This window comes from Anopheles moucheti, chromosome 3 (genome assembly GCF_943734755.1).
Source record: "Anopheles moucheti chromosome 3, idAnoMoucSN_F20_07, whole genome shotgun sequence".
In the NCBI taxonomy this organism is placed as follows: Eukaryota; Metazoa; Arthropoda; class Insecta; order Diptera; family Culicidae; genus Anopheles; species Anopheles moucheti.
The window spans coordinates 92,330,383-92,471,892 of NC_069141.1; the positions used below are offsets into that span (position 1 = coordinate 92,330,383).

The window sequence follows — 141,510 nt, forward strand, 5'->3', positions numbered from 1 at the left end:
CCAAGATGGCGGACAAGATGGCGGACAAGATGGCGGCCAAGATGGCGGACAAGATGGTGGCCAAGATGGCGGACAAGATGGCGGACAAGATGGCGGCCAAGATGGCGGACAAAATGGTGGACAACATGGCGGACAAGATGGCGGACAAGATGGCGGACAAGATGGCGGACAAGATGGCGGACAAGATGGCGGACAAGATGGCGGACAAGATGGCGGCCAAGATGGCGGACAAAATGGCGGCCAAGATGGCGGACAAGATGGCGGACAAGATGGCGGCCAAGATGGCGGCCAAAATGGTGGACAACATGGCGGACAAGATGGCGGACAAGATGGCGGACAAGATGGCGGCCAAGATGGCGGCCAAGATGGCGGACAAGATGGCGGACAAGATAGCGGACAAAATGGCGGCCAAGATGGCGGACAAGATGGCGGACACAAGATGGCGGCCAAGATGGCGGACAAGATGGCGGCCAAGATGGCGGCAAAGATGGCGGACAAGATGGTGGACAAGATGGCGGACAAGATGGCGGACAAGATGGCGGACACAAGATGGCGGCCAAGATGGCGGACAAGATGGCGGACAAGATGGCGGCCAAGATGGCGGACAAGATGGTGGCCAAGATGGCGGACAAGATGGCGGACAAGATGGCGGCCAAGATGGCGGACAAAATGGTGGACAACATGGCGGACAAGATGGCGGACAAGATGGCGGACAAGATGGCGGACAAGATGGCGGCCAAGATGGCGGACAAGATGGCGGCCAAGATGGCGGACAATATGGCGGACAAGATGTCGGCCAAGATGGCGGACATTATGGCGGACAAGATGGCGGCCAAGATGGCGGACAAGATGGCGGACAAGATGGCGGACAAGATGGCGGACAAAATGGCGGCCAAGATGGCGGACAAGATGGCGGACAAGATGGCGGCCAAGATGGCGGCCAAGATGGCGGACAAGATGGCGGACAAGATGGCGGACAAGATGGCGGCCAAGATGGCGGCCAAAATGGTGGACAACATGGCGGACAAGATGGCGGACAAGATGGCGGACAAGATGGCGGCCAAGATGGCGGACAAGATGGCGGCCAAGATGGCGGCCAAGATGGCGGACAAGATGGCGGACAAGATGGCGGACAAGATGGCGGACAAAATGGCGGCCAAGATGGCGGACAAGATGGCGGACAAGATGGCGGACAAGATGGCGGACAAAATGGTGGACAACATGGCGGACAAGATGGCGGACAAGATGGCGGACAAGATGGCGGACAAGATGGCGGACAAGATGGCGGACACAAGATGGCGGCCAAGATGGCGGACAAGATGGCGGACAAGATGGCGGCCAAGATGGCGGACAAGATGGTGGCCAAGATGGCGGACAAGATGGCGGCCAACATGGCGGCCAAGATGGCGGACAAGATGGCGGACAAGATGGCGGACAAGATGGCGGACAAGATGGCGGACAAGATGGCGGCCAAGATGGCGGCCAAGGTGGCGGCCAAAATGGCAGACACAAGATGGCGCACAGGATGGCGGACAAAATGGCGGACAAGATGGCGGGCACAAGATGACGCCCAAGATGGCGGACAAGATGGCGGCCAAGATGGTGGACAAGATGGCGGACAAGATGGCGGCCAAGATGGCGGCCAAGTGGCGGACAAGATGGCGGCCAAGATGGCGGACAAGATGGCGACCAAGATGGCGGCCAAGATGGCGGACACAAGATGGCGGACAAGATGACGACCAAGATGGCGGACAAGATGGCGGCCAACATGGCGGACAAGATGGCGGACAAGATGGCGGACAAGATGGCGGACAAGATGGCGGACAAGATGGCGACCAAGATGGCAGCCAAGATGGCGGACAAGATGGCGGACAAGATGGCGGCCAAGATGGCGGCCAAGATGGCGGACAAGATGGCGACCAAGATGTCGGCCAGAATGGCGGCCAAGATGGCGGCAAAGATGGCGGACAAGATGGCGGACAAGATGGCGGACGAGATGGCGGACACAAGATGGCGGCCACGATGGCGGCCAAGATGGCGGACAAGATGGCGGACAAGATGGCGGCCAAGATGGCGGCCAAGATGGTGGCCAAGATGGCGGACAAGATGGCGGACAAGATGGCGGCCAACATGGTGGACAAGATGGCGGACAAGCTGGCGACCAAGATGGCGGACAAGATGGCGGACAAGATGGCGGACACAAAATGGCGGACAAGATGGCTGCCAAGATGGCGGACAAGATGGTGGACAAGACGGCGGCCAAGATGGCGGACAAGATGGCGGACAAGATGGCGGACAAGATGGCGGACAAGATGGCGGACAAAATGGCGGACAAGATGGCGGACAAGATGGCGGACAAGATGGCGTACAAGATGGCGGACAAGATGGCGTACAAGATGGCGGACAAGATGGCAGCCAAGATGGCGGACAAGATGGCGGACACAAGATGGCAGTCGAGATGGCGGTCAAGATGGCGGCCAAGATGGCGGACAAGATGGCGGACAAGATGGCGAAACAATATGGCGGACAAGATGGCGGCCAAGATGGCGGCCAAGATGGCGGACAAAATGGCGGCCAACTTGGTGGACAACATGGCGGACACAAGATGGCAGCCAAGATGGCGGACAAGATGGCGGACAAGATGGCAGACACAAGATGGCGGACAAGATGGCGGCCAAGATGGCGGACAAGATGGCGGACAAGATGGCGGCCAAGATGGCGGACAAGATGGCGGACAAGATGGCGGACAAGTTGGTGGCCAAGATGGCGACCAAGATGGCGGACAAGATGGCGGACAAGATGGTGGACAAGATGGCGGCCAAGATGGCGGACAAAATGGCGGCCAAGATGGCGGACAAGATGGCGGACAAGATGGCGGACAAGATGGCGGACACAAGATGGCGACTAAGATGGCGGACAAGATGGCGGACACAAGATGGCGGCCAAGATGGCGGACACAAGATGGCGGCCAAGATGGCGGACAAGATGGCGGACACGATGGCGACCAAGATGGCGGCCAAGATGGCGGACAAGATGGCGGCCAAAATGGTGGACAACATGGCGGACAAGATGGCGGCCAAGATGGCGGACAAGATGGCGGCCAAGATGGCGGCCAAGATGTCGGCCAAGATGGCGGCCAAGATGGCGGACAAAATGGCGGCCAAGATGGCGGACAAGATGACGGCCAAGATGGCGGACAAGATGGCGGACAAGATGGCGGCCAAGATGGCGGCCAACTTGGTGGACAACATGGCGGACAAGATGGTGGACAAGATGGCGGACAAGATGGCGGACAAGATGGCGGACACAAGATGGCGGCCAAGATGGCGGACAAGATGGCGGACAAGATGGCGGACACAAGATGGCGGCCAAGATGGCGGACAAGATGGCGGACAAGATGGCGGCCAAGATGGCGGACAAGATGGTGGCCAAGATGGCGGACAAGATGGCGGCCAAAATGGTGGACAACATGGCGGACAAGATGGCGGACACGATGGCGACCAAGTTGGCGGACAAGATGGCGGCCAAAATGGTGGACAACATGGCGGACAAGATGGCGGCCAAGATGGCGGACAAGATGGCGGCCAAGATGGCGGCCAAGATGTCGGCCAAGATGGCGGCCAAGATGGCGGACAAAATGGCGGCCAAGATGGCGGACAAGATGACGGCCAAGATGGCGGACAAAATGGCGGCCAAGATGGCGGACAAGATGACGGCCAAGATGGCGGACAAGATGGCGGCCAAGATGGCGGACAAGATGGCGGCCAAGATGGCGGCAAAGATGGCGGACAAGATGGTGGACAAGATGGCGGACAAGATGGCGGACAAGATGGCGGACAAGATGGCGGACACAAGATGGCGGCCAAGATGGCGGACAAGATGGCGGACAAGATGGCGGCCAAGATGGCGGACAAGATGGTGGCCAAGATGGCGGACAAGATGGCGGACAAGATGGCGGACAAAATGGCGGCCAAGATGGCGGACAAAATGGTGGACAACATGGCGGACAAGATGGCGGACAAGATGGCGGACAAGATGGCGGCCAAGATGGCGGACAAGATGGCGGCCAAGATGGCGGACAATATGGCGGACAAGATGTCGGCCAAGATGGCGGACATTATGGCGGCCAAGATGGCGGACAAGATGTCGGCCAAGATGGCGGCCAAGATGGCGGACAAAATGGCGGCCAAGATGGCGGACAAGATGGCGGACAAGATGGCGGACAAGATGGCGGCCAAGATGGCGGCCAAGATGGCGGCAAAGATGGCGGACAAGATGGTGGACAAGATGGCGGACAAGATGGCGGCCAAGATGGCGGACAAGATGGCGGCCAAGATGGCGGACAAGATGGCGGACAAAATGGCGGCCAAGATGGCGGACAAGATGGCGACCAAGATGGCGGACACAAGATGGCGGCCAAGATAGCGGACAAAATGGCGGCCAAGATGACGGACAAGATGGCGGACACAAGATGGCGGCCAAGATGGCGGACAAGATGGCGGCCAAGATGGCGGCAAAGATGGCGGACAAGATGGCGGCCAACATGGCGGCCAAGATGGCGGACAAGATGGCGGACAAGATGGCGGACAAGATGGCGGACAAGATGGCGGACAAGATGGCGGCCAAGATGGCGGCCAAGATGGCGGACAAGATGGCGGACAAAATGGCGGCCAAGATGGCGGACAAGATGGCGACCAAGATGGCGGACACAAGATGGCGGCCAAGATAGCGGACAAAATGGCGGCCAAGATGACGGACAAGATGGCGGACACAAGATGGCGGCCAAGATGGCGGACAAGATGGCGGCCAAGATGGCGGCAAAGATGGCGGACAAGATGGCGGCCAACATGGCGGCCAAGATGGCGGACAAGATGGCGGACAAGATGGCGGACAAAATGGCGGCCAAGATGGCGGCAAAGATGGCGGACAAGATGGTGGACAAGATGGCGGACAAGATGGCGGACAAGATGGCGGGCACAAGATGGCGGCCAAGATGGCGGACAAGATGGCGGACAAGATGGCGGCCAAGATGGCGGACAAGATGGTGGCCAAGATGGCGGACAAGATGGCGGCCAACATGGCGGCCAAGATGGCGGACAAGATGGCGGACAAGATGGCGGACAAGATGGCGGACAAGATGGCGGACAAGATGGCGGCCAAGATGGCGGCCAAGATGGCGGCCAAGGTGGCGGCCAAAATGGCAGACACAAGATGGCGCACAGGATGGCGGACAAAATGGCGGCCAAGATGGCGGGCACAAGATGACGCCCAAGATGGCGGACAAGATGGCGGCCAAGATGGCGGACAAGATGGCGGCCAAGATGGCGGACAAGATGGCGGCCAAGATGGCGGCCAAGATGGCGGACAAAATGGCGGCCAAGATGGCGGACAAGATGGCGACCAAGATGGCGGCCAAGATGGCGGACACAAGATGGCGGACAAGATGACGACCAAGATGGCGGACAAGATGGCGGACGAGATGGCGGACACAAGATGGCGGCCACGATGGCGGCCAAGATGGCGGACAAGATGGCGGACAAGATGGCGGCCAAGATGGCGGACAAGATGGTGGCCAAGATGGCGGACAAGATGGCGGACAAGATGGCGGCCAACATGGTGGACAAGATGGCGGACAAGCTGGCGGCCAAGATGGCGGACAAGATATGGCGGACAAGATGGCGGACAAGATGGCGGACAAGATGGCGGACAAGATGGCGGACAAGATGGCGACCAAGATGGCGGCCAAGATGGCGGCCAAAATGGCAGACACAAGATGGCGCACAGGATGGCGGACAAAATGGCGGACAAGATGGCGGGCACAAGATGACGCCCAAGATGGCGGACAAGATGGCGGCCAAGATGGCGGACAAGATGGTGGCCAAGATGGCGGACAAGATGGCGGCCAACATGGCGGCCAAGATGGTGGACAAGATGGCGGACAAGATGGCGGACAAGATGGCGGACAAGATGGCGGACAAGATGGCGGCCAAGATGGCGGCCAAGATGGCGGACAAGGTGGCGGCCAAAATGGCAGACACAAGATGGCGCACAGGATGGCGGACAAAATGGCGGACAAGATGGCGGCCAAGATGGCGGACAAGATGGCGGACAAGATGGCGGACAAGATGGCGGACAAGATGGCGACCAAGATGGCGGCCAAGATGGCGGACAAGATGGCGGACAAGATGGCGGCCAAGATGGCGGCCAAGATGGCGGACAAGATGGCGACCAAGATGTCGGCCAGAATGGCGGCCAAGATGGCGGCAAAGATGGCGGACAAGATGGCGGACCAAATGGCGGACGAGATGGCGGACACAAGATGGCGGCCACGATGGCGGCCAAGATGGCGGACAAGATGGCGGACAAGATGGCGGCCAAGATGGCGGACAAGATGGTGGCCAAGATGGCGGACAAGATGGCGGACAAGATGGCGGCCAACATGGTGGACAAGATGGCGGACAAGCTGGCGGCCAAGATGGCGGACAAGATATGGCGGACAAGATGGCGGACAAGATGGCGGACACAAAATGGCGGACAAGATGGCTGCCAAGATGGCGGACAAGATGGTGGAAAAGACGGCGGCCAAGATGGCGGACAAGATGGCGGACAAGATGGCGGACAAGATGGCGGACAAGATGGCGGACAAGATGGCGGACAAGATGGCGGACAAGATGGCGTACAAGATGGCGGACAAGATGGCGTACAAGATGGCGGACAAGATGGCAGCCAAGATGGCGGACAAGATGGCGGACAAGATGGCGGCCAAGATGGCGGACAAGATGGCGGACAAGATGGCGGACAAGATGGCGGACAAGATGGCGGCCAAGATGGCAGCCAAGATGGCGGACAAGATGGCGGACAAGATGGCAGACACAAGATGGCGGACAAGATGGCGGCCAAGATGGCGGACAAGATGGCGGACAAGATGGCGGCCAAGATGGCGGACAAGATGGCGGACAAGATGGCGGACAAGTTGGTGGCCAAGATGGCGACCAAGATGGCGGACAAGATGGCGGACAAGATGGCGGACAAGATGGCGGACAAGATGGCGGACAAGATGGCGGACAAGATGGCGGACAAGATGGCGGACAAGTTGGCGGACAAAATGGCGGCCAAGATGGCGGACAAGATGGCGGACAAGATGGCGGACAAGATGGCGGACACAAGATGGCGACTAAGATGGCGGACAAGATGGCGGACACAAGATGGCGGCCAAGATGGCGGACACAAGATGGCGGCCAAGATGGCGGACAAGATGGCGGACACGATGGCGACCAAGATGGCGGCCAAGATGGCGGACAAGATGGCGGACAAAATGGTGGACAACAAGGCGAACAAGATGGCGGCCAACTTGGCGGACAAGATGGCGACCAAGATGGCGGCCGAAATGGTGGCCAAGATGGCGGTCAAGATGGCGGACAAGATGGCGGCCAAGATAGCGGACAAGATGGCGGACAAGATGGCGGCCAAGATGGCGGGCAAGATGGCGGACAAGATGGCGGACAAGATGGCGGCCAAGATGGCGGACAAGATGGCGGCCAAGATGGCGGACAAGATGGCGGCCAAGATGGCGGACAAGATGGCGGCCAAGATGGCGGACAAGATGGCGGACAAGATGGCGGCCAAGATGGCGGACAAGATGGCGGACAAGATGGCGGCAAAGATGGCGGCCAAGATGGCGGACAAGATGGTGGCCAAGATGGCGACCAAGATGGCGGACAAGATGGCGGACAAGATGGTGGACAAGATGGTGGCCAAGATGGCGGACAAGATGGCGGACAAGATGGCGGACAAGATGGCGGCCAAGATGGCGGACAAGATGGCGGACAAGATGGCGGACAAGATGGCGGACAAGATGGCGGACAAGATGGCGGACAAGATGGCGGACAAGATGGCGGACAAGATGGCGGACAAGATGGCGGCCAAGATGGCGGACAAGATGGCGGCCACGATGGCGGCCAAGATGGCGGACAAGATGGCGGCCAAAATGGCGGACAAGATGGCGGACAAGATGGTGGCCAAGATGGCGGACAAGATGGCGGACAAGATGGCGGCCAACATGGTGGACAAGATGGCGGACAAGCTGGCGGCCAAGATGGCGGACAAGATATGGCGGCCAAGATGGCGGCCAAGATGGCGGACAAAATGGCGGCCAAGATGGCGGACAAGATGACGGCCAAGATGGCGGACAAGATGGCGGCCAAGATGGCGGCCAAGATGGCGGCCAAGATGGCGGCCAAGATGGCGGACAAGATGGCGGACAAGATGGCGGACAAGATGGCGGACAAGATGGCGGCCAAGATGGCGGACAAAATGGCGGACAAGATGGCGGACAAGATGGCGGACAAGATGGCGGCCAAGATGGCGGCCAAAATGGTGGACAACATGGCGGACAAGATGGCGGACAAGATGGCGGACAAGATGGCGGCCAAGATGGCGGACAAGATGGCGGACAAGATGGCGGACAAAATGGCGGCCAAGATGGCGGACAAGATGGCGACCAAGATGGCGGACACAAGATGGCGGCCAAGATGGCGGACAAGATGGCGGCCAAGATGGCGGCAAAGATGGCGGACAAGATGGTGGACAAGATGGCGGACAAGATGGCGGACAAGATGGCGGACACAAGATGGCGGACACAAGATGGCGGCCAAGATGGCGGACAAGATGGCGGACAAGATGGCGGCCAAGATGGCGGACAAGATGGTGGCCAAGATGGCGGACAAGATGGCGGACAAGATGGCGGCCAAGATGGCGGACAAAATGGTGGACAACATGGCGGACAAGATGGCGGACAAGATGGCGGACAAGATGGCGGACAAGATGGCGGACAAGATGGCGGACAAGATGGCGGACAAGATGGCGGCCAAGATGGCGGACAAAATGGCGGCCAAGATGGCGGACAAGATGGCGGACAAGATGGCGGCCAAGATGGCGGCCAAAATGGTGGACAACATGGCGGACAAGATGGCGGACAAGATGGCGGACAAGATGGCGGCCAAGATGGCGGCCAAGATGGCGGACAAGATGGCGGAGAAGATAGCGGACAAAATGGCGGCCAAGATGGCGGCCAAGATGGCGGACAAGATGGCGGACACAAGATGGCGGCCAAGATGGCGGACAAGATGGCGGCCAAGATGGCGGCAAAGATGGCGGACAAGATGGTGGACAAGATGGCGGACAAGATGGCGGACAAGATGGCGGACACAAGATGGCGGCCAAGATGGCGGACAAGATGGCGGACAAGATGGCGGCCAAGATGGCGGACAAGATGGTGGCCAAGATGGCGGACAAGATGGCGGACAAGATGGCGGCCAAAATGGCGGACAAAATGGTGGACAACATGGCGGACAAGATGGCGGACAAGATGGCGGACAAGATGGCGGACAAGATGGCGGCCAAGATGGCGGACAAGATGGCGGCCAAGATGGCGGACAATATGGCGGACAAGATGTCGGCCAAGATGGCGGACATTATGGCGGACAAGATGGCGGCCAAGATGGCGGACAAGATGGCGGACAAGATGGCGGACAAGATGGCGGACAAAATGGCGGCCAAGATGGCGGACAAGATGGCGGACAAGATGGCGGCCAAGATGGCGGCCAAGATGGCGGACAAGATGGCGGACAAGATGGCGGACAAGATGGCGGCCAAGATGGCGGCCAAAATGGTGGACAACATGGCGGACAAGATGGCGGACAAGATGGCGGACAAGATGGCGGCCAAGATGGCGGACAAGATGGCGGCCAAGATGGCGGCCAAGATGGCGGACAAGATGGCGGACAAGATGGCGGACAAGATGGCGGACAAAATGGCGGCCAAGATGGCGGACAAGATGGCGGACAAGATGGCGGACAAGATGGCGGACAAGATGGCGGCCAAGATGGCGGCAAAGATGGCGGACAAGATGGTGGACAAGATGGCGGACAAGATGGCGGACAAGATGGCGGACACAAGATGGCGGCCAAGATGGCGGACAAGATGGCGGACAAGATGGCGGCCAAGATGGCGGACAAGATGGTGGCCAAGATGGCGGACAAGATGGCGGCCAACATGGCGGCCAAGATGGCGGACAAGATGGCGGACAAGATGGCGGACAAGATGGCGGACAAGATGGCGGACAAGATGGCGGCCAAGATGGCGGACAAGATGGCGGCCAAGATGGCGGCCAAGGTGGCGGCCAAAATGGCAGACACAAGATGGCGCACAGGATGGCGGACAAAATGGCGGACAAGATGGCGGGCACAAGATGACGCCCAAGATGGCGGACAAGATGGCGGCCAAGATGGCGGACAAGATGGCGGACAAGATGGCGGCCAAGATGGCGGCCAAGTGGCGGACAAGATGGCGGCCAAGATGGCGGACAAGATGGCGACCAAGATGGCGGCCAAGATGGCGGACACAAGATGGCGGACAAGATGACGACCAAGATGGCGGACAAGATGGCGGCCAACATGGCGGACAAGATGGCGGACAAGATGGCGGACAAGATGGCGGACAAGATGGCGGACAAGATGGCAGCCAAGATGGCGGACAAGATGGCGGACAAGATGGCGGCCAAGATGGCGGCCAAGATGGCGGACAAGATGGCGACCAAGATGGCGACCAAGATGTCGGCCAGAATGGCGGCCAAGATGGCGGCAAAGATGGCGGACAAGATGGCGGACAAGATGGCGGACGAGATGGCGGACACAAGATGGCGGCCACGATGGCGGCCAAGATGGCGGACAAGATGGCGGACAAGATGGCGGCCAAGATGGCGGCCAAGATGGTGGCCAAGATGGCGGACAAGATGGCGGACAAGATGGCGGCCAACATGGTGGACAAGATGGCGGACAAGCTGGCGACCAAGATGGCGGACAAGATGGCGGACAAGATGGCGGACACAAAATGGCGGACAAGATGGCTGCCAAGATGGCGGACAAGATGGTGGACAAGACGGCGGCCAAGATGGCGGACAAGATGGCGGACAAGATGGCGGACAAGATGGCGGACAAGATGGCGGACAAAATGGCGGACAAGATGGCGGACAAGATGGCGGACAAGATGGCGTACAAGATGGCGGACAAGATGGCGTACAAGATGGCGGACAAGATGGCAGCCAAGATGGCGGACAAGATGGCGGACACAAGATGGCAGTCGAGATGGCGGTCAAGATGGCGGCCAAGATGGCGGACAAGATGGCGGACAAGATGGCGAAACAATATGGCGGACAAGATGGCGGCCAAGATGGCGGACAAAATGGCGGCCAACTTGGTGGACAACATGGCGGACACAAGATGGCAGCCAAGATGGCGGACAAGATGGCGGACAAGATGGCAGACACAAGATGGCGGACAAGATGGCGGCCAAGATGGCGGACAAGATGGCGGACAAGATGGCGGCCAAGATGGCGGACAAGATGGCGGACAAGATGGCGGACAAGTTGGTGGCCAAGATGGCGACCAAGATGGCGGACAAGATGGCGGACAAGATGGTGGACAAGATGGCGGCCAAGATGGCGGACAAAATGGCGGCCAAGATGGCGGACAAGATGGCGGACAAGATGGCGGACAAGATGGCGGACACAAGATGGCGACTAAGATGGCGGACAAGATGGCGGACACAAGATGGCGGCCAAGATGGCGGACACAAGATGGCGGCCAAGATGGCGGACAAGATGGCGGACACGATGGCGACCAAGATGGCGGCCAAGATGGCGGACAAGATGGCGGCCAAAATGGTGGACAACATGGCGGACAAGATGGCGGCCAAGATGGCGGACAAGATGGCGGCCAAGATGGCGGCCAAGATGTCGGCCAAGATGGCGGCCAAGATGGCGGACAAAATGGCGGCCAAGATGGCGGACAAGATGACGGCCAAGATGGCGGACAAGATGGCGGACAAGATGGCGGCCAAGATGGCGGCCAAGATGGCGGCAAAGATGGCGGACAAGATGGTGGACAAGATGGCGGACAAGATGGCGGACAAGATGGCGGACACAAGATGGCGGCCAAGATGGCGGACAAGATGGCGGACAAGATGGCGGACACAAGATGGCGGCCAAGATGGCGGACAAGATGGCGGACAAGATGGCGGCCAAGATGGCGGACAAGATGGTGGCCAAGATGGCGGACAAGATGGCGGCCAAAATGGTGGACAACATGGCGGACAAGATGGCGGACACGATGGCGACCAAGTTGGCGGACAAGATGGCGGCCAAAATGGTGGACAACATGGCGGACAAGATGGCGGCCAAGATGGCGGACAAGATGGCGGCCAAGATGGCGGCCAAGATGTCGGCCAAGATGGCGGCCAAGATGGCGGACAAAATGGCGGCCAAGATGGCGGACAAGATGACGGCCAAGATGGCGGACAAAATGGCGGCCAAGATGGCGGACAAGATGACGGCCAAGATGGCGGACAAGATGGCGGCCAAGATGGCGGACAAGATGGCGGCCAAGATGGCGGCAAAGATGGCGGACAAGATGGTGGACAAGATGGCGGACAAGATGGCGGACAAGATGGCGGACAAGATGGCGGACACAAGATGGCGGCCAAGATGGCGGACAAGATGGCGGACAAGATGGCGGCCAAGATGGCGGACAAGATGGTGGCCAAGATGGCGGACAAGATGGCGGACAAGATGGCGGACAAAATGGCGGCCAAGATGGCGGACAAAATGGTGGACAACATGGCGGACAAGATGGCGGACAAGATGGCGGACAAGATGGCGGCCAAGATGGCGGACAAGATGGCGGCCAAGATGGCGGACAATATGGCGGACAAGATGTCGGCCAAGATGGCGGACATTATGGCGGCCAAGATGGCGGACAAGATGTCGGCCAAGATGGCGGCCAAGATGGCGGACAAAATGGCGGCCAAGATGGCGGACAAGATGGCGGACAAGATGGCGGACAAGATGGCGGCCAAGATGGCGGCCAAGATGGCGGCAAAGATGGCGGACAAGATGGTGGACAAGATGGCGGACAAGATGGCGGACAAGATGGCGGACACAAGATGGCGGCCAAGATGGCGGACAAGATGGCGGACAAGATGGCGGACAAGATGGCGGACAAGATGGCGGCCAAGATGGCGGACAAGATGGCGGCCAAGATGGCGGACAAGATGGCGGACAAAATGGCGGCCAAGATGGCGGACAAGATGGCGACCAAGATGGCGGACACAAGATGGCGGCCAAGATAGCGGACAAAATGGCGGCCAAGATGACGGACAAGATGGCGGACACAAGATGGCGGCCAAGATGGCGGACAAGATGGCGGCCAAGATGGCGGCAAAGATGGCGGACAAGATGGTGGACAAGATGGCGGACAAGATGGCGGACAAGATGGCGGGCACAAGATGGCGGCCAAGATGGCGGACAAGATGGCGGACAAGATGGCGGCCAAGATGGCGGACAAGATGGTGGCCAAGATGGCGGACAAGATGGCGGCCAACATGGCGGCCAAGATGGCGGACAAGATGGCGGACAAGATGGTGGACAAGATGGCGGACAAGATGGCGGACAAGATGGCGGCCAAGATGGCGGCCAAGATGGCGGCCAAGGTGGCGGCCGAAATGGCAGACACAAGATGGCGCACAGGATGGCGGACAAAATGGCGGCCAAGATGGCGGGCACAAGATGACGCCCAAGATGGCGGACAAGATGGCGGCCAAGATGGCGGACAAGATGGCGGCCAAGATGGCGGACAAGATGGCGGCCAAGATGGCGGCCAAGATGGCGGACAAAATGGCGGCCAAGATGGCGGACAAGATGGCGACCAAGATGGCGGCCAAGATGGCGGACACAAGATGGCGGACAAGATGACGACCAAGATGGCGGACAAGATGGCGGACGAGATGGCGGACACAAGATGGCGGCCACGATGGCGGCCAAGATGGCGGACAAGATGGCGGACAAGATGGCGGCCAAGATGGCGGACAAGATGGTGGCCAAGATGGCGGACAAGATGGCGGACAAGATGGCGGCCAACATGGTGGACAAGATGGCGGACAAGCTGGCGGCCAAGATGGCGGACAAGATATGGCGGACAAGATGGCGGACAAGATGGCGGACAAGATGGCGGACAAGATGGCGGACAAGATGGCGGACAAGATGGCGACCAAGATGGCGGCCAAGATGGCGGCCAAAATGGCAGACACAAGATGGCGCACAGGATGGCGGACAAAATGGCGGACAAGATGGCGGGCACAAGATGACGCCCAAGATGGCGGACAAGATGGCGGCCAAGATGGCGGACAAGATGGTGGCCAAGATGGCGGACAAGATGGCGGCCAACATGGCGGCCAAGATGGTGGACAAGATGGCGGACAAGATGGCGGACAAGATGGCGGACAAGATGGCGGACAAGATGGCGGCCAAGATGGCGGCCAAGATGGCGGACAAGGTGGCGGCCAAAATGGCAGACACAAGATGGCGCACAGGATGGCGGACAAAATGGCGGACAAGATGGCGGCCAAGATGGCGGACAAGATGGCGGACAAGATGGCGGACAAGATGGCGGACAAGATGGCGACCAAGATGGCGGCCAAGATGGCGGACAAGATGGCGGACAAGATGGCGGCCAAGATGGCGGCCAAGATGGCGGACAAGATGGCGACCAAGATGTCGGCCAGAATGGCGGCCAAGATGGCGGCAAAGATGGCGGACAAGATGGCGGACCAAATGGCGGACGAGATGGCGGACACAAGATGGCGGCCACGATGGCGGCCAAGATGGCGGACAAGATGGCGGACAAGATGGCGGACAAGATGGCGGACAAGATGGCGGACAAGATGGCGGACAAGATGGCGGACAAGATGGCGGACAAGATGGTGGACAAGATGGCGGACAAGCTGGCGGCCAAGATGGCGGACAAGATATGGCGGACAAGATGGCGGACAAGATGGCGGACACAAAATGGCGGACAAGATGGCTGCCAAGATGGCGGACAAGATGGTGGAAAAGACGGCGGCCAAGATGGCGGACAAGATGGCGGACAAGATGGCGGACAAGATGGCGGACAAGATGGCGGACAAGATGGCGGACAAGATGGCGGACAAGATGGCGTACAAGATGGCGGACAAGATGGCGTACAAGATGGCGGACAAGATGGCAGCCAAGATGGCGGACAAGATGGCGGACACAAGATGGCAGTCAAGATGGCGGTCAAGATGGCGGCCAAGATGGCGGACAAGATGGCGGACAAGATGGCGAAACAATATGGCGGACAAGATGGCGGCCAAGATGGCGGACAAAATGGCGGCCAACTTGGTGGACAACATGGCGGACACAAGATGGCAGCCAAGATGGCGGACAAGATGGCGGACAAGATGGCAGACACAAGATGGCAGACACAAGATGGCGGCCAAGATGGCGGACAAGATGGCGGACAAGATGGCGGCCAAGATGGCGGACAAGATGGCGGACAAGATGGCGGACAAGTTGGTGGCCAAGATGGCGACCAAGATGGCGGACAAGATGGCGGACAAGATGGCGGACAAGATGGCGGACAAGATGGCGGACAAGATGGCGGACAAGATGGCGGACAAGATGGCGGACAAGATGGCGGACAAGATGGCGGACAAGATGGCGGCAAAGATGGCGGCCAAGATGGCGGACAAGATGGTGGCCAAGATGGCGGCCAAGATGGCGGACAAGATGGTGGCCAAGATGGCGACCAAGATGGCGGACAAGATGGCGGACAAGATGGTGGACAAGATGGCGGACAAGATGGCGGACAAGATGGCGGACAAGATGGCGGCCAAGATGGCGGACAAGATGGCGGACAAGATGGCGGACAAGATGGCGGACAAGATGGCGGACAAGATGGCGGACAAGATGGCGGCCAAGATGGCGGACAAGATGGTGGCCAAGATGGCGGACAAGATGGCGGCCAACATGGCGGCCAAGATGGCGGACAAGATGGCGGACAAGATGGTGGACAAGATGGCGGACAAGATGGCGGACAAGATGGCGGCCAAGATGGCGGCCAAGATGGCGGCCAAGGTGGCGGCCGAAATGGCAGACACAAGATGGCGCACAGGATGGCGGACAAAATGGCGGCCAAGATGGCGGGCACAAGATGACGCCCAAGATGGCGGACAAGATGGCGGCCAAGATGGCGGACAAGATGGCGGCCAAGATGGCGGACAAGATGGCGGCCAAGATGGCGGCCAAGATGGCGGACAAAATGGCGGCCAAGATGGCGGACAAGATGGCGACCAAGATGGCGGCCAAGATGGCGGACACAAGATGGCGGACAAGATGACGACCAAGATGGCGGACAAGATGGCGGACGAGATGGCGGACACAAGATGGCGGCCACGATGGCGGCCAAGATGGCGGACAAGATGGCGGACAAGATGGCGGCCAAGATGGCGGACAAGATGGTGGCCAAGATGGCGGACAAGATGGCGGACAAGATGGCGGCCAACATGGTGGACAAGATGGCGGACAAGCTGGCGGCCAAGATGGCGGACAAGATATGGCGGACAAGATGGCGGACAAGATGGCGGACAAGATGGCGGACAAGATGGCGGACAAGATGGCGGACAAGATGGCGACCAAGATGGCGGCCAAGATGGCGGCCAAAATGGCAGACACAAGATGGCGCACAGGATGGCGGACAAAATGGCGGACAAGATGGCGGGCACAAGATGACGCCCAAGATGGCGGACAAGATGGCGGCCAAGATGGCGGACAAGATGGTGGCCAAGATGGCGGACAAGATGGCGGCCAACATGGCGGCCAAGATGGTGGACAAGATGGCGGACAAGATGGCGGACAAGATGGCGGACAAGATGGCGGACAAGATGGCGGCCAAGATGGCGGCCAAGATGGCGGACAAGGTGGCGGCCAAAATGGCAGACACAAGATGGCGCACAGGATGGCGGACAAAATGGCGGACAAGATGGCGGCCAAGATGGCGGACAAGATGGCGGACAAGATGGCGGACAAGATGGCGGACAAGATGGCGACCAAGATGGCGGCCAAGATGGCGGACAAGATGGCGGACAAGATGGCGGCCAAGATGGCGGCCAAGATGGCGGACAAGATGGCGACCAAGATGTCGGCCAGAATGGCGGCCAAGATGGCGGCAAAGATGGCGGACAAGATGGCGGACCAAATGGCGGACGAGATGGCGGACACAAGATGGCGGCCACGATGGCGGCCAAGATGGCGGACAAGATGGCGGACAAGATGGCGGCCAAGATGGCGGACAAGATGGTGGCCAAGATGGCGGACAAGATGGCGGACAAGATGGCGGCCAACATGGTGGACAAGATGGCGGACAAGCTGGCGGCCAAGATGGCGGACAAGATATGGCGGACAAGATGGCGGACAAGATGGCGGACACAAAATGGCGGACAAGATGGCTGCCAAGATGGCGGACAAGATGGTGGAAAAGACGGCGGCCAAGATGGCGGACAAGATGGCGGACAAGATGGCGGACAAGATGGCGGACAAGATGGCGGACAAGATGGCGGACAAGATGGCGGACAAGATGGCGTACAAGATGGCGGACAAGATGGCGTACAAGATGGCGGACAAGATGGCAGCCAAGATGGCGGACAAGATGGCGGACACAAGATGGCAGTCAAGATGGCGGTCAAGATGGCGGCCAAGATGGCGGACAAGATGGCGGACAAGATGGCGAAACAATATGGCGGACAAGATGGCGGCCAAGATGGCGGACAAAATGGCGGCCAACTTGGTGGACAACATGGCGGACACAAGATGGCAGCCAAGATGGCGGACAAGATGGCGGACAAGATGGCAGACACAAGATGGCGGACAAGATGGCGGCCAAGATGGCGGACAAGATGGCGGACAAGATGGCGGCCAAGATGGCGGACAAGATGGCGGACAAGATGGCGGACAAGTTGGTGGCCAAGATGGCGACCAAGATGGCGGACAAGATGGCGGACAAGATGGCGGACAAGATGGCGGACAAGATGGCGGACAAGATGGCGGACAAGATGGCGGACAAGATGGCGGACAAGTTGGCGGACAAAATGGCGGCCAAGATGGCGGACAAGATGGCGGACAAGATGGCGGACAAGATGGCGGACACAAGATGGCGACTAAGATGGCGGACAAGATGGCGGACACAAGATGGCGGCCAAGATGGCGGACACAAGATGGCGGCCAAGATGGCGGACAAGATGGCGGACACGATGGCGACCAAGATGGCGGCCAAGATGGCGGACAAGATGGCGGACAAAATGGTGGACAACAAGGCGAACAAGATGGCGGCCAACTTGGCGGACAAGATGGCGACCAAGATGGCGGCCGAAATGGTGGCCAAGATGGCGGTCAAGATGGCGGACAAGATGGCGGCCAAGATAGCGGACAAGATGGCGGACAAGATGGCGGCCAAGATGGCGGACAAGATGGCGGACAAGATGGCGGACAAGATGGCGGCCAAGATGGCGGACAAGATGGCGGCCAAGATGGCGGACAAGATGGCGGCCAAGATGGCGGACAAGATGGCGGCCAAGATGGCGGACAAGATGGCGGACAAGATGGCGGACAAGATGGCGGACAAGATGGCGGCCAAAATGGTGGACAACATGGCGGACAAGATGGCGGACAAGATGGCGGACAAGATGGCGGCCAAGATGGCGGCCAAGATGGCGGACAAGATGGCGACCAAGATGGCGGCCAAGATGGCGGACACAAGATGGCGGACAAGATGACGACCAAGATGGCGGACAAGATGGCGGCCAACATGGCGGACAAGATGGCGGACAAGATGGCGGACAAGATGGCGGACAAGATGGCGACCAAGATGGCGGCCAAGATGGCGGACAAGATGGCGGACAAGATGGCGGCCAAGATGGCGGCCAAGATGGCGGACAAGATGGCGACCAAGATGTCGGCCAGAATGGCGGCCAAGATGGCGGCAAAGATGGCGGACAAGATGGCGGACAAGATGGCGGACGAGATGGCGGACACAAGATGGCGGCCACGATGGCGGCCAAGATGGCGGACAAGATGGCGGACAAGATGGCGGCCAAGATGGCGGCCAAGATGGTGGCCAAGATGGCGGACAAGATGGCGGACAAGATGGCGGCCAACATGGTGGACAAGATGGCGGACAAGCTGGCGACCAAGATGGCGGACAAGATGGCGGACAAGATGGCGGACACAAAATGGCGGACAAGATGGCTGCCAAGATGGCGGACAAGATGGTGGACAAGACGGCGGCCAAGATGGCGGACAAGATGGCGGACAAGATGGCGGACAAGATGGCGGACAAGATGGCGGACAAAATGGCGGACAAGATGGCGGACAAGATGGCGGACAAGATGGCGTACAAGATGGCGGACAAGATGGCGTACAAGATAGCGGACAAGATGGCAGCCAAGATGGCGGACAAGATGGCGGACACAAGATGGCAGTCGAGATGGCGGTCAAGATGGCGGCCAAGATGGCGGACAAGATGGCGGACAAGATGGCGAAACAATATGGCGGACAAGATGGCGGCCAAGATGGCGGACAAAATGGCAGCCAACTTGGTGGACAACATGGCGGACACAAGATGGCAGCCAAGATGGCGGACAAGATGGCGGACAACTTGGTGGACAACATGGCGGACAAGATGGCGGCCAAGATGGCGGACAAGATGGCGGACAAGATGGCGGCCAAGATGGCGGACAAGATGGCGGACAAGATGGCGGACAAGTTGGTGGCCAAGATGGCGACCAAGATGTCGGCCAAGATGGCGGACAAGATGGTGGACAAGATGGCGGCCAAGATGGCGGACAAAATGGCGGCCAAGATGGCGGACAAGATGGCGGACAAGATGGCGGACAAGATGGCGGACACAAGATGGCGACTAAGATGGCGGACAAGATGGCGGACACAAGATGGCGGCCAAGATGGCGGACACAAGATGGCGGCCAAGATGGCGGACAAGATGGCGGACACGATGGCGACCAAGATGGCGGCCAAGATGGCGGACAAGATGGCGGCCAAAATGGTGGACAACATGGCGGACAAGATGGCGGCCAAGATGGCGGACAAGATGGCGGCCAAGATGGCGGCCAAGATGTCGGCCAAGATGGCGGCCAAGATGGCGGACAAAATGGCGGCCAAGATGGCGGACAAGATGACGGCCAAGATGGCGGACAAGATGGCGGACAAGATGGCGGCCAAGATGGCGGCCAAGATGGCGGCAAAGATGGCGGACAAGATGGTGGACAAGATGGCGGACAAGATGGCGGACAAGATGGCGGACACAAGATGGCGGCCAAGATGGCGGACAAGATGGCGGACAAGATGGCGGACACAAGATGGCGGCCAAGATGGCGGACAAGATGGCGGACAAGATGGCGGCCAAGATGGCGGACAAGATGGTGGCCAAGATGGCGGACAAGATGGCGGCCAAAATGGTGGACAACATGGCGGACAAGATGGCGGACACGATGGCGACCAAGTTGGCGGACAAGATGGCGGCCAAAATGGTGGACAACATGGCGGACAAGATGGCGGCCAAGATGGCGGACAAGATGGCGGCCAAGATGGCGGCCAAGATGTCGGCCAAGATGGCGGCCAAGATGGCGGACAAAATGGCGGCCAAGATGGCGGACAAGATGACGGCCAAGATGGCGGACAAAATGGCGGCCAAGATGGCGGACAAGATGACGGCCAAGATGGCGGACAAGATGGCGGCCAAGATGGCGGACAAGATGGCGGACAAGATGGCGGACAAGATGGCGGCCAAGATGGCGGCCAAAATGGTGGACAACATGGCGGACAAGATGGCGGACAAGATGGCGGACAAGATGGCGGCCAAGATGGCGGACAAGATGGCGGCCAAGATGGCGGCCAAGATGGCGGACAAGATGGCGGACAAGATGGCGGACAAGATGGCGGACAAAATGGCGGCCAAGATGGCGGACAAGATGGCGACCAAGATGGCGGACACAAGATGGCGGCCAAGATAGCGGACAAAATGGCGGCCAAGATGGCGGACAAGATGGCGGCCAAGATGGCGGCAAAGATGGCGGACAAGATGGTGGACAAGATGGCGGACAAGATGGCGGACAAGATGGCGGACACAAGATGGCGGCCAAGATGGCGGACAAGATGGCGGACAAGATGGCGGCCAAGATGGCGGACAAGATGGTGGCCAAGATGGCGGACAAGATGGCGGCCAACATGGCGGCCAAGATGGCGGACAAGATGGCGGACAAGATGGCGGACAAGATGGCGGACAAGATGGCGGCCAAGATGGCGGCCAAGATGGCGGCCAAGGTGGCGGCCAAAATGGCAGACACAAGATGGCGCACAGGATGGCGGACAAAATGGCGGACAAGATGGCGGGCACAAGATGACGCCCAAGATGGCGGACAAGATGGCGGCCAAGATGGCGGACAAGATGGCGGACAAGATGGCGGCCAAGATGGCGGCCAAGTGGCGGACAAGATGGCGGCCAAGATGGCGGACAAGATGGCGACCAAGATGGCGGCCAAGATGGCGGACACAAGATGGCGGACAAGATGACGACCAAGATGGCGGACAAGATGGCGGCCAACATGGCGGACAAGATGGCGGACAAGATGGCGGACAAGATGGCGGACAAGATGGCGACCAAGATGGCGGCCAAGATGGCGGACAAGATGGCGGACAAGATGGCGGCCAAGATGGCGGCCAAGATGGCGGACAAGATGGCGACCAAGATGTCGGCCAGAATGGCGGCCAAGATGGCGGCAAAGATGGCGGACAAGATGGCGGACAAGATGGCGGACGAGATGGCGGACACAAGATGGCGGCCACGATGGCGGCCAAGATGGCGACCAAGGTGGCGGCCAAAATGGCAGACACAAGATGGCGCACAGGATGGCGGACAAAATGGCGGACAAGATGGCGGGCACAAGATGACGCCCAAGATGGCGGACAAGATGGCGGCCAAGATGGCGGACAAGATGGCGACCAAGATGTCGGCCAGAATGGCGGCCAAGATGGCGGCAAAGATGGCGGACAAGATGGCGGACAAGATGGCGGACAAGATGGCGGCCAAGATGGCGGCCAAGATGGCGGCCAAGGTGGCGGCCAAAATGGCAGACACAAGATGGCGCACAGGATGGCGGACAAAATGGCGGACAAGATGGCGGGCACAAGATGACGCCCAAGATGGCGGACAAGATGGCGGCCAAGATGGCGGACAAGATGGCGGACAAGATGGCGGCCAAGATGGCGGCCAAGTGGCGGACAAGATGGCGGCCAAGATGGCGGACAAGATGGCGACCAAGATGGCGGCCAAGATGGCGGACACAAGATGGCGGACAAGATGACGACCAAGATGGCGGACAAGATGGCGGCCAACATGGCGGACAAGATGGCGGCCAAGATGGCGGCAAAGATGGCGGACAAGATGGTGGACAAGATGGCGGACAAGATGGCGGACAAGATGGCGGACAAGATGGCGGACACAAGATGGCGGACAAGATGGCGGACAAGATGGCGGCCAAGATGGCGGCCAAGATGGTGGCCAAGATGGCGGACAAGATGGCGGACAAGATGGCGGACAAAATGGCGGCCAAGATGGCGGACAAAATGGTGGACAACATGGCGGACAAGATGGCGGACAAGATGGCGGACAAGATGGCGGCCAAGATGGCGGACAAGATGGCGGCCAAGATGGCGGACAATATGGCGGACAAGATGTCGGCCAAGATGGCGGACATTATGGCGGCCAAGATGGCGGACAAGATGTCGGCCAAGATGGCGGTCAAGATGGCGGACAAAATGGCGGCCAAGATGGCGGACAAGATGGCGGACAAGATGGCGGACAAGATGGCGGCCAAGATGGCGGCCAAGATGGCGGCAAAGATGGCGGACAAGATGGTGGACAAGATGGCGGACAAGATGGCGGACACAAGATGGCGGCCAAGATGGCGGACAAGATGGCGGACAAGATGGCGGACAAGATGGCGGACAAGATGGCGGCCAAGATGGCGGACAAGATGGCGGCCAAGATGGCGGACAAGATGGCGGACAAAATGGCGGCCAAGATGGCGGACAAGATGGCGGCCAACATGGCGGCCAAGATGGCGGACAAGATGGCGGACAAGATGGCGGACAAGATGGCGGACAAGATGGCGGACAAGATGGCGGCCAAGATGGCGGACAAGATGGCGGCCAACATGGCGGCAAAGATGGCGGCCAAGATGGCGGCCAAGATGTCGGCCAAGATGGCGGCCAAGATGGCGGACAAAATGGCGGCCAAGATGGCGGACAAGATGACGGCCAAGATGGCGGACACAAGATGGCGGCCAAGATAGCGGACAAAATGGCGGCCAAGATGACGGACAAGATGGCGGACACAAGATGGCGGCCAAGATGGCGGACAAGATGGCGGCCAAGATGGCGGCAAAGATGGCGGACAAGATGGTGGACAAGATGGCGGACAAGATGGCGGACAAGATGGCGGGCACAAGATGGCGGCCAAGATGGCGGACAAGATGGCGGACAAGATGGCGGCCAAGATGGCGGACAAGATGGTGGCCAAGATGGCGGACAAGATGGCGGCCAACATGGCGGCCAAGATGGCGGACAAGATGGCGGACAAGATGGCGGACAAGATGGCGGACAAGATGGCGGACAAGATGGCGGCCAAGATGGCGGCCAAGATGGCGGCCAAGGTGGCGGCCAAAATGGCAGACACAAGATGGCGCACAGGATGGCGGACAAAATGGCGGCCAAGATGGCGGGCACAAGATGACGCCCAAGATGGCGGACAAGATGGCGGCCAAGATGGCGGACAAGATGGCGGCCAAGATGGCGGACAAGATGGCGGCCAAGATGGCGGCCAAGATGGCGGACAAAATGGCGGCCAAGATGGCGGACAAGATGGCGACCAAGATGGCGGCCAAGATGGCGGACACAAGATGGCGGACAAGATGACGACCAAGATGGCGGACAAGATGGCGGACGAGATGGCGGACACAAGATGGCGGCCACGATGGCGGCCAAGATGGCGGACAAGATGGCGGACAAGATGGCGGCCAAGATGGCGGACAAGATGGTGGCCAAGATGGCGGACAAGATGGCGGACAAGATGGCGGCCAACATGGTGGACAAGATGGCGGACAAGCTGGCGGCCAAGATGGCGGACAAGATATGGCGGACAAGATGGCGGACAAGATGGCGGACAAGATGGCGGACAAGATGGCGGACAAGATGGCGGACAAGATGGCGACCAAGATGGCGGCCAAGATGGCGGCCAAAATGGCAGACACAAGATGGCGCACAGGATGGCGGACAAAATGGCGGACAAGATGGCGGGCACAAGATGACGCCCAAGATGGCGGACAAGATGGCGGCCAAGATGGCGGACAAGATGGTGGCCAAGATGGCGGACAAGATGGCGGCCAACATGGCGGCCAAGATGGTGGACAAGATGGCGGACAAGATGGCGGACAAGATGGCGGACAAGATGGCGGACAAGATGGCGGCCAAGATGGCGGCCAAGATGGCGGACAAGGTGGCGGCCAAAATGGCAGACACAAGATGGCGCACAGGATGGCGGACAAAATGGCGGACAAGATGGCGGCCAAGATGGCGGACAAGATGGCGGACAAGATGGCGGACAAGATGGCGGACAAGATGGCGACCAAGATGGCGGCCAAGATGGCGGACAAGATGGCGGACAAGATGGCGGCCAAGATGGCGGCCAAGATGGCGGCCAAGATGGCGGACAAGATGGCGACCAAGATGTCGGCCAGAATGGCGGCCAAGATGGCGGCAAAGATGGCGGACAAGATGGCGGACAAAATGGCGGACGAGATGGCGGACACAAGATGGCGGCCACGATGGCGGCCAAGATGGCGGACAAGATGGCGGACAAGATGGCGGCCAAGATGGCGGACAAGATGGTGGCCAAGATGGCGGACAAGATGGCGGACAAGATGGCGGCCAACATGGTGGACAAGATGGCGGACAAGCTGGCGGCCAAGATGGCGGACAAGATATGGCGGACAAGATGGCGGACAAGATGGCGGACACAAAATGGCGGACAAGATGGCTGCCAAGATGGCGGACAAGATGGTGGAAAAGACGGCGGCCAAGATGGCGGACAAGATGGCGGACAAGATGGCGGACAAGATGGCGGACAAGATGGCGGACAAGATGGCGGACAAGATGGCGGACAAGATGGCGGACAAGATGGCGTACAAGATGGCGGACAAGATGGCGTACAAGATGGCGGACAAGATGGCAGCCAAGATGGCGGACAAGATGGCGGACACAAGATGGCAGTCAAGATGGCGGTCAAGATGGCGGCCAAGATGGCGGACAAGATGGCGGACAAGATGGCGAAACAATATGGCGGACAAGATGGCGGCCAAGATGGCGGACAAAATGGCGGCCAACTTGGTGGACAACATGGCGGACACAAGATGGCAGCCAAGATGGCGGACAAGATGGCGGACAAGATGGCAGACACAAGATGGCGGACAAGATGGCGGCCAAGATGGCGGACAAGATGGCGGACAAGATGGCGGCCAAGATGGCGGACAAGCTGGCGGACAAGATGGCGGACAAGTTGGTGGCCAAGATGGCGACCAAGATGGCGGACAAGATGGCGGACAAGATGGCGGACAAGATGGCGGACAAGATGGCGGACAAGATGGCGGACAAGATGGCGGACAAGATGGCGGACAAGTTGGCGGACAAAATGGCGGCCAAGATGGCGGACAAGATGGCGGACAAGATGGCGGACAAGATGGCGGACACAAGATGGCGGACACAAGATGGCGACTAAGATGGCGGACAAGATGGCGGACACAAGATGGCGGCCAAGATGGCGGACACAAGATGGCGGCCAAGATGGCGGACAAGATGGCGGACACGATGGCGACCAAGATGGCGGCCAAGATGGCGGACAAGATGGCGGCCAAAATGGTGGACAACAAGGCGAACAAGATGGCGGCCAACTTGGCGGACAAGATGGCGACCAAGATGGCGGCCGAAATGGTGGCCAAGATGGCGGTCAAGATGGCGGACAAGATGGCGGCCAAGATAGCGGACAAGATGGCGGACAAGATGGCGGCCAAGATGGCGGACAAGATGGCGGACAAGATGGCGGCCAAGATGGCGGACAAGATGGCGGCCAAGATGGCGGACAAGATGGCGGCCAAGATGGCGGACAAGATGGCGGCCAAGATGGCGGACAAGATGGCGGACAAGATGGCGGCCAAGATGGCGGACAAGATGGCGGACAAGATGGCGGCAAAGATGGCGGCCAAGATGGCGGACAAGATGGTGGCCAAGATGGCGACCAAGATGGCGGACAAGATGGCGGACAAGATGGTGGACAAGATGGCGGCCAAGATGGCGGACAAGATGGCGGACAAGATGGCGGACAAGATGGCGGCCAAGATGGCGGACAAGATGGCGGACAAGATGGCGGACAAGATGGCGGACAAGATGGCGGACAAGATGGCGGACAAGATGGCGGACAAGATGGCGGACAAGATGGCGGACAAGATGGCGGCCAAGATGGCGGCCAAGATGGCGGACAAGATGGCGGCCAAGGTGGCGGCCAAAATGGCGCACAGGATGGCGGACAAAATGGCGGACAAGATGGCGGGCACAAGATGGCGCCCACGATGGCGGACAAGATGGCGGCCAAGATGGCGGACAAGATGGCGGCCAAGATGGCGGACAAGATGGCGGCCAAGATGGCGGACAAGATGGCGACCAAGATGGCGACCAAGATGGCGGACACAAGATGGCGGACAAAATGGCGGACAAGATGGCGGACACAAGATGGCGGACAAGATGACGACCAAGATGGCGGCCAAGATGGCGGCCAAGATGGCGGACAAGATGGCGACCAAGATGGCGGACAAGATGGCGGACAAGATGGCGGCCAAAATGGCGGACAAGATGGCGGCCATGATGGCGGACAAAATGGCGGCCAAGATGGCGGACAAGATGGCGGCCAAGATGGCGGCCAAGATGGCGGACAAGATGGCGGCCAAGATGGCGGACAAGATGGCGGCCAACTTGGCGGACAAGATGGCGGACACAAGATGGCGGCCAAGATGGCGGCCAAGATGGCGGCCAAGATGGCGGCCAAGATGGCGGCCAAGATGGCGGCCAAGATGGCGGCCAAGTTGGCGGCCAAGATGGCGGCAAAGATGGCGGCCAAGATGGCGGACAAGATGGCGGACAAGATGGCGGACAAGATGGCGGTTATGATGGCGGACAAGATGGCAGACAAGATGGCGAACAAGATGACGGCCAAGATGGCGGACACAAGATGGTGGACAAGATCGTGGACAAGATGGCGGACAAGATGGCGGAAAAGGTGGGTGGGAGGTGGGTGTTGACCCGTGGGAGGTGGGTGGTGACCCGTGGGAGGTGGGGGTCATCCGTGCGAGATGGTTGGTGACCCGTGGGAGGAGGGTGGTGACTCGTGAGATGTGGGTGGTGACCCGTGGGAGGTGGATGATGACCCGTGGGAGGTGGGTGGTTACCCGTGGAAGGTGAGTGGTGACCCGTGGGAGGTGGATTGTGATCCGTGGGAGGTGGGTGATGACCCGTGAGGGGTGGTAGGTGACCCGTGGGAAGTGGGTGTTGACCCGTGGGAGGTGGTTGGTGGCCCGTGGGAAGTGGGCGTTGACCCGTGGGAGGTGGTTGGTGACCCGTAGGAGGTGGGTGGTGACCCGTGGGAGGTGGGTGGTGACCCGTGGGAGGTGGGTGTTGACCCGTTGGTGGTGGGTGGTTACCCGTGGGAGGTGGTTGGTGACCCGTCGGAGATGATTGGAGACCCGTGGGAGGTGAGTGTTGACCCGTGGGGGGTGAGTGTTGACCCGTGGGAGGTGGGAGGTGACCCGTGGGAGGTGGGTGGTAACCCGTGAGAGGTGTCTGGTGACCCGTGGGAGGTGGGTGATGACCCGTGGGAGGTGGATGGTGTCACGAGGGGGTGGAGACACGAGGGGGAGGTGACACGAGGGGAAGGTTACACGAGGGGGGGAGATGACGGCTAATCGATGGCTAATAGACGGCTAATCGACGGCTAAAAGGCATGGAATTGGCATGGAATTGCCTAAGAAGTTGCGCGCCATCTTCCGCCAGCTTGCTCGGCTGGTACCAGGTGTCACCTCTTGAAAAACATGCTCTCCTGGTCTCGGAAATCTGAAAACAGCTGGGTTTGTATGGAATTTCGTATGGAATTGCATACGAAGTTGCACCCCATCTACCGTCATCTTGCCGCCATCTTGCTCGGCTGGTATCAAGTGTCACCTCTTGAAAAACATACTCTACTGGTATCGGAAATCTGAAAACAGCTGGTTTGTATGGAATTTCGTACCAGTCAATGTAAAGTTTGAGCGAGAGAGATAAGGGATACTTCCCATTTCGTCCATCTCACTTGCACTTGGGATTTGCAACTATCATCGGGAAGCGCCGAGAAGTGAGCGATGAAGGGAGAAGGGGAAGAGGGGGAAAGAAGATGTCACCACTTGAAAAACATGCTCTCCTGGTATCGTAAACCTGAAACAATTATTTGCGCGGCTATGTTATAGTGGTTTTAACAGCTGACCAGTTGATTTGGTCATTGGAAAAATTTGTCAGTATTTTATCAACTCTCGTGGCTCTGCACCTAATGGATCAAAGAATGCTTAAAACATAATCAATTGTTGAATTGTTCAGTAAGTAGAAGCTCACCACAGAAATCAACCGTTAATTTTTGTTCATGTCTTTCAACACAAAAACTTGACCTAGCATTTTAGTTTTCAAATGCTAAAAGCTATGCAAATCTAACCGACTGTGCATAACACAAATTATTATTATTATTATATAAAATTTGCGTTGTTTGTTTCATGGGATACACAATGTTAAACAATCCACTAAATAATAAATAAACAAAAAAATCGAAATTCACAACTTAGTAACTCGCTCATTCTGTATTGCAAAATGTATGACAGGTGATTACCCCTTACAATGCATCAGAGAATAAGCGATCTCCCGCCAGGATATGCAATATATACGCGGCATATTTACGTGGAGTAATTTGATTGGATGAATTTTCCTCTGCATTCGGCTCCATCTGGGGATCATTCTCATTGATGACGCACCACTATCTGTGTTTGTCCCCGTGCTCGATGCTCTCGGCTGTCTTCCTCGGCGACGTATCTTAAACATACCATGAGTCCAACCGGCTTCACCCCGTGGAAACAGGATCGGGTACTGTAGTGGACGCATCATCTGATTGGTCTCATACACTGGCCTTAAGGATCCTCAGTGGAGGATCAACCCCTTTGGAGGCCTCCATGGAGGCCTCCACCCCTAGAAAGACTACCTCCATGATCATTCGCTTTCGTCGATGTTTTAGGCGATGAACAAAAATTAACGGTTGATTTCTGCGGTGAGCTTCTACTTACTGAACTACTTCAACAATTGATTATGTTTTAAGCATTCTTTGATCCATTAGGTGCAGAGCCACGAGAGTTGATAAAATGCTGACAAATTTGTGCAATGACTAAATCAGCTGGTCAACTGTGAAAACCACTATACCATAGCCGCGCACACAATTGTTTTCAGATTTCCGATGCCAGGAGAGCATGTTTTTCAAGTGGTGACATCTGCAGCTTGGAACAAATTTGCCCATCACTATTGCTATCAAACACGTGAGATCGCCAATGCAAGTGAGATGGATGAAATGGGAAGTATCTCTCATCTCTCTCGCTCAAACTTTCCATCGACTGGTACGAAATTCCATACAAATCCAGCTGTTTTCAGATTTCCGATACCAGGAGAGCATTTTTTCAAGAAGTGACATCTTCTTTACCCCTCTCCCCCCTTCTCCCTTCAACGCTCAGCCACCTCCCACGGGTCACCACTCACCTCCCACGGGTCACCACCCACCTCTCACGGGTCACCATCCACCTCCCACGGGTCACCACCCACCTGCTACGGTTACACCAACCACCTCCCACGGGTCACCAACCACCTCCCACGGGTCACCATCCACCTCCCACGGGTAACCACCCACCTGCTACGGTTACACCAACCACCTCCCACGGGTCACCAACCACCTCCAACGGGTCACCATCCACCTCCCACGGGTAACCACCCACCTCCCACGGGTCAACACTCACCTCCCACGAATCACCACCCACCTCCCACGGGTCACCACCCACCTCCCACGGGTCACCACCCACCTCCCACGGGTCAACACTCACCTCGCACGGGTGACCACCCACCTCCTGCGGGTCACCACCCACCTCCCACGGGTCCACACTCACCTCCCACGGGTCTCCAACTATCTCCCACGGGTCACCACCCACCTCCCACGGGTAACCACCCACCACCAACGGGTCACCACCCACCTCCCACGGGTCACCAACCACCTCCCACGGGTCACCATCCACCTCGCACGGGTGACCAGAAACCTCCCACGGGTCACCATCCACCTCCCACGGGTCACCATCCACCTCCCACGGGTCAACACTCACCTCCCACGGGTCTCAAACCATCTCCGACGTGTCACCACCCACCTCCCACGGGTCACCACCCACCACCCACGGGTCAACACCCACCTCCCACGGGTCACCACCCACCTCCCATGGGTCACCACCCACCTCCCACGGATCACCAACCACCTCCCACGGGTCACCACCCACTTCCCACGGGCCACCAACCACCTCCCATGGGTCACCACCCACCTCCCACGGGTCACCTCCCACCCCCCACGGGTCATCACCCACCTCCCACCGATTACCATCCACCTCCCACGGGTCACCACTCACCTCCCACGGGTAACCACCCACCTCCTGCGGGTCACCACTCACCTCCCACGGGTCACCACCCACATCCCACGAGTCACCACCCACCTCCCACGGGTCACCTCCCACCTCGCACGGGTGACCACCCACCTCCCACGGGTCACCACCCACCACCCACGGGTCAACACCCACCTCCCACGGGTCACCACCCACCTCCCATGGGTCACCACCCACCTCCCACGGATCACCAACCACCTCCCACGGGTCACCACCCACTTCCCACGGGCCACCAACCACCTCCCATGGGTCACCACCCACCTCCCACGGGTCACCTCCCACCCCCCACGGGTCATCACCCACCTCCCACCGATCACCATCCACCTCCCACGGGTCACCACTCACCTCCCACGGGTAACCACCCACCTCCTGCGGGTCACCACTCACCTCCCACGGGTCACCACCCACATCCCACGAGTCACCACCCACCTCCCACGGGTCACCTCCCACCTCGCACGGGTGACCACCCACCTCCCACGGGTCCCCATCCATCTCCCACGGGTCACCATCAACCTCCAACGGGTCACATCCCCACCTCCCACGGGTCAACACCCACCACCCACCCACCTTTTCCGCCATCTTGTCCGCCATCTTGTCCGCCATCTTGGTTGCCATCTTGTCCGCCATCTTGTCCGCCAAGTTGGCCGCCATCTTGTGTCCGCCATCTTCTCCGCCATCTTGGTTGCCATCTTGTTCGCCATCTTGTTCGCCATCTTGTCCGCCATCTTGTCCGCCATCTTGTCCGCCATCTTGTACGCCATCTTGTCCGCCATCTTGTCCGCCATCTTGGCCGCCATCTTGTCCGCCATCTTGTCTGCCATCTTGTCCGCCATCTTGTCCGCCATCTTGTCCGCCATCTTGTCCGCCATCTTGTCCGCCATCTTGTCCGCCATCTTGTCCGCCATCTTGGCCGCCATCTTGTCCGCCATCTTGGCCGCCATCTTTGCCGCCATCTTTGCCGCCATCTTGTCCGCCATCTTGTCCGCCATCTTGTCCGCCATCTTGTCCGCCATCTTGGCCGCCATCGTGGCTGCCATCTTGTGTCCGCCATCTTGTCCGCCAAGTTGGCCACCATCTTGTTCGCCATCTTGTGTCCGCCATCTTGTTTCGCCATCTTGTCCGCCATCTTGTCCGCCATCTTGGCCGCCATCTGGTGTCCGCCATCTTGGCCGCCATCTTGGCTGCCATCTTGTGTCCGCCATCTTGTCCGCCATCTTGTCTGCCATCTTGTCCGCCATCTTGTCCGCCATCTTGTGTCCGCCATCTTGATCGCCATCTTGGCCACCATCTTGGCCACCATTTTGGCCGCAATCTTGGTCGCCATCTTGTCCACCAAGTTGGCCGCCATCTTGTTCGCCATGTTGTCCGCCATCTTGGCCGCCATCTTGGTCGCCATCGTGTCCGCCATCTTGTCCGCCATCTTGTCCGCCATCTTGGCCACCATGTTGGCCGCCATCTTGGCCGCCATCTTGTGTCCGCCATCTTGGCCGCATTCTTGATCGCCATCTTGCCCAACATCTTAGTCGCCATCTTGTCCGCCATCTTGTCCGCCATCTTGTCCGCCATCTTGTCCGCCATCTTGTCCGCCATCTTGTCCGCCATCTTGTCCGCCATCTTGTCCGCCATCTTGGCCGCCATATTGTCCGCCATCTTGGTCGCCATCGTGTCCGCCATCTTGTCCGCCATCTTGTCCGCCATCTTGGCCACCATGTTGGCCGCCATCTTGGCCGCCATCTTGTGTCCGCCATCTTGTCCGCCATCTTGTCCGCCATCTTGTCCACCATCTTGTCCGCCATCTTGTCCGCCATCTTGGTCGCCATCTTGGCCACCATCTTGTCCGCCATCTTGTGCGCCATCTTGTGCGCCATCTTGTCCGCCATCTTGTCCGCCATCTTGGCCGCCATCTTGTCCGCCATCTTGTCCGCCATCTTGGCTGCCATCTTGTGTCCGCCATCATGTCCGCCATCTTGTCCACCATCTTGTCCGCCATCTTGTCCGCCATCTTGTCCGCCATCTTGGCCGCCATATTGTCCGCCATCTGGGTCGCCATCGTGTCCGCCATCTTGTCCGCCATCTTGTCCGCCATCTTGGCCACCATGTTGGCCGCCATCTTGGCCGCCATCTTGTGTCCGCCATCTTGTCCGCCATCTTGTCTGCCATGCTGTCCGCCATCTTGTCCGCCAACTTGTCCGCCATCTTGTCCGCCATCTTGTCCAGCATCTTGGCCGCCATCTTGGCCGCCATCTTGTCCGCCATCTTGTCCGCCATCTTGTCCGCCATCTTGGCTGCCATCTTGTGACCGCCATCTTGTCCGCCATCCTGTCCGCCATCTTGTCTGCCATCCTGTCCGCCATCTTGTCCGCCATCTTGTCCGCCATCTTGTCCGCCATCTTGTCCGCCATCTTGGCCGCCATCTTGGCCACCATCTTGTCCGCCATCTTGGCCGCCATCTTGGTCGCCATCTTGTCCGCCAAGTTGGCCACCATTTTGTCCGCCATCTTGTCCGCCACCTTGGCCGCCATCTTGTCCGCCATCTTGTCCGCCATCTTGTCCACCATCTTGGCTGCCATCTTGTGTCTGCCATCTTGTCCGCCAAGTTGGCCGCCATTTTGTCCGCCATCTTGTCCACCATCTTTGCCGCCATCTTGGCCGCCATCTTTGGCGCCATCTTGTCCGCCATCTTGGCCACCATCTTGGCCGCCATCTTGTCCGCCAAGTTGGCCGTCATCATGGCCGCCATCTTGTCCACCATCTTGTCCGCCATCATGGTCGCCATGTTGTCCACCATCTTGGCCGCCATCTTGTCCGCCATCTTGTACGCCATCTTGTCCGCCATCGTGGCTGCCATCTTGTGTCCGCCATCTTGTCCGCCATCTTGTCCGCCATCTTTGGCGCCATCTTGTCCGACATCATGGTCGCCATCTTGGCCGCCATTTTGTCCGCAATCTTGGACGCCATCTTGTTTCACCATCTTGTCCGCCATCTTGTCCGCCATCTTGGCTGCCATCTTGATCGCCATGTTGTCCGCCATCTTGTGCGCCATCTTGGCCGCCATCATGTCCGCCAAGTTGGCCGTCATCTTGGCCGCCATCTTGTCCACCATCTTGTCTGCCATCTTGGTTGCCATCTTGTCCGCCATCTTGTCCGCCATCTTGTCCGCCATATTTTGTCCGCCATCTTGGCCGCCATCATGGTCGCCATCTTGTTCGCCATCTTGGCCGCCATCTTGTCCGCCATCTTGTCCGCCATCTTGGCCGCCATCTTGTCCGCCATCTTGTCCGCCATCTTGTCCGCCATCTCGGCAGCCATCGTGGCCGCCATCTTGTGTCCGCCATCTCGTCCGCCATCTTGTCCGCCATCTTGTCCGCCATCTTGGCTGCCATCTTGTCCGCCATCTTGTCCGCCATCTTTGCCGCCATCTTGGCCGCCACCTTGGCCGACTTCTTGGTCGCCATCTTGTCCGCCATCTTGTCCGCCATCTTGGCCGCCATCTTGGCCGCCATCTTGGCCGCCATCTTGGTCGCCATATTGTCCGCCAACTTGTCCGCCATCTTGGCCGCCATCTTGTCCGCCATCTTGGTCGCCATCTTGTCCGCCATCTTGTCCGCCATCTTGGCCACCGTCTTGTCCGCCATCTTGGCCGCCATTTTGTCCGCAATCTTGGACGCCATCTTGTTTCGCCATCTTGTCCGCCATCTTGTCCGCCATCTTGGCTGCCATCTTGATCGCCATCTTGTCCGCCATCTTGTCCGCCATCTTGGCCGCCATCTTATCTGCCATCCTGTCCGCCATCTTGTCCGCCATCTTGTCCGCCATCTTGGCCGCCATCTTGTCCGCCATCTTGTCCGCCATCTTGGCCGCCATCTTGTCCGCCATCTTGTCCGCCATCTTGGCCGCCATCTTGGTCACCATGTTGTCCGCCAAGTTGGCCACCATCTTGTCCGCCATCTTATCCGCCATCTTGGCCGCCATCTTGTCCGCCATCTTGTCCACCATCTTGGCTATCACCTTGGCCGCCATCTTGTCCACCATCTTGGCCGCCGTCTTGTCCGCCATCTTGGCCGCCATCTTGGTCGCCATCTTGTCCGCCAACTTGTCCTTCATCTTGTGTCCGCCATCTTGTCCGCCATCTTGGCCGCCATCTTGTGTCCGCCATCTTGGTCGCCATCTTGTCTGCCATCTTGGCCACCATCTTGTCCGCCATCTTGGCCGCCATCTAGGCCGCCATCTTGTTCGCCATCTTGGCCGCCATCTTGGTCGCCATCTTGCCCGCCATCTTGTCCGCCATCTTGGCCGCCATCTTGGCCACCAACTTGTCCGCCATCTTGGTCGCCATCTTGTCCACCATCTTGGCCGCCATTTTGTCCGCCATCTTGTCCACCATCTTGGCCACCATTTTGTCCGCCATCTTGTCCGCCATCTTGTCCGCCATCTTTGCCGCCATCTTGGCCGTCACCTTGGCCTACATCTTGGTCGCCATCTTAGTCGCCATCTTGGCCGCCATCTTGGCCGCCATCTTGTGTCCGCCATCTTGTCCGCCATTTTGGCCGCCATCTTGTCCGCCATCTTGTCCGCCATCTTTGCCATCATCTTGTCCGCCATCTTGGTCGCCATGTTGTCCGCCAACTTGTCCGCCATCTTGTCCGCCATCTTGGCCACCATCTTGTCCGCCATCTTGGTCGCCATCTTGTCCACCATCTTGGCCGCCATTTTGTCCGCCATCTTGTCCACCATCTTGGCCACCATTTTGTCCGCCATCTTGTCCGCCATCTTGTCCGCCATCTTTGCCGCCATCTTGGCCGCCACCTTGGCCTACATCTTGGTCGCCATCTTGGTCGCCATCTTGGCCGCCATCTTGGCCGCCATCTTGTGTCCGCCATCTTGTCCGCCATCTTGGCCGACATCTTGGTCGCCATCTTGTCCGCCATCTTGGCCGCCATCTTGTCCGCCATCTTGTCCGCCATCTTGTCCGCCATCTTGGCCGCCATCTTGTCCGCCATCTTGTCCGCCATCTTGTGTCCGCCATCTTGATCGCCATCTTGGCCACCATCTTGGCCACCATTTTGGCCGCAATCTTGGTCGCCATCTTGTCCGCCATCTTGTCCGCCATATCTTGTCCGCCATCTTGGCCGCCAGCTTGTCCGCCATCTTGGTCGCCATCTTGTCCGCCATCTTGTCCGCCATCTTGGCCGCCATCTTGGTCGTCATCTTGTTCGCCATCTTGTCCGCCATCTTGTGTCCGCCATCTTGTCCGCCATTTTGTCCGCCATTTTGTCCGCCATCTTGGTCGCCATCTTGTCCGCCATCGTGGCCGCCATCTTGGCCGCCATCTTGGCCGCCATCTTGGCCGCCATCTTGTGTCCGCCATCTTGTCCGCCATCTTGTCCACCATCTTGTCCGCCGTCTTTGCCGCCATCTTGTCCGCCATTTTGGCCGCCATCTTGTCCGCCATCTTGTCCGCCATCTTTGCCATCATCTTGTCCGCCATCTTGTCCGCCATCTTGTCCGCCATCTTGTCCGCCATCTTGTCCGCCATCTTGGCCGACATCTTGGTCGCCATCTTGTTCGCCATCTTGGCCGCCATCTTGTCCGCCATCTTGGCCGCCATCTTGTCCGCCATCTTGTCCGCCATCTTGGCCGCCATCTTGGTCGCCATCTTGTCCGCCATCTTGGCCACCATCTTGTCCGCCATCTTGTCCGCCATCTTGTCCGCCATCTTGTCCGCCATCTTGTCCGCCATCTTGTCCGCCATCTTGGTCGCCATCTTGGCCGCCATCTTGTCCGCCATCTTGTCCGCCATCTTGTCCGCCATCTTGGCCGCCATCTTGTCCGCCATCTTGGCCGCCATCTTGTCCGCCATCTTGTCCGCCATCTTGGCCGCCATCTTGTCCGCCATCTTGGCCGCCATCTTGTCCGTTATCTTGGCCGCCATCTTGTCCGCCATCTTGGCCGCCATCTTGTCCGCCATCTTTGCCGCCATCTTGTCCGCCATCTTGTCCGCCATCTTGTCCGCCATCTTGGCCGCCATCTTGTCCGCCATCTTGTCCGCCATGTTGTCCGCCATCTTGGATAGGAAGGGGGAGGGGGATGGAAGATGTTACCTCTTGAACAACATGCTCTCCTGGTATCGGAAATCTGAAAACAGCTGGTTTGTATGAAAAGTTAGTGTATAAACATTGCATACCTTACGGCGGAAAATTGGTTGCAAAGTTAGTGTATTAACATTGCATACCTTACGGCGCAGTACCAAGAGCTACCTCTTCCGTGGATGCTCTCCTGGTATTATACATTCAAAAACTGGTAGTTTTCGAAGAAATTTTTCACGACCAACGGGAAAGTTAGTGTGTAAACATTGCATAACTTTCGGCGGTTTTTAAGCAAAATTGCTGCAAAATTTTACTCGACCAACGGGAAAGTTAGTGTTTAAATATTGCATACCTTTCGGCGGTTTTCGACCAAAATTGCTGTACAAGCTGCTACCTCTTCCGTGGATGCTTTCCTGGTATCGGAAAACGGAAAACAGCTGGTTTTGTATGGAATTTCGTACCAGCCGACGGAAAGTTTGAGCGAGATGAAGGATGCTTTCTGTTTTATTGATCTTACTTATTAGCGATCGTTCTCACGTGTTTGATAGTATGCAATAGCAATTGTGATGGGCAAATTTGTCCCAAGCTGCAGATGTCACCACTTGAAAAACATGCTCTCCTGGTATCGTAAATCTGAAAACAATTGTGTGCGCGGCAATGGTATAGTGGTTTTCACAGTTGACCAGTTGATTTGGTCATTGGACAAATTTGTCAACTCTCGTGACCCTGCACATATTAATGTGAATTTCAATCGTTCGCTTGATTTTCGCATATTAAGTTTGATGCTCTATGGGGCGGCCCGGTGGCATGATGGTAGCGAAGCCGGTCTTCACACGAACGGACCGGACCAAAATCCCATCCGGACCAATCCCCCGTAGCAAGGACTGACTATCCGGCTACGTGGTAAAATAAGTCGATACGGCCAGGCCGTTCTAACGAAAAAAAAAAAGTTTGATGCTCCAATTTTAGGTCGGTTGTCCGTGCGTCAAGAAATCCAAGAATTTCTGGGCCGATCTCTTCGGTCATTGTGAAGACACTTGCGATCATTTCGTCACATTGACATCAGTATGAAACACACTATGTGCTCCTCAGGCACAATTTGATAGTCAGTAGCAAATTATAGGGATACAACACCACAAAGCACTCACTAATTTTTCTCAAATTAACTGAGTTTTCAATGCAAAAAACGAGACCGCTTTCAACACGCACGACAATGTTTTAGCAAGACTATTATGATAGGTACTTCACTGAACACATCGTTTTTATATCAATGCATACTTGATTTCTTCAAGTATATTTTTTCGTGTTCTTTTTTTAACATAGATCAACGATTTCGCGGCGATGATCTAAAAGCGTATGGATTTAGAATTGGAAATTTTAGAACAATTTCAGTCTAACAACGATGCAAATGTTACCGAGATTACAAGAATGTAGTTTGAACACTATTCTACAAGGGGATATGATGAAGTGTTTGGACTGTTTGGGATGGGTGGACATAAGCTGGACCTACAATCCAGCTTCGATTAAGTAATAATCAAGAAAGACAGAAATGGTATTCCAAGAACCATGTGAGGTATGAAATATCAAACGAAAAAGAGGGTTCTAAAGATTGCAATATGATTTTATTCATATTCTATGACAATGCTAGCTATTTCGTACTACACTGACAGCATTACCGGCTTGCAAACTTGCAGAAATTATGACAATCGAAATACTAAACACAATACTCCACCACAATACTGTTTCGAAACACGTTGGCTGGACATTTTCACGGTTCAATCGGGGAGAGAAAACAATACCACACCACAAGTATCGTAATGGCAATAGCTGGCAAATATTACGTAAGTGAAAACAAGCATGGTTTCTATTCTAGCAACTAACGGTAGGATCATTTATGAACAGATGAAAAAATCCCGTTCAAGAAATAGAATACATGAATAGGTTGAAGTAAAAGAGCATATAAGGGTTCACGGGGCGGCCAGATGGTGTATTGTTAGCGCAGTCGGTATGTACAAGACAGGACCACGGAAAAATTTCATTTGGAACACCAAACCTCCGTACGCAGCTCTGACTATCCTACGGGTAAATATAGTAAAAATAAAAATAGAAATGGTAGGCTTAAACATCCTGAAGATGACGTGCCGATAAAGAAGAAGGAGTTTGAATACACTGCATACTTCTCTTGCGTAGCCGTGTAACCGGACCGATATAGCAAATCAAATAAAAAAAATTATCTAATGAAGGATATATAAAATCTAAGGAAATATTCGATCAATTTTCTACCTTTTTAATAAGATTTTGTGCAATAAATTACTCTGCTGCTAAATTTCCAAAAATCGCACAATCGGCACAAGTTGTTTGGGGCCCCCAACACGGCGAGGCCCTAGGCGACCGCCTACTCCGCCTACCGTTTGACCCGCCGCTGAGTTTAGTACCAGGAGAGCATCCACGGAAGAGGTAGCACCTAGTACAGTAATTTGGCTCGAAAACCACCGCAAAATCGCTTCTAAAGCTACCAGTTTAGTACCAGGAGAGCATCCACGGAAGAGGTAGCAAATAGTACAGCAATTTGGCGCGAAAACCACCGCAAAATCGCTTCGAAAGCTACCAGTTTAGTACCAGGAGAGCATCCACGGAAGAGGTAGCACCTAGTACAGCAATTTGGCGCGAAAACCACCGTAAAATCGCTTCGAAAGCTACCAGTTTAGTACCAGGAGAGCATCCACGGAAGAGGTAGCACCTAGTACAGCAATTTGGCGCGAAAACCACCGCTAAATCGCTTCTAAAGCTACCAGTTTAGTACCAGGAGAGCATCCACGGAAGAGGTAGCACCTAGTACAGCAATTTGGCGCAAAAAACTACCAGTTTAGTACCAGGAGAGCATTCACGGAAGAAGTAGCACATTGTACAGCAATTTGGCTCGAAAACCACCGCAAATCGCTTCGAAAGCTACCAGTTTAGTACCAGGAGTAATGTCACCCCGCAAACGTAGGAGTGAAAAAACAGAACATAAATACAAAATCGACGTCTGATTTGAAGCTTCCTCGTTGGATTCATACGCCAAATCGCCAAAGTATCTAAAACTAATTACTTCCTGCTACCGTACTAGCTCGTGGAACCGTTTCAAAATCAAGTGGTCACACCCATGAAGTGAAAAGGATTTCGTTTGTTTTTGGCTTCGTGTTGCATTTAGCTACCGACGGACGATACGTTAAAACGATCTAGTTGCTTTTTACCATTGACTTGCCTCCCGCTGCGTAGGATTGTAGGATTGTTTATTGATTGATTGTTTATTGTGTGTGTCACAAGCTTCTTTTTGAGTGTAGCTGAGAATTTAACAACTCACTTTTGTGCATCATCAGGGTCGTACCACTTGGATAATGACTTTCTCAATTCAATGTAGTTAAACTCAACACACTAAATGATCGAATGCAATCAAAATATCATCTTTTGATATCTTCCTTTCATTTTGCGCCATTACTGGAAAGCTTGTGCTGGAACTGGAACAAATGTTACAGTGTGCTTCGTTTTCATCATACGATTAATGCTAGAACACCGTATTCCTTTTGCCCGATTGGACACTTCGCATCACTGCGAACAAAAATATCTCCCTTAAAAGGTACTTGAAATTAATAATAATGCTAGCATAAACAAATCATTACATTTCAATAAGTTAGTTTTCTAATGATTCAACTGTATTCTATTTTCTGAAAATTTTAGTCTATTTTAATACGTCATGCAGTATGCAAGCTGCAGCAATACGCTAATATTTGTTTTATATTTTCTTTTGTTTACAACACTTATCACTTTTTATTTAGTATACTGCTTATCATGTGGAGTTTTGCATTGAAATAAGTTTTGCATCAACATGTATTTGGAACAAACTCAGTGGCGTCGGATGTTCCGCGTATCGCAGGACAGCAATTGCTATCCGCGATGGTTTGATTTATTTAAGTATATAGATGCTTAGTCTACAATTTTGGTTAAATCGAATATGTCGAACGTTACCAGATCGCTATTTTATTTGTTGTGGAAGATTACCACAAGTTCGTCTATCTGTGTTCACTAGATTACAGAATTATAGCAAACGAATGATGCTAGTGTTTATTAGTTCAATGTTCAAATATTTGATTTGACTTTATAACGCTATGGTTCACTACATCTAAACGTTCTAGAAACGCATTCTAGCACAATTCGAAACATAAAGAAAACATGACCTTGTCGAGATACTATACGATAACTGTTGGTAGTTGAAGCAAAGAGCATCTGAAACGTCTCCATTTTGAACCAAATACAACTCAAACGTAACGCCCATTAATAATACTCTAAGGACAATTTTAAATTGCACAGTAAGAATCCTTAATTTCAAAACTTTCAGTCAGATTGAATCTAGCTGATATGTGGCTAATATATACTCTACAACTAGCGTGTGCATTTCCTTTTTTCAAACACTCGCTCTAGCGTCTATGCTTACGACTACAGCTAATTTTTGTATATACCGAGAAATTCTATGCAGCCGAAACATTCATATATGCAGATATATACAATTGATTACTGACTTTGAAGTACGAATACTCTATGCCCGCCATCGACAAAAACACTAAAGCATCTAGTGATTCCCAATGAAATAATACTGAAATCGCACCTGTTGCATTTGTTGCTCACGCAGCGATTAAGCAAGATCAACGGTGTGCTGGACATATGGTCTAGATTTCAATGCTTACGTAAACGTTTTAGCTTCTAAATATAGATAATTACAAGCATAACTGGTGTTCGATTCAATGGTTACTTCGTATTCTGGTCGGTTTAATTTTTATTGTGTTACCGCAATATGCGATTTGCAGATGATCGTTATAGGAACATGTGCCGCTCAAGCTATGCATTCAATAAGTCGATAGGATGGTTTCGTAATTAATTATCATAGGTATTTAGTTGTAGAAATAGTACCTATAGTACTATCAATCGGGTTCAACATGTAGTACTAATTGTAATAGATTGCAATTGCTAGTAACGGTAGTCTTTCTAATACCATCTGACGTACTAAACAACACAACGATCGTCGACCATGTGCTGAACAGCTGAAGATTTTTATATGACGAGTGCGAGGATATAAATATAATATTACCGTATGTACATATGCACACTAGCTAGACACGTACGCACAAATCACGCTTAAACATAAATCTATGTAGAATCCGCTTCTCTATGTAGAATCCGATTATCCCGATCTTATTGCCATTGTCCAACACTTGGTTGAGTTGGGTACGGTGGATAGCTGTAGTTGCTTGCTGTAACAGGAGTTGCCGCAGACACCGGTGGGGGAGGTGGATATGTGTGATATTGTGAGTCCGTTGGTGCCATTCCGTGACCGGTTAGAGGTGGCTGGCCCGTTCCGTACGGTCCTGCCGATGGAGGATAGTATGAGTAGGCTGATGACGGTGGCGGTGGAGGATAGTAACCCTGTGGCTGGTGGTGAGGATGGTACTGCGACGATTGGTAAGGTGTGTGATGATACTGATGGTAGGCCGTGGTTGGTGCGTTTGCATTGGGAATATACGTCGGCGGAGTGTCATAAGTGGATACAGGTGGGGCTACAGTAGGGGAGGATGCTACATTCCCAATTGTTATCGCACTTTCCGGGCGATGGAAAGCGGATCCATTAGTAGTGTTACCGGCAGTCCCACCACCCGACGGTGCGGCAGAAGCCGCATTGGTAGTGGTCGTAGCATTTTGGCTCGCGACGGCAACTGCTGGGACACCGTATCCCGCAGTAGACGATGGCGTTGAGGAGTAATGTATATAAGATCCTGGGGTAGAAACTTCTGCAGCGTGTTGTAGATGTTGATGCTGCTGCTGCTGTAGAGGTTGCTGATGAGACGCATGGTGCTGTTGATGGTACACATCGGCAGGAGGAGCCGCGTTTGAGGAAGTGTTTCCCACATCTGGAGTAGAAGGAATCGGTGTGGCTCCCATCGGCCCATAAGGAATCGCTGACTGCGTGTGGATTGAATAGTCGGGATGTATTGCAGGCACCGGAGTTGTTTGCTGTGGTGGTGGATGCTGCAGATGAGTGGTGTTCTGTTGTGATTGAATGGGATGTTGCTGATGCTGTTCTTGTTGCATATTATGTGCAAGATGCTGGTGGTGTTGTGACGCAATTGATGATGCTCTTGCACTGCTGCTTCTGGAAGACATCGTTGAGCTTATCGGGACATGAGGTTGTGAATAATATGGTGCAATGGTTTGCGACGGTGAAACGGGACGATGAGACTGTATTTCCGTTGTCGGCTGTTGTAAGTAGCTTGCTGCTGACGTGTCCGTTGAAAGCATTGATGTTTGTTGCGTAGTAGAATTCATTTCTGCAGGAGTGCTGCTACTTTCAGTGACGCCCGTTGATTGATAATAGTTTGAACGGACGGTAGTCGTAGATGTCGTGCTGTTACTGGTCGATGTGTATGAAGGGCCTATACATGGACCACACCACATAAACAAATAAAGAAGAAAAAGACAACATGGACACATGTACAAAACCGGAACAAACAAACAAACTACACTAAATGCAATAATGCAAACAAACGTAAATGTTATCCTGGTTATTTACGCAAAAAATAGATTAGTTTAAAAAAGTTTTGTTTTCCTTCTGAGGAAGAAACTTTCTAATCCACAAGATGATAATAATTTTAGAGATAATTAATAAACAGTTAAGATAAGATCATAATAAGATGAGTACAATATTTTTACTCGTATTATTTATTAGGAAGTTATACTGTATCATTTAAAAGCATTCCTGCATGATCTTCGTGTATATGCATGGACATTGTTCGTGTCGTGGATGGCAACATCACCATTTACACGGCCCACTATTTACTATTTAGCTGATATTACTATATGCAAAATTCATAGTTCCAGCAGGTACAAACGCCATTGCATACAACGATATGTCAAAATTGTTCTAGCAAGCACTGCCAAAGGTGACAGTTTGAACGTAAGCGACATTCACGTTCAGTTCTATTCTTAACGGCATCCAAGTAAGACGTGTTTTATGTGTTAGAGAATAAAGGTTATAAGACGTAACAAATTGGCGCCGAGGATCATCGAAACAACGAGTGCAGCTTGAAAATGGCCGAACCAAACGAAATGTTGATGCGTATGATGACGCAATTTGCGGATATGATGCGGTCACAACAGGAAGCAAACCAACTGTTGGTGCAGCAGTTCACCACGGAGAAAGGAGGAGAATTTCTGTTAAAAACGCTTTTGGAATCGATCACGGAGTTTTCATACCAACCCGAGGAAGGTTTGACCTTCGATAAGTGGTATGCTCGTCACCGTGAGGTCATTGAAAAGGGTGGTGAAAAATTGAAAAGCAGCGAAAAAGTAAGGTTACTCACGCAGAAGCTAAGTGTTTTAGATCACGATAAGTATGTTAATTACATCCTTCCTAAAACACCCGAAGAGCTTAGTTTCGACGAAACGCTGAAAATACTGCAAACAATGTTCAATCGCACATCGTCCGTGTTTTTCAAAAGGTTTAGCTGCTGGCAAACTAAGAAAAAAGACGAAGAAGATATCGCGTCGTATGCAAGTGCAGTGAACAAAGCATGCGAAGAGTTCGATATTCGCAAAATCACACCCGACCAGTTCAAATGTCTTGTTTTTGTTGCTGGGTTAAAATCGGAAAAAGATAAAGACCTGCGAACAAGATTACTTTCCAAACTGGAGAATGAAAAAACCACAGATCCGATTACTCTCAATAAACTCCTGACAGAATGTCAGACTCTGCACAACTTAAAGCATGACACGGAAATAATAGAGAAGCCGAAGACGTTCGTCAAAGCTGTGCAAAAGGCGAACAACGAAAAAAAAGAAAGAGCTGAGACCTCAAATAAAATACTGCCACGACGACCATGCTGGCAGTGCGGAGGTATTCATTTTGTAAAAGATTGCCCATACAACTCGCACACTTGCCGAGTATGCGGGGCAGTGGGACACAAGGATGGGTACTGCAAATGTTGCCAGAAGCCTAACGAGCCTAGCGCCGCGACGCCTAGGAAAAAGGCTCAAACATTTGTTCGAAACAACGCTAACAGACAACGGAATGGAGCAACTAAAGGAGTGTTTGCGGTACAGAAGGATGATTTTCCGAGCACGCGAAAATACATCCGAATTTTGGTTAACGGAACATCGTTTGTTATGCAGTTAGATTGTGGATCTGATTTTACGATAATATCAGAAGACTCCTTAAAGGTGTTAGGTAACCCTAATACAACACCGACAGGACTACGAGTGCTAACCGCCGCAGGAACGCCCCTTCCACTTGTGAAAGAATTCGTAGCCGAGGTTACTATTCAGGGGTTAAAGAAGGAAGTCCTGTGTTATGTAACGTCCGTGCGAAAATTTAATGTACTAGGCAGCGATTGGATGCAAATTTTCGGGTTATATGACAAGCCTATAAGTTCTTACTGTATGCAGGTGAGAGGATCGGAAAATGAAATGGAGTCATGGAAATCGAAATGTCCAAAGGTATTCATGGACGGTCTTGGTTTGTGCACGAAAACGAAAGTGAAATTGTGTCTAAAAAAAGGAGCTACTCCGATTTTTAAGCAAAAACGTCCAGTTCCGTTTCACTCACAACGGCTGATCGAAAAGGAGCTCTCACGACTGGTACGTATGGAAGTTCTGGAGCCGGTTGATTTTTCTGAATGGGCGGCACCCATCGTTGCGGTGCGTAAAGCTCAAAAAGATGCTGACGGAGATCCAATAGTTCGCATCTGTGCGGACTACTCGACTGGACTCAATGCAGCATTAGAAATGAATAGCTATCCAATTCCCACACCGGAAGACATATTTGCAAAGATAGCTGGTAGCCAACGATTCTCAGTAATTGACCTCTCTGATGCGTATCTTCAAATGGAGGTGGATCAAGACTCGCAAAAGCTCTTGACTATAAACACCCACAAGGGATTGTTTCGATATAAACGGCTACCACCCGGAGTGAAAACCGCGCCAGGTGTGTTCCAGAGAGTTATCGACAGCATGCTCGGTGATTTGGAAGGTGCAGAAGCTTTTCTAGACGATATTCTGGTGTTTGGTCGAACGCAATTAGAACATGATAGGAATCTGGAAAACACACTAAAACGCATCGAGGACTATGGTTTCCGCATTAAAATAGAAAAGTGCAAGTTCAACATGTCGCATGTGAAATATTTGGGACATATTATCGACGAAAATGGATTACGCACAGACCCCGCTAAGGTAGCAGCCATTTCTCAAATGCCAGCACCGCGAAACATATCAGAGTTACGATCATTCCTGGGTGCAGTAAATTATTACTCCCGGTTTATAAAGGAAATGCACAATTTACGCCAGCCGCTAGATCAACTGTTACGTAAAGACGCAAGTTGGGTATGGTCTGACAAGTGCCAACAATCATTCGAACGCTTTAAGCAGGCTCTGAAATCAGACTTAATGTTAACTCACTACAACCCTAATCTACCAATCGTTGTAGCGGCTGATGCATCGAGCACGGGCATTGGAGCGAATATTCGACATATATTTCCAAATGGTGTCGAAAAGGTAATTCAACACGCGTCACGATCGTTAACTCAAGCAGAACGGAAGTATAGTCAAATTGATAAGGAGGCAGTGGCATTGGTTTACGCGGTAACCAAATTCCATCGTATGCTGCTAGGAAGGCATTTCATCCTAGAAACAGATCACAAGCCTCTGCTGCGCATATTTGGCTCGCAAAACGGTATTCCATCAACGACATCTAACAGGCTTCAGCGGCTAGGGCTCACACTGCTATGCTATGATTTTAGTGTCGAATACGTACCGACAGCAAAATTTGGATACGTAGATGTGTTGTCGAGGATGATAAATTCATCAGCAAGAACTGACGAAGAATATGTTATTGCTTCCGTCAAGTTAGAAGAAGACATACATGCTATCCTGGAAAGTGCAGTTGATCATACGCCGGTCACATCTAAAAAGATAGCCGCAGCTACTGCAACGGATAGTGTACTGAAGCAAGTGATGCATAGCTTGAAAACAGAGTGGCCTGCAACGGGAAAAACGATTACAGAAAAGGAATTCAAATCATTTTTCAACCGCAAAGAAAGTTTATCTGTAGAAGACGGATGTATTCTGTACGGCCAAAGAGTAGTAGTACCCAAGTGTTTCCAAAGACAGGTATTGCAGCAGTTACACTGGGGACACCCCGGTATAGGTCGCATGAAAAATCTCGCCAGAAGTTATGTATATTGGCCTAACATAGACTGCCAAATAGAGGAAAAAGTACGAGAATGTGGAAGTTGTGCAAGAGCCGCAAAATCACCACCACACTCACCTCCCGTAGACTGGCCAGCACCAGATGGTCCATGGCAACGCGTGCATGTGGATTATGCGGGACCAATCCAAGGGAAATATTTCCTCATCATAGTGGACGCGTACTCCCGATGGCCGGAGATTTTTGAAACATCGACTACCACTTCTACAAAAACTCTTCAATTGCTAAGGAGCTGTTTTGCACGGTTGGGTATTCCGGTAACAATCGTGACTGATAACGGAACTCATTTTACTAGCAGTGAATTCGACAATTTCTGCAAGGAAGTGGGTATCACCCCCATCCGTACGGCGCCATATCACCCACGATCGAACGGTCAGGCGGAGCGTTTTGTGGATTCTATGAAACGAGCGTTCAAGAAAATTAACATGGGGGAACCTCTACAAGAAACTCTAGATGTGTTCCTGGCCACTTATCGCTCAACACCAAGTGACACGACAAAAGGAAAGTCTCCAAGTGAACTCATGTTTGGAAGGAAGATACGAACAAGTCTCGATCTACTTCGACCAGTATTAGTGCACACTAATAACAGTATGCAGAACGGGCCATTAAAGCGACGATTTGTAGCAGGTGACACAGTGTTCGCTAAATTACACCACGGTAACAAATGGTCTTGGGAGCCTGGAACGATCATTGAAAAAATCGGAAATGTGATGTACAACGTATGGCTGGAAACATCGCGAGCTAGGTTGATACGGGTACATATCAATCAACTACAAAGTCGTAGTGAAGCATCAGAGGCTGGAACATACGATAAGGCTGGAGGAACATATCAACTGCCTTTGTCTGTTCTGATCGACGAATTCGGACTTCCACAGCAGCAGACGACAGACGAGGGCGCTGACAGTGGAAACGCCTTGGATAACGTACAGGCGCAACCCGAACGTGTTACAGCGGAAGAAACTACCAGCCGCATACCAGTAGCAGTAAGGACATCGAGTAGACGACCGATACGGCTGCCACCGCGTTTCGAACCCTACGTAATGTTTTAAAGGGGGAGATGTTCTAGCAAGCACTGCCAAAGGTGACAGTTTGAACGTAAGCGACATTCACGTTCAGTTCTATTCTTAACGGCATCCAAGTAAGACGTGTTTTATGTGTTAGAGAATAAAGGTTATAAGACGTAACAAAAATAATGAAACAAACGTGGAAATATAACTTACTCGGTTGTTTTAGTTAATTTTAATACGATCCCAAACTTACCAGTAAATGATGACATGGGAGGATGCACGTTTCCATAACCACCTACGGTTGGTGTTTGCGATGATGCTAGTACATGACCATTATTCGTACTACCTCCTGTAGCTGAGGCTGCTATTATGGTGTTTGACCCATATCCTCCAGTCAACTGTTGCGAATGATGATTAGTTGGTTGACCGTATTGATCGCAATAGAGACCAGAAGATGGATTAACACCTATCGTAGAAACAGGCGTTACTGAAGTCTTTACCGGCGATGGTCCAGTTCCTGCTCCCGTATGATAGCTATGGTATGTGCTAGGGACAGCGGTTGATGGAGCTGGAATGGTAGTAACATTTTGGGTGTGGTTGATTACTGCCGGCGATGCTGACGGAGAAGACGATGCGGACGATGATGAGATGTGTGTGTAGGGTGATGGATTATTCCGCTTATTGTGTGTCTTCTTGGCAGCATTATAATCGTTTTTGGGAGCCTTAAGAGTTTTGCTTTTACTACCAGCTACTACCTTCTTCGCAGATGCTAGGGTTGTTGATTTCGGATTGTAGTCGATGTACCCATCGGTAGGAGTAGGAGAACGAGTAATGTTGCTTAATGAGGCTTGAAATTCGCTTTGATTCTGGTTGTTAATCAATGCGGATGTAGTTTTTTCGAGATAGTTTAGGCTGGATTCGTATTGAGGTGGCGGTGGTAAAGACTGAACACCACCTGTTTGATGTTGATGCAATCCCAGATGATGATGAATAGGTGGTTCATGAGGTAATCGATGCTGCATCTGACCACCCATTGGGTGGTAATGGGGTTGCGCCTGTTGCGAAAGGTTGCCATGCGTATGCATGTGTTGTTGTTGCTGGGATAACTGACCATAATGAGACATGATCGTATTATTTGCCGATCCAGGACTAGAACTTCCGGTGGATGTACCGTAAGGCATCCACGGGGGATATTCTTTACAAACACTACTGTTTCCCGCAGAGGTGTTGCAAGCCGAAGGGAAAGTCACGCCAGGATGACTAACAGCGGACTGTTGACTTTGATTCTTTTCAACCAACGATCCTGTTACTGGTATCGTTTGTCCTGTGTAGTTTGTATGAGGAGAGCTAGACATTGTCTGATGACTTGCAGCATACTGTTCGGAACCAGTCGTCATCGGTTCTGAAGATGACGATGCAGTAGTACTTGTAATAGGTAACTTGTTACCAGAATGAATCGCGTGAGCAGTTGTTGAGTATACAATTGATCCGTTTCCTTGACCAAAAACTTCAGTAGTCGTTATATTATTAATGCTATGATCTGCTAACACCTTATCATCGCTTATCATCTTTGTTGGATGATATAAGCTTTTGAGCGTATTTGCACTGCCATCTACATTGTATGTTTCAGGGGTAGCAGCACTACTGGGGTTGTTCTTTGTAACCTCATTTGCCTTAGCACCCAGTGTACTATTATTAATGTTTGGGACGCTCGAATGACTAACCACCATTGTAGTAACAACATTGGTGGCCGAGACTACTACAGCGTTGCTCATTGGTGTTGGTGCGACTGTAGTGTTTGTTGCAGTCATTTCTTGAACCTTGTTTGCCTTATGACGATAGTTCTTCAACGACGATGGTGCTACTTTTGTTTTACGTTCGACCAGGTTTGGTTTATAAGTCATCCTTTCTCTCATCGGAGGAGAATCGTCATCAATGGTGACGGTAGTCGATGGGGAAGCATGTAATGGTAGGACGCCGGAACTTGAACTGTGAGCGGGATGACTATCTGCTTGAGGAGCCAGGGAATAAGCTGACTGTATCATTGGGAATTTGTCTATTGTTTCACTCATCGGTGCGCAACCACTTTTAGCGTGAGATGCATTCGTAAAAGATGACGCAGAGGACGACGTCGTTGTGGGTACTGTCATCCCACTACTATTACTTGTGCTGCTCGTACTACTCATCATCGTGTCCGTCGTCCTTTCGCTCACGATATGTTCAACGTCAGCATCTTTTTTGGACACGGGCTTATCAGGATAATCATCTACACTCATTGATTCCTTTTCGCTATCGCCATCGTCGTTAATCGTGAGTGGAAGAATGCTGGAATCGGATTTTTCGTCATCATCCGAGTTGGACGCTATGCTCAATGAGTTTCCTTCGGAAAGGTCGCCCGTATTACTACTACCAGCACCGGCGCTATTCTTGGATATCAGTAAAGTAGAAGAAGCTTTCGATGTGCTGAACGATAGATTAGACGTCCTACGACCGGTCAATGAGGTCGGCGTGGTTGTAATGATACTTCCTTTTGCTGCGGGTGCATCCTTGTTTTGGCCCACTTTAAACGCTGTTCGGATAGCAATAATTTTACCACTTTCCAGCTGCATGTATATACCCTTCGGCGACTTAAGTACCATTACTTTTTGGCCTGCCTTTAGTACAATATTCGACTTGTCTGCAGAACTGGTAGGAATCACAACATCTAAATGAAAGAGAGAAAAGCAATGTGTTCATATTGTTGCCATAATTTTCATCACTATCGTGTATGTACCGATTGGAAGTGTCATCTCTTGTGCTGTCATGCCTTGACGTTGCCACACTTCTGCCGGTATCCAACGAGTTGGACGTGCCCCCGCTAGATTCGTTTTGTTAGTATCTCCAGACTGCATTGGACGCACCTTATTTTATTGAAAAGATAACCATTAATTTAAAGGTAATGAAAGTAAATAATGCCTACTTCCAATATGCCTAGTTTAATTGAGAAGATAATCATTAATTTAAAGGTTATGAATGTAAATAATGCCTATTTCCGATATCGGTGTGAAATCTTACTTACCGAAGCAACAGGACGATGGATAATGGATCCATCGGACGTACGTATCGCCCGATAAGTAGTACCCATGGACGTATACGAGTATTGCGGCTTGGTTGCTGCCTGTTTTTCCAGTTCGTATCCTCGCTGTGCCTGACGTTTTTCCGCTGACGACAGCTTTTTTTCTTTCCGGTCTATTAGTAAACTCTCATGTGCAAACGGTGCTTTTGTCAACTTTTTCGAGTGTGTCTCCAACAGATATTGCATGACTATGTCGATGAATTTATCCTTTTCCTCGCTAAAATCCTTCATTTCACCGTCCTCACCATCATCATAACAGAGACTAGTAATCTCCTTCATGGATAGATGCGCGTCTGGATTACACTCATCCACGATACGGTCCGACATGCCCTGCTTATTAATTTGCCTATCGTAAATCTTCTTCTCAAGACAGTTATCCATTACCAGCCGATATACGAAGCATGGCTTTTTCTGGCCGTAGCGATATACACGGCATACGGCCTGTGTGTCGTGACAGGGATTCCAGCTGGCATCAAACACTACCACTCGATTGGCACCGACCAGATTTATACCCAGCGAACCAGCGCGAGTTGACACAAGGAATAAGTGAACATTTGGGTTGGAGTTGAACTCATTGATCAACTTCTCTCGTTCTTGAGCCACAGTCGAACCATCAAGTCCTGAAAAATTTCATAAAATTGCATGATTTTTTTAACCAATGCTGAAAACCAAAAAGATAATTGCTTATACTTACGAAAGTAACTACTATTTTTCGACCAGTAGCTTTCAGTACAAGGAATCTTATTACGTTGAAGAAAACGCTCGATCAAGTTTAACGTTAGTAAACTTTGACTAAACACAAGTAGACGATCGCCCAACCGAATGCTTTCCTCTAATATGCAAAAGAAAATTTCCATTTTTGGAGAATTTTCTAGCAAATCTGGTATGTATCCTTTCATTAGCTCGAAAGCCCATTCGTACGGTATTTCGTCCTTTGCGTCTTTTCCTTTACCTTCCCTGGTGCCGCCAGCAATATTTGCCGTAGAAGGGTTCACTATCGTTGTAGTAATAGCGGATGATGTAGTTGACATGTCTTTTCCTCCTGATTCATTTTTCTCCTCCTTCATAGTAGTTTTAGTTTCTTCCGAGAATAATGAATCTTCTTTCGAAGTTTCTTTAATGTTGGCCGTTTTCTCAACTACCGTCAAATTTTCTTCTATTGCCTTTTTTTCTTCCTCTGTAGTTTTCAATTGTGTTTTATCGTCTTCGTTCATTTCTGGCCCAGTTTCGATTGGGTTTTTGGTGATCTCCACCTCAATCATTTTTCCGTCCAATAGGTTAGTAGTACAATCGGAAAAAGTTTTTTCTTTCTCTTTTTTAATTTCGACACATATTGTCTCTTTCTCATTTTTGGTCAGCTTTACGTCGTCTGATAATATGAGAGATGTTTTTTGTTTCAAATCATCATCATTTAGCATTCCACACGCATCACCACTTGGTACAGTTTCACTATTTTCTTCTATTTTGATCTCGCTTTTTATAGTCACTCCACTTTCTTTTTCTTGTTTTATTTGGTTATCTTGGTTGACATCACTTTCTGTATCAGTTTCTTCTTTGATCTCCTGCTTAATGTCATGCACCACTCTTATCTTTCCTATCTCTTTCATTTCCGAATTAACTGTTTCTGATGGTTTTTCTTCGGATGGATCAGGTTCGACAGGGTCTTTGAGATCTTCTAGTGATGGCTGATTCGCGTACTGAGCATTAGCTTGTTCTTGCGTTACAGTAGCGGCATCTGAATTACACTTCCCACTATCCAGCGTAGACTCTGCAGCAGTCATCGCTGTATCTGCAGAGGATGCAGTGTGAGGAATAATTTCTGGATTATTAGCTTTTGAATTTGTTATTTGACTTTGGGAAAGTTCAGTATTTGTTTCAACAGAAGTATCATTACCATTACTCGATTGTTCCCCATTCCATTTCGGTAATCCATTACCTGGTAATGTCCCGGAGGAACTGTAACCATCATACGATGTTGTTGGTTGGGATGGAACATTTACTGTTGATGATGTAGTTTGCTGTGTAGTACTTGGATAAGTGTACAAAATAGAACTATCGTTCTGATCTTCGGCTACTTGTGTTTGAGTACTATTAGATGTATCATACCCTGTACTATATCCTGCGTAGGACGATCCTGTTCCATTATTAGTATCGTTAGTAACGGATGGCTGTTGTTGTTGCTGATCGAAATAAGTGTTACTATTATTAGCATTACTACTATCACTCCAATAATTGTTTGGTTGAGAGTTTTGTGTTCCCGAAACACCATCACCATTGCTGGGATATCGCGACATTTTTACTCCTTCGACAGTATTTGCCCCGTAAGGATACTGATTCTGTTCACATCCTATAGTTCCGTTCATCCCTGTTTCGCCATTTCCATACACAGAAGATTGGTTGTATGAAGTGGAGTAGTCATTCCTATAGTAATTACTACCATAGCCATTGTTGTATGGGTCAACAGTTGCTGGTACAGGGGGATCGCCGCTATACTGTTCATTCGCACCAGTAACATCATACGTGTTGCCGTAGGTATTTGCTTGATCTGATCTTATCATATTGTTAATGTCTTGATTATAATCTCCATAAGCATGAGTAGGTTGTACAGGATCCGTCCCAGGATAAGCCTGATAAGCATAAACACCAATACCGGAAGTTGTCTGGTATTGTGAACCAATTGCTTGTTGTGCGTACATGTGTCCATCTGCTTCTTGCTTCACCAGCCTTTCATTGTTGGTGAAATCGGACACAACACCACCTTCTTCAATCTTTGAAAATGTTACAGAGTTTGCAGCGGCCGTGTCCATTAATATCGGATTTGGATCCTTATTTACATTGCTCGGACTGATAGTGGCTGCTGGTACGATTTTTCCATCTTTTCCCACAGCTTGTGATTTGTTATTCAACGCAGCCTTTTTAGAAGTGCGTGGTTTTCGTGGGGTACCATCTTTCTTCAATGCAAGCGGTTTAGCCGGCTTTGGTACAGCCGCGTTTTTACGCCCTGCCTTAGTAGCACATGTTGTTACGGTGGACAATGTCGGTGATACTTCCATCGTGTTCACTTTGATGTCACTAGTAACACTACTAGCAACTCCACCATTATCGATCTCCATTGGAGTGACAGTTCCTGATGTTGCAGGCGTAAGTCCTGTTAATGGAATTTCTCCCGGCTTGCCGACTCCCGGTATCGGTGGTGGTTCTGGTTCTTCCAGTTCTAGATCTAAATCTCGTTCGCTCTGCTTGAGGAAATTGTACAGCACATCCGGATGATTCCATATTTTACAACACACTGCAAAAGCCTTAAGTGGATTCGGAACTGCCTTTGTTCGTACTACCTCGTTCATAAATACGCTATAGAGTTTACGTTGAAACTCGGTCATACGTATCAACAGTACGTACTCTTCCTTCTGTGGTAACGAAGTTTGCAGCACTGAATGTGATCGCCGTTGAACAAAACCGAGCAATAAGGAGTGAAGTACGTGAGCACGGTATCGCATCAGTTTAATGTCTTGGGGAGTTGAGTCAATGCACTGCCCATTCTGAATTGGACGTTCAAACATGTTACTAAACTCCGTCTTCGTACCGAGATAGTTCGGTCGGACAAAATCCACCATACACCAATACTCGAGCAGATTGTTTTGTAGCGGATAACCCGTCAGCACCACACGTCGTTTTGATTTGATCTGCTTCAATGCAACAGAGATGCTCGCATGGGAATTCTTTATCCGATGACCCTCATCACATACAACAAGATCCGGACCCGGTTTCACAAGCGCTTCGTGTATATCGTCGAACATGTTACGTTGTTCTTCAGTTGACTCTTTCTCCTCCTCTAGTATAGCTCCTTTTTTCTTTTTCTTTTTCTTTGTCATCTTTTTCTGACTCAGTAAACGATACATCTCGTACCCAATCAGCAATACGCCACCATTTTTGGCCCATTCCAGCACGACTTTCGAGCGCGATTTGAGCGTTTTGTGGCTATCGTTTAAGATGTGAATTCGAAAATTACGAGCACGCACATCCCCGTGGTTTCGTAGAGGACTGTTCTCAGCATCTTCTGGTAGCCAGGTGTTAAATTCGTTCAGCCAATTCTGTAGTGTGTTGATAGGCATGATAATTAGGACTGTTTTCGAGCTGGTATGCCTTAAAAATATATCACAGAAACAAACTAACTGTAATGTTTTACCAAGCCCCATCGAATGAGCCAATATGCACCCGAAGCCAGTCGACGAATCATACCGCTCGATCGATTCGATAATATTATCGAACAGAAACCTTACACCACCAATCTGATGTGGCTTGATGATGCGTGCAATTTGCGGCGCCAGGAATATGTCGTCTTCTCCATCGGCATGTCCTACATTGATAACAACACGACCAAGCTCATCCGGTACATTGTAAGTGTCGTTTACATGGAGACCACTATTCTGCGGATCATCATCCGATTCATCTTCCGGTTCTTCATCATCATCCGAAAGCACAATACAATCATCGTCAGACGAGCTGTCGATTGTAACTATTTCCTTCTTTTCTGGCAGAGCAATCACCTCGCCTTCACTATCTTCATCCTCATCCTCAGGATCATCTTCAGGTTCTAGCTCCTCCTCAGAGTCCACCATTTCTTCCAACGTACGTACTGGAATCACTGTAGGAGATGATGCAGTTGCTGGTATCGCTGACGAGATGCTAGTCCCCGCTAACGTCGAAGTCAATGACGATGTTTTTACTGGAGCAATGCTGACAGAGGGAGTCAAATTCGTCGTCGCAGTCGTTGTCGATGAGGACGAAGTGGTAGCTGTGAGTAACGACGTAGTAGCGGTAGAAATCGTCATTTGGCGATTCTTCGGAGGGCGACCACGTGTTTCGAACGGATTCTTAACGTACCCGACGCGTATTGGAGTCGTAGAGGTAATCCCACTTCCTGAGGCACTCGCTGTTGTACTGGAAGTGCTTGGCTGTTGAGATTTTAGAATCGAGGCATGTCCCTGCAAAAACTGCATCACCTTCTGTTCGGTTTTGTTCGTTTGTCGTTCCAGAGCAAGCTGACGCTGGACTTCGCGAATGATTCGTTGCTGTTCTTGAACACGTGCTAACCGTTCTAACTCTTGCCGCTGCGCTGCCAATGTAGATGCATCCAGTTGATTATCATCCATCACCTCCTTGATGTTCTTACGCAGATTCGTAACCTTACGCATAGCTGCATCCTTTTTGGTTATTTCTAGCGAAATCTCTTCGTTACACTCCAATTCACTGGTACGAGATTTGGCACTCGCATCTGTTTTAGATACCGGTTTCACACTGATCTCTCCCATCTCTTTCAGCTTCTCGGATATATCGAAGTCCATATGTTGTGTCGTCGTTGTTTGTTGTTGATGTTCAGACGTTGCTTCCGATGCAATGAGACATAACGGAGCGTTTGTGGATGAACCAGCACGATCATTTTTAGAAGAGTCCCCACTCTTCGTTGCTTTCGACGTCTTTCTATTCGAACTACCTCCAGCATTACCGTGATGGTGATACTGACTCGATTCATTGCCTTTCTTGGAACGTTCATTATGCCCAGTTGTATGCACATGATGTTGCATTGTAACGTTAGCTCCATCCAACGCTGAAAAGGGTACAGTAGTAGTGGACAATGATTGTTTGGCGTTTTTATCATCCAGTATATTTGATATTTGAAAGGAAGATTTGTTACTGTCTCCTCCAGATGAGTGCGTACCACCACTGAGACCCGGATCTGAAGGTTGACAATATGCATTGGTGTGGTTACTGTTACTATTCATGTTGCTAATATTCAATCCACCCTCAGATGGTATATTTTTGGATTTCTTTATCAATATGTTATCAAGAATTTCGATCTTTCGTTTTCCACTATTTGCGCCAGGTGTACTACTACCACAACTGGCAGTAGAAGGAATAATCGTCGATGCAGGATTTGCTAGCGAGCTATTAGTAGGTGGTATCGTAGGCCCTGCGTCAGTTATTGCAGAATCTTCATTTCCAGGCGCATTTAGTCCCATGACACTGTGGTCTTTATCTCCCCGATACGCAATGTCATCTGTACTCAAAGGTGCATTATGATGATGTGGGATCGTGGAAGGTCCCGCAGCATAGTGTCCACTTGATGGTAACTGAACGGTAGTTCCAGCAATTTGTCCATATCCCGGATATTGTTGCGCTGGGTTATTGCCGTATTGTCCCATCGTTGAGGGCTGGCCCGGATGATGGATAGCATGATGACCATGATGATGCATACTGGCCGTTGTTTGCGGTCCGGGGTAGGTCGCTGATGGCTGGTGATGATACGAATGCCCATAAGGATTTTGATGCGGATGATGATGGTGGTGCGGGTAGGAATGCTGTGAATGCATTGAGCCTAAGGCCGACGGCGCAGGAGGTGGTGGGCCGTGAGGTGATGCATGATACGCAACACCGCCATGCTCGTGGTGGATCGCAGCATACGGATCGGTGTAGTGCCTACCATGATGATGATGATGATAGTAAGGATCTTTCATCTGATGATGATGATGATGATGGTGGTCCATCATGGTAGCAGCATAACCGGACGCTAGATGATGCGAAGGAGTTTGTGAGTACTGCTGATGGTGATAGGCAGATGATGCCGCGGCGGCCGCTGCTGCCGATCCTGGCACACCCCCCGTTACGCTGGAAGGTCCTGTTACAGTGTGTGGAACACGACCATCCGTCGATTTTATCGACTGAGGGTGATGATTCTCGTTCAGTTCCATGATGAGATGCGCTTTGGCGACCGAGGGAATTGATGCTTTGATTGTAACTCGGATGCGCTAACCGTCACTCAAAGGACATCCATCCATCTTTAATTGATAAGTCTCTTAGGTGCTTACGTTTGCGGTTGATGAAATACAGGGCAACGAAACAATCAATCATGAACCTGTAATTACGAAGTTGAAATTATTTCATAATCCGCTTATGATTGAAATACATGTGTTGGAATGGTTCAACAACGAGAGTAATGTTTAGATACGGCAAATCGTTCCAAGGAGAACATTTTTGTACTAATGAAAATTGCACTATTATCTTTTTGACTTGTCAACCATTCAGCAAAACATGCTGCATTATTTTTTACTGCCTCGTACAAACAAATGCCTCAGAACAATAGAGAGAGCCGGCGAATGGCAATGAAAATAAGACAGCTAAGATAAAAGCATTTCGCATCGCAGTGGGTAAGAATAGGTACCAGCCGTTTGAGAGCGAGAAAAATGTTCTATTCCGTGTGGACATGCCCCTGAGCATGTCGACCAGATGGGAAGCTGAGGCATTCGATCATTTCATCGAAATTATACACAGTAAGCCGTACATTCACACGAAAAGAGTGTAAAACTGAAATCGAAGTCGTACATGCGAAATATATTTCATTCATGCGCATTCCCACAGCAGTCATGAACGGGTAATGAACATTTTCACGAATATTTTTTACTTTTATCGAGCGACGTGCTTAATGGTTACTAATGGCCACGACAAGTGTCACAACTTGAAGGTCGATATGAACTGATCCTGCAGTGTCAAAAAAAAAAAAAAAAAAAAAAAAAAAAAAATATATATATATATATATATATATATATATATATATATATATATATATATATATATATATATATATATATATATAATGTAATATGCCACATAAAGTATGAAATTTAAACATATATGTCGACTCAACATCCAATCAGTATTCATGCAGAGCAGAATAATATTCTGTGTTCTCTGACGGTAATAATCAAATCAGATTAAATTAGTTCACATCTCATAATGTCTCTCTTGCTGCTCAATCTCTATTCGGTGTTCCGGTGTGCGCAATCGATATTTGATGGAAGTTCTGTTAATTTGATGTGCTTGTTGAAATAAAAGATCCAAACGAGTACATGATTAATAATATAAAAATACATAACCAGCAGCAACACAGCCAACCCTTCGGCATGTCGTACATGTATATATGCGGGCATTATGTTTGTGTGTGAGATGTTCATGTTGTGTTCACAGTTGCCATTCTCATCCACCAGCCGAACCTTCTGATCCGCCGCGGTTTGGTGGAGTTTGTTCGTCTAGCATGGTTAACCGTTATCCACGCTTCTCAAACTTTACGGTAGAAGAGAGTGTTGCAGGCTGCCTGCTTATCCTAAATTCTACACAAAACCAGTGCAATTCAATAAAGAGAAGCAGTCACAGGGATAGTTTCAGATGTCATTATTCGGTTTGCATTTCTATCTGCCCATGAATAATACATTGCTCCTTACTGTACACCGAACACCGGTGTCCGGCGTATGGCATGACGTAAAGGAGAGTAGATTAGTTGTTTCCCTGGACAAGCAATTCGGTTCAAAGCTGTTATTGGTTGCCAGGAAGCTGGCTCGATGTTGAATTTTTAGAGCCAACCCCAATTTATGCTTCCCCACAACACGGGTGTGAGGTGCGAACCAACCGCGACGGGGAAAAGAGCACAGCCAACATCAACGAACATGAGCACTAAAGTGCTCCAACACTTTAACACGAGCTTGAGCATGCAGCAGAGTGAGATGCGTGCACCAGACGTTCATTGTAACATACGACGCACATTTCCGGAGAGAATATGATACTTTCTCGCGATCCATCCAGCGCGATTGGAGTCTGCGTTTGAGTCGATACCATGATGGCTCCAGCAGGCTCTCAACATCGAAGTATGAGAAGGGAGTTCAAACCTGTAAGCGCCTTCTGGAAGCCTCGTCTTAGTCAGCACAAGAACCAAAACCAAACGGAACACGTTAACTAACTGATCTGTATTTTTCATGAGAGGAAATCTCATGTTGTACTAAATATCGTGCATCGTTCATCGAAACCGTCAATCTATCTTTCGCGCATCATAGCATCTTGTAATGTCTAGTTTCAGTTTCTTGTAATTTCCAGCTTTTTATTCTATTTCATCTTAATCAGCGGGTTTGTGACGAACTGAGGCGGACTAAAAGATGATAGTTTATTGATGTGTAAAGCCACCGGAAAGGAGAATGCTTGACTTGCTATTGGGGAAAACATTCGGAGCGCTCTTATTACATGAATTACAGAACACGGGAGAGGGAGATAGGAGGGATGGGGATTGCTTATTTTGAAATGTACCAGAACACTAACCTGTTCGCTAAACTGTCAACTTCTGTGGTGTAATAATGTTTGGTACATATTAGATTTTAAAACAAAGTTTGTCAATTGGCCACTTTACATGATGTGGTGGGATTGTATTTCACATTTTGATTTGTTCACATGGGACATTGGGACGAGTGAACCGACCTTTAACAGAAGATAGAATCATCTTCGTCAAGATTGTGCATATCAACGATTGAAGATTTATGGCTAGTTTAGCCCCACCATATGCACATATGGCCATAGTTGTCGGTCTACATATTTAAAGGTATTTGTGTAAGCATGGATTTGCACATGAAGGTCCAGGAAGCTTGATTCCCGTGCCGTGTCGTGAAAACCCTCGACCAGAAGGACCAGGAGAAGAACACCCACCATGTTTTATATTCTTTTTTTTTTTCATTATTTGCCATAGACAGTTACCAAAATGATTTTGCAGAATTAGAAAAAGGGTTTGTTTAGCAGGATAGGATTCTGCATTACAGACACAGTAAAACTCATTCTAGGATTTCACAAGCCAGTGTATTGTCATGGCTTTCATCACACAGACTCTTGGCGAGAAAGGAGCACCATCCCAAACTTCTGGGACTAGCGACACTATCCGGTACACACCCATGCTGGTCGCAAAGGCCAAAGGCTTTTTGACTCGGTTGGAACATAAGCGACTGATCCGTGGCTACAAACTGGAATGTAACATTTCAGCAAAAAAAACGAAAGAGAAACCACCGGCGCAGGCGGTCATCCCAGAAGTGACGGCGTACTTCTTTCGCTACATACACATATACTCAAACCCTTCAGTACACACACACACACACATACACATACACATGACTCAATTACAAACACAGACACTGCTGAACCTTTAATTCAAGATGTAGCGACGGCCATAGGAATTATCTTTGGCCTTGCGACAAGAGTAGGTTTCTTGTTCGTCTTCTAGAACACACCACAATTATTATTTAACATGAGCATAATTCCGAAACAGGTCATCGTCTCCACTTCTAGGAGCTTGAACAAACAGCACACGCACCACAAGAGGAATTTCTTAAGCAAATTGAACAGACGCACCGAAAAACTTGGATACTTTTCTGAGAAGGATTTTACCTGCTTTCCGCAGCTAACACAATTGGAAAAACACTCGTACGCTGTGCGTGGCAATTTGTTGGACAGTTTTTATTCCCGTTTTCGTAACCTAGGACATCTTTCCTGCATTATTTCACTACAATTTCACCGTTTTTCATTCTGCACCTTCTCGCGGCAGCCATTAAAACGGAACGGCGTTTTCATTGCTTTCTCCATCTCTGTCGCTTGATGCTGTGTATCTCGCTTTGTTGAACCCACCAAATGAAATGGAGAGACTGGTTCTCTTTTGCGCATTCACAGAACATCAAATCAAAACATTTTTTTCTACACAATACCACACACACACATACAAATGCGTGTACGCCGCGCAAGGTGATTGTATTGGAAATGGATTTGGATTGGACTGGATTTTTCGCGTAATGCAGCAATAAAATAAACAAGAGCATGCAATAGGTGTACATTAATTATGATGGTTAGTAGACGAAATAGAGATATAATACTAAAAACGAAGGATTTATTAACAAAAACGACCACTGTTCTGTGTCAAAATGGACTCGACTGTCAAACTTTGCTTGTCAAATAAACGAAAACCCATAGCAATCATAAAAACTCCAGTAGGTATGTGGAAATCACGTACGGCTACAAAACAAACCTGAATTTAGTTAAATTATATTTATCCTGGTATATTTATTTTGCCAAATTCTTAGTGGCGTTCACGGAGCACCTGTGTTAGGATGGGTAATTACGTGTCGCTGTATCTGACCAACCCAAAGGGAACTCCGCTGCCACTAACGGAACCGAGTTTCGATCCGAATCTAGGTTTTCCCAATGGCCGAAAGGAACGGGGTAAGTTTTCCGACTAGTTTGCCAATCGTTTATCCTTCTACGGCATGTCATCTACCGACAATGGATATACGATATCGTGTGCAGCAATTACGTGAAGATGAACCGGAATATTTTTCCGAAACACACAATCTAATTACATAACATGTCAGATTGTAGTTACAGCGAGAGATCATCTTGCGCGTCCAAACAAAATTATTTTAGGCTGCCAAAAGAAGTTTATCACAAATTTAAAATATAGCACTGCTAATTAATAATTTCAGTAATGATCGCTACTGAGGAAGAAATGGAGGCTGCAAAGTTACCCCTTGAAGCCAGAGATTACTGTGCCCACAAATTGATAGAGTACCGTGCATGCCGAACTAGTGTATGGCCATGGGCGTACAAATGCGCCCACGAAAAGCACGAATATCTTAACTGCGAATACGATGAGTACGTGCGATCCTGTTGTGTAGTGTGTTGCAATTTATTCGGTCAAATATATTTTTCTTCCTTTTTAGCTACATTCTCCGGCTGAAAGAATACGAACGTGAGAAGAGATTGCTTCAACGGAAATTGAAAATCGAAAAGAAACAGGCCCAAGAGCTGCACGCATAATGAGCTCCAAAGCAGTGTATCTTTTTTCAGTCCAGCGAAACTTTTAGCTCGGCACACTTTGTTTGTGGTACGATACGCGTGAAAACGCAGCAGGTGGATACAGAGATAATAGAGAAGTCCATAATTGAATCGAAAGTCTTATTGCACATTATTTAAATTGTCCGGTTCGGCCCAGTGGTGTATTGGTGTGGCGCTGGTCTTCACACGACAGGAACGATCGAAAATCCCATCCCCGTACGCAGGAATAACTATCCAGCTATGGATAAACAAAATCCAGGAAAAGCCAGAAATTATAGGCTTAGTCCTGTAAAGGTTGTTGTGCTGATAAAGAAGAATTTCAGTCATTCGAACAAGCGCTCTCGTGAAAAAACGTGCATCGGTTTATTAGAAATTTCTATTAATAATTTTTCCACGGAACTTCATCCTAACTGTATCGTTAAGTCCTTCCCGATTTCTCGCTACCTCGATCGCCCAGAATTGAATTCTTACTACCAGGATCGCGTTTTCTGGTCGGAACTCTTCTTCTGCGTCGGCACGCAGCAAAGTGCCGTAGCTGAAATCTTCCAGTCGATTAAACTTTTCCACATAAGCTCTCCATTTAGTTTTTGCATCAGAATTCTTCAGTTGGTTTTCGTTCACCACTCGCACATCCATGTCCGGAAACATGCGACGGAACTGCCCGTATATTTCATCGTCGTACGGTGTTAGTCGAAGTAAGCGTGGATCCACACTACACAGAAGATTGAAATGTACCTCCGCATGATCGACCGCCTTTACAGCCCATAGTTCTTCCACGGTTCCATCATTAACGAATTCTTCCGCCGGTCTCGAGAGGATGTCCATTATGACGATGATTAACTATAAATATAAAACAAATGTATTTTTTTCTGGACGACTTGCCCAAAACAACACAACGACGATCGACCTCGTTGTTGTTTAAATGACATTTTCCAAACTTCAAGTTGACGCACAGCCAGAAGGCGTCACCAACGTCAAATTAGGCGTCAAGATAGGCGATTTTGCAAAGTCAACAAAAGGACATCGTTATGGTTCAGAGAAACTTAGATGATTAGTGGCTTTAAAATGGGTACCGAGCTACAGCACTACTATTTGGAATTGTCTCCGAATCCGATCCGCTTCGACGGGACAGGGCTACTGACAAACGTGTTCTTTGACGATGCCAAACAACAGGTAGGTGTATACTTGCTAGCTTGTTTTCCAAGCGATTGATACAGTATATTTCGCTTCGCGGTAAGGTCATAGCGGTCCGCTCTGGTGGAGCCACGGGAATCGTTGTTAAAGGTGCAAGAGATGGCGAGCATTTTGTGTTCTGCATGGACCTACACTCGACCGACACACCCGATACGCAAATCCGATCGATAAAGTTTTCCGTCGACAATCAGGTGCTGGCAGTGCAACGTAGTGAGACATCGGTGGAATTTATCAACTTTCTGCCAAACCATCGACCCAACCTGCAAGAGATACTGATTTACAAAGGCAAAAGCTTCATCAATGGGTTCGTATGGGTTCAGGAAAGACAAGTCGCCCTTTTTACGAACGTCGGCGTGGAGGTATTGATGGTCAACTTTGAGAAACGTACCCTCAAATCAATCAAGTCGCTAAACATTACCATGAACTGGTTCAGCTACTGTTCCGTTTCCAAATTCGCGCTGCTTTCATCAAACTTGGGGACAATTCTAACACCGATCATCGTGAAACCAGCTTTGATCACCAAATTACCCAGACTTGAATGTGAGATTCCCTCGAAATGTGGGAAAGAAATGAAAACGGATTCTTATGTTCAATGTTTCATTCTGGTGTTTTTTTTCCAGTGGGCATCGACCAGGGCTGCATGGGAAAGGATGTGACGCTCGCTCAGTTGTATGGGACTAATGCAATATTGATTCTACGTCAGCCCCCGAACCGACCGTTTGAGGTAGTAATCTATCTGCTGAATGGCCCAGGTTTAGCTCCTAAAAAGTCGCATATTCTAAAGCTGGGTCAGAGTGGCCGTTTCGCGATGAACGTTGTCGATGACGTAGTGATTGTACACCATCAAGCGACAGCCAGTTCGATGCTGTTCGACATTGCGCTCAGTAGCAGTGAAACGGAGCATGGCACGAGAGCTGTCATACACTCTCCAATTATACCGGCGAAACCCATTCGACCCTTTCAGCTGGAAGTGCCAAGCATATCGCTAGATGGGAAAACGATGAACTGTGAATTGTGTAAGTAATGGTAGTTGGTACCTCAGGACGGTTGCAGACTCCTGCTCACATGTGGATACTCTTAATTACAGACACGAAAGATTGGGTGCTGTTTCAACCAAACATTGTGATTGACTCGAAGTTGGGATGCTTATGGTTTGTTCAGCTAAAATTGAATGCACTCAGCACACTCATCACCGATCGTCTACGGTTGGTAGAATTTTTGTTACAACGTAGTGATGGGAAAACTGTCATTCTTTCCGTATTGAAAGATATCATGGGCGCGGCTTACAGTGGGACAATGTTACCAGTGATAGAAAGTGTTTTCAACAAGCTGAACGCACTCTATAAAAGCGTGCTGGACAATGAGCTGCAGAGCCAAATGGCACTGATGTCTCTAGCCAAATCGTCACTCAAAGTTACTACTCCACCAAGGGTGCTAATCAATCAGACCGACATGTATTCGATCGTATTTTCCACAATCACCGATGCATCGCAGATGGGCAAGCTGCTGATGCTTTATCTAAACTCGCTAGCTCGAAACGGCATCAATGCTAACCATGAGCTTAGCAAAGCCCTTTTGATAGACTTAGTGAGCCACAAGCAGTATGATACACTGCAGTTTTTGCTGAAATATTCTGCCCTTAACGAATCGAAAGCATTAGCATGCTTTCTGTTGTCGTTATCCAACGTGGAGTATCCGGTCATAGCGCAAATGGCGCTTGACATGCTGGCTCGATTAAATGCAAACGAAATCATACTAGAAGTACTGCTGGAGCGGGGACAGATCACGGATGCGCTGCGATTGGCAAAGCAGATGCCCGGTTCGGATGCTTTGCCCGCAAGGAAATATCTCGAAGCCGCATTTAAAACCGGGGATCCATTGATATTTCATTCGACGTATAATTTTTTCCAGATGAAAAATGTTAGACTTCGTGGATGTCCTGATTTCTTGAAACGTAAGTATTTCTACACTAATGGTGTGCAAATTGGGGAGTTAGAATACCGAGAACGATTTTGATTTTGTATTTTTTGCTTTCAGATGAACAATGTGGCGAATATGTGCAATATTATCAAAGTTTAATTGCAAACCAATGCCTGTAGAGTCAGGAGTCAGGAAAATACACCAAGTAGAAAACATTAAGAACACGAGTGCTAGTAAATTTAGTCATAGCTAGTAAAAAGATATTTATTGTTAATAGCAATAACCGAAATAAATAATACTAAGCAAACTATCGACTTGAACCCTCGCTAGAAATAGCCTGCATAATAGCCTCATCCTGAAATGATAAGTTCCAGATTAATTGTATACCAATTCGAAATTATACCTATTTGTTACTCACCGTTTTAAACCACATAGTATTGGGTCGAAAAATCATCCTAGAAATAAACCCCATCCTACCGACTGGTGCAATTGCATGCAGGTGTAAATGCTTCACGCTTGTAAATGGAGGCATGTGAAAACCGAAGCAAGTCTGGTGCAGATCAACATCGTTGCTTTCCATAAAGTTAACCAGCTCACGTTTCAGTTCCGCAACTAACACCCGATACAAAGAAAGAAACAAAATTGTATTTTTTATCTTTCTACACGGTTTGCCCACGTTACCGATTACATACGCAAGGGTTTATCAGCAACAGTGAGAGAGTTTACATTTTCAACATGATGGTTGGGTATAGCCAGATAATGGAAATCCGATGCCGGTCGAATGTCTTTAAAAATACACATTCGCTCATTTCGGAACACAACATCCGTTGCAGGATCGCTTTGAGTGGCGATTTTACAGAAAATACAACCCGGCAGCGTATTTTGTATGGCGGCCATGGAATGTTGATTATTATACACAAAAAGAGTAAAGGGACTAGGAAGGCTCATACGTTTGGCTCAGCCGCCATGTTGAGATGGCAATTGACGTTTATGAATTCAATCGGATACAGTAATAAACGTACAATAATAATACAGTATACAGGCAGTTCCCGAGATACGCTATTATAGCGGACCGCTAAAACGCCATTGTCGGTTGTTTTTTCGTAATTAGGTGCAGGGCCACAAAAGTTGACAAAAGACTGACAAATTTGTCAAGTGACAAAATCAGCTTGTCAACTGCGAAAAACCACTATACCGTTGCCGCGCACACAATTGTTTTCAGATTTCCGATACCAGGAGAGCATGTTTTTCAAGAGGTGACACCTGCAGGCGTGGATTAAATTTGCCCATCCCTTTTGCTTTGCATACTATCAAACCCGTGAGAGCGATCGCTAGTGTAAACTAGGCGTGGAATAAATTTGCACATCCCTTTTGCATTGCATACTATCAAACCCGTGAGAGCGATCGCTGCCCCTCAGACTCTGAACAAATCTCAGTACAAGAGAAAGAACACGAAAGAAGGATTGACCTAATTGGACGTGACAAGCGTACCGTTCGCAGTAAAATATGTAATTCAAACAACAACTACTAGCGGCAAAGTAAACTCTAGTGAACCACACAGAGTGTATTATAGGCAAGCGTGAATAGCTTAACAAGCGAGTTCAATTCCGGACACCGAACTTTATGGAAAAAAACATGAATATATTTGAATTTCGAATCGAAACTTGCACGATTATGAATGTAATGGCAAGGACCCTGTTTGAAGCTGAGAAACCGAATTTTAGACGCATTTGAGAGGACGGTACTAGCGACAAGGTAAAGAAGCGTAGCATAGAGTATAGTACATAAAATAGAAAATGATTAAGATACGCCTAATAAAAAAAAGCTCTCATGATGAGGACTACATAAATAGTGTTCTATTGTATGTTTTATTTTTCCTCCGATATCAATTGTGTTTTCTATCACTTGGCGTAGTTTTTTGTTCTTCGTCTATTGAATGTACATTCACTAAAGAGGGGTATACACTGTGAACACTCGTGCATGCACATGCAAGATAAATAGTAGTTCCTTTCTTACTAGATATTGACTAAACGCTTCAACTAACAGTTTGAATAGTTTTGGTTGCGATTACACTTATGGGTACGGCTGCGAACGCCAAAACGAGTGCGTTTCATCCACTATACTGTACCCGAAGAACAGGTGGAATTTTGAGTGGCCTCTTGAATGGAATGGGTAATATACCGATTTATTTAACCTACTCTGGGAGGAGCGCTCAGCTTCAACGTACTAGGACTTTCCTGGCTACACGAATCTGCAAAAGGAATATTCTCTACATAGCACTCCGGAGTTTGAAAAGACCTTTCTTCTATTACTACCGCATCACAACGTGGGCATTTTAGTCGTTTCATAGAAGATATTGAACCTGCTGTTTCGACCCGAGCACTGCCACTGCCACTTATTCCATCTACACGAGAATCTGTAGATAGTTCGAGTGGTACAGTACAAAAATTAGCAGCACACTGCTGGTGCATGGCGTGGCCACAGTCTCCCATCACGACAATTGACTGTCTTTCGGTGTTATAAAGGCGCGAACGACAAACAATACATTTGATAGACTTTACAGCCAGACCCCGCATTGCTATCCGTCGTTCTCGGGCCAAAATGGCGTGCAAATCTTCACCTAGAATGCGCGAAGTTGTCTGCAGGAGTAACGTTTCGTATGCTGAGTTAGACAGCATACCGATCAGAAGATGTTTTATGTCGCCAAAGTTGCCCGTGTTAGTACTAGAAGTTAACACCAGCTGAACTAGTTTAGAAAGATCAACGAATTCGCTTGCCGAATGAAGAATGTTTCTCGTTATCGAGGTAAGATCGTTACGCGACAGTATGATGTGCAGCAACGAAAACCATAGCTGTTCCCGGTCGCTTTCCGTCAGTACAGCGGAGGCACGTGTGCATAGTGCACTCACTTGGAGAGCGCTCATCTCTGCCGAGGTTTCCAGAGTATCCTTTAGCGTTCCAACGGCCACGGCGTACGCCGACTGGTAGTCGCCCTGCTTCTCGTAGAGGTAGATTAATGGTGCGCTCAGCTCAAAGCGCTTCATCGTTCGGACGGCATTATCTAAACGGTACGAGTCGTTCGATTTCAAAAAATCTATCACTTCCTCTGGTCGGTATTGACAGAGAAGCTCTAGGTATCGCTCCAGATCTGTCGTTTCCAGCTGTACTGATTGCCTGACAAGCGATTCAAGAAATCGAAATAATCGCTCAGGAGCATTCGCCTGCTCGAGCACCAACAGAAAATGGCTCAAATATCGCATGAAACTATCAACAACCACCCGAGCCGCCTGTTCACAATTTAGATCAACTATTAGGTACAAATTCTTCATAAACAAAGGGTAGATCTGACGTCGCGAATCAATCGCATGCTGTGAGATGTACGAAAATAGTTGCATACGCCGAAATTCATCCAGAAGATAACAATCGAAAATTTCCTCATATTTTTCTAGTCGTTCAAGCATATACTCCGCTACCTGATAGCACTGGTTTTGTCTTGCAATTTCTAGCAACTGTTCCGTCGGAATGTGATCAAGACAGTTCGAGCTCAGCAGATCTAGCCATGTTTCTTCACGTTCAAAATGTTCCCTTCTAGATAGTGGTACATCCGTCGGCACCGTAAGGTAAGCTATAACCTTCTCTAGCAAAAGCTCATTTTCTGGTAACTCTCGAGAAGCGATCTGTTGAGCGATAAAGTTTAACAATGCTCCAATCTGGGACCAGTTAGCTTGCTCGGGCGTTAAAATTTCGAGCAGGATATTAATTATGCGTTGCCGATGTGACAGACCGAGTTTGCCATTAAATTCTTTCTCCTGGAATGCGAGAGAAATTACGTTCAGGGTTTCGCGGGTGTCGAACTGGAGCAGCTTACGTAAGTATGGATACGACAGCTCATTTTCTGGTGCATTCTTCGAATGAATGACGGTTAAACAGCGTAGCACCTCATGCTTGACGGTGGGAATCGTTTCCGAAGCAATCTCACCCGTTGGATAACCGCGTCCTGCTAGACAGCTAGATATGTAGACCAGCAGATAATTGCCCAGTTGAAGATCATCTGTTGCTAATTCAATCTCTGGTATGAGATCGGTCAACGAAATGGTGTAATCGCCTAAGGCTTTCGTATTTAGATACATCTGTGCACGGTACAGCCGTTCTTTGCGACATATCGTCAGCACTTGGTGTAGATCAAGACACTGCCAGTTTAGCTTGAGAATCAAGGTTTCCAAACGGGCCGTTTCCGCTTTCTTCCAAAAGTAGTCACACATCACTTGAGCTACACTCGGCGCGATTGTATCCAGATGGTCACATTCTATGTGTTTCGCTATTATTTGAAGATAACGATCCGTACATGGAAGACGATCGTACAGTTCTTCCCAAAGAAGATTCCTGAAATGTAGATATTATGAAACTTTATGGTAATGCAAATTTTTAATAGTCTGTTGTTTCGAACACTTACTTTTCTTGAATCTCAATCAAACATGCCACTATTGCTTCAAGACACAGCTCGGGTGTTTTCTTGGTAACATTCACATATTCCTCATACATCCTTAAAATTCTTTCTTTTGAAGATACTAGCCTTCTATGGCGACCAGTTGCCGCCCTGTAGCCTTCAATTGCTAACTCGATTGCTTCATCCCACCGTTGCATTGAAGTGAGATATGATATGCGATCGCTCCAGGCCCGAGCACTTATGCCGTGCAGACTTTTGCCACCCAGAAAATATAATTGGTTGCCCTGTGACACCACCGTATTGTAGCAGGCAGCTGCGCCTGCCAGGGCCAGTGCTGGAGACACATTGCCGCCCGTTGCCAGTCCCTTAAACTGTGCCGAGTTGTACATGAGCCCAATGTTCGAAAGATCAATCACTTCCAGTTCTCGGTTAGTGCGCACATCAGATAGATGCAGAACTTCCTTCGTGTCTAGACAAGCGATGGATTTGGGTCCCAACCAGTGGATCGCCAACAGGTTGTACGACAGTTGAATGTGTCGCAGGAAAAGCAATGATATGCGTCCACTGTTGTAGATGATTTGATGAAAGAAAAGGTCGTTTCCACGTGCCGCAGCCAGCACCGGGTCGATACTTCTCGTCGAATCGGCAGCCTGAATGAGGACCATCTGCCAGGCCAGTAGTGGCAAACAGTCGGGATATCCTGTCATTGGGTGAAATTTGACCACTTTTAAACGCGGTCGTATCAGTACGACAAAGAACTTGCTCAGCGTTGCTAGTGCGACAATTGTATAGGTTTTCAGCGGATGGTCCTCATCGCCGATAACTAATGGTTCAACTGTACACACTTCTCCACGAGCTCCACTGAACAGACAGCGGGAATCACATCCTCGAATGCCAAGTCGCCGTGTAAAGTTCAGACTCCAAACGGATCCACCCGAGTCGGAACACAACGCTAACGGGGGTCTGTTGGTCCATTTCAGATGCAGGACGCCCGTATTTGGCGCAATTACTTCATTCAAGGTCCTTATTACGTTTCCTGTTTGAGTATCGATCATGAAGATGACTCCGCGGGCATAACCTGCCAGTAAGCGTGAACTGTCGTCGTTGAATGCCATTGCAGAAACGGCTCCATGAGCGATTCCTTCCTGGCAGCACCATTTCAGAGTTTGTGTACAATCAAACGCTAAAATATGGCCATGCGAGGTACCTACTGCAATCATCATTGAAACGGCACAAGAAGTCGCCAGTCCAGCGTCTACCCGTTCGACAGCCGATGTCAGCTGAGCCGTTACACCGTGCAGTACGACATGCCGCAGAATTGACTCCATTTTTAAATGTTCCTCTAAAGAAGGAGTCGGTGTGGTTTCCCCTCGTAGGAGATCGTCTTCCGCGAAAGATGTTCGCGTTCCGGTTCCATTGCCGTTGGAATGTCGTACACCAACTGCAGAAACACTGTCCAAATCACTGTCGATTTCACTCAGCACACTTTCCAACGTAGGTAGAGTGTCAACGGCAGGAATGGCGTATTCATCATCATCCAGCTGGAAATGTAGTTTGTGGGCGTAAGTCATGTTTTTGAGATGTAAGCTTATGAATCATCCAATACAAACAGTACCTCTTCGATGTCGAGCTGCAACGATTCCGCTAATAGACTGTCGTTTGACCCATGATCAGAATCAATGAGCGAGTGCAGAGATGGTGCTTTCAGGGTGTTCATGCTGTTATGGGTTCGATGCAAGCCATTTACCAAATTTATTCAATACTGCATTTTGGGATACATATAGAGTAAAAGTAGTCCCTTTATCAATTTTTTCCTATTTTGCGACTTTGACACATGTTTTGACATGGTCACGGCCACGCATGGGTGCCAAGATGCATACAGAATATTGTTTATTTATATTTGGCACACTGGATTCGGAAGTAAAATCAGTTGCGAACAATTTTTGGGTTAGATTCCCCCTGGTTCAACACACAAGTTCAAGCAAGACGGATGAACAAGCATCAGCAGCAAAAGCAGCAGATTTTGTAGCAATCAGTGTATAAATTATCAGACATTATGCTTTCAAAATTAATTCATCTCTATTTCGCTCGGCACGTTGACACTGCTTCTACTGTTGTCAGATGTGCTTTCAGCTGATACGCAGTACGTGAATTGTGGTCAGGTAATAAAGTATTTTAAATTTGTGCATTAGGTCCTTATTATTATGCATTACGTCCTTTCTGATGAATGCAATAATCGCGCTGTGTCATTTCTGTGAGGTTCATGGTAAGGAATCTGGTTGCAGTTTTATTCTCAGCTAAATAATGCGAATTAATTAAAACTTCGTTTCAGGGCCGGGTGCTATTTTCTGTACTCAAACATTGCGCGAAACTAACATACAACAGCTGGATATAAGCTTTAATATCGATCGTAAAGGATGTTCAGCATGTAATTCGATTGGTAATAATGTTGGGCTCGTAAGCCGCGATCCAGAAAGCAATGCCAACTTTGTCAGCAGCCAAATACCGGTAATTGGAGAAACGACATCACTAATTAAGACGGCCGCATTTCGTAGCCTTAGCTCAGAAGTGAGCTGTGTAGCATCGGAAGGTGGATTCGTGTTTTTTGGCGATGCCAAACATGGCCACGTACTAAGCCATGCATTTCATCTGATCGATTCCGAAGCACGGGGCTTTCAGAAGCGCTTCTCCATAGTGATTCTTATGAAAGACAAGTTGTTCCTGCTTAACACACAGCCTTTTCTGGCCGACTGCATGGGCAAGATTGCAAGGGAGTTGCAGGAATATGCTCAAATGGTTCACGAGGACGATCTTCGGCGACAGGGACTCGATAGAGCTCAGCGAATCAATAAATATTACGGAAGCGGATCAACCAGTAATGCCACAAATATAATAGCGAACAGGTCTCTGATTGAACTAACAGGAAAAGAATCAATTTACGCATATGTGCATGCTCATTTTTCCTTCATCCTCTGGGCTGGAGCTCGATATCTGACGGAAAGCATAACGCTCGGATATCCTTCGACGCCCGTGTGGTTAGGGAAGGAAACGGAAGAGGGTTTCGCCATTGTACAATCGGATAAAGAAGGTTACCAGATGCGTCGACTAGGTATCCCAAGTGGTGACAAGCCTTTCAGCCAAGTTGATGAACTGACGCGAACCAAATATTGTTTGCGGATGTTCCGTAGCATTTTAAAAGCAAACTTCTTATCCGTTTGTTACTGTGCCTTGACGGGCATACAGATTGTGGTCCGCGGTACACCGGTGAAGGGCAACTGCTTGGTTTCGAATTTAAAAAAATTTTTGCCTGAGGCCATGTACAAATTGGTCCGGGTTCACGCAGAAACGTATACATCGGCAAACGAATTTCGCATAATAAATCTGAAGCAGGAAGCAATTGCACCGCACTCTTCGAGTAGTATTATGCGGGTGGATCTAGTCGACGATCAGAATAAGGACACGGTTGCAGTATGCGCATGGGAGGGTGAATTGCCTAATAAATGTAAGTGCATATATTAAACACTGTTGCAAAAAGATGAAGATTAAAACACAGATTCGAATTCCACAGTGCCCAGCCTGTTGCAGAAGATCGTTAAGGCCATAGACGAGGAGTTATTCAACGATCACGCATTGGATAAACATTTACGCGTATTGGTGGAGGAGTGGAAAAAGTACACTTGTTAAAAAACATCATCAAACAGAAGTTCACACAAAGAATTCACTGTATGCCTCCTTTCTTTTTGCAGTAAAGTGGTATGCATTCGTAAGGTGAGCTCCAATCAGGACGTGGCCAAAATTAAAAAGATAATGGGTGTTCAGCCTCAGGACCAGGTTCTAATCAACTATTGGTACAACCATCTTTAAATGTTGCTTTGGAATGTGCACCTTTTAATCAGCATAGCTAAATTATCAACAAGTTTGTTAGAGATGAAAAATAAAATATGTTATTTGTATAGAAAGATTTAGTTTGTTCTACTTCTTCTATGCGGCCATTTCGCAGAGAATTGCCTGATTATTCCTTCGACTGTAGCACGCTCAATCATCTCTTTTTAGCTATTCGTAAAAAAACCGGTAAGTAATAGCCATACGGCCTTCTGTTATGTTTCTGCAGTTTCAGAAGGATTATAATGAACATGATGTTTACAGCATTATATGGCTGCATATTCCGAGGCAATACATACGTATGATTCAATGTTACGTATGAATATTTAGATAAGTTCGCTGAGGTTTGCAAAACTAAACAGAAATGTACGATTAATCATTCCAAATTCAATAACTTGCATTACTTACACACAATTACACAAATTGTAATATCGATTTTCTTTCTAACAATACATTGTAAAACACTACTGCTTTAATAGACACACATACACGAACACGAGAGGCACAGTACTTTCATGTTGGAATAGATTTTCCTTCCTTGTATTTCTTCACCAACACGTACTTGTTACACCCAAAAGAGCAATACTTGCTCTGCACTTCTTTTGGGCTAATGGTTTCCGAATGTTGTTGTTCTGTGGAAGTGCGATCCAAATCTTTATATCTGCGACAGGATTAATTCTTGAAACCGCAGCTGCTACGGCGACCACGAGCTTTCTCGAACTTGCGGCCCTTCGACTGCACGTACGGGCGTGTGTTGGAGTGTGGTACACCCGGAGCACGGCCGAAATGCTTAAATACCTCCCGAGCGGTACGCTTGCCCTGCATCAGCACGGTGTTTCTTCCGGTCGGAGAGAGCAGGGCGAGCTGATCGAACGTGTAAATTTTGCCACCGTTCTTCAGAATACGCTGCCGAGCCTTCTCGGTCACACGGAGAGCGCACACGTTTAGCTTCGGAATATCTAGCATGCGTACATCGTTAGTGACCGTGCCGATCACAACGGCCACCGATTTCTCATCCTTGGCACGCAGCTTCATCAACTGGGCAACACGGTTAAGCGACATTGGGGGATGGTTCGTTCTGCTCATGAACAGACGACGCATCACAATCTTATTGAACTTCTTGTGTGTACGACGGTACAGGAAACGGTATAACTGTGAATGAATAGCAAAGGGAAGCAAAAATCAGTTAGCATATCAATCTCTATGAATGCGCTAAACCACACATGAAGTCGCGCTGTAAATAACACGCCGGCTCACAACTCACCTTCACCAGCAATCCAAGGTACACGTCCAACGATTTCGGCTTCGTACGACGGACCTTACGATCCCACTTGTGATTGAGGTCGATACCCTATAGAAAACACACAAGACGAAACAATTATTACACACCATGATTTCATGCCTTCTACTACATTCACATTCGTTTATTTGACCGGTTTTCGCCACCGCAACAGTATGTTGGTGGCCAACATTGACATACAACAACGCATGCAGCAAGCACGACGTTCTGCATTTCGACTAAAATTTGTATTTCTACATAGTAAACAACTTTTTACGCAAGCGGTTCTGTCGTGCTATGCTTCATTTCGACTGTAGGTCAATGTTATGCCACGTTATTTACCATTTTACGAAGTTAAAACGTTTTTTTATTCTGGCTCAACAGTAGAACAACTCCTTACCATGTTCAAGACCGGAAAAAGAAAGAACCAGAGCTGCCAACATAACAACTGTCAACTTGTGTGAATTGACAATCATGAAATGTGTAACAAAGTATTTCCATCGGGTGAGATGGTTTGTTGTTTTTCGTTGGGAATTGTTCGTCTCGATTTGTTATTTAAATGCACTTTGCAAAAATACGATATAATAAGGATATAATTTCCTTTTTCTGGTTTATTCCAGCCATACTAAATATCATTCTTCGCGGGCTTTCTGACAGGTGCATTCATCTTATAAAGTAGCCCTTTTGGAAATTTCAAATGTGTAATGCAGTTAAATTATGCACAATGTTATACAATAACATGGAAAGCACAACATAAAACACACATAACTTTAGATAATAAGATTACCGTTTTACAACCCACCCAATGTTTATTGCTCATTGCCTCGCTATTATATAAAAAAAATTATCACAAAATCAGTCTAGATTTTTAATGTCCTCCAGTATGTACCATTTTTTAAATCGATCCACCGCTCGCTCCCAACCTCGCAGCTGTTTTAGCTGCTTTTCTCTCTGAACCATATCCGGCGAAAACTTTTTCTCTACTTTCCTTACATCAATCAGCTGTCGCTTCGTGTTCCAGATGCCGCAATTTATCCCAGCCATGAACATTGCACCCATCGCTGTTGAATCCGTCACTTTACCCCGTTCCACATCAATGCCTGTCAAATTGGCCAGTGTCTGGCAGATGAAATCATTCTTAGAAACACCTCCATCAACCTTGATGCTGCTGAAAGAGAAACCCGTTTCCTTCAGAGCACAATCGTACAGAAGAGCCACACGGAAAGCGAGACTTTCCAGTAGGGCTCGAACCATGTGTTCTTTACGCGTGGAGGGCTTAATCCCGATAAATCCACTTCCGGCGTTATCGTCCTGAACAGGTGGCTAGAAAAAAAAATTGCTTTAAAGGAATTTGAATGTCATACAGATAGTTTGAGTAGCTTTCGATAGACTTACACCAAGTCCACTGAAGGCAGGGACGAATAGGACGCCGTCTGAGTTTGGGACAGACAGCGCCATAGTGGCGCTTTCTGCTGGATCCTGGAACAAACCCATATTAAGCGCCCATTCGATGATGGATCCTGTATCATTGGACGAACCCTCCATGAGGTAGTTTATGTCAGCAATCAAACCAGTTCCACTCTGCAGCTTGTAGCCTACCAGCGGATAGAGTCCATGCACCGAAGCAAAGCACTTTGTTCCGGTGTTAACGTTGAGAAAGGAGCCTGTTCCCATAGTGATTTTTACGTCGCCCCGTTCAAAACAACAGTTACCCCACAACGAGGCTGACTGATCGCTCACCGATGCCGCTATTTTGATTTTCTTTCCCAGAAGTGTCTCATGTACGTGACCGAAATCGTACGAATTATCGACCACTTTTGGAAGTAATTCTTTCTGCAAGAAGACAAAAGTTATTACTATAAGAATGTGCGCATTGGAGTTATTACAACAAACCTTGATGGAAAATAAATTCAGTGCCCAACTAGCCCATTCTTGACCGAAAGGATCGTAGAATCCTGTAGAAGTGCAGTTGGTAACATCGCTTATATGCTCCACCAGTCCTGTACGATCGGTTCCTTGGCGCAAACGGTACAATAACCATGAATCAATTGTTCCATAAAGTACATTACCAATTTTCAAATCCTCTTGAAGCGAGGGATTTGTTTGCAAAACCCAGGACAACCGCAGTGTAACCTGGGGATTCATCATCTTGATGACACTTCCTGCTAAAAATCGTTTGCTGCGGGTGAAAAAATGTAGAAAGCTTGCCCCAAACTTTAGTAGACGCAACGTTAGACTGTTGTTCCAATCTTTCACCAGCTGATCAGCCCGCAAGTCTTTCCAAGTGATAAAATTATGGTACACTTGGCCTGTGTTACGATTCCAACAAGTAAAACTATTTCTTTGTGTCGATATGGCCAAACAGGTGAGCTGATCGATCGATAGGTTCGCATCTGTTAAAAAGATACCAAAACAAAAAAAGGTAATTAAAATTTAACTCCATTAACTCAACAACAGTGGTTTTGTGACGTCCAGCCAGCTTGTGACCAAAACGTAGGCCGTTAGCGATTAGATAAGCAACATTAACTTGGACATTTTTTCTATCACTAAAAACGAAACCTACTCTTACCAAGTATACCCGGGATAAAGTGCAACATTTGGATGAGGGCAGAAAATTTCCTCTATCCTCATGGCTATAAACTAATAAATTTAAAATGTTACGCAATAACAATGGTTTATAAGATATACTGCATAAAGCCTGGTCGTTCTTTCGATAATCAAATCAAAAAAGATTTCTATTTACCTTCGGTTGCTTGTCGGATGGTTTGTAAAACACTGGTCCATAGTATTTCCGGGTTTATTTCAACCCATCCCGGAGCCGGATAAATCAATTTAACCTTAAAACGTAAATAAATCAAGTTAAATAAATACATGTTTTTACCTTTATTCTACTAGTGATGTATTATATATCATTTGATAATAAACTTACGTGATCATAGGCTGTGCCGACCGGGAATGTTTCTCCGTTTGTTCTTGCCGCGTATATAATGCACCGAATAGTCGTAGTGCCAACGTCGAGCGTGGCTATATAATGTCGATCAGTTGCTTCCATTGGTGATTGAGAGAGTAATGAAGAAAGCTTGTTTGTCGATGTACCTTAAGCGCCACTTGAACTCGACATCACATACATATCGTCATACGCCAAAGGCCAGTGTGCTAAAGTAAAGTACTTTCTGCAGCAACACAAATCACTTCCGACTGCGAAGACTGCGCACGGCTACTTAACGGAAACGTTGTTGCTGCACCACTGCGCAAGAAACTTTGCCAGATCGCCGTCATCGTCTCAGTCTCAAAGGTACGATTTCAATTTGAGCCGATAAAACCATTGATAGAAACAAGCAGTGGCGGCAGCGGTGGGGATAGCGATGATTGCTGATGATTAATTCGAAGCGAGAGCTATACCAACATATGAATCGTATGTGATCCTCCGCTACAATGAAACCAAACCGATAAATTGATTAGCTTAGACGCGATAATATTGTGTGTTGTTCGCTATACTTCGCGAGAGAGATTCGCAAGAAAGGATGGATACCATGTGTAAAACTATACCATTTAAATAACACTTTTTCCGGCAGGTGAATGGGAATATGTTTGGTCCTCCTCCTTAAATCTTTGCGGTATATCTTTTTTCTCCTTTCTTTTAACACAAAATTACATGATTTGTTTTACGTATTTTACCTCAATTTTTTGCAGCAGAATGTGCTTATCAACAAACCAAACTCAACCGAGAAAACTATAAACCCAGCGAGCGGTAGAAAAATCGTTTGTTTTCAACGAGCTGTCAAACGCCAAAACCACACGGTTCATTGTTGCGTCAACATAAAGATCCGCTAAAGTACACCGAGTGTGTTTCGCAAGCGATTGCACTTGTAATTAGTGTTGTACGTTTATATAAATTTATTCACAAGAACTGTTTTTTTCTTTGTGAGGGTCTGGTGTAATGGGAGGTGTTGATACGAGTGGCTGGAAACCTCGCCGTACGAAGGGTACCGTGATATACAACACGCGAAACCAATTCGCCTGGGTCGTGTTAGCGGCTGGCACCGCGATCTTTGCAACGTTTTAGTGAGTAGAAAAACGATCCTGTTTTAATGTTGTGGGAATGAAACGGCTAGAAAACATATAAATTCATGTCATGTATAGGCTGATGTCCGCTTCTTTTGCAGCACCGTCGTGAGCTACATTGGAGGCGATGATCTGAAGCACCGGATGAGAAGGGATTTTTACGAAAAAACAGAAGAGGAGATAGATCGGCGGAATTTGATGCGATTCAGTTTAATTGCACCGAAGCGTGGCGACACTATCCGGAAGTTGCTTGAAGCAGAAAAAGAAGAGCAGGCTAAGAAGTAGAAATGAGCAAACGATTGAAGTACGCCAAACTGCGGCTTGTCAAACCGCTCAATGCAGCCGATCCACCATCGATCGTAGTCCCTGTTAAGACTGATGTTTGGTAATATTCTATGGTATTGATTTCGGGTTACAGATTGGACCTATTTGCAGTTGTAGTGTGTAGCTAGTCAATAAAGTATGTGTAACTAAAGTACCTAATAGTAGTTCTTTCTATTTTCTTTTTCTTCTTTATTCCAGCACGGATAGAACTGTGGTTGTAAAAACTTCCAACTTTTCTGATACAGGGGCAAAAGAGTCATGTACGAGTGAAGAGACATTTATACTAATACCCTCTGAAAATTCGGGTGAGAATAATGAAATTACCAACGAGCAAAGTACACGACGAAAAACACAAAACCCGCCTAATGCATCTTCAAACGACGGTCCAAAGTTCCCCAAGCTTAAAAAGAAATCCTGTGAAGGTAACAGACTGGTTAGTAATTTTTTGAATACGCAAACAAATCAAACAGCTGAAGGAGACGATGATTTCGAAGAATGCAAATCCGGTCCAAGCTGGCAGTCGAAACAAACTAAAGTACAGAGGGTCACTCGGAAGAAAATTAGCAAGGTTCCAAAACGGATAAAGAATCAAAGTGATATTCGAAAAGTATTTAAAAAATACAAAAGCGACCATGAAGTACTGCATGAACTTCTTAAAGAACATAGCGCTTCTGAGCAAATCGATCCAGAGCAGTTACAAATTGCGCTAGCTATGTCGCGATCACAGGTTGATCAGGAATGTACTGAGAAACCTATGATAAGTACGAATTCTCCTAGCAAAGATTGTTCAGCGCCAAGTGGTTCTGTTTCGTTAGAAGAGCGTCGCATCGTTAGCATTCGTACTACTTTGGAGCAGTTTGGGTTTCGGTGTAAAAACAGCTACACTGACTACGATTTGAATGTTATCTTTGGCAGTGAATCAACAAAGAATGTGAAAAAAATTAAGCATAAACGAGCAACGAACTTGCAATTTAGAAGTAAGGAGGAGTTGGATGCTTTTATAGACTGTCAAGTAAAGAAATCAATTCCTTTGAAAACGATGGAAAGGACGTCTTATGCTGGAACATTGCAGGAATTAAGAAGTATCCAATCTCACCTGAGCAATCATTTTTGGATCGCGCAAACTGAACTATCGAGCGATTTATTAATGGAAAAGTATTACGTTCCAGAGCTTTTAAAAGCTAACCCAGCTCCTGTGGGATGCATGTTGAAAGATTGGAGTAAGATTCCGGGTCGTGAGAGAACACCCGAACGAAATAACGATGCAGCGACGGGGAAGATATTTGTTCGAATGAATTCTCCTGATATGTTTAACGATTCTGAGATAATCAACAATACGACAGCATGCGACACAATCGAGGAACCTTTACTAAATAAAGTTGATGCTGAAGAGAATCGACAGGAGTGTGGAATGGAAAATGAACAAAAATTTTACTCACAGGAAGTGTTAGTAATCAGTTCTCCAAATGAATCCAGTCACACAAAATTAAATGTCGCTTCTCGTGTTTCTTCAATTGCCATCGATACGAAGTCATCGATTGACCAAACCGTAGGAAAGTACGAAACAAACTCCTGTCATAAGGATCAAATCCCTGTGGTGGATGAAAGTCGTGAAAAGCAAAGAGAAATAGTTATACTCGACGACAATGTTGAAGAGAACAAAGGGAACTTTAATACTGTGACGGCTATCTCTCAGTGCCCCCAACTCGCCTTTCATCACAGTTCGGAAAACATATTCGATGATACGGATCCGAATCCTATGGTCAGCTTCGAAGTTTATTCAAGTGAAGAAGGTAACAGCAATTAAAGAATGCATGCTCTCGTTTCGATTTGTTAATTATTATTAAATAAAACTTTCTTTCATAATAATCCATCGTCCAGAAAAGATTTCTGCTGCTTCGCAAGTGCACGTGGAAATGATTTCATCCAACGGTGATATTGGATCTGCAGAAATGGCACAGAACGATAGCAGAATGCAGAATGCAGATATTGCTAGCAAACCTATGAAAAACAGCAATACTTCAAACGTCATGGAAGCACGGTTTTCCTTTGAAAGGAATCTTTCATTCCATCGACTCGCGATTAAAGCACGTCTTAGTGAGGCTTTGGAAGGAAAGGAAGGAAAGATAGCAACTGTTGATTTAATAGAAAATGCTCATGACTTCGGCAAAACAATATCGAAATCCACAGAACTGAACGTAAATACGCCGATTTGGAAACCATGTGCCCATCCTAATACTACAGGGGATGATGTGATATACATTTCTGACGATGAGGTGAATTATACTATTTCTGAATCATTGCGAGTACCTACTGCAAGTGACATTGAACCGGTTGAACCGGTAGAAAAAATAGAACCTACATCAAGAAAGGATCTGGACATGGCAATTCCAAATTACGCAGCTAAATACACTAGGCAAATGAGTCGATCCTCTGCAGAAGAAGAACTTGAAATGTTAACCAGTTATTTGCATGATAACGACCATGAACCAATCGTCACAGAAATCAACTGTGCGGAAAATACGTTTGCTTACCTGGACCATTTAGTGAAGCAATTTAACTTACCTCCGTTAAAATCATCGCAAAACGTGCATAATAGTAATGCAGATCAGTGCGTATTTAATGAGACGGACGTGAAGGAGCTCGAAAACAAAAAAAGAAAATTTGAAAACCATAAGAGCCATTATGAGGTGAATGATGTAATTGCAGCTGGAAGAGCTGGGTCTCAAACTCCCATGATCACTAGTAATTTGAGTACTGGAATCGAATCCACGTCACCAAAAGTTCTGAGTGAAATGAAATCCTGTTCACAATTTGATTTACCTAGAGGTTGTTCAGCTTTGAAGCGAACTGCGTTAGAAGCAGGGTTCCCATCGTCCTCGATTCCGAATGAAGGGCAAACTCAAAATAATTCGATAGGCAGTAATTTTGAAAACAAATTTGATGAGTTGAAAACGGTTGCTGTAAACATGTCGGCAAAAGAATATGTCATACGTACGTCGGAAGTTAATCAGAAGCCTCCTGCGTATGAAGATATGTCAACACCAGAAATTGAACGTGAATTGTTTAAGTACGGATTAAAAGCATTAAAGCGGAGTAAAGCAATTCGGGTGCTGCATTATTTGTTTGATGAGATGCATCCATATGTGATGTTACTAGAAAAGCATAACACAATACTAATGGAAGAAGAAAAGAGTCATTGCAATGTGATAGATGCTAAGAAGAAACATAAGCAGATTCAGACACCCGACAGTTCGGCTGTCTTAATATCTCCTCGAAAATGTGCTTTCAAATTGGATCTTGATAGCATGCATTTTTTCCTTCCCTCCAAACCAAGGCAAAAGGCAAGATCGATCAATGAATATTTTAAATTTAATTACTAACCATATTTTTCTGTAATTTTAGATGGCGTGGTGCGCTGTTCCGCTTCATATTTCTTTCTTCAATTTAGTATCGGAAAGCAACGTCTTACAGCGACAGATTCTGCAGTACAAACCGTTTTATCTAGATGAGGTTAACGGGCTTCTTAAGCAAGCTGGTTTACGCTACGAAACAAATGTAAGTTGTGTTGCCAGGTTTACATTAAACAATATTTAATAACACGATTGTTTTTATCAAACTCTACGCAGGATCTGATTGCGTTTTTCGATAAGCACTGCATCGCATTTCGGATTGCTGCTTCTTGTGGAGATGGCACAAGTGAATAAAGTGTCATAACGTTCAATTGCTTTAGTAAGAGTGTTTGCATTCGTAAATAGCATTAAAAGTTCACTCTGATGAAACTTGATCGGCGTATCGACCGTATTCATTTCCAGGATGATCGTAAGCATACACCACAAACACGCTTGTATCTTTGGTGAAAAAATGAAAAAAAGTTTGCCAATCACTGTGCAAATTTACTTAGTTAATATAACATGCAATAGATTTGCTGATTGTTTTTCCTTTTACTGTGTTTACACCTATTAGTTTTCCTTGTACTGTATTGACTAGTGTTGGGTAATTCTGATTTTGATTATTGAACGTGAATGAATCTTTAAACTGAATGAATGAATTTGAATCTTAATTTCAAAGATTATTGAATCTTTAAGGATTCTTGAATCATATAAGATTTGAGAACTTCAAGGAACTCGTCTGTCATCAGCCCTACCTCCCCGCGGTCATCAGTTGTGAAAAATGGTGACAATCCTCATTAAACATTAATATGAATGCCTTTCCTCAAAAGAATCATTAAAACTAGTATTAGTGAGTGTTATTTTATACTTGTCATAGCACGTGAATGTGAGTTAAGGAAACTGATTTTTTAAGGTTGATGCAAAGACGTTTATTACGAAATTCTCGTCTTATGGGTATAATTTGCTCTTCACGATTTAGTCACATTAGCAGGATATTGACCACCATAGTTGCCTGGAGGGTCGTAGTTGCAAACGACGTAAACTTTAGTTCCTTGTGCAGCAATACCTACACCTAGATTGCGCGAATTCTTCCACACCACCTGGGTGAAATGGCCCACTTGTGAAAAATTTGATGGGTTTGGAGCCCCAAATGTATAACATTTGATCTCGTCGTACCAGGAATCCACCGCATCGGCACCCGAGACTTGACTTTTTCCAAAAGAAGCGTAAAGGTTTTCTCCGTACTTGTTATTGCTGCGATGTTCCAAGACATTTCGGCGGACTAGGTTCTGCAAGTAGTACAATTAGAATTCTCTTTCACTTAGCATGAATAAAATAAACCACTGAAATGTCATGTGAAACATGATTACTTACATCAGCCCATTGTTGAGCAAATTGGCACAGATCGGCATCGAGCTGCAAAGATTGGGCTGAATGCTTGGCACGTAGCTGATTGTGACGTTCGAGAACTTCTTTTTGAAACGTGGTAAAACTAAGTAAAATGGGAGCATTAAGCAGCTGCAGGAAATGGTAGTCCCCAACCAACCATCAACCATACTGTACCAACAATACTTTCAACTTACCTCATCTTGGATGCTATTCACGTTTAGCGCTTAGGACAACTGATGCGTTATTTGGAAAGCACAGGTTCTTATATTCTCCAATGAGGCTGGTTTTTTCTATTGATGTCATACTATTGTGTTATCAACGATAATAAAGTTAGCAAGAACCCATTTCTAGTCAGCAAAAAATGACTAAATTAGGAAAAAACAAATTTGCAAACAATTTTATACTTAGGTCACCAGTTAGCGATAACATATTTGGTTATACATGGAATAGCTACTCCAGTTAGCGTAATCTCATATTTTGACCTTTTCTGTCTACGGTTTTTTTTAGGAAACATTGCTACTGTTGCAGAAGCAAAACAGATGCTTCATGGAATGAATGTTTGATTAAATGGCGAAGTGATTACTAAAATTGATACCTATTTTGAGAGCAAAGACAAATCGTTTTTTCGTAAATTACATCTTAGACTTCGGGGAATATTAAGATGAATGCATCACTGTTGAAGAAGAGTTCTCAGTTAGTCTTATCAGGCCTAACAACCACTTCACTGTCTTGGAAGGATTGTCATAAACCACTCACTATCGGGCGCCGTCTTCTGGCAATCTAATATACCTGCCTGTCTGGCGGACGTATCAACCGGTGTCTGGCGAGTCTAAATCGTTGTATCCTTCGTAAAGTTCGTCACTATAGCGACTCCTCTACTGTCTTTCCACACATACGGGGCCAAAAATCCTTGTGAGTATCTTCCACTCGAACGCGAGTAAAAGGATTTCAGCAGTTATGGACAATGCCCTAGTGCTCACATAGCAGGGCCACATATGATATGATGCTTATATCCTCAATGTGCGCCAGGATCTACCAGGTCCTGGATCGCATTGAAGTCAATGAAGTGATAGCAAAAGTCGAGCTGTTGCTCCGCCATTTTCTCAAAGATCGCAAGGTGGAGATCTAGTCAATGATTAATTTTTTAAAAAATCTCTTAGGTTGCTTTAGAATACTTTCAGCTTGGTTCCAACTATCTCTTCTACTAATGGGACAAGTCGGTCGTGCATTAGGAAAAAAAGCTTGTAGTCAGTATTCAACACCCCTCTGCTGTTCTCTAGCTTATCTCCCTTCTTGTATTAAAGGTAGTTTTTTCCAAGGGGGTACTACGGGCGGCCCGGTGGCATGATCCCCCGTAGCAAGTTGTAGACTCACTATCCGGCTACTTGGTAAAATAAATCTAGTAAGCCAGAAATGGCAGGCACGACCACCTTGTTAGATCGTTACGCCAAGAAGGGGGGGTGGGTGGTAGAGAGAGAGAGAGAGAGAGAGAAGAGAGATAACAAGACACCAATCATAAGGCATCGATTATCCCATAGCTCAGGAATAATATGTTGCATTTCATATTTTGGTACTGCACCGCCATGTTTAATCAGTCCGTCTCTATTCAATTTCGTCTATTCTAATCTGACTATTCTATTTAGTATTTTAATATTTTACGGCCTGGCCGTATCGACTTATTTTACCACGTAGTCGGATAGTCAGTCCTTGCTACGGGGGATTGGTCCGGATGGGAGTTGGTCCGGTCCGTTCGTGTGAATACCGGCTCCGCTACCATCATGCCACCGGGCCGCTCATTTTAATATTTATTAATGAAAATATCTGCCAAAAAGAGCTATATTAGGCTTAAAACTTGAACCAAGGGATATTCTGGGAAATTTAGAAGCTTATCTTAAATTTAACAAATAAATAGCTTATAACTACCTTGGCATCATATACGAGGTAACAAACAATAACAATTGAAATAAAAACAGTACCTTGCATTTTATCAATTATGATATCGTTTCCGTTTTGTTCTACCAACAAACGTGTCGCCATCATTTCGTAGATTCCGCTAGCACAGGTCCTTATGGTTAATTTTTTACAATGATATCGAAGAACTGTATAATGAAATGAGGAAAATGCTGTTCTTAGAATTTGAAGTTTTAATCTTACGTTCCGTCTTTATATTGCTGCACTTCATGTGTAACTTTTGTGATATTGTATGACAAAGACTGTACTTGACAGTCATCGTTAATTATGTTCGTGCTCAACAAATGTGTTCGATTGTACCGTACACAAATTAAAATTTATATGATTGCTACTTCGTCTATTATAGTATTCACCGTACAAAAAACAGGATGTAATCTAATTCTAGGTTGTGCTACACTTAGTATCATCTCAAAACAGAAATCAGATGACTATTCATAACACATTTACTCTATCTTGAACGACAGTTGCACAGACGAAATCGACGAAGTGTTTTTGTTGTTTTTGCAAATTCTTTATTGCAAGTGCACAACCCTGGCGGTTTGCTCTGCTTGTAGTATCACCAGCGCATGGTAAAGCAATACTGACTCACTGATAGTGACCCCAATATTTGAATTGGCTTTCAAGAGTATCATCCCACTCATGCTTCGTTTAAGTTCAATTTTCTGTGCGTTTCGTCTCATTTGCGGTTCCCGTTCTTCTAAGTAGTTTTATCAGGATATTTATCGTATGCGCATTCGGATGAAAAAGAACAAAGCAAGATTGGGTAAATTAAATGATAATCATTGTAGTATAGCAGAAAAGAAGAGTTTATTGAAATATCAGCACTAATCAGCTATAATTCGTGCATTTAAAATTACATAATGACGATCGATTTTTTTATTCCTGGCTCTTCAATTGTTTATAAGAATATTGTAAATATCATTAATGTTTCGGCTTGTCAACTACTTCGCGAGAGATGATGAAATATAAAATGAATCCATGTTTACCATGGTTCCATAGTGTAGTAATTGGATAATCATGCCCCTGACCCTGAGTTGCAGGGTTAGGGCTTTGACTTTGGTATCTCAAATATTTGTAGTTTGATTACTTTACGTGGGGGTGAAATAGAATTGAAAGGCGTAGTAATGTTGATCATCTCCCATTTTACTGAGACTATGATGAATTGTGTGATAGTTTCGGATAGTGTTTGGCGGGAGTGTGCTCGGGCATTTGTCCAGAAGAACACGCAAGTATAATGAAAAAAAAAACATGGAAGAATAGATCCAGAAAACTTCTCATTCCTAATTTGGGAAGGGTTCCTATTCTGGTCATACGTTTACGATTGTTTTCTTAAATAGCTACATTTTATAACACTTTTATTGTTTTAGTAGCTTCTCAAATAAGAATTTTTGTATTAAGTATGTGTATATTAGTAAATGATCCAAATTTAATTGCAACGACTATTTTGTATGCAAACTGTTTGAAAAAGAATCGACTACCAGGGCACTAGTATTAGTACTAGACATGCCGTCTTATAACAATGGTTATAGAAAACGACGGTTACGATTATTATCGTTTATGTAATTATGCGTGATTTTGGTATTATATAGCCACCCAAGAGTTGGAATGCATCAAAGTGTATTTATCAGATTTCCGAGGTTTGTATTGAATACATTAAACCTATTGTTTGCGTACATGTAAACGACAGAAGCAAGCTGGAAACGCATACGTTTTGGTTAAATCCATGAGAGTGATGATTAATTAAACATTCGATCAAGGTCACACGTGATCGAAGAACCGGCAGGGTAGATGGATTGGTGGTTTGTTGATCACCACATACCAATTAGAGAAAGATGTTTGTTCAGATAAAAATATTCTAAACATTTAAATCGGAGAACTTACTCTGCAACGTTAGGCTCTAGAGGTCAACATAATCGTTACTTTATCACAACCGATTCAAGAGTATCAGAATTTATTGCCCACTTCAAGTGTTTAATGAGGGTGAGGCGATTTTAAATTAATTTTAGTTATACTATTATGCTATTAGTGTTATAAAGCGCTGTTCATGTAGAATTCGGTCAGACAATTTAATGTATAGTAGCTCCACCAGTGGTGCTATATGGAACTTTTTGACTTTTATGTGTAGGTATTGGAGCACTCATTCAAGTAGTGTAATATTTTTTGCAAGTCCGTGCAAGTTTACAGTTGTTTTTGAACATTGGAACTAGAGTGTCGTAAATTAATTGTGCACACCCACTTAGAAAATCCAAATTGGTCCACGAGAAAAATTGCCAAATTCCTGAAAATCGCCGCTTCTACAGTTGGATGTGTTCTAGAACGGTTTCGGGAGTGTCAAAGTACTACTAGAAAAGTTAAACAAAATCGTCGATCAGAAACAGTGGATCGTAAGCTGAACGGGAAGGTGTCGAAGACGCTGAAAGCTTACCTTGGACTTTCCGATGGGGATGTTGCAAAAAAAAATACGGTGCCAGCATAAGTACCGTCAAAAGAATCCGGGTAAAAGCAGGCTACCGCTCTTTTCATGCATCAAACAACCCAACGGAACCCTAAAGCAAAATTTAATCGCAAAAACACGCGCCCAAAAATTGAATGACCAGGTTTTGACGAGGTACACGAGTTGCCGTGGTTGCCGGGTTGTCTCATGGATGACGAAACGTACATGAAAAAGGATTTCAGACAGGTTCCTGACTAAACATTTTATGTTGCCACAGCTCGGGGTAAATATTAGTAAATATAAATATTAGTTCGTTTTTGCCGACAAATTTGCACGCAAATTGATGGTATGGCAAGCCATCTGCAGCTGTGGCCTCAAGACACAGGTTTTCATAACCAATAAATCTCAACAGTTTACAATCTGAACTCAACAGTTTACAAAGAGCAGTGTCTGGAACAGTGTGTATTCCCTTTCATCAAGGCTCAAAATAAGCCAATAAAGTTCTGGCCAGATTTGTCAAGCTGTCACTACAGTCGGGATGTTGTACAATGGTACACGAATAACAACGTGGACGGTCATCGGTAAGCAATTGAACACACCGCACTGTCCAGAATTCCGGCCGATAGAACAATATTGTGCGATAATGAAAAGAAAATTGAAAAAGACTGGCAAAATCACCTCACAATTGGCATATTAGTGGAAAAAAATAGCTGCTGAAGTTGCTAAATCGATTGTGCGTAAGCTGATGAGAATCATCAAAAGAAAAGTCCGTGATTTCATCCGTATATCAAAATTACAAATGTTTGCTTGTTTTAGTAAAAAAAAACAATTAAAAAACTATTCATTTGATGTGAAAATTATACTTCTATGTTAAAGAATGGTCCTGTGATGTGTGACCGAATTCTAAATGAACAGCACTTTAGCTTATCAGAGGCGAAAGAGACCCAGGAGGTCCAAAACCTCTCTAATATTTGACAACAACAACAACTTTAGCTTATAGCTATAATAATACGGACATAATACTTGGTTCTAACGTAAAGCCTGTTGTCCAATTATGGATAGGATTATTGAGAAAACATGAGTGAGTAAGGAAACATGTTTAATTGTATGTACTAGAAATGTAATTTTACAGCAATTGGTACTAGGTGTGCTGCAAAGTGCACGTTGCTCATCCCTAAATAACAGAATACGACAATTTTTTGGCATACCAAAGGTACAACGCATTGGAATGTGCAAGTTAAACATGAACATGCCATTTAAGCGAGTTGAAAGGAGACGGCATCATGGATGCGAATGTGTAAAGAGGGCGCGTGTACTACATTAAATTTGTAAAACGCAAATTCGGGAGAGGAAGTCGTCCGAGTATGTGTGTGTCAAAAGTGAGTGATGTTCGTGATATCCACCAAAGCTGGCCAATCTTATCTGCTCAAAAAAACACTCTGCCTGAATACACTAATACATGCAAAAAAAAAATTGGCAGAGGATGAAAAATCGAGTAGGGATGGTAGTGAACATAACAATAGAACGAGATTCAATGATGCTCTCAGCCTTGGTAAAATCAATACTATACTGCTTTACAGTGCATTACCACTGTGGAATGGTTGGTTTGAGATTGTAGTTTAATTTGATGCATCAACGCGGATGAGATGTTACACCGTACCAAGCGTCCGCTTTTGTATCTACCATATTTTCGCGATGATTATGTTGAAAATAAGCAATTGTGTTATGTACGGAGATTTCGTTTTATGACGAATTATAACGATTTTTTGAGAAAGATCTACTAGATTTGAGCCAGAATTTTTGGGGTGGTGTTGCTTTACATGCGAAATTAGGTATATTTAAACTACTAAAGAGGAAAAACTTGTATTGACTTTTAGTCACGTGCTGTGTAAACAAGATTCCGCAAGCTAGGAACCTTGACTGGTATTTGTTTGATGTAAACCACAACCCAAGAGGTTCCCAATGGGTAGTTTTTCAAGCATTTTCATTTTCTTAAACACATCATGTGGTAAAATAGTGACAAATTGAAAACAAACTGATCCCGAGATGCGTTATCGGCATCGTACGCTTCTAACCTTGATATTCCTGTCAGCCGGAAATAGAGAGAGATATATATAAAAAGAAAGAAAAACAGATAGAGAGAGAGAGAGAGAAAAGAGAAAGAGAGAGAGAGAAAAGAGAAAAGAGAAAGAGAGAGAGAGAGAGAGCGCGTGAGAGCATTATGTGGATGGTGGTTAAGGGCCTGGAGACACAGGTGCACGCGTTAGCCCCGGGTAAAATAATTCACGCGTAACTTTTAACCGGCGTATACAGTATTGAACAGAACAGAAGCAATTGGGTATAAAAGTTTACTTAAAGACCATTGTTGATGAAGATAGAACATAATAAATATATTTATTATGATTATAGTCCTTACAAATGGTAGAATACAAATGGTAGAATAGTTATTCATGCACTTGTACGGAGTGCATGACTTAGTCGAACAGTTCGAATTTGTCGAGCTTAAGATTATGGAGTCATGAGCTACTAAGTATACTATACACCGTTGCGTAAGTAGCATGACATGGTGTACAATCCGCCATAGATACTATTTTCCAGATTAGTGAATGTTCGAAACGGTTCAATGTTCTTTCGGTTAACAGGTCTGCAACATTTAAAAGTTTTTAAAAATAACCAAACCAAATCGTATTATTGACACGTATTAGAGCATAATAATATAGTTATTAAAACCAAGCAGCAAATTTTCGAATCTCGTTTGAGTAAAGTTTGTTAATGAGAACCGTTCAGTAAAGGTATGCTTTCCTGATTTTTAGCTTTAATTAATGTCACTATTTTACCAAACTTTAGTAAAAAAAATTATTGAATGCCTTTCAGCGTAGCAACAGAAGAATCAGAAGAATTTTACAGAAGAATCAGAACTCTTGAACAACAATTCGATTGGTATCGCTGGAAATCAGTAAATAAAATGTGAATCAGAAAAATGTTTCAGAAATTTCAATCGAAGCAACCCTTATGTCCGGTTTACTGTGGTTAAAACCTCAAATTATTTTCACGTCACGTATTGCGCATAATTAGTCCCACAGTGTATATCATAGCTCCAGTTAGGGAGCTGGAACACTACCCTTTCTCATCCGTTCTCATCAGTTCTCATTAAGCGTTCAGTGTTTTCGGTATTGTTGTAGCAATCCCGGTATTCTGTGTTTTTGGCTTTGGAAAAGTAAAGTTTTCTATCATAGAAACGCGTGGACCAGAGTTAAAGCGTGTGTGTATGAATGGAAGATTTTACACTTACTTTTCATAAATTCCCGGGAAAAGGGGGTTGGTTTTTGTGCGGCATAATCATATGCAATAAATACTGCAAACGTCGAGTTGGCGCATGTAAATAATAGTTTATTACGAATTTCTAAACCGGCCACATTATACTGTTGATAAATTGTTTGTGAATCATCATTTGAGTGGGTGATGTGAGGGTGTAGAAAGTGAGAGTTAAACAGGAGCAGAAATAAAGTAAAAACTCACTCGTTTCAAATAGAAACTATTTAGCAAACGTGTACATATAGGAAGGGAATTCTCGTAAAAGAGGCATTTGACTGGAATTTGTTTTGACCGACAACTGAAATCGACGTAGAATAATTGCTATTTAAAACTGAATCATGTGGTGTCTCGTTTGATTTACTAACTTGCATGAACATGGGGCTGTGGGTATGCTGAAAGGATAGAAAGTATTGTAAAATTAACAAGGCACGGTTGTGTAAACTTTCAACTTTCCAATCTCTTCGACGTTCTTCAGAGTCGGAGTCTTCACCTTTAGCATAGTTTTATGATATTAATGAAATATGAGCCGTCGATACGGCTTGATCGTTCTAACAAAAAAAAAATCAATGTGAGCTTCCCGTTTATGCAGCCCAGACGATTAGTGGTGGTTGAAATGTGGTTGTAATTTTGCCCGATCTCTAGTTTGCTGTCTGCTAATTTGCGCGTATCAATGCCCGATCTCTAGTTTGCTGTCTGCTAATTTGCGCGTATCAATGCCGTATCTTAGTATCTGATATATGCCAACTTGTCATTGACATATGCTATATGGAAAGCAGTATGGAATGTCATTCACAACTTCGCGGGCAATCAATAGCATATTAGTGAATATATACTGTAACGAGAAAATAGAGAACTTCGGTCAAACACGATCGATTGATTTGCTTCCGGTTTCAGCCGGATGCCTTCGTGCAAGGGATCTATGACTAGTTGCTCTTGTTGGATCATTAGCATGAATTCTTGGTTTCGCTTTTGAAAATCATGAAAATGTCCCAATTGACGTCGCGCTGTAGACTAGTGGCAGCCCGGCTATGCAAAAGCATGAAAAAAATGGTTTAGATGCGGAATAATGTTCGGGAGCGTTAGTTTTTAAATAAGTTTTCGTTTTGATGTCGCAACTTTTCAACGATTCATTGCGTCGTATCCAGTTGCATTCCATCGGCAATCGTTTAAATGGAGTTGGAATAAACAAATGGCTGAATTTGTGATAAAGCACAAGATAATGGTTTCACCGTTCATACACGAACACTGGAACGAATTTTTAATTCGTTTCGCATGTAGTGCTTTGTTAATGCACAGCACCCTCCATACTGCTGACAGAGAAAGAATGCCCAATACCGAAGGTGTCGTCCGGTGTCGAGGTGTTAAGGTGCCCCTCCGAATTGTATCCATTTTAGTAATGTTGATATAGGGGTTTGCCGAACTCCACACCAAAATGGAGTGGCCTCTGTTGGTGGTGGTTTTGATTTTAAATACGCGACACATTAACGAAGAGGATAGTGGTTTCATGTGTTAATAATAACCTCGATGTGTGTACACGAGTGCAGTGTACTGTGTATTTATGGCATAGCTCGATCATCTTCGTGCTAGGCCTATTTTAGAAAGTTTTGGGGAATTTGCGCAACGCTTTTCCGGAAGTTTAAAAACGACAGAAATGCTCACGTATGTCTTATACTTCATTTAAGGTTTGGATGAAGGTATATGAAACACCTTGGATGATGCACATTCCGCGATTTATTGGGTATCACTTGACGATGTATTAATATTGGAGCAGATGATGTTGGTGCAACATTATTACTGATAGGCGTTGCCAAAACCAAACAAAAAAATGCTTACTTGAGTTTTTAGAAAATTATTCGAATTGTGTAGTAAAACAAGGGTGAAGCCTGAATAATAATTGCCTCACCATTCTCATGAAGCCGGAAATATAATTTTACGGGTTGATATTATCCGGATCAATACTGCTCGTTCCGGACGGTACGAAGCGTTTTGCGAGAGAGGGAGTGACAAAAGGGAGTACTTGGTCTGCATTATTTTGCAGATCTCCTGGTTTTCTTGGTAACGTGTTGAACGGAATCGGTAGCGGTATGCCAAAAATGGCGCTTTGCTAGCAAAATAAACGAAGCGATAAATTCGGCTTCTTCGTTTCATAATTTTAGTCCTTGTCCATCTTACGGAGGATGGTTTTGGGTACACGAAAGCCTCGAGAAAAGTGAAATTTCCGGCAATCAGGGTTCTTCTATTTCATCAGAGTATGAGATGGAATACCTTCGGTACAAGGGTGAAATATTGGATTTACAACTAATGTTTCTACAGTGCATCATAGTGCTTCGTACGAAGTACTCTGCTTTATGAAGTAAAGTTCCTATATTATTTGTATGGCAATAATCATACGCGTTGTTTGCAAGGTAAGGCTGATAAGAAACTTCACTTATCAAAGGGAAAAGATAGTGAGATATGAGCAAGCATTATAATCAGAATGTTGACGCTGACTACCTTGTAATTCGTTTTACGTAAGAAACGCCTGAATTTGAGTACCTCCTTTTGTTGACGATATGTTCAATGCCAATATTTTTCGGTGTCAAACGAACAAACATAAAACCATGGATATGATGCAGACAAAGAAGAAGGTTGTATTGGTTCAAAAATTTGCCACACATCAATGTCGGTTGGCATAGCAGTTACAATGATAGACCGGTTGACGGGCTGCTGCCCTCTGGATGTTTAAACCATTTAGGGTGGTGAGTGCCGTGATGAAACAGAAGATAATGATATAATTAATATTTCAGATCTTAAAAATAAAGCGCACATATTCGGCACAGGTGTCACAATGAATGGTTGAAGTAATTTCGCTTTGATGCAGTTTGCTGCAAGGGGTGATTTAATCCTTATCTGCTGGAGGGTATTTGATTGATTGGTCGAATGGAGGATGCTGCACTGTTTAGGATATGTTGTGTGGTGATATCTTACATTTTGTTTGTGCTACGGTTTGTTAAATTTTAATTAATATTCCGCAATTTTCCATACGGGAAAACCGATACAAAAACCCATCTAGTCTTTGGTTGCCGTAATAAACATTAACTATCCTATAAAATGGCAGGCATGTGAGCTAGTAGGTCGTTAAGATAAGAAGAAGCCAGTTGATTGTCGGAAGACTCTCTCCTTATGGGAGTTCAGGTGACTTGTTACGGGAAAAACCATTTCACGCGTTTTGGAAACATTCATCGTAGAACGTTTGATCGAAACTACACATTGCTTTGTATGTCCAGTAAAAAATATGAGATACTTTCAATACGAATAGTGGTTTTGAATTGTACGACCTATCATATAAGTGTTATAAAACGATCCAGCATGTTCATAGTCTCAAAATCAACTGAAATGGGGGTTTACTTGTTTGCAGTAGCAGTGCCTTGTCTGGTTTCGACTATCAGTTGCTAGTGTGACTTGGAGATGTTCAACGTTGCTTGCAGTGTTTCAAACATTGCATGGCGTCATGTAGTCGTCGCCCCTTGATAATCTTCGTCTTTGTACATAGGTCCCTTGTGTTAGTGGTACTTATCGCACCACAATCATGGTCGTGATCAATGCAATCGATCTCACTGTTGTCGGCGTGTGATTTGCTGCGTCAGCTGTTGCCTATTTGAATGAGTCTGCTAGGTATCAGGGCAGAAATCTCGTAAGCCGCATTATAGTTCGAGAACGGTTGGAAGAGGATGGAACGAGGTGATGGGTATCAAGGGAGCAAAACAGGTTGTTTAAAACACGTGCTTTGAATTACAAGTTTAGGACGAGATATATTGTGCGCACCAGCCATACTCCTTCCAGCGGATGGCAAGAAATCGTGCCATTCGTTTAGCAATTTTCAGACAAATGCATCTCATCGTGCCCATTTGATGGATAATAACAACTCGGCGGTGGCAGTAAAGTGTGTGAAAACAGTGGTCGCAAAACAAACCCGAGCAGATAACAGCTGGTGGTGTTGAATAACGGTGTGTGTGGTATTCTTGATACGGGCCGGAAATAAGCGTATGGCAAGATGGAGGTGTGCTGCTTAAAAATGGCTTCCAGATGCAGGTAAATATACTGAGAGTCTATCATGTGTGGGTGTTGTGTGGATAAGCAAGTACTTGTAAAATATAGATTATGTCGGCGTTTGTGATGATACGGATAAAACACACTTTACATGGGACTTGTTCCAGTAAGTAACATTCTGTAGCGAACCTGCTGAATAAATAAGCAGAGAAAGCCACATACCGTTGTTGTGAACTACTCTGAACGAATGTAAACTTAGTACAACGAAAAGTCTAACTAGCAGAATGAAACACTCTGGGAGTTAATATGTGTAAGGACAATTTTTTGGACGTAAGAAATGCTTGTTGGTTTTTTGGGGTCTTCGACGATAACGATGTCAATAGTTTACACATGTGTGGATTGTAAAAAAATTGAGATCGAAATGGGGAAAATTTTCTGAAAATGCTTTTGATCTGTTGGTACTGATCAGTTACAATTCAATTGCAAACCGTCGCAATAGATTTTAACTTACTGTGACACGATAATTGAGCGAGCGTCTATCAATGGGAGCAGCCATTTCATAGACTGTGTCATATTGCTGTACTAGTTTTATTAACATGTGAGTATTTTTTTCCACTACATCTTCTTTCATGGAGCTATATTGATGTGTTACCAATTAAAACGCGCACCATTACACAATGATCCAGTTTCGTGATGATGCATTCCATGCAGATTCGATAAGATCGCGACATGTGGCACATATAGCCTGTAACGTGGGGCGTATCGCTGCTGGACCTATTCATACACTCCACAAATAAGTATATTCTTAGAATTACGGTGGCCTACGGGGTGGCCCGGTGGTGTATATGGTAGCGGCACCGGTCGTTACAAGATAGGAACGGTCCAAAATTCGGGTCAACCCACCGTACGCAGGACTGACTATCTGGCTACGTGGTAAAATAAGTCTAGTAAACTAGAAACGGCAGGCCAAGGTTGTTCTTGTTGTTGTGGTTGATGCAGTTTGTTGTGCCAGTACGGAAAAAATATTATCTACATCACAGTGGACCCAACGATCCGTAGCATTTCGATGATATACCGATGGTAGATGATCTTCATGATCGGTCGTAAATGCATGCCTGCATTTACTCTCGCCCGAACGTCATTTGTTCGGGCCAAAGATGAGCAATTTATCACATTGCAATTAGCGTGGTTTGGCATTCATTGGGTTGCGCCAAGCCTGCCTCTTCCAGATGGTAGGAGGAGAGAGATACGAGAAATTGTACCCGTACAATAATTCATCCACTTAACCGACTAGTGCAACTACGCAGTGGGAAAATGGTTGATGAAATGAGTACTATTATCATTTTGTCGCCATTATTAGCCAATCGATGGAACGAGTGTCGCATTGTCGAGGTGCCGTGATGCTGGGTCGGTATGATGGGAAGGGGGAAGGTTTTTCGTTTCCTCATGTTATACAGAAAATAATAAACCCAGCAGTAGAAAACTTGTACCTCGATTGTGCAATTTGTATACTCGGATTTGCCTGTGGGTTGGGTATGCTGCGTGTTAAAGCACCAGCCTCAGAATGGTATGGAGAAGTGGTTTGGAGTAATAAGTTTATCAAAACGCGTTTATATTTAGACGCAGAAAAATATTTCCGCTTAAAGTGAGCAAGAGGCGCTCCATACTGCTAAGGCCTTGGAATGTGGTGATTTGGGGTATGGGTATAGATAGCAGACTAATTGGTTCACTTTCTGTTATTGAGATATTGATGTTGCCAACGTCATAATTGGTGGGAAGTAACGCAAAGAATTGGGATAGGTTTGTTACTGTTGCTGATTTTGTGAGCCGAACTAGCGATTTGTAGTTCATTTTTAAACATTCCGTTGGTGATAATTGAAGCTCCACGATTTCATTTTTCATCATAAGTAATACATTTTACAGTCTACCCTGCAATTTCGCCCGAAATGTATTAGTTAGTAGTAGTGTAAATTACAAGAATTTTAAATAGAGAGACGAGCTCTTGCCATCTTTTCGAGAAGCTCAGTCATAGTATATCTGTGGCCACGTGATGTAGCTAAACTAACAAAGAGGCTTAATTTCTTTCACTTCGACCTCGAAAATTAAACGAACAAATAAACACATTTCGTCAAAAAAAAATCTGTAAACGTATTCAACAACCAGCAGAAACGGGATGAAGTGTGCAAAGAATGTAACCAGATGGTCGGTAAAAGCTCGTGAAAAATTCATTACCTAACATTTGCAAACCACAAAACGAAGAAATGTGCAATAATTGGAGGTGAGTTTATGTTGGTTTTCGAAGTAGTGTTTTCCGTTACTACTTTCTTTACGAACGGGGAAAACGGAAGTTCTATTTGACAATATGCCAAAACTTTTAAGATAATGTAGCCGGGACCTTGAAATTATTATGTTTATTCAATGGCAAGTACTGCAACATTAGCACTGACTCATTTTATTTGTTCAGGAAGCAAGCGAACACCAAAGTTTCTGACCAATCAAAGTATTTTTATGTTGTGCTCTTCCAGAAGGTTAATTTGTGCATAGTTTTCTTTGTTCTCTCGCGTGATGATAAAATTAAAGCAGGTATTTTCCGACTCTAATTCAACCCAAATGGAAAATAGTCAGCGCAGTAAACGACCTTGACATTCGTGGACTATCGACCAATGAAAGGTGTACATGTTTACATGTACATGTTTGTGTACATGTACAATAACATTCCAATTTACCTACCACCCTTCTCCCCTTTAATCTTACCTCTCCGCCCTCCAGCAAATTCTTAAACCCGAGCATAAACCCCCCTCCCGTTCTACCATTTCAACATTAGAATGCCCGACAATCATTCCGCCCAGGATCTCCAAGGGGATTATTCCGCCCCTGCAATGAGGGAAATAAAGAAGTTTTAGTTTAGAGGGCCTTCTAACAGTGCAGTTTAGTAAATGCGTAATAACTCTCCGACACATTTGCTACGTGCCAGTAATGAGGGTAAAGGTGACAAGAACCGTAAATAAAACATTTTCGCACAACCCTTAGTGTCGCTACAGCCGTTGCCACAACGAACGTCAAATTATATTTTAAGTTTAAAGGTTTAAGTTTTTTTGGTTAACGTCGAAGCTTTGTTTCGGGTTCATTTTTTTACATTGATAATTCACTCTTTGGCAATATAGTTGAAATGACTATCTTATCTAAGGACCTGGTGGTTGTTAAAAGTAAAGTACCTGTTTTTGCTTTATCGGTACGATAAGGTAATGTAGATAGGAATGATGACTGAGAAATGGTTTACAACCTAGTACCCACCTAGTAGCCGAAAAGTATAATTTTGATTGGTAAGTTTTTGCAATAGTAGTAGTTGCACGATAAGGTACTGCCATGACAAAAGAAAGGTAATGTAATATTTTATTTGTATATTGTTGAATATATGCAGTAGATAGATAGATGAAATTACACCAGAAAGAAGAGCAAGAGAAATATTAATAAATAATAGGTAGGTGGGCTGGCGTACGAAAGAAAAACCCAAAAGGCAATGGGTCCTGTCCTTTCCTGTCACGTGTGACCCGATCACTGCGATCAATGTACCACTGAGCAGCTCTATTGTAAAGCAAAAAAAATATTAAAACTACATAGAAACGGTAGTCGAATTCGATCGTTTCAATACGGACAGCAATTGGTGCGTGTAGCAATTACTGTATCTCGGATCGAAGCCCCTAAATACGCAGGAAACCTTTCAAAGCAACCTTTCACGTCGAAGCGGTATGCGTAAACCCTAACTCCTTACAACAGTAGCTATCTTATATCCATTTAGGCGAAGGGTGTTCAGCGAATCAACTAGGGTAAACGTGCAATCTATTAACATGTGCATATGATTTGCACTGGACATTTCCTAAACTAAGCAAGCCATCAACATTTCGCACCATGTTGGTTTGGGTACCGGTATCGCACGTAGGCCGGTGCGCAAAAACGATACTTTACCCTGCTGCTCGTCTTTCACAAAAGGGCATCGTCCATCGAACGGGCAAAGAGTAACCGAGTGTGGACTTTCAATTGCGAATGAATATTTAACCTCAATTTATGATGTATTAATTATGGTGCCGTTATAATGATGAGATTAATTATCGCCACCAAAAAGGGTGGTATTGATCTGGTTGCATCTTTAACGACAGTGGCAGTAAGCCAGTGTTCTTTTTGCCTGATTTTTTATCTCTTTTAAACTTACAAACTAAACAGTTGTGGATCAGTTGATGTGATACAGTACGTTCTGTAAGGGCCGGGTTCAAATGTAACAATCCATATTAATGAAGGTGTCCTGGTGAGCGTGAGTGTGCAGCCAAACCAATGTCGTTACTCTTGATCCGATATCACTATTTGTTGTCGATTGGGTAAGAGCAACAACATTTTTGCGTCATCGGGCTCAAAATTGAATCGTAAGTTGTTGAGTGAGAATGTAGCGGTTGGCAAAATGCTGACAGTTTGTGGCCCTAGTCCATACGACGACCAGTGTATGGCTCATTGTCTAGCATAAGAACGAGAAACAAACGAAGGAAATCACCGGAGGTCATTTCAGTGGTGCCACGATGAGCACATTTGTTTGTTAATTAGTGTAAGTAAATTTGTAAACTCGAAATGACAACATCAGTTGTTTTTTTCGGAGGACAGATGGGAAGCAGAACATTAGGGAAAGGCGGAACGGAGAGTTGGTGATATGAACAACCGAGAAGTTAGTTATTTTTTTAGTACCGAACCACAGAAGTGCTTCTTGGAAGGTGTTAAACGATGACAGTTTGGACGGTTGGTGTGTTTGTGCTGTGTTAAGAAATTTATTCGGTTCTCAGTTAAAGTAAATTCAGTATGTGATATAAAAATGTAGCCATGAACTTTTTCGATAATTATTGTTTCAGATCATGTGCATGTTTCAGATTATCACAGCTACTATAATAGATATAGTGTAGTCGTAGATTCTCGTTTCAATGACACGTGCGTTGAAAAAAAATCTGTAATTAAAAAAAACTTTTCTGCTACCATGGTTTTCTACACGCCGGATTGTTGACTGTTTAATAATCAAAATAATTGCCAAGAGATGTGAACTGCAGGATGAGATCTAGATAAAGTTGTAGAAAAAGGTTTTCAAATTCTTTGTCAATGAGTGAGACAAACATAATTAAACCCACAATGTTAACTAATGGTAGACAAGCCCAATTTTTTGGCGAACATCTGTTGACCGATCAATTTCACTTTTCAACATCCCTGGTTGCAGACAATATCTATTTCTTCTATGTGGGTTTATTCAGTTTTACAAATCCCATCCCAATCAAATCCTCGGTAGCAAAGAATAATTATTCGGTTTCGTGATAAAATAAGTCTAGTAAGCCAGAAATGACAGGCATGACGTAGAAGGTCGTTACGCCAAAAAGAAGTAGTACATGTTACAAGTTATCTACTTCTAGGCCATGTTGCTATATAACGGCTTACCAAATTTATTTATATTGGGCAACCGGAAGGTCATTTTCTGCTACAGAATGTCGCGTCGGCCAATAACTTCCCGAAGTACATACCATATACTATACATGATACATAATAAGCTTCAGTGGTGCGTTATGGAAAATTGCTGTTTCGCTAAACTTTATTGGAAAATTACATCTAAAAAAAATTCAAGGAAATGTTTTATAGTAAAGAAAATTGATAAACATTGTCACCCTATGTTTACATTTGACGTTTAAGCAAACGCAATTTGTGATGATTCTTGACGAAATACACTCAATCCGCACCCTCACAAACTCATAGGACAAGATATGTGGTGCATTGAGAATGCAAATATTTAGCGTCCGTTATTGCACACTGAAAGAACAGGTTATGTAAGTGAATGTATTTTAATGCTGTAAAATCATCCCTTCTTCATCAGAAAGGAGCGTGCATACACTGGTGACGGTTGTTCTTGTGTGAAAATCAGATATAAAAGGTGGACTGATATAAGATTGAAAAGGTGAATAATATCTACAAAAAAACGATATTTATAAGATGTGGAGAACACTCGGAAAGTACGTGAATAGTTATGAATTTTGCTTTCAATTGTTGCTTCCTTGAAAGAACTTTATCAGACTGGTGTTCATTAATACAGATACATATTGGAAAACCTTTTAATATGAGCCATTTTTCACCTTTCCTTGCAGGCCAACGCGACCAATAAAGGACATAACACAGCTTGCTTCGGCTGGTTCTTCGCACGATTGCGGTGCCCTGTCTCGGGTAGTAATGGTTAGAAAAACGGACCAGCGCGTAATCAACCACAAGGGTAGTCAAAAGGTATGGAAAAATGGTCAACTCCGAATCGAAAAGACGTTGAGCAGATTGTGAACCAGAAGATACAGAACAAATGCGTTACCATCACCGTCATATTCGGTATTAGAAGTTTACAGTATGAGTCTTCTTCTTTTTTGTTTAGTTAGTATTTTGTAGCCAACTGGACAACTACAAGAAAGACAACTGGAAAAAATGAGAGTTTAAGCTTTTAATATTTCTTTTTATCCTTTATTGCTTTTACAAACAAGGGTTTGTCAAGGATCAAACATAATAATGTGTCCAAGAATTAGGGAAGCAGCTATTTTTCAAACACCATAAACAAGGTGTGCAACAATCAATCATTTTTCAATACATACAACTGCTTGACATGCCGATGTATTTATTTAAGAAGAATAATCTTTATCTTAATTTCTTTGTATAATCTTTAAGTTTAGTCTTGAGAGTGCAATTTAAAAAAATGGAAAATCCCATGAACGCTTTGAGCCAATTTAGGGCTCTTTGATAGAGCGAGAATAAGATACTAGATAATGGTTTGGAACAATAATGCTGATCAGAAATGTAAAAAGAGCGCTCAAATGAAATAATACAACGAAAATTATTTAATCTGACTACTGTCGGATTTATTTATCGGCAATTTCTACAGCTGCTAGTCAACCGTTATTAATGCTTACTGTTCTGGTTAGTTTTCCGCTGCTAATTTATTTTAGCAGTCGTACATGATGTGATCATAACTGTTGATGCTTTACGCGCGTTTGATATGAGACGATAAAGTTCAGGTACCCTTTTATTGTTTGCAGTAGCGTGATATTTTACAATTTTTGCTTTCGTTTGATATTTGATTCTGTTTTACTCCTGCCCGCAGGATCCACTGTGTGAGGTGATTACCATGGAAACGATACAGACGTACAAGGGACACAAACCAGACCGGACGGTAGTGTTTAAGGAGAAGTTCGATCTTAGCGGAAATGACATGTCACGCTCATTTTCGACTGGCAAACTCTCAATTGGTTCTCCACGGCTCTCAATCTCCCCACTGCGAACAATCCTTACAACGAGTGCCGAGTTGGAAAAGAATCACTCGAAAAGCGATCGGAACAACAATACATCACTAGGTAGTAAAGCATCATCTAGCGATCCAAAACGCCTGAGCGGACAGTGTGTGGTTGGGTCGCTCCGTCCAAAGTCACTGGACCGGAGCAACAATAATGCGAGTCCTCTGCTGCGACACTCCAAAAGTCCTTCAAAGAGTCCCTCTATTAACAGCTTGCGGCCGAGTAACGGTGGTTCACAGTCGTCGCTACGTGGCAGCACTCCTTCATTATACACTGAGTTCGAACGCGAGTGTCTAAAAGCTCATAACGAGTACCGTACACAACATGGCGTATTGCCGCTAAAGCTAAGCAAGCGTTTGTGTCGGTTTGCGGAAGAGTGGGCTAAGGTGATTGCAGCTCGGGGTGTGTTGGTACATCGGAGCAATTCGGCGTATGGGGAGAACATTTTCTGTTCGTGGAGCTCCTCCAACACGGCTGGTTCCAGTATGTTCGTGAGTGGACGGGAACCGGTCGAGAACTGGTACAGCGAGATCGACCTGCACGTATTTGGGAAGGAGCCAGCAACACTGAAGACGGGACATTTCTCGCAGGTCGTATGGAAAGATAGCCGTGAACTTGGAGTTGGGTTGGCAAGAAATCGGTAAGCATTATAGGAAAGTGTGTGTATTCGATCAATGGCGTATTAATCAAGCGTTTTGTTTTGCAGCTCCGGACAAGTGTTTGTGGTGGCTAATTATGATCCACCGGGAAATTATATTGGCAGCTTCGCGAAGAACGTCCCACCGGTGGGAGGCTTTGAAATACCGAAGATTATTCTCGACAAACCGTCAGTTCTTAAGCAAACGGCTGAGAACAAACGAACCAAAAATACGACATCATCGTCGTTGCGACTGCCTGGTTTCGAAAAACCTGAAAAGCATGTCCGTATCGTGGATGAAAATGACCCGGATCAGTTTGATGATTTTGCGATGGCAATACTGAAGCATCACAACGAATACCGGAGGCGCCATGGTGCGGTGGATTTAGTGTATGTTTAGTGCTGTTTAATCCGAGTTTGTCACTAATAGAGCATATTTAACTTAGTATAATGTTCTGCTTTTTAGCCTTGACAAGGAGCTAGTCCGAGATGCACAACAATGGTCTGAAATTTTGGCTAGAGACGACCGTTTTACCTATCGCCAGAACTCTAAATACGGCGAGAATCTCTACTGTCTTTGGTCCTCGGATAGGAACGCTCGTCCAAACGCAAGGGACGTCTGTCGGTCGTGGTATGAGGAGGTCAAACAGTACGTTTTCACGGTGGAACCGCGAACTGCCATTAAGGGTGGTCAGTTTACGCAGATGGTGTGGAAGGGAACGAAAGAGCTGGGGGTTGGTATGGGTCTAACGCGCACTGGTAAGGTGATTGTGGTTTGTACGTACTATCCGCGAGGGAACGTATTAGGACAGTTTTTGGTCAACGTTAGTCGGGCGCGTTAAAACGAATGGAACTTGATAATGTGGAACAAAGGCTTTATTATGTAAAGCAGTACCTTTCATTATTTATGCGATAATCAGGAAAGAAGCCTTAATCCGAGTAGGGAACACACAAAACTACACTTGCAAAGCCTGACTGCTATTGATGATTACCGTTGAAGGCGTTTCATTATAAATCCAGGAAACACATCTGTTTGGCAGCGTTTTGCAGTTGTAAAAAAAACCTTTTTTAATAAGTACCTTAATCAGATTATATGTAAGCTTGCGTATGAATACGCATGCAAAACGCACAAATTTGAGAAGAAAGATATATTATCTTGGGTAGGCAGTATAATCCAAGTATTAATAATTTGATATAGCACCTGCCAGTAAAAGCTTATGTAGAGAAAAGCGCATCTCTCCTGCGCAGAGCAGCAAAGTGAACATTAATTATTCGATACTTTGCTATACTACGCCTTGCTTACTATACCTATCCAGTGTGCAAGGTAGAATAACAAAACAAAAACGATGCATTGAAACAAGATACACATTATCGCTACACGTGTTCTACACATTTGTCACGAATTATCTGAAATTTCATTAAATAAAATACATTAATGGATTTACACAGTCACGCACAGAGATGTGTACAACATAGATATTTTCAAATGACATCTGAAAATATATTAATGCAGGTACAGTTAGTTTTAACATCTTTTCCACTGGTTACCACCGGTGAAACGGTAATATTATTAAGACGGCGTCAAGCAAAAACCTATATGTTTTCATGCTACATCGAACACGTCTCCCAATTCAACAATAACTAATTCCATAATGTCAGTAGGACCCAAATTTGGGTGATGTATTATGGAAATCGCCTTGAACGATTCTGACACGAATGAATTGTTCGAATTGAACCTTCCCTCTTCCGCCTATATCTTATCTTCTATCCCTATCACCCACTATCAATAATGTAACTTTCATCTTTCCCTACTTTTTGAAGCATTCCCTTACCAGAACAATGACAAACTCACATCAATAATATCATCATTTCAGGTAACATTCATTTATGGAATCGGTGAGAATGATTATACATTATGAACAATCCACCACCGCTTTTATTGACACCATTTTAACGTCAAAAATCATATTTATATTACGCCATTTTAATACTTATGAATTACTTAAAACTATATGCAGCAATATAGCTACCGTAGGGCAGCTGTCAAAGCTTCTTTGGCTTTTTGTATAGCACATCACCCATTTTTTGATGATACGGCCAGGCGGTTACCGTTTGCATCTTCCAAATTCGGGTGATGAGGCGCTGAACGTGTTAACCTTCTTAACGTTGTTGTTGTTAACGTGTTTCATCTTTAAAAAAGGTGAATTAAAAATGTTTCAGAAATCAACTGTCTTAAATGGACGAAAGCTACTGCATGTGAGTTATGAGATGAGATTAAGTTAAGCTTACCCACAAAGTAACTCCGCTACTTTTTCCGGCGTTTTAGGCAGAATCGTTTCGGGATTAGTATACCCGTTTTTGGGATCATTTATGCGTTCGTAGATTTGACGATAAATAGCGATGATCACGTTGAATGATCGCTTTTGCACCATTGCCCGATGTGCACTGCTAATGAGCAGATTCACTTGCGGAACTAACAACATTTCGGGAGTTTGCAAAAACTGCTCAAATTTAGTCTAGAAGATAACAACAAAAGTCACAGTATTGAAGAGTCACAACCGTTCCATATTTTATACAAAGTGTTAGCACTTACCATAAAATTATGGAGATGTCTGTGATCGATCTGGGCTGCATTTCCTTGGAGCACAGTGTAAATAGGGCCCAGATTGAGATTTGCCACAAGTGACGAAGCTTGTTCTGATGTCAGTGTATCGATTTGGGCATCGGATTGGGCACGGAGCCGTTCCAATCGCTCTTCCATATACTCGTAAATCGAAATAACACTATCTATTTGATATAAAGAGTTCAACAGGTACACAGCCATGTCTGTCCTGGGCAGATGTGAGGCTGATTCTTGTACCGATTGTAACAATGGATCAATGACACAACTGACGATTTTCACAATGTCAGTCTGACTGCCGGAAACCATGCTGGCAACGGATAGTATCTCCTTTAGGAGGTTCAACAGCTGACCGACACTTTGCGATGGAACTAGGTCCATTTGCGGAGGTTCTAGTCCGATCCGATTCTCATTCGGACCTTGTAGTAACAGTTTTACTTGAATTGTTAAACTGTTCAGATACATCTTTTCCGAGAACAGCTGCATATTAGCCATACACTGCTCCAGCTGGCCTCCTTTCACAATTCCATTAATCATGTTCTGGTAGAATTTGATTAAGTTGAAAATGGAATATAGAATGATGGTATCTTTTTCTGCGTTGAGAATCGTTTCTACTCGTACACGAAGTGGATGATACACCCCATCTGATAGGTTAATCATTGCCGAATGAACTTGCTCCAAAATTTCCTCCTTGTCACAGTTCTTTACCAGCATTTGAAGATTTTCCTTTTCAGGAGGCAGTATTTGATGAATGTACGCAAACATATCACCAATGTATCGTTTTGGGTCGTGGGCAAGCATTTCTATGGGTTTTGGACTTCCTCCGGGACCACAAACTGTAAGCGCGTCGATGAAATTTCGTACAACTGCAGAACGACGCGCTGTGGAATATTCGTCAATAACATACTTGAACAACACCGGTCGCTCCTGCAGTCTTGCCATTGCTTCTACGATTAGTACACCCATTTCGTTGGATTCCACGTTTCTACAATGAGACTGTGTCCAACGGTACAGTCTTTCCAGTGCCGCTTCCTGATGTAATGTCATCTCTTCCATTATTTCCAGTGCTACAGATTGATAACCGCTTTGCATAAGTGTTCGACAGTCGGTGTGAATTCCCTGTACACGATCCAGCACCTGGAAAAACTCCGCCGTAATTGATGCGTCGCGCTTCGAACCGTATAGCATTTGATGTTCGGTGATGGACAGCTGGAACCGTGACAAAAACCCACTGGCGATTTTTTGTTGAATTTGTAGTTTGGAATTATCTTCCTGAAACGAGTTTGCCTGCTGAATGAGGTCTTTGGTTTGCACTTCAGTGTTATGCAGTTGCGATTTCATGTTTTCAACCGATTGACTCATAGAGTTGATGTCATCACATATACCGTCCAACGCTTCTTTTACTTCCTTAAATGCATTCAGAAAGTTCTGCAAGAACAATAGAGAATAGTTTATTAGAGCGATTTATCGGATTTGAGTCAAGTTACTTACCTGATTGATTTCCAAGCTTCTTTTTTCGATTTGACTACGCAAGTTACGTCTCGATTGGAGAGTGTTTTCTTTCAAGAATGTTGATAGATCCGAAAGCGCATCCAACGTTTCTCGGTCAGTTTCAATACGAGATTCCAGTATTTTGTTCAATCGTTGTTGAATATAGTCCTCTTTAGAGTCAGTTGGTTCCATTTTGATGAATTGCAATAAAGAGTAGGGTTTCGGAGACAAAACCAACAACTTTGCCGTCGTGTCGTTCCGGTGCGCGGCTTGATATAATGTGGCGATGTACTGTTGCCCCTTTTGATCTGTCAAATCGTTGCGGCCCAGACAGCAAAATGGCTACAGGGTCACGATTGCCACGAAAGAACCAATTAATGTAAACATGTCAAAACTGCTCGAGAGGGAAATTACCCAGTCGGGCTGCGCGCTCTTAATTTTCCCCATTCGAGCAGTTTGCTTCGTCAGGCTGTATTATTCGATCTGGTGTTGTGGAGGCGTGTGGTGGCGTCGCATGCGTTTTCATGTGCGAAGGATGAGGTTTCTTCTTATGTGTTCCAGTCATTCTATCCTTTCGATCACGGGTTTGTCTATTCTGGCAACCTAGTTCATAGTGCATTCTCTTCCGCAATAAGGTCCCCAAACTCTGCCAAGGTTTGTAGCACCTTAATGAACACAACAAGAAAAATAGTGTAAACGAAAATGTTTACGAAATAATTTTTGTTCTTTAAGGAGCGTCCAGACTGTAGACCATAACAGTTATACGTAACAAAATTTTGTTATGTTATACTTGTTACGCGTAACAAAAACAGAATAGCGAAATGTCGAATCCATACCGTAACATATGCTCGAATTTAGCAAATTCGAGTTGTTTTGCACCGGAAACAATTTTTAAACATTGGCGGTTGATCTAAGCACTGATTTAAACTTTTTCCCATGGTTTTTTTTACAGTCTGAACGCTCCTTTACGATTGATATCATATATATATATATATATATATATATATATATATATATATATGCTTTGTGCAAAGTGTGACGTAATAAAACTAAGAAGTAGAAGTAGTAAAGTAATTGTTCTGTTGTCTCTCAAAACTCTAGGTTGAAATCTCAATGAATGAATAATAAAAAAGAAATAATAAACATAAAGTACAAATATTACAGTTACACCGTGTAGTCAGGTATTAAGGTTATTATTATTTAGACGAGGACTGCTTAAAGGATAGTTAAAAGTTCGCGGAACTTCAAGGCTGGTAATTTTCTGCAAACGAACTATTTAAAGAAAGATCTTTAGCGCTGCCAAATTGGCTGCTTAACCAAATCTGGCTACTTGGGTTGAATCGCGCATGCGAATAAGAAAAAGCCAGAGATTGATAGTGAAACGCAAAACTCTTTACCGTATAGAAAGAACTGGATATGGAATCAAATCGGATAGCGACCGGTAAATGAAGGGAAAATCTTGAAATCTTGCAGCCTGACCAAGCAAACTTCTCGAATGGGTATATTAACAGCGCGCAATCTGACTGAGAGGCTTCAAATTATGCGAATGATTCAGAGTGTATATGGGCCTTTAATAATTCTGTTTGATTCGATTGTGGAAAAAAGCAACGACGACGCCAGATAAACTCGTAAGCACTGTAAACAGAGATGGTATCATATTTGCGTTGCATGTTAAGATTCAAACACGATTCCTCAGTAACAGCGTTGTTGTGCAGCATATGCTCGAGTATCGTTAATTAACCTGTTTCGGTTAAAAATAAGCACATACGTAAATAACTTGTTTAACATTTCAATTATTCGTTGCACACATGCTACCTGTGTATGATGAAAGTAAAGTCATTTTTTATCGGACATGAGGCAAAAACTAGATAGTTACATTGAGTAAGAGGTTAGTGATTTGTACTATAATATTTCGAGATGATTAATAACAAGGACTGACTATCCGGCTACGTGGTAAATTTAAGTCGAAACGATGTGGCCGTTATAACGAAATTTAAAATAAAAAAACAATTTTGGCTTACGTGATTTTTAAGTTATGGTACATGATTTGATATTTTAAATAATTTGAATATTTCCAACGCCAGAAAGCTTTGAAACAAATATATCAGCTACATATTTAAAGTCATGGTAAGAACTTTGCTACAATAGAATGAACCAACCACAACGCAAGAGACCAAAGAGAGTTTTTAAAACGATTACAGCGAGGAGAAATGACGCATAGCTTTTGGAGAGGAAAATCATATGAGAAAAGTTTGTCAAGGAGAAAACAAAGCTTTGTTCGAGACTCGGGTTTTCCCCACCGGTAATGTAAGGTAAACTCTCTGTAATCAATGTTCTCTTTGGTGTTCTAAAAGTTGCGTAAACATTCACGAGCTATAGCTGAAATGTATTTTCAATTGGAAATAAATTCGACCGATTCGTAACAGACAGACTCACGTGAAATTTAGGTGGTGATAACAAAATGCTTTACGTTATATTTATTTCACAATAATTAGATACACTTACAAATAAACAAACCAAAACTAGGTATATCCAAAGCATGAGAAAGAGCATTTATTGTTACTTACTCTTCGCTTCGAATGGTATTCGACTCAAAATCACGAAATGCTCTTCGTTCATCTGGTGGAAAGTTTTATTCTTCAAAAACCTCATCGTGAGTGTGTTGCTTTACTCGGATCAGAACGGATGTGTTTCCGCTTGTGTGTTGAGTTCATGTGTGCGGTGCGTGCTTTTGCGTGAAATGTTGCAGTAGCTTCTACTGTAGTTGATCAATTACAAAATTGCGCACGATCGTGACGACACAGTTTACCTATATGTAACACATTACGGTTACATATACGGCTTTTTGCGATTTTAAATGTATTGAGTGCTTAAGTGTTCCGCATATACTGAAATGTCTAAAATGTTCAATGAGTGATGTAGGAATTTAAGCGAGATAAATTGATATAATCATACGCTGGATTGATTACTTGCCAACCTGTGTAAAGCTATAACAGAACTACACGCGCTTTGACTACTGCTAGTGCCATTTGTATAATGATAATTGCAAACTCCCACATGCACAAGCCGGTCACGAGCACTTGACCGACTGGAGTAACATGTCAGAGCATTCACACGAGCGATACTCTCCGGCATACTTTCCATTCCTCCAGAGTCAGCCAATCTTTCTGACACATACGCCGCTATTGCTGTGCAGGTACATATGTACACTGCGAGAGACGTGAAGGATCCTAGAACACCCGGTCGATTTAACCCATTCGTTTTTTGTCTCTGCAACGGGATTATCAAGTGTGCGAGATAAGATCTCACACATACTACGAGTGTACAATAGCGCTAAAGGTAATGCAACTGTCATGACGCTACTAGTGTGCCGCCGGCGGCTTTATTCGTGCTTTGAGCGAAATGTGTTGTTTTCCTTTACCTTAACTGTGTTGTTATATCTGCTATATTCGCCTACGTCAAAAATTTGTGTTCTCCTTCTGAATCGCAAGAGGTACTCCACCTAATGGTTCCACATCTGCATTTGATGTGCAATCTTGCACAGAAAGCGAAAACGAACAAGTTTGTTAACATTTTTGGTAGACAGACTCGAACTATACAATTTCATTCGAGGTCATAGAAATGAAGTGTGAAGTATATGGACACCAGGTCGTAATTCCCATTTCTTTTGTAAACATGTTACTTAAAGCAATAGCTTTGCGGGTTCCAACCTTGCGGATGGGCGAAGTGTGGTGATGCTAAGAAACGTGACAAGTAGCATTAATGAAAGGAAAGCAAAGAATCAGTCCAGGCAGGCCTGATGGTGTATTTGTAATGGCGCCGGTTTTCAAACGACAGGACTGGTCCAAAATCTCTGTTGACCAATCCTCCGTACTGACTGACTATTCAGCAATGGGTTGTGCCAGCCTCAAATGGTTGTTGTGCGGATAAAGAGGAATAACACAGAAACATGTATGCAAAGTCTTCTGGTTCGCTCAAACGGCAAACGAGCTTGGAAAGTGCGGATATAAAGACAGATGGGGAGCATTAGAAATGTACTCCCCGTGCTCTAGAATGATAAACATAATGCGTACTAACGTGTGTGTTTGTTCTCGCGTTTGGTACTGTTTACGCCTCCGAAGGAAGTAGTGTTGGGACTTCTGACCTTCACTAAATAACTTGTTGATGCCGTAGAAAGGTGAATTCAGCTAGTCATAACACAAAGAAAACCATGTGAGTGGAGGAAAATCGAACTGTGATGTCATGACAACGCACTTGAAACGTTCCCTGCTGGTAGGCCCCATTTCATTCTGGTGAAAATGGTTTAGCCGACTTGTGCTTGTGTGTTTTGTGTCGCATTTTCGCGGTTCGCGGTACCAGACATCTGGCGTTTCTGAGAGAATTTCCTATTCCAACGAAAATATTTGTTCAGTGTTTATATTACAAAGTTTACGATCTCTAGTTAATTTTATTTACACAGCTATCCAGGCGTCTTTCTCTTTGTCATCACTTTTTTATTCGTTGCTGTTTTTAGATTTTTTGCTCTATCCATCGATTGCTTTGCTGGTTTAAACGCACATGTCGTGCAGGTCGCACGATGTGAATAGAACAGATGTTTAAAAAATTTTTATCACATAGAACTTTCTATGGATTCTTAGATAGATAGATTGTTGTGTTCATGGATTTGTACGCGGATCATCAAGATTTATTCTTGCTCTTGTTTCCTGGCAAAACAATGTCCTTGTTAGGTTTATGGGAAATAGCTCCAACCGTCCAGTGTTGAGTTTAACCTTTTTTCTAAAAATTGAAATCCTACTCAAAATTCAAAGACATACAAGCACTATTCCTTCTACGTAAACACTATGTGTAAACCGTAGTAGCATCCTTGTTCTAAAGCGTTATGCGATATGCGATAAAGCTTTTGGAATTACTGTCCTTAAAAAACGGTGCACATTTCGTATTTTTCGTAAATAATTGCTTGCAACAATTATGTAAGATTTAATACTTCGAAACACGAATGTCAGAAATCAATGCAGATTTTGCTATGTTACATTGATTTAATAATCATCTCTTCACATCCTGTATCCATGTCCATCCGTCTCCAAAATCATCCAGTAGAAGGATATAATTGAATAAGCACCAGATGGCATAATTAATCGTCCTTGAAGCCTGAATAATTATCACCCCAAAATACTTACGATCATGAGACCTCATAGAAATGGACTTGTTTTTATCGTAAATCGATTTTCCTGTCTTTGGTTTGTGTGTGTATTATATATTTGATTGTTGGAAGCCTAGTTTGTCCACATAATAAGCGACTTCTCAATCAGCAGAGGATTCTTGGGCACCACCGCTGTATCCTCTCGGCCACTCCCTCTTTACAGCTGAGCTCAAATCAACGGACATGAAAATTCATGCCTTATCAGACCGATGACGATGTCGACTACGAAGTCTTCGATCGGTGTGACGAATTTCCCTTCGGGAATAATCTATTTTTCGAACGCTACAGCCGGCACCAGCAACTCTTAAGATTTATTTTTCCATCACCGGTAAAAAGGAAGTTTCCGTGTGCACTTGGAGAATAAATTACAGCAAAAGGACGGACATGTTTTGTCAAAAACCGTTACAACCTAACGGTTTTACTATTATTATTTTTATTACTTCTTTCTCTTTGTACATGCTAAATAATTGTTCTTTACTAGAGCTTTTAAGACAAAATACATTTGGAAAAGTAAGTTTTGGTGTAATTCGAAGCAAGGACAAAACACCGGGACGATGTAGTTACAGAAGCGAAAAGGAATCTATTTCGGAGCATACTTTGTTGGATCTATCCCAAAAGCAACCGGCAGTCCACGAGATGCACTATTATAGTAGGCTGCTGTAATCCGCGATAAATCCTCGTACCTCGAATTTCCGTGTATGTCGAGTCCTGGTGCAATCGTTTTTACTTCATAGTTACAGAGTTGAATTTCTTTTCTGTTCTTTATCTATTCAGCATATCGGGTGACTTTTTGTAAGAAAACATTAACAAAAATGAGAAACAAATGTTTTATATGACAAAGGAAGGCATTTTCAACCAATTTTTAACTTTTTGCCTAAATTTTGTGCTATCAGCAAACTTAGCTGTCAAATTAAGAAATAATACCGTATATAAGATGAAGCATGTATCTCATGGACTGCCTGTACATAAAAGTACCAATTCCGATATAATATGAAAGATACGCGAGCGTAGATCAAGTTTTGTGATGTTTTTTTAACTAAGTTAAAACAATTCTTGCTTTTGCTAGGATAAATTGGTAAGAATGCGACCTGTGCGCCGTTTAAGAAGCAAGATAAAAACTCTTTGGTGTTTTTAACGTTGCTTCTCAGGACAAGAAAATATCTCAGTTGGACTATAAACCATTCGCTAAACAATGTTTCGCAGCGATAAAAGCCAAACTTTGTGTGATATAATTTCTCGTAGTAAGGACACCGACAGAAGGACAAAAGGTCAAATTTTGACCCCATGCAAGTATCGCTTGAGATGACCTTAGGTAAGACGAACAATTGTGTGAAAATATTGAAATGTTTGTAAAATGTCCAAATTATTTTAGGTTTTGTAGGCAGTGTGTTGATTGAAAATAATTTCACCAAAAATTTATAATCAATAATAGCTTCCAATTGATTCAAACTTGCACCTTCAAGACTTCAATCGTCTTAAAAGAACTGAAGACTTACGTTGTTGAAAAGTTTGTTTAGATTTTTTTGTAGAATAAAAGTTGCGAATGCCTTTAGTTTGAGAAACTTTGAAGACTGGAAACCAGCTTTCGATCATGAATTACGCCAAAGGTTAATAGTATATCGATATAATGGAATTAAGGCACAAGACCTTCACAAAGGAAAGCAAAGGTGGCAACATTTGAATGTCATTTGCAATTAAATGCCGGTGTTGCTTGTATGGAGCGATTATGCAAATATTGCATGCCCTCCTGTAAGCTGAGCCGGCGACGAAACACCTGAATCGTGTCCACAGGGAGTTCAAAGGATGAGTTCATGCATACTTCAGGAAGGAACCCCTTGGTTGAAATTCATTACGTCAGGTAACAGAATCAGTCAACGAAATCGGAAGATCCAAATATGTAAAGAAGTTGTAGGCGTAGGTTCTACTGTGGGTGAATAATTTAAAAACACCAGCATAACGGTACCAAACACCAGCACCATACACAAAGAATGTTTCGTATCGGGACCAAGCGACATCGTGTGATACCTTACGATATTAAACGACACCTCCTAGTGCAGTTGGACGATTGTTGCTGTTCCGAAAGGTACACTGAAACACCCAGGGTTTTAGTCTTCAGTAATCAAATATTTGCCGATGAGAAGTCCTCACTCCCGGATATCTACAAACGCGGCGGATGCAATTGGTATGAAGAAGTGGAGTGATTTCGTCAGGTTTTTCGTCAGGTTTCATGAGGGCATTCGACGTGACTTCCGAGGCAGATGCCGAGAATTATCGGGTATATTAGTAACTGAAGTCAAATATATATCCACTTAGCTGGTAAAGGGTTTATTTTCACCACTCTCAGCATACACTCATTCGGTAGCAGGTGGCGATAAAATTGAGTTAGGGTACCAACAAAAAATAAAAACCTTTCTCACTCTATTTCTCTATGGCTGGGAATTAAATAGAGTTATTTCTCTGATTTTTGTAGTCTTTAGAGATTGCTATCTGTAACGTTTCGTGTTAGTGCTTCTCTCTTAGGGATCTTTATGCTTCGCTAGAATCGCAAGATTGACTATTTCGTTTGTAAATAGCCATTGGGACTGGCAAGCGATATTCCGGTTTGATTAATTCCGTAATCGAATTACATTAACCGTTGAGTTTTTATGTGTGTCTGTAGTTAGAAAAAGTCAAAATCTTCGAAAAAAATCATCCGGATGGAAGGGAAGCATATAGGAGCGGAGAGAATGAACGCGCTTGGTGGTTATTTCTTGTCGGTTTAGATATAGTTTCGATTTGTACTAACGATTCGAATAGAATGGCATAATGCTATATGAGATTGGTTTGGTTGTCCTTTGGCATTCAAGGGCACTTTCGGAAGTGGGGTTCCATGGATTGCGGTGTCCAACCTTTAAGGAGTGTCATGTACCGTATTTTGATGTTCTATAATCCTTTCCACAATTACTTTGGGGATAATTCCAAAACATTAAAACAAGGTTATGAATTAAAACAAGGGCAGACAATATAAAAGTACCTAATTGAGTGATGCATTTACTTATAACGAAGAGATATGGACAGATTTTATAAAATCTACTTATAACGAAGAGATATGGACAGATTTTATAAAATCTACTGTTTGTACAACAAAGTACAACACAAGTACAAAGTAGAAGATGCACGTAACAAGTTCAATGGAATCCGAGTGTAAATACTGAAATCTTTTGAGTGAATCAATTATGGATGAATGGATTGCTTCATAATGATAATGACATCTGGATGTATTGGATTAAATTTAATGTATTGTATGTATGGATGTGTTGGAATAAAATTTAATACTATTCCAATTTTGACTTGTGGAAAGTTTCTGAAATGGATTTTTCTATAACCTCACTTTAGTTTATGTGTATGTGCGTGTATGCTCAGCAAACATGTGTCAGCCGATAAGTGAGAGTTGCCGTAATAACCATCCATCATCAAAAACGTCTTTTCCACGGTGTTGTGAAACAGTGTGATGTGTATCATAAGTCCAACCCGTCGGAGGCAGAGTGGTTCAATGTGTATACAAAAATTAAAAGTAACAGTGATAACAGAATTAAGCGAGCAAAGTTAGGTTTGTTGGAATAATTGTGAAGAAAAAGCATCTGGTAGTAAGTGCTTTACATTAGGAATAAGTGCCGGTGATGACCACATTGTGCAAGAAAGTGGCGCGACAACGTTGGAATTCGTATTAAATTTGATGAAGTTAACATAACAGATTTTTGATCTATAGTTACACCTTCCAGCACCAGTAAGTGAAAGTTGTTAGAGTACTAGGAGCAAACTGTTCTGTGATTGTGTGGATTACGGGCCTCTTGATAGTGTTGGTTTTTCGCTTTCTAAAAACGCTACCAAAATAGCCGACAAAGTGTGGCAACGGATTCGATCCCCCCGGCCACGTCGGGCAGCGGGGGGATATGTGATCCCGCGTGCGGATGTGCCCCGCACTAATACCAGCATAATGGAAGACACTATCATCGAGGTGGTGGACCGGGATAGCTTGCAACAGTCGCGTATGGCTCTTCCACCGCGCTACCGTTTCCGAGATCTGCTGCTCGGTGATTTTGCATTCAACGACGATGGAGAAAGGTAAGTTCGCACATTGTTTGCTTGTTTTCCCTCTACAGAACTTTCTCCAGTTCCCCTGTTTTGACAAATCGTTGCAAAATCAAACTAAGGGAGTAGTTTTTGTGAAGTGATTAGATTCACTCTCAAACCAAACAATGCATTGACTTGGACATTGAATGATGTAACCCTACTGGGACGAGTAAAAGCATTCCCATGCTAAATGAACCATGACTGAAGAATGTGTCAAATTAGTGGAATATTCATACAATTTCTTGTAGGAGACGGTTTCTTCGTAAATGACAGAAGATAGGAGAAAGCATATTGCATTAGCTCGCACAATCTGAACATTCCTTTCTTCGCGGAGGGGCACTGTATGTATCATCAACAGCGTTGAGAAGAGAAGAATAGAATGATTTTTTTGCCTAAAATTGCTAGTAAAAGCTGGAATGCATTTTGTGGGGGATTTTTATTGCGCATTCAAGTTACAATTTACGGGGAACTGATAAAAAGCATGAAGATATTTGAAGACATGAAGAATAAACCGAACTAAATATAATCGTTTGGTGATTCCAGGTGTATAGAAAATCAAAAAGATAACGGAATCGAAGGAAAAATTTTGTTTTTCAAACCTGCAAAACTCTTTAATCTGACATTGAAATTTGTGGCGTTAGATTCAAACGTTAAAGCAAATCCCTATCGCCATATTTATTTGCTTTCTATAAGCAAATACATGCTAACTTTACTATACAACGACTGACCACACGCCGGACAAGTGTTCTCATTGACTACACATTTTGTGGTAATTCTTTCTTGTATACTGTAAGAAAAGAATACATTTTAAAATTTATTAATCGCTCTATTCTACTGCAAGGAGAAACTGAAACTTCAATCGGTATTAATTTGTGCATTGTGATCGTCAGTTCAAATTTCGTCCGAAAATGGAACTCTTTGGTCATCACCATGGAAAAACGCGTGGTATAGGGCTTCGAGCTGATGGTATTTATCATCGAAGATCCCTTAGAAATCTCAATTTCCCTCGTTTCCCACAATTAGTTTATCAAACACAACCATAGATGTATGCAGATGTACAGTCATTTCCCAAGTTAGACGACCCTCCAGTAATGCGAATTTGAGATACGCGAATGTCCAAATTTTGACAGTGCGTGTAATTGTGTATGTAAAATTGCATTTTTTTACTTTTCAAATTTCAAATTTTCTCAAAAAAACGTTACATTTTTGTATTCTAAACATAAATTTTGGAAAAAATTTAACCTGATTGACAAAATAACCATAAATATATCAATTATTAATGCGCTTTTTAACGTGCAGGGAAGAAATCGATCACTGAATACTAAATATAAACGATATAATAAAGGAAACTCCAGTTACGCGAATTGATCTGGCACGCATTATTCGCGTAACTCGGGAAAATACTGTAATCAACTGTAAACCGCATCCCTATATGTTGCAGGTTGGAACGATTCCTGTAAATTCTATCACAGCATGCCGTCTTCAGGCTGTCCAAGAGACTGGTGAGCATTGTACCAATCGTAAACTAGCGGACAAGCACAATATTTCACGAGCATAAACAATATATTGATTATGAACCTCCTGCGATGCAGACCAAACTTCGTCGAACCATTCCACGAAGAAGGATAGCGCACTATCAAACAAGGGTTGAGTTTTATGAGGCAGTTCCTGCTGTAAATTTACTGTTCTTTTATATACATGCTAAACATAAAGCAATGTTAACTTTTGTTAATTCGTAGAATATTTAAATATTTTAATTACTTTCTTAGCATATTTTCTACGATTAGGTTTCAGATACGATTTAAGAGCAAAAATCTATCGTTTATAATATATATTTTTGCGTCGGTAAAGAGGAACGTCCAAATGTCCTTCGAAACTACCCGTTCGGACATATCAATCGTGTTGGTCTGTAATTTCTAGTGGTTGCATACCATTTCTGGACAACCCATCGCTCTTATTCCTATGCCCCAGGCTAATGGATCCAACAGTTTTGTGTTGTCAACCAAAGTTGGCCAATCTTTCCCGCTCAAAAAGATTTTCCATCTCTGCTCAAACACACCAACACATGCAAAGAAAGATTAACAGAGGGTGAAAAATCGAGCAGCAATTGTATCGTGTGAACGTACCTAATCATATTTTTTGTAGTTCGCGAGAGTGTTTGGTTTATTCTTCCAGCGTTTGAGGTATGTGTCGTATCTAGTGCCGTTAGTGAATGTGCCGCAAATCTGACGAAAACTAAGATGAAATCGAATATAATGTGGACAGTTTTGTCGGGAGATTTCCGATGTGAAGTTCATTTCGTAAGTACCATTTTACGTACATTACTGAATCGTTGAAAAAGGGAAAAAAGTATAAATATCATATTGATGCCGTTGTACATTGCTATGGTGAAAACGATATCGAACCATCTCAATTTTTCTACTTTGCTTGTGGGTTTAAGATGATAACCAAAATTGGTACAGTCGAATTTATTTGGTTGCAAGATTAAGATAATGGTTTTCTTTCACTACTCGTAAGTTTATGCTAAAGATCGGCAATATCGGGATACCTCGGCAGCGGCTACCTCATAGAAATTTTTCTAGAAAAATCGTAGAAATGTAGAATACAAAAGACGTAAATTGTATTATCCTAGAAGAGGAATGAAATAAAATTAAAACGATTTCCTTGACTCTAGGTTGATGCAAACATTGCGAAAATACGAACGATGTTTTGAAGTGTTCAACTGGGGTGAATTTAATTAACCGCTTTGAACAACGCTGAAGGGCATCGTTCCAGAAAGAATTTTTTCATGTACATCTAATGCTCTAAGTCTTCTTCTGACAGACTAAGGACGTCAATCTGGATTGATCGATTCGAAAAGAATCAGTAGCCTTCGTAGTCGGATGATTCTATATACTAAGTAGTAGTTAGTGGATGATTCTGTTCTGTCGGCTGATTCATTCCAACCTATCCTTTTTATTTACTTCCATTAATGTGGATCGATTGTTTCTGCGCCATGGTGCGAAGTGCTGTTTACGGGGAGATAAAATGTCCTCATCAGGAGAGAACCTGGTGAGGGTAACGCATCGATACATGGGGCGGTACGAACCAACGATAAAACTAATGTAGGCCAAATGAAAAATCGATGAAGAACCGCGATGAACCAAGACACACAAAAAAGAGTGATTTGCAGCGTGGGAGTGTGAAAAGACGGGTTGCATTCGATGAGGAATAATAAAAGCAGAGGTATGCCGGACACATTAAAGCAAATTGTTGATAATTGGAGGTTAGCATGGCACGGTTTTGCTGTCGATACCACTCGTTAGTCTATCTGTGTAGTGAACGATCGATATCGCATCGACGCTAAGGTCTACGGTTCACGATTTTGGTTGCGCTTTCGAGCGCAGTACGATATCATACTGACTGCCAAACTAAAAAGTCTCTGACAGCACCATGAATGGATTAGATGTTGAATCTACACAATTCCGTTACTATGCAAATACCAATTCTAAATAATTGTTCTAAACGAATACTATAATACTAATAATAATTTTAATAATACTAATAATACGAATACTAATTCTAAATAATATTGTCTAAATAATTGATGTGGCAGATAATGTATTTGTTGCCTCAAGAGTTTGATAAATTCGCGCAATGTAGAGAACATTGTTTCGGTTGGCTCAGGTACATTAGGTTAGGTTACAGTTGGGTTAGTTTTTTTGCATGAGATATGATGCCCCTTCATTTATTCAGTATGCAATTCTTTTTTCCAGTTGGTTGCTTTCATCCTCGGGGGTGTACTTTTATATCACATAACTTTGCGAAGGTTTGTTGAGGTCACACGTGTATTTCTTGAGCATATACACATAAAAAAATGCCTACGAAGATAACAGCAAGCATTTTTTGTCGTGTGCAATTGGATAGAGTACAAAATAATGAATGTAATATAGAAGACAAATTCCGTCAATTTTTTGCCTCGAGAGAGAGGCGAAGTCATGCATAGCAAACTTATTCAGTTCTGTTTGGTTGCAATCTGTTTTTAAAAGTCGTAAGAAGTACACATTACATTATTTATTTATTCCATGATGACGGCTCTCGCCGTATTATCGACACCGTAGTGTTGAGTGGTATACAATTTTACAAGGCATTTCCTCCTTGCAGTTTGCCTTATCCCGGGCATACTCGGTTGCACATTACATTATTTTATATACATTAACTCCTGTACTGTAGTACTTATCTGCTTCAAGCTAAGATTTGAAACTAAATTGTTCTGACCATATAACTTAAATTCATCATCTGTAAACCGTTCGCCTGTAACCACCTGGTCCAGACTATTTGTTAAAAACATGCATGTTAAAAAAACTAAAAAAAAAGATTCTGTGCGTCTCCTGTACTAATATACCAGAAGTAGAAGTGAGTTATTTTCTTCTTATGCAGCTTAGATAAAGTGAATTGGGGTTTACCATTTACAGCACGATTATTTCTCCAGTATTCCTACAGATGGATCGCTTCTGCCGAACAAACTCGCAGCATTTTGCCATATGTTACATGCTGCCACGGTATGTGGCAGGCAAGAATTACAAAAAAAAAATTTTCTTATGTTTCATCGAAGCTTCTGCGCTAAATTTGTTTCACCGGCCGTGCCGGTATGGCGTATAGAAGATGTTTTGCAATCTTTCATACTTCTTATTCAGGGAGAATGCCATAAAAATCGATTGCTCTGCGATGTGCACACGTGCAAATTGAAACGTCGAAGCTCACTCGTCTACGATATTTTTTGTAAGTCGTCGAAAGCGAATGAATTATTCACAACCCTCTCTGCGAGGGAAGTTTACGGCATTCAGTTGAAACAATCGAACGTGAAGGTAACTGACGCTTATCATTTACCATTTGTCAAACATCCAAGCGATGGAACCACAAAGAAACTATTCTCAAACCAGGACGTAGCATATTTATCGAAGGGAATCGAAGCGAAAAACCAGTGCGTTGAAATCGATCGCTTGGAAGGTAAAAGTTTATTTTAAAATCAGTACAAAAATGAATGATTGTTATTTTCCATTCTTTAAGATAATTATGCCTCCAATTCAACTAGCAGTCGCTCCCGTCCTCCTGTTATCAATGTACACAATCAAAATAGGGTTGTAATATACCGGTTGCGTAACGTAAAGGATACAATTAACTAAAGGTTAATTTAAGGTTCATTAATTTAACTTTAAATTAATTAACTTTTGAAAGCAGACTAACGATCCTTGAATACATCGACACTACAGTTTAAAAAGAATTGTATTGTCGAATATTGCATTGTTGTTTAGTGTCCTAGCTGCATCGATTGACGGCATTGAAAGAGTTCAGCGTTCTTTCAGTCGATGTAGAGTCGGTTAAATGCTGGGCTGTTTTGGTAATTTGTCGGATTATGACCAAAAGTGTAAGCTGTTGGGGCTCCATAGTTTAGAAAAATTGCCGTTTTCTATCACAATTTATATTTGAAACTTCAGTGATGGCGAACGTTGTAGACGATCCTCCATTCCGTTCTGATTATGCTTTATCTGAGTAGATATTAAGGGTAAATTGTTGTTCTAGTTATTAGGTAATGTTGTTCAAAGCACCATCGGATAGCATTTATTAAATAAAAATAAAAGATAGGAATTATATATTGAAAATGGTGTAGGAGTGCTACAACTGGCACATAAATTAATCCAATCTAATAATATTTTTTTCTACTGCCTTGTGTATCAAACGCAGCCACTTTCATGGAAAAGTAAATAGAAACGCGAAACTACACTTGTGCGAATTATTCTGCCTACTACTTCGCCCTTGTGTGAGCTTTCGCCGTCCTAAATAGTTACAACCATCGAGACATTTTATGGTCGCTCTTCCATAAAATATTTGCCGGGTTGATTTTTTACCATCGTATACAAAAATAATTACTTTAAAAGATTGCACAAAGCAAGTGGTCAGAAAGCGTTCTCGTTATAAATGTTTAAGTTGTGAGATTTTTATCGGTAGTGTGTTCCACAAAATACGTTAAGGGTGTTTGATTGTTTGGGGATGTTTGGATCGTTGAGATGGTGAAACTGAATGCAACTAGGTTTCATTGACTTTATACATACAACACCATTCTCATCAGCGAAAAGTTTCTTTACAGAAAACTAACAACTTTTAAGAGCAATGGGTAGTGTGGCGGATGCTGAATCTAACCCAAGAATTTGACCTTTTTTACAAATTTCCTCTCATCACTAATAGTTGCTTTCATTTGCAATCTTTAGCGATCCTCTTATACGCGGATTCGAAGATACGCGTTTTTTTTTATTTGACAGCAAGATTTAAACTATGTAGGAATGATATGTTGATTAGTTCAATTTGTCATTCGACTACTGTTTGGAATGTATAGCAAGCAACCCATTTAACATTATTGTTCAAATACATTTCACTATAATCCCACAACTTTATCACAAAATCTGAGCACAAAGTTGAAAAATTGGTTGAAAATATTGGTTGAAATTGAAATTGTCAATTAAAACCTTTTTTAAAATTAATGATAACTTTTTCTTCGAAAAGTCGTCTAAATTGATGAATAAAGAAAGTGCAGATAAGGAAGTCAACTATATCGCTTTGAAATAGATTATTTTCCTGAGTTACGCGAATAATGCGTGGCAGAGAAATTCGCGTAACTCGTTTTGACTTTCTATTTTTTATCGTTTATATTTGGTATTCAGGCATCGATTTCTTCTTTTCGCGTTACAAGGCACATTCATAATTGATATTTTTATTTCGTTTATTTCGACAATTAGAGCAAATTTTTGCCACTGTTAATGTTTGCAATAAAAAAAGGAACGTTTTTTTTTGGAAATTTGAAATTTGACAAATAAAATTCAATTCCACATACAAATTACACAAATTGTAAAAAATTGAGATTCCCGTTTCTCGAATTTGCGAAACTCGGGAAAAGACTGTACTGACTGTGTACTGTACTGTGTAAGACTGTAAGACTGTAAACGTATTCAAGTTTCCCTTTTACTCCCGGATTTGAGTTACGCGGAAATTTGAGATTCGCGGATTTTTTCCGGGTTTTAGCGGTTCGATATAATAGCGTATTTCGGGGACTACCTTCAAAATTCTGGAGCACTTTCAACGGGCTTGTGTGCCTTAACTAACAGGCAGGTAAATATCTTATACAGGACTTTCTATTAAAGATCGGGCCTTAAATTTGGTTTGTTTTTTAATTAAACCACCTGATGTATTCTGGACCATCCTTCGCTAGGCGAGAAAGCTACAAATAGATCTCAATAGTTTGTAGCAGTTTAGAGGAGTACTTCTAGATATGCGCGTTTGCGCGTGTGCATGAATGTATTTTTTGCGTTTTCATTTCGGTGCCTACGATCAAATATTTACAAAGGACCGGAAATTTAACCTATCATCTTCCAAACTACGGTGTTCGGGTATGAAATGTATGAACCTACTTACTAAAACTGAGGTATACTAAACCAAGGCTATTCTGATATCGTACAATAGTTACCTTCGTTTTAAAAGCATACCTTGTTATTCCGATAAAGCGCACCATTACAAGTTCAAGCGCACTATTTTGCAGGAAGTGAGAAACTGAAATCGACACAACATTTTACGCTTACTCCCTCTATCGCAATATATTTTTTTAAGGTTCATAATTCAGAATGAAGAATGATGAATGAGTGAGCAAGCAGGCGACATGAAGAATGGTGGCTCAAATGCGAACAACAGGGCAACAGGTCAACAACACTAATTGTAGCTTAATCTTGGCCCCCAGGATGATTCAATAGTTGGGTAATGCAGGTGCCAACATATTTCCTCAGGCGGAAAGATAATTTTCTGTGACTAAAAAATGCCGACCCACCTAATAGAAAACTGATTCTTCAAGCTGTCACAGGACAAGCAGCATGGGTGTGTTAGTAAAGGAGCAGATTCTGCTAAGGTACTCAAGATTGGGATTAATGATTATGGAATTAATGTTATGCCCACGACGTGCTCAGCGATAAAGCGTTTAGCCGACAATCAATCTTAGATTCGAAGGGACCAGGTTTTGAGTAATGTGTTAAATTTTGACATGGATTTGGCCGTGAAGGTACCGTCTTCTGACTGTTAATAGACTTTTGATATTTGCTTATTTGGTACTGCGAAAGGTTGTTTAATATCTCAAAGGGGTACGGGTTCTGGGCTGTACTATGACAGGGCTGGTAATTAAGATTTTTTTTCACTTTTCCATCAACTGTCCACGAGAGGGTTGCGCGTAGGAGTCGTATATTATTCAATTAATTATTAGGAAACATTCATTATGGCTATTGATTAGTGGACGAAATGGGATGGTTGGCGAGCCTTTGCTGAACGGATTAAGAAGTAAGATGCTTCCAGAGCAGGTTAACAAAATAATAAAGGTTCTCGAGAACACGAGAGGAAACGTTGTGGAGCGTATGTGGAATAAAAATGATAAATGATATTTTTGCTTAAACCCAACTATCTGCTGTCTTTGAGGCGTTGTATTAGCAGTAGGTAACATAGAACAGAGAAAAGAAACGAAAAATGAGGAAAATTTCGACAACATTTCACGAGGATAACACGCAAAACAGTTGAGTTGGTTAAGTTGAGTTAGTAATTCTCACCAGATTGCCGGTGTAACTTCAAGGTGTTCCACGAAATTACTATCAAGGGATTGATAGGATGTAGAATACCTTGGCAAATATTTGGTAAACCGAAAAGCGAACACCAAAGCCATGTTAAAACCACCTCGAAAACTGCCTCGAGGGATACCGTTTCCGGATGGGTATTTCTTATTAATGAACTTTCCACGTTATGAGCAAGAACAAAACAAGAACCGACAAGTCAGGGAAAGGAGATTGAATTTTATGCTCTGCACCATCGTTTGCCAGAATGTAAAACGTGTGTAAAAAAAGCCTAGTTTTTCATATCTGAGTGAGTTCTGAGTTATGGTATTTCAATATGGACTTTTTTCTTTTTATTTTTAAATTCATTAGCGGTCGAAATACTTCTAGTGGCAGAAAACAGTGCACATTTTTAAACATTGAATTTGCTGCAATCTGTATGATTACCATTTTGTGCTTGGGAGTGCTCTTTAATACTACAAAATTGTTTGCGTGTCTCCGATGTTAGCAGCGGTTGTTAGAGTTAATAGAAAAACATTTGCATAAATCGCACACTCTTGAATCGTGCGGGACTGTTAGGGAGTTTGTTGGTATGGCACAATTAACATCATAAACGAAAGCACTCAAATCAGCATTTCTCTTTATGCAAATTACGTTCCATCTGCTCTATAAGAATGCGCCACACCTCTTTGGCACGACACAAGGCAACTTGTGTGTGCCTTGAATTTCACTAGCATCAAAATAAGAGGGTATGTTGAGCGAAAACAAATAGAACGATTATCAACCAACCGAATGTTTTCGTTGGAAACTTCGCTAGCAGTATTTAATACCTTCACTAGCAGTCCCTAATGTCTTCACAAGCAGTAATGGTTGTGCTTCGAATTGTCCGACTTGAGCAATACCTTTCACTCCCAAAATTATAGCAAAATGGAGTAAAGATATACGACATAAAGAGCACGTACTACTAGCTCTTTCGACATAGGAACAAAAAGTGTTCAGCTTTAAACTCGCACATAGCATACCGTTTGTTAGTTCTTTAACGGCCATCGTTTTTCGTTTTGGGAGCTTTTATCAAGTGTTTTCCTCTTAACTTTTCACTTGCGAAGTCCTTGGAGTCCTTGGAGTAATGGAGGTTTTCATCGGCGGAGACTATCGTTCCAGTACGTTAATGGTTAAAGTGTTTAAATATAGGTTACTGAGTCTTAAAAGGTTCTGTTGCGAACCATACTGTTCCATGTGACTTAAGGGAAAATTCTTGTACTGCTTGCGGTTGGTTGAACGAACGGAAAATAACGAAACAAAAAGTTTATGTAGGCAGCCTTTCATGCTAGCTGTGTAACCGCAAATATTCCTTAAAATCTAATATACAGCATGCGACGAATATGTGGCAGTTGTGTAAATAGAGAATCAAAAACTTTTTAAACAAAGGCAATGTAGATTTAGCTGTGGTAAAGGATAGGAAATGATATTTGGTAATGGTATCTTTCATGTTGTGCTCAGTTATATAATGGTATTCCACGACCAGGGTTTGGCCGGATGGTACCGGATTGGCAAATTGCTTCTCAGTGATATCATTTGTGAAACGTACGAGATGGCATATAATAAGAGAAAAGAAAATAGTTCAGCGGAATACAACACAACAGAACATCACAACCCCAATTTGTCCAAGATAACGAAGCATATGCTCGACATGTTTTGCAAACAAAGAAATACTGTGTTTTTTTTTCGAGTATTAAAACGTTTATATACCATTCAGATACAAAATAATCTTACCGCAAGGTAAAAGTGGGTAAATTTATAGAAAAGGTTAAATTAAAGGTTAAAGCTGAATCTTCCATACCGTTTGATTGTTTGTTGCAAATTGAACTGTTGTATAATTCTAAACCACTAGTGTCCGTCACGTAAGTAACAAATGGGTGTTTGCTTCATGTTATAGCAAGCCAAGTCTATCTAATCTTGTGTGTCCATTGTGTGGACATTTGTCTCGGTAATAAATACCTTAGTTACTATGTTGGTTTATCTTTACAGTGCAGATCATCAATCATTTGATATTTTTTTGGGCTTCTTTTGCTATTTATTTTTGTTTTATCTAATCGAAGTACGTCAAAGGGCCTTTAATACGATAGTTGATTTTTGTTCAGACGATTTGTTTGCATTGGAATGCAGTAATTTGTAACAATCAAGGGCGAATTACATTGAGAAAATCTGTGAAGAATTCAGTACGAATTTTGGTCAACGAATTTCCTTCTAAACTTCCTCGGTGTTGATGCTACACCGATAAAACATCACTATACATTGCTGCTAGCCCACCACTTCTGTATGACGCGTCGCAATGTGACAAAAGAATAAAGTGTACAGTGATGGGTTGGTTGGGTTCAACTAAAATTGCATAGGAATGAATTTTCTTTCCGTTACTTAAGTCTATAATTGAAAAGGTCTGTCGGTGCGTCTCTGGTTACCTTTTTCCGATACTGTGTACCGCTAACCTGGGCGATGCGACAATATCATATACAATTTAAAACAAAAGTAATGTTGCGGTCAACTTCCATAGTAATGTCGTGTAGGTTTCATTCCTACTGTAAATAATATAATTCAGATAAGATAAGAGGGTATAGCTAGGGGTAGGGCTATTAGCTAACTGCATTTCAGCATGTGTCAATTATAAGACAATCCAAAGGTATCACGAAGAACGATGTGTCTTCGTTGATGATGGAAGGTATCGTAAAATTCATTAGACTTCGGTGGCAGATGGCAGTTGTGAACCAGTTATTTCCTGGATCGGGTGCATTGAAGAAGAGTTTCGGTTGATTATCGCCTCGATTGCAATCACACGTGCGCGGGTTTTGCTGTTCTAACAGGAACCAGCAAAATTGAAGAAAATGGGAAAACCTCTACTTCAGCTGTAAACTATTTTTTATGATGATTTTGCACGAGGATCATCACGCAGATCGGTAAGTAGACTGCGTAGTATAGTAGGCCTCCGTATTAAGTGGTTTCAATTCAAAAATGTGAAATGTTAAAAAATTGCATAACAACACCGTATATCTTCAGCATGAAATTTCTTTCGGTTTATTAAATGTTCAGTGTGTAATAAAATGAGGCTTTTTAAATCACATATGAATTTAACAGTGTGGCTCTGCACAAATACTAGTTAACACCGCGAACAGAGTAACACGAAATTTTAGTAGAGGTTAAAATCAAAACAGGACAAAGGTATATCATTTTCATTTTACCTAATATCTGAGCTAACATTTGTGTGTTAATGATTTGCCGAAAAGGAGGGTGTTTCAAATGATTACATATTATTTTCAATATAATGCTATGCCGACATCAAACCGTTATTTAGTTTACCTTGTAAATGTCTATTTACATTTGTTGTAGTGCTGGTAGATTTACAACTTTAAAACGGATCATTTGTATGTTTGTAATTGTCCCAAAGAGAAATTGATTTTATTGATAAGACTGAGTACAGCTAACATAAAAATATTACTGCAGGATTAGCGTCCGTCTCACTATGCTTTAAAATTTTGAACAAAGCAAAGGCTTGAAAGCTAGTCTGGAGTGCTTCTTATAGGTTAATATTAAATGGATGCTCTTACTACTCTCCTTCCCAGCAAAGCTTCTCCTGCATGTTTATCCCACTTTAGAAGTGTGATAGACAACTGTTGACTCTCTACTTTAGAGGATTGTTGTGGTGTGTTTTCTTCTCTGTGATTGATACCCTTGAACTGAAAGCGTTGAGTGTGTCGCATCGTTTACGTTCCGTAGATACCCGATAAATGTTGAATTTAATACGAGTTTTGTTTATATATCTTCATTTTCTGACATGGTGGTCGGTATCAAATAGAAAGGCAAGCCGTTGGAAGCATCGTTATGCAGGGGTTGTTATTGCCTTAGCGTTGGATTGCATCGAACTTGTGGCGATAATTGACTTAATGAGGAATCTTGTATGCTTTGTAGGCGTTAAAAAGTGAAATCAGTCTTGCATAACCTTGTCGCTTACGGATTGTTAGAATGCGATGCTACGCAAGCAAATTGTACGGTTTTCATGTCAATACTCTTACTCGATCGTTTGATGCTTTCTACAAGCTTTTAATTCAATTATGAATGATGATAATCATATTTTTAATAGCTTAACTCACACGCGCTCGTGTCTATTATTTCGCTTGCGAATTATCAATCCCAGCGCTGATTTTGGAAGCAGGTGGTACAGGAGACACCAAACATTGGAGGGGGTCCAAAACCACACAAAAAAAATCTTAATTTAGTCACACACACAGAAAAAGGCTAGCGTAAAATAAAACCAGTGAATAGAAGGAAATAATATCGATTAGAAATTGGGCTGCCCGGTGGTATGATAGTAACGACGCCGATCTTCACACGAATGGATCGGACCAAAATCCCATCCAGACCAATCACCCGTTCTTCCCCGGACCAATCTCCCGACTATAGAGAGAGAAATTTTTTTTCAGCCTCACTTTAAAACACTGCACATGGAAAAAAATAAATGTAGGAATGAGCATTTAATATACATTTAACTCTGCCTGTACTATATAGCTAATGCAGTTCCTCTTTGCACTTAACTTTTTACCAATAGAATACATAGCCTACGTGCGTAAGCTTACAAAATGTGCGTTTCGATCTACTAATATTGGATTCGGTTCATTAAAGTAATATCATTTGAGGAGAAATTTTTCTTCGTTAAATAGAAGCAACTTTCTATATAATACCATGTTGGTACTGTAATTTTTTCAATGTAAATACAAACACGCAGCTTCTGCTTCTCATTTATATTCCATTGCATGCATTTGTTTGGTTCCATTTGGTTTCACTCCGTACTTTTGGATATTGATGTGTTTTGTACTACAGTGTTTGCATTCTTTTACCTTCCTAATCCTTACTCTTGCTAATTAGTTGCTTGTATTTTTTTCAAGAGTTCTGGTTTAATCGTATCGATCGGACGTACATTTTTATGCACACACATTGATAGAAGCAAGTATGTGTCATGCTTCGGTCGTCATCAGATCGTCCCTTAGTTGTTCTATAAGTATATATTAATTTCACTCGATAGTACTCTATAAATTTCAACAGATAGTCTAACCTAAACTTTTACTTCATGGTACCGTTGGCTAGAATCGAGAAAACTCGATCAATAGTCTTGATTTTCTTTGCTTTCCACGATTTTGACGACGATTTTGTAATCAATAAAAATTATACCATAACATAAAATTGCGTGAGCAGGCCCATTTCATGGAAAGAAATAAAAACGGTTCGCCGTGTTCGGTCCTCTGGTCCATCATCAGCTGATTTTACGCACGGAAAAAATCAATTTTTAAAAAGAACATTTGCTTTGTGTGTTTTGGATAGTTTGTTTCAATACCAGCACGATTAATGCGAAAAATTAAAACCATTCCTATTAGCGAAGTTGGATTTTTGCTCAACACAATAGAACAAAGTATTCGTTAAAATGTCTGATTATAGTGTCACTAGTAATAAACAGCATAATATGGTATACTGTTATGGTACTGTTGAGCCCTGATTATTCAGTAGTAGCGGTTTCAGTCTTTACACGTCAAGACAGTCAATACAACATAAGATCTAAAAGGTTATTGATCTAAAAAGAAAACGTTTTTGAGTTCTAGTCTTGTTCCATTTTTTGTTGCTGTGTTTGTTTGCGATTGAAATTAAAATGTTGCTGATCAATATCTTCGAACAAAAAAAAAATTAGTTTTACGCTATGCTGATGTGATGTGATATCTCTCTCTCTCTCTCTCTCTCTCTCTCTCTCTCTCTCTCTCTCTCTCTCTCTCTTGCGCAACGACCTACTAGGTCATGCCTGCCATTTCTGGCTTACTACTAACTTATGATGCCGTGCTACGGGGGTTTAGTCTGGATGGGATTTTGGTTCGATCCGTTTGTATGAATACCGGCACCGCTACCAGCATGCCACTGCGCCGCCCCTTACATCTCATCGTTGGTAGTTAATTTCGTGGAATATGCTCGATTAAAATTATATGCAAATCTTTTTATCTTTATTATTATGATCTATCTTATTATTATTATTATTATTATTATTATTATTATTATTATTATTATTCTTATTATTATTCTTCTTCTTCTTCTTCTTCTTATTATTATTATTATTATTATTATTATTATTGTTATTATTATTATTATTATTATTATTAAACTCATTCTGCACACATAACGATTTATATTACTTCAACTTTCTAACAAAATATCTGCATTTTCAACCAACGTTTCCATATTCAGCTCTCTGCTCTGCATTAATATGTTTAAGGTGATAAGCATCCATACTTTGCTTATAGTTTATAAATTTTTATTCAGCGACATTTGACTAATATAGATTTGTTAACTAAATTTAAACTTGATAATGTAATGCCTCCAATATTTGTATACAACGTGTTCTCCTCTGGCTATTTTCGATATAAACTATCCAAATTCGAACCTCATCATTGGTAGATTCGTCGGAATTTGTATCACAAAATATGGAAGAAATCAACAATCTGCATTTCGGTCGAATCAATTGTAATTTTTCCATTCAGCTAGCATTCTTAAAAAATCCCAAAAATATACCATTCACTTGATATCAAATCAAGCAATTGTGTGTTACATCAGACTCGAATTCGTATTTTTACAGAATGTTGGCGACTCCGGAAGTAGAGTTTTATGCATTTTTTCGTTTGCTTTCTGGTTTGTTATGTTGGATGCAACAGTGATGTGGCCCCGAGAGGGAAATAAAAGTGTTGCTTTTGGTACGTGCTTACGAATCTCATTTTAACCCATGCAAGCACATTTTAACAATCGTTTTGGACTGTGGTTGAGAACACGTTAGCTCCAACACACAGGGTAGAAAAGGTGGTCATGTCATTTTGTTGATGGCGTGCCTGTTTCGTTATCGCAGGTATTGGTGAAGTCACACTCGACGTCAACTAGAACCACTTGTCCGAAGGAAGAACCACGCTGTTCGTTTTCTTACGGTTACCTTCATTTTTCTACCCTTACTGAGGTCAATTGGATGTTTTACTGCTTGGGGAGTATTGCAGTTCCCACACCATTCGGACAAAACATGTACCAAAACCTGTTTTGGAATGTCAACTATTATGCAAAAACGTTATGAGGGCTTGCGTTTGAAAAGAATGCAGAAGGGTAAAGGAGCTGGCTTTCGGGAATGTGAGAACGATAGCGAAGGAAGCATTCCATCCAATAGTGCGTGTTAAATGAAACGCAGGGAACGTTAATCCACTTCTTCGCCTTGAATAATCTCCCTGACTTGATAGATGACAATTACCATTGCGAATTACTAGGCTGATATCAAATGGCTATCAATTCCTGTTTCGGAATGTAAACGTCTGGTAATCAATACAAAGTTAAACTGAAAATGTTCCGCTGAAGAAGATAGCGGAAACACAAGAGGCAAATGAAACGATATGAACAACAGTTGAAGCATGTGTCGACAGATGGCGTTGATTTTAGTGAGCTCATTTTTACATGTTCTGCTTGTTCGAAAGCTAACAATGTGCTTTTTCGAAGATATCTGGAAGAATGAACATCAAATGAACACTATATAATATTTCCCCTGTTAACACTCAATTCTATATAGCGAATATTGAAGGCAGCACTCAGAGTTCCATAATTTTTGTTGATGGAGGTGCCTGGTGTTTTCGAACAATGGTGATGTAACGGTACTGCACAGCGGTACCGGACGTATATCTTTTTCATAAATTGAATTGGTTGGGTATTAACAAATTTGTTAGATTGAATACATATTGATATTATATTCAATTAATTAAATTGCCGAAGAAGCTTCAGTACGATATAATCAAATCTTTTGTGTTACTATCGCTAGGTGTTTTCCTTTTTTTTAAAATTATGTTAAGATCTTAAATGTTCAGAAACCTTCGATTCATGTTAGTAAAAAATAAAGAGACAGGAAGAGAATTCAAGGAAGTTAAACAATGATGCCCACTACAGGAGTTTATTTCATTAAAAATATGCAAAATATGGACAGAAAGGTGTGAGAAAAATTGGAGAGAATTGGTTTTGTTTTTCGACAAAAAAATATTTCGTGTTTTCTTTTCGGCCTTTATTCTTGCTGGCAGGCTATTTCTGACCCAGAAGGGATACACAAAATAAAGCTAAAGCATCGACCGAAGGGTTTGCATAGGTTTGGTGTCATGTATCAAAAAGTAATATTCACGACCGAGCCTATTTTCAATCTTCGTGAAAGCATTTAGAGTCATTGTTATTGCATTACCTACGGGTCAAAAGCATACGCAAAAAAACCAACGATGAACACTTCCAGCACGAACAGAACAATGCAGGAACTGTTCAAGCTGTTGCTATTACACTCATATCGACATACCGATCCGGACAGGGTAGCTGTCAACTGTCAACCGAGAGTCCAGCTGAAAACCCCTAAAGGAGACACCAACCACATGATATTACATAACCTCCAAGTCAAAATTGCACTACAGCTAAGGATGAACAATGTTTCATCGCGTATTCTCATTAGAGCTAAATATTTTACTTACATGTTTACATGTATTTACTTGCTATGTGGTATCACGAGGCCCTCCTGTGGCTCGTACGACGTAAAACGAACTAACGAACGAAATGGTAAAGATGTTAGATCTCGTTGGATGCAAACCGTGCAAGAATGATCAGCAACAGAAAAAACAATACCTCCAAGCAGTAATGCATATTAGACGGACTTTTCCAAAAGAAAAATTGATGGGCTCGTCACGAGTCCGAAGACTTGTCGGGCTCGGCCGGGCAATCCGAACGGTGCGAGCACGTGACTCGAACTCGTTGATATCCGGGTGTTGTGTCAGCTCAAGAGATACCGTTTGCCGGATGGCGTGAGTTACATTCAACAGTGCTTATTTACAGGTGCAACTCATCCGGAATGCGTAGTGTCGGCTAGCGCTCACGTCAGCTTAATCTGAGTGACATTTGAGATGCTCGTTATCACGTGAGGGAGTTTCTAGCGACTGCAGGATAACTAGACAAGAAAACGCATGGGAAGCATAAGTGTTAAATTTTTCGAATTTGGATAATGTGTACTTTATTTTACAGATATACTTCATTTATTTAATATCTTAAAGATAGTGGATGCACATTCATTATTTGCCAAAAGTAAACATTATGGGAAATCTTTCAGCTAGGTTTTAACCTGCTTTACTAGCAATAGAGCACTCACTGACACGTGAGTCACCGGACGCTGTGAATAGGATTGTACTGTGAATAGGATTATAGGTGCTGGTTTAGCTTGTGTTGGTGTCAAACTTTTCAAAACTCCCGGCTGAGGGGCCATCGAGTCGAGTTGAGTCGATGCTTCGTGCCATGACTGTAGCAAGACGGTCAGTCCAATTCGGAACGTGTGCTGCGCAAGGTCTAGCTTTTGGTTCGGGTTGTGCGGTATCAGTTTTTCGCGTTACCAGGTTGCTATAATACTTAGTAACGTGACTTCAGAGACAAAGGATTTATGAGAGTGTGATTTGGAAAAATAGTGATGAGTGCCTGAATTCTTTCAGCGAAATCAGCAGTCTTTTTTTGGTGTTGAAATGAGAATCAATGTTCACAAATATCCACACATAAGCTCAGAAACATGAAACAGCAAAAAAAAATGAACAATAGAAATAAAGAGTGTCTGAGAAAATAAATACCGGGCACCAAGTGGTCCCCTGCTGGGGAGATTAAATGATAAACAAACAAAACATACCATTGCTCGGACAAGCTTCCAACGGTTAGTTTCAGCGAATTCCAGATGTCTTCATTTACTCGAGACAGGATTACCAGATGAGAGATAATCGATTTCGAATGCTGACTGCTGAAAAAAATGTTCGGAAGAAGCGAGGGACAGTGTAAAATTATATATCGTAACAAAAATTGAATGATTTTAGCAGGCAACCGGAAGCTATAATTTAAAACATCGTAAAGAAACACGGGAAACAGCTGGTGTCGGCCGGAATCGGTTCACGCTTCAGTGAGTTTTCGATGCCATTGGCCGACGTCAGAGAAATGTTCAGTGAAGTGCTGCTAAAGTAGATTAATTGCATTTCGAAGTTTCTCGGTGTATGGCACAGTGGTACATGGGTGAATGTGGTTAAATGGAAAACGTTTAAATGGAAACGCTTTTTATTATTATTTGTTTTTAATTGATATGCACTAGAAACTCGTCATTATCTAACGAATTGTGTATTGATATAAGACTCCAATTGTTTATTTTACTTAATATATGTAGGCGCGAAGGATTAGATGAGTCTACAAACAGAATTGTTGAAGGAGAGAAGTCCTGAGAATGGCTCCATTTTGAAAAAAACAATCTTTATTTCATTGACATCACTGTTTCAACAAATGCATACCACCATCTTGTTTATTAAAGCGATTTCTAAACAAATGTGTACATAATCCAAAACATCCTGCCATGCTGCCCCGGTGGAATACAGCAACATGGTTGTTTTTAACGCAGTTTGATGATAGCGGTAGTTACATTTTTTGGCAAAAAACTATCATTTGATAAGTCACTTTACCGCTAGAAATTAGGCTTGTTTTCACTTCCGTAATATTCGCTGTTGCAATACTCGCCGTCTGGTATTTTTTCTCTCACTGATTAAAAATTGTCCTGCCTGAATGTTCTGCAACAGTATTGGTGGTGCAGTATTTTGTTTAGTATTTCTAATTTTTGAAATTTTGTTCAAGCTAGTAATGATGTTTTAACTGACACAATCTGTCGGGGTACTACGAAATCTCTAGCATTGTCATAGAATATGAATAAAATCATATCGTAATCATTGGAACTCTCTCTTTTGTTTGATATTACAACCTCATGGGTCTTGGAATATCATTTCTGACTTTCTTGATTTTTATTTACTCCAAGCATTGTGTTGTACGTCCAGCTTATGAAGTTACGACCCAAAGAGAATTTAGCACTGGTTCTGTTGTGGGAAAATCAGGCATGAGGTCCAGGCATCAATCCAAGTAATGGCATTATGGTTTCTTAGCGCATACAATCGTTCGTATATAGAGATGAGTCAAAATACGGTTCAAAGCTTTAAAAAATATGAAACTATATGTGATTGCTGTCTCTGGTTTGGAATATATGCTTTTGTTTTGTCGATAAAGTCATGTAGTAGCAGCTCCTCTACAAACTCTGTTTCCTGTTTCGCTAACATGTCATTGTCCAATCCAAACGCAACTATGCTTGTGACCTGTGAGCGGGAGATTTATGCTTAAACAAAATTGGCTCGATGAGCCATATCTCCGTTCAGATCCTGGGGTAATGCAAAGACGAGGAGAAGAAGTTGTCAATTTGGAGCCGTCATATGTATAGCATGACTCTCGATGGCACGTATCTGAAGGCAAATTTTGGCACTCAGTTCCAAAGGCGAGTCGGAAATCTCGGAGCATAGTTTATTTGCAGTATTTCTGATATACCTTTAAGGCTCCCGAAACATTGGGCATGGTATATATAGTACACGTTCGCTAGGTTGTACATCATAAAAGGAAAAGTTTCACTAGTCGTACAGTATTTCCAGTTCAGTGACGATGAACTGCAAGGGCTATGAAAAGGGGTTGCTTGTCTATGTTAGTGTGTTTTGTATGCGCCGCATTTATGGAAAATTATCCAAAGACGAAATGGATGAAGAACAATAGGACAACTTTTATCATCCTCACTAAAGTCACTGCAACTGATCAAATTGATGAACTAAAGAAACTGCTGAAAAAACCCGCAAAGGAGTTGCAGTGCTCAAAACTACAATCTCAATATACAAAGCACAATTGATCTAATCCGTCTAAGCTTATTCGAATACGTTTCACAGTGAGTACGACCTGGCACCCCACATATATTTTAGTGCAATGATATTTGCACTATTTATTTTTCTCTTTCTTTATCGGTGCAACAAACAAAGAGATGTAGGCCTGTCATTTTTGTCTTTCTTTGACTTTATTTACCAGTTTATTAATATGATTAATATTGTGCTAAACATAGTACCTCGTGCTTAATTTATTCCCTGTTGGCATTGCAACAGAAAATCTAGCTTCGTTGTCGCATATTGTATGTCTACTACAAAATAGCACGTATAAAAATTAAATAAACTACTTTGTTGTGTCTTTCTTTGTACACATTTCTTTCTGGTTGATGAAAGCGTATTTATGAAATACGGCTCGTACAATTTTCCTGTGTGTAGAAAAGGATTTATTACTGGGATGTTCAACGAAAATGACTTTAAATTAATCCCTTTTTAAGGAGTGAGGTAACAATGTCTATCAGCCATAACGGATTGATGGATTTACATTTGAAACACACATTCATTAATAATTCTATGATGAGAGAGACTGTTGTTAATTCGCAAAGGATTGCTAAGAAGCTACAGTCATCAATTACTCTACAGAAATACTCTTCTATGGTGGCATACATGGAGAAATATGTACAAAGCAATGCCATCATTATTCCTGTTGCATATGCTTACAAGACGTTAACGTATTTAAGGTTAGAAAGGACGTGCCTGTCTGACTGCGGATATTCTTAAGGCGACGAGAACAGGTCGAGTGAAAGAATGATGAAAAGAAAAGCACAACCTCAAAGGCGTAGATATCCTTCATCATGGACGAAAATGATAGAGATTGTTACGACCATCTATAAGTAGTACTAGGGATACATACAAATATGTTAGTATTCTTCATCCTGGAAAAAATGTCTATTAGGAATAATTAGAATTTTATGCAAGAAACGGAGCGAATTCTGCAATACGGGCGTGCTTAACTGTACAAGATTTACAACAAATTAAGTTACAAATTATTTATGTTTCCATTAATTCTGCTCATACATTTTCATACGTTCATACGTTTTCCTATGTCGATTCCCACCTGGAACCTTCTGGGTCGCAGGAGTTTGTGGAGCCCGTAGTATGCACGATTTCCCTGAACAATGCGCTTGCGGATTTCCCTGCTTATGTTGTTGTCCGAAGTTACGATCGTGACAAGGTAGCAAAACTCCTATACCACCTCGAGATCGTCGCCTTAAACTGATACTCTACTTCCGAGTCGGGTTGTATCACGATCAGAGGCCCCGGCAAGCAGGTACTTTGTCTTCGTCGCATTGATCCTCAATCCAATCCTAGCGGCCTCGCGTTCAGTCGGGTGTAGGCCTCGCACACCGCCGCAGATGTCCATCCGATGATGTCGATATCATCCGAGAAGCCTAGGAATTGGAGAGATCGGGTTAAAATCGTGCCCCTGATGTCGAAGCCCGACATGACACCTTCCAGAGCGATGTTGTACAGCAAACAGGAGAGTCCGTCTCCATGCCTCAGACCCCGGTGAGATTCGAATGATTCCGAAAGCATGTTCGACACCCTCACCTTGCACAGCACCCCATCCATAGTGGCCCTCACAGCCGTACCAGCTTCCCAGGGAATCCGTAATGCTGCATGGTGTTTCATAGCTCTGTCCGATCTATGGTATCGTAGGCCGTCTTGACGTCTATGAACAGGTGGTGCGTAGGGATCTGGTGCTCTCGGTACTTCTGGAGGATCTGTCGAAGAGTAAAGATTTGGTCGGTGGTCGATTTGCCTCCAACAAACCCAGCCTGGTAGTTTCCGACGAAATCTGTAGCAAGGGGCGCAAGTCTGCAGAAGAGTATGCGGGACAGGATCTTATAGGCGGCATTGAGGACTGTGATGGTTCGGAAGTTAGCACAGTCTAACCTGTCGCCCTTTTTATAGACTGGGTGTATGACACCCAGTTTCGGTTGGTCCGGTAGTTCTTCCTGGTCCCAAATCCTTAGGATCCGCCTATGCATGATAACGGCAAATCTCTCCGGTCCCATCTTGAACAGTTCTGCCACCAGTCCATCGCTGCCTGCTGACTTATTACATTTCAACTGTTTGACGGCACTAATGACTTCGTCCAAGGATGGCGGGGGCACTGCGTCTTCATCATGTTGGCTGCCATTCTGCTGCTCAATTCTGCTTCCTGTGCCTCCTCCTGTGTATGCTGTATCTGCTCCGTTCAGGTGTCCGTCGAAGTAGCACTTCCACCTGTCGATCACCTCTCGCTCGTCTGACAGGATATCTCCCTCCACGTTGCGACACATTGCGATAATGGGAGTAAAACCGCTTCGTTCCGCCGCATTCAACATCCTGTAAAACTGGCGAGGTTCCTCCGACTGAGATAGCTACTGCATCAGTTGCTCGTCCGACTCTTCAAAGCTGCGCTTCTTCTCCTGAAAGAGTCGGGTCTGCTGTCTTCTCAGTCGTTTGTAGTTTTCCACGTTCTGCCGGGTTTCGCCTCGAGAAGTGCCTTCCATCAATGAGAACGTGTTCAATCTGGGAATATGTCTGCTGTGGTGATCTCCGCTACGAAATAGGACTAACGATTGGAAAGGAGTTACGGAGCACCCCTATCGCAGTGATTGCGGACTATGCGCATTAATAATGCTCAAATTGAAGAACCTCTCTCGGATCCTCAACCTGCACATCCTTTCATTGATCGGCCATCATCCGATCACTCGCTTTCGCATTCCACCTATGACCAGGAACGCCGTACCGAGCTCATGCTTTTTCCCACCACTATGGTAGATCATGCAATCACTGCGATAGGGGTGCTCCGTAACTCCTTTCCATCACACCTTCTGAAGTGCTACATCTTCGAAGCCGCGGGCCCTCACCTCGTCCGCAAGAATGCGGATACTTCCGGGTGCTGTAAGGGATCTGCAGTACCATGTTACAAGTTTCCAATCGTTAGTCCTATTTCGTAGCGTGGGTCGATTACCGTTATTCCGTTTCGAATATTTTTGATGTCCTTTCGTTGCGGTGGTATTGGGGGTGGCTTTTTTCCCAACCCCCTGTCTCGTCG

The 141,510-nt window shown here is 45.1% G+C and overlaps 14 protein-coding genes across 24 annotated transcripts; 6 read left to right on the forward strand and 8 right to left on the reverse strand.

The window, feature by feature from the left end:
- Positions 1–40,330: 40,330 nt before the first annotated feature.
- On the reverse strand, positions 40,331–58,028 carry LOC128305189 (uncharacterized). Its single transcript, XM_053042523.1, has 5 exons — positions 51,974–58,028; positions 51,223–51,899; positions 50,938–51,064; positions 48,418–50,868; positions 40,331–43,333 (listed from the first exon to the last, which is right to left on the reverse strand). Exons 1-5 carry the CDS (start codon positions 58,026–58,028, stop codon positions 42,099–42,101), a joined length of 10,545 nt encoding a protein of 3,514 aa, XP_052898483.1. The 3' UTR covers positions 40,331–42,098.
- A 4,073-nt stretch (positions 58,029–62,101) lies between these two features.
- On the forward strand, positions 62,102–63,078 carry LOC128306025 (NADH dehydrogenase [ubiquinone] 1 beta subcomplex subunit 7). Of its 2 annotated transcripts, XM_053043705.1 has the most exons (4): positions 62,102–62,127; positions 62,217–62,355; positions 62,616–62,784; positions 62,853–63,078. In XM_053043705.1, the coding sequence occupies exons 2-4, from the start codon at positions 62,244–62,246 to the stop codon at positions 62,947–62,949; spliced, it is 378 nt and encodes a 125-aa protein (XP_052899665.1). In that variant the 5' UTR covers positions 62,102–62,127; positions 62,217–62,243; the 3' UTR covers positions 62,950–63,078. The 2 variants fall into 2 exon arrangements, with proteins under 2 accessions (XP_052899665.1, XP_052899664.1); XM_053043704.1 differs by lacking the exon at positions 62,102–62,127 and having other exon boundaries at positions 62,145–62,355.
- A 221-nt stretch (positions 63,079–63,299) lies between these two features.
- LOC128306024 (protein PBDC1) lies at positions 63,300–63,893 on the reverse strand. The gene has a single exon (XM_053043703.1). It carries the CDS (start codon positions 63,790–63,792, stop codon positions 63,334–63,336), a length of 459 nt encoding a protein of 152 aa, XP_052899663.1. The 5' UTR covers positions 63,793–63,893; the 3' UTR covers positions 63,300–63,333.
- An 87-nt stretch (positions 63,894–63,980) lies between these two features.
- LOC128306022 (regulator of MON1-CCZ1 complex) lies at positions 63,981–66,425 on the forward strand. Its single transcript, XM_053043700.1, has 5 exons — positions 63,981–64,140; positions 64,206–64,701; positions 64,782–65,177; positions 65,249–66,115; positions 66,199–66,425. Exons 1-5 carry the CDS (start codon positions 64,015–64,017, stop codon positions 66,258–66,260), a joined length of 1,947 nt encoding a protein of 648 aa, XP_052899660.1. The 5' UTR covers positions 63,981–64,014; the 3' UTR covers positions 66,261–66,425.
- Positions 66,315–67,385, reverse strand: LOC128306023 (adenosine 5'-monophosphoramidase HINT3-like). The gene is made up of 3 exons (XM_053043701.1): positions 66,774–67,385; positions 66,500–66,693; positions 66,315–66,436 (listed from the first exon to the last, which is right to left on the reverse strand). The coding sequence occupies exons 1-3, from the start codon at positions 67,027–67,029 to the stop codon at positions 66,389–66,391; spliced, it is 498 nt and encodes a 165-aa protein (XP_052899661.1). The 5' UTR covers positions 67,030–67,385; the 3' UTR covers positions 66,315–66,388.
- Positions 67,386–67,948: 563 nt separating this feature from the next.
- On the reverse strand, positions 67,949–72,326 carry LOC128301152 (vacuolar protein sorting-associated protein 8 homolog). 2 transcript variants are annotated; one of them, XM_053037488.1, is made up of 4 exons: positions 72,144–72,326; positions 71,967–72,069; positions 70,535–71,897; positions 67,949–70,464 (listed from the first exon to the last, which is right to left on the reverse strand). In XM_053037488.1, exons 1-4 carry the CDS (start codon positions 72,243–72,245, stop codon positions 68,271–68,273), a joined length of 3,762 nt encoding a protein of 1,253 aa, XP_052893448.1. In that variant the 5' UTR covers positions 72,246–72,326; the 3' UTR covers positions 67,949–68,270. The 2 variants fall into 2 exon arrangements, with proteins under 2 accessions (XP_052893448.1, XP_052893446.1); XM_053037486.1 differs by having other exon boundaries at positions 70,535–72,069.
- A 349-nt stretch (positions 72,327–72,675) lies between these two features.
- LOC128303316 (folliculin) lies at positions 72,676–74,475 on the forward strand. 3 transcript variants are annotated; one of them, XM_053040239.1, is made up of 5 exons: positions 72,676–72,794; positions 72,861–73,036; positions 73,772–74,030; positions 74,097–74,199; positions 74,275–74,475. In XM_053040239.1, the coding sequence occupies exons 1-5, from the start codon at positions 72,752–72,754 to the stop codon at positions 74,390–74,392; spliced, it is 699 nt and encodes a 232-aa protein (XP_052896199.1). In that variant the 5' UTR covers positions 72,676–72,751; the 3' UTR covers positions 74,393–74,475. The 3 variants fall into 3 exon arrangements, with proteins under 3 accessions (XP_052896199.1, XP_052896197.1, XP_052896198.1); XM_053040237.1 differs by having other exon boundaries at positions 72,861–74,030; XM_053040238.1 differs by having other exon boundaries at positions 72,684–72,794; positions 72,914–74,030.
- A 427-nt stretch (positions 74,476–74,902) lies between these two features.
- On the reverse strand, positions 74,903–76,131 carry LOC128301178 (60S ribosomal protein L18). 2 transcript variants are annotated; one of them, XM_053037529.1, is made up of 3 exons: positions 76,090–76,131; positions 75,675–75,761; positions 74,903–75,562 (listed from the first exon to the last, which is right to left on the reverse strand). In XM_053037529.1, the coding sequence occupies exons 1-3, from the start codon at positions 76,090–76,092 to the stop codon at positions 75,083–75,085; spliced, it is 570 nt and encodes a 189-aa protein (XP_052893489.1). In that variant the 5' UTR covers positions 76,093–76,131; the 3' UTR covers positions 74,903–75,082. The 2 variants fall into 2 exon arrangements, with proteins under 2 accessions (XP_052893489.1, XP_052893488.1); XM_053037528.1 differs by having other exon boundaries at positions 76,032–76,102.
- A 341-nt stretch (positions 76,132–76,472) lies between these two features.
- Positions 76,473–79,447, reverse strand: LOC128301732 (putative glycerol kinase 5). 3 transcript variants are annotated; one of them, XM_053038347.1, is made up of 6 exons: positions 79,368–79,447; positions 78,619–79,119; positions 78,433–78,526; positions 77,583–78,082; positions 77,085–77,522; positions 76,473–77,012 (listed from the first exon to the last, which is right to left on the reverse strand). In XM_053038347.1, exons 2-6 carry the CDS (start codon positions 78,739–78,741, stop codon positions 76,545–76,547), a joined length of 1,623 nt encoding a protein of 540 aa, XP_052894307.1. In that variant the 5' UTR covers positions 78,742–79,119; positions 79,368–79,447; the 3' UTR covers positions 76,473–76,544. The 3 variants fall into 3 exon arrangements, with proteins under 3 accessions (XP_052894307.1, XP_052894306.1, XP_052894308.1); XM_053038346.1 differs by having other exon boundaries at positions 79,239–79,395; XM_053038348.1 differs by having other exon boundaries at positions 79,222–79,395.
- Positions 79,448–79,490: 43 nt separating this feature from the next.
- LOC128301734 (uncharacterized) lies at positions 79,491–80,039 on the forward strand. Its single transcript, XM_053038349.1, has 2 exons — positions 79,491–79,754; positions 79,856–80,039. Exons 1-2 carry the CDS (start codon positions 79,630–79,632, stop codon positions 80,037–80,039), a joined length of 309 nt encoding a protein of 102 aa, XP_052894309.1. The 5' UTR covers positions 79,491–79,629.
- Positions 80,017–84,002, forward strand: LOC128301731 (structure-specific endonuclease subunit SLX4). Of its 4 annotated transcripts, XM_053038342.1 has the most exons (5): positions 80,017–80,139; positions 80,277–81,871; positions 81,960–83,422; positions 83,484–83,636; positions 83,708–84,002. In XM_053038342.1, the coding sequence occupies exons 1-5, from the start codon at positions 80,042–80,044 to the stop codon at positions 83,783–83,785; spliced, it is 3,387 nt and encodes a 1,128-aa protein (XP_052894302.1). In that variant the 5' UTR covers positions 80,017–80,041; the 3' UTR covers positions 83,786–84,002. The 4 variants fall into 4 exon arrangements, with proteins under 4 accessions (XP_052894302.1, XP_052894305.1, XP_052894303.1 ...); XM_053038345.1 differs by lacking the exon at positions 81,960–83,422 and having other exon boundaries at positions 80,277–80,511; XM_053038343.1 differs by lacking the exons at positions 83,484–83,636; positions 83,708–84,002 and having other exon boundaries at positions 81,965–82,162.
- Positions 84,003–84,438: 436 nt separating this feature from the next.
- LOC128303135 (uncharacterized) lies at positions 84,439–85,058 on the reverse strand. The gene is made up of 3 exons (XM_053039992.1): positions 85,054–85,058; positions 84,845–84,962; positions 84,439–84,759 (listed from the first exon to the last, which is right to left on the reverse strand). Exons 1-3 carry the CDS (start codon positions 85,056–85,058, stop codon positions 84,439–84,441), a joined length of 444 nt encoding a protein of 147 aa, XP_052895952.1.
- Positions 85,059–92,427: 7,369 nt separating this feature from the next.
- On the forward strand, positions 92,428–106,040 carry LOC128302382 (uncharacterized). Its single transcript, XM_053039193.1, has 6 exons — positions 92,428–92,526; positions 96,363–96,650; positions 102,770–102,902; positions 103,762–104,591; positions 104,658–104,978; positions 105,055–106,040. Exons 2-6 carry the CDS (start codon positions 96,613–96,615, stop codon positions 105,428–105,430), a joined length of 1,698 nt encoding a protein of 565 aa, XP_052895153.1. The 5' UTR covers positions 92,428–92,526; positions 96,363–96,612; the 3' UTR covers positions 105,431–106,040.
- Positions 106,041–106,463: 423 nt separating this feature from the next.
- LOC128303425 (conserved oligomeric Golgi complex subunit 6) lies at positions 106,464–108,913 on the reverse strand. The gene is made up of 4 exons (XM_053040367.1): positions 108,700–108,913; positions 107,182–108,636; positions 106,878–107,104; positions 106,464–106,777 (listed from the first exon to the last, which is right to left on the reverse strand). Exons 1-4 carry the CDS (start codon positions 108,889–108,891, stop codon positions 106,774–106,776), a joined length of 1,878 nt encoding a protein of 625 aa, XP_052896327.1. The 5' UTR covers positions 108,892–108,913; the 3' UTR covers positions 106,464–106,773.
- Positions 108,914–141,510: the final 32,597 nt, after the last annotated feature.

Bases quoted from the DNA above. Each gene is read 5' to 3' on its own strand.
- LOC128301731 (XM_053038342.1), top strand. From the start codon at position 80,042: ATGAGCAAACGATTGAAGTACGCCAAACTGCGGCTTGTCAAACCGCTC. The intron at 80,140-80,276 runs GTAATATTCTAT...TCTTTATTCCAG, and splicing joins CCTGTTAAGACTGATGTTTG to CACGGATAGAACTGTGGTTG. The intron at 83,637-83,707 runs GTAAGTTGTGTT...AACTCTACGCAG, and splicing joins GTTTACGCTACGAAACAAAT to GATCTGATTGCGTTTTTCGA.
- LOC128303316 (XM_053040237.1), top strand. From the start codon at position 72,752: ATGAATGCAATAATCGCGCTGTGTCATTTCTGTGAGGTTCATG. The intron at 74,031-74,096 runs GTAAGTGCATAT...CGAATTCCACAG, and splicing joins GGGTGAATTGCCTAATAAAT to TGCCCAGCCTGTTGCAGAAG. The intron at 74,200-74,274 runs GTACACTTGTTA...TTCTTTTTGCAG, and splicing joins TTGGTGGAGGAGTGGAAAAA to TAAAGTGGTATGCATTCGTA.
- LOC128306025 (XM_053043705.1), top strand. From the start codon at position 62,244: ATGGGTAATTACGTGTCGCTGTATCTGACCAACCCAAAGGGAACTCCG. The intron at 62,356-62,615 runs GTAAGTTTTCCG...TAATAATTTCAG, and splicing joins CAATGGCCGAAAGGAACGGG to TAATGATCGCTACTGAGGAA. The intron at 62,785-62,852 runs GTACGTGCGATC...CTTCCTTTTTAG, and splicing joins CTTAACTGCGAATACGATGA to CTACATTCTCCGGCTGAAAG.
- LOC128302382 (XM_053039193.1), top strand. From the start codon at position 96,613: ATGGAGGTGTGCTGCTTAAAAATGGCTTCCAGATGCAG. The intron at 96,651-102,769 runs GTAAATATACTG...CTTTCCTTGCAG, and splicing joins AAAATGGCTTCCAGATGCAG to GCCAACGCGACCAATAAAGG. The intron at 104,592-104,657 runs GTAAGCATTATA...TTTGTTTTGCAG, and splicing joins GTTGGGTTGGCAAGAAATCG to CTCCGGACAAGTGTTTGTGG.
- LOC128306022 (XM_053043700.1), top strand. From the start codon at position 64,015: ATGATTAGTGGCTTTAAAATGGGTACCGAGCTACAGCACTACTATTTG. The intron at 64,141-64,205 runs GTAGGTGTATAC...CTTCGCGGTAAG, and splicing joins TTGACGATGCCAAACAACAG to GTCATAGCGGTCCGCTCTGG. The intron at 66,116-66,198 runs GTAAGTATTTCT...TTTTGCTTTCAG, and splicing joins ATGTCCTGATTTCTTGAAAC to ATGAACAATGTGGCGAATAT.
- LOC128301734 (XM_053038349.1), top strand. From the start codon at position 79,630: ATGGGAGGTGTTGATACGAGTGGCTGGAAACCTCGCCGTACGAAGGGT. The intron at 79,755-79,855 runs GTGAGTAGAAAA...CTTCTTTTGCAG, and splicing joins GCGATCTTTGCAACGTTTTA to CACCGTCGTGAGCTACATTG.
- LOC128305189 (XM_053042523.1), bottom strand. From the start codon at position 58,028: ATGGAACTGAACGAGAATCATCACCCTCAGTCGATAAAATCGACGGAT. The intron at 51,900-51,973 runs GTAAGTATAAGC...GAAATTTTTCAG, and splicing joins GAAAAATAGTAGTTACTTTC to GACTTGATGGTTCGACTGTG. The intron at 43,334-48,417 runs GTAAGTTTGGGA...GTCCATGTATAG, and splicing joins TCCCATGTCATCATTTACTG to GCCCTTCATACACATCGACC.
- LOC128301152 (XM_053037486.1), bottom strand. From the start codon at position 72,245: ATGAACACCCTGAAAGCACCATCTCTGCACTCGCTCATTGATTCTGAT. The intron at 72,070-72,143 runs GTACTGTTTGTA...CTACATTTCCAG, and splicing joins TGCAGCTCGACATCGAAGAG to CTGGATGATGATGAATACGC. The intron at 70,465-70,534 runs GTAAGTGTTCGA...TCTACATTTCAG, and splicing joins TTGATTGAGATTCAAGAAAA to GAATCTTCTTTGGGAAGAAC.
- LOC128301178 (XM_053037529.1), bottom strand. The intron at 75,563-75,674 runs GTGAGTTGTGAG...ATTCATTCACAG, and splicing joins ACCTTGGATTGCTGGTGAAG to TTATACCGTTTCCTGTACCG.
- LOC128303135 (XM_053039992.1), bottom strand. The intron at 84,760-84,844 runs GTAAGTAATCAT...TACTACTTGCAG, and splicing joins TTGCTCAACAATGGGCTGAT to AACCTAGTCCGCCGAAATGT.
- LOC128306023 (XM_053043701.1), bottom strand. From the start codon at position 67,029: ATGAGCCTTCCTAGTCCCTTTACTCTTTTTGTGTATAATAATCAACAT. The intron at 66,694-66,773 runs GTATGTAATCGG...ATCGGGTGTTAG, and splicing joins TGTTGCTGATAAACCCTTGC to TTGCGGAACTGAAACGTGAG. The intron at 66,437-66,499 runs GTGAGTAACAAA...TTATCATTTCAG, and splicing joins ATACTATGTGGTTTAAAACG to GATGAGGCTATTATGCAGGC.
- LOC128301732 (XM_053038347.1), bottom strand. From the start codon at position 78,741: ATGGAAGCAACTGATCGACATTATATAGCCACGCTCGACGTTGGCACT. The intron at 78,083-78,432 runs GTAAATAGAAAT...TCTTTTTAACAG, and splicing joins CATCCGACAAGCAACCGAAG to ATGCGAACCTATCGATCGAT. The intron at 77,013-77,084 runs GTAAGTCTATCG...TTTTTTTTCTAG, and splicing joins CTGCCTTCAGTGGACTTGGT to CCACCTGTTCAGGACGATAA.
- LOC128306024 (XM_053043703.1), bottom strand. From the start codon at position 63,792: ATGGACATCCTCTCGAGACCGGCGGAAGAATTCGTTAATGATGGAACC.
- LOC128303425 (XM_053040367.1), bottom strand. From the start codon at position 108,891: ATGGAACCAACTGACTCTAAAGAGGACTATATTCAACAACGATTGAAC. The intron at 108,637-108,699 runs GTAAGTAACTTG...TTGTTCTTGCAG, and splicing joins GAAGCTTGGAAATCAATCAG to AACTTTCTGAATGCATTTAA. The intron at 107,105-107,181 runs GTAAGTGCTAAC...GTTATCTTCTAG, and splicing joins GACATCTCCATAATTTTATG to ACTAAATTTGAGCAGTTTTT.